Source organism: Sceloporus occidentalis, unplaced genomic scaffold, assembly GCF_023333645.1.
Source record: "Sceloporus occidentalis isolate IW3139 unplaced genomic scaffold, rSceOcc1.0.p SCAF_174, whole genome shotgun sequence".
Taxonomy (NCBI): domain Eukaryota; kingdom Metazoa; phylum Chordata; class Lepidosauria; order Squamata; family Phrynosomatidae; genus Sceloporus; species Sceloporus occidentalis.
The window spans coordinates 268,725-409,332 of record NW_028317154.1 but is presented as its reverse complement, the minus strand read 5'-3'; the positions used below and the strand labels follow the sequence as shown (position 1 = coordinate 409,332).

At 43.4% G+C, this 140,608-nt stretch overlaps 1 protein-coding gene and 48 non-coding genes across 49 annotated transcripts; 38 read left to right on the top strand and 11 right to left on the bottom strand.

Moving 5' to 3' along the window:
• Positions 1 to 4,355: 4,355 nt before the first annotated feature.
• TRNAM-CAU (transfer RNA methionine (anticodon CAU)) lies at positions 4,356 to 4,428 on the bottom strand. The gene has a single exon. It is a non-coding gene; the product is annotated as a tRNA-Met (tRNA).
• A 4,485-nt stretch (positions 4,429 to 8,913) lies between these two features.
• On the bottom strand, positions 8,914 to 8,986 carry TRNAV-CAC (transfer RNA valine (anticodon CAC)). The gene has a single exon. It is a non-coding gene; the product is annotated as a tRNA-Val (tRNA).
• A 738-nt stretch (positions 8,987 to 9,724) lies between these two features.
• TRNAV-CAC (transfer RNA valine (anticodon CAC)) lies at positions 9,725 to 9,797 on the bottom strand. The gene has a single exon. It is a non-coding gene; the product is annotated as a tRNA-Val (tRNA).
• Positions 9,798 to 11,035: 1,238 nt separating this feature from the next.
• TRNAK-CUU (transfer RNA lysine (anticodon CUU)) lies at positions 11,036 to 11,108 on the bottom strand. The gene has a single exon. It is a non-coding gene; the product is annotated as a tRNA-Lys (tRNA).
• Positions 11,109 to 14,491: 3,383 nt separating this feature from the next.
• TRNAK-CUU (transfer RNA lysine (anticodon CUU)) lies at positions 14,492 to 14,564 on the bottom strand. Its single transcript has one exon. It is a non-coding gene; the product is annotated as a tRNA-Lys (tRNA).
• A 7,737-nt stretch (positions 14,565 to 22,301) lies between these two features.
• Positions 22,302 to 22,374, top strand: TRNAR-ACG (transfer RNA arginine (anticodon ACG)). Its single transcript has one exon. It is a non-coding gene; the product is annotated as a tRNA-Arg (tRNA).
• Positions 22,375 to 22,382: 8 nt separating this feature from the next.
• Positions 22,383 to 22,454, top strand: TRNAH-GUG (transfer RNA histidin (anticodon GUG)). Its single transcript has one exon. It is a non-coding gene; the product is annotated as a tRNA-His (tRNA).
• An 11,681-nt stretch (positions 22,455 to 34,135) lies between these two features.
• On the top strand, positions 34,136 to 34,207 carry TRNAH-GUG (transfer RNA histidin (anticodon GUG)). The gene has a single exon. It is a non-coding gene; the product is annotated as a tRNA-His (tRNA).
• Positions 34,208 to 43,305: 9,098 nt separating this feature from the next.
• Positions 43,306 to 43,378, bottom strand: TRNAV-CAC (transfer RNA valine (anticodon CAC)). Its single transcript has one exon. It is a non-coding gene; the product is annotated as a tRNA-Val (tRNA).
• An 855-nt stretch (positions 43,379 to 44,233) lies between these two features.
• Positions 44,234 to 44,307, top strand: TRNAN-GUU (transfer RNA asparagine (anticodon GUU)). The gene has a single exon. It is a non-coding gene; the product is annotated as a tRNA-Asn (tRNA).
• Positions 44,308 to 44,411: 104 nt separating this feature from the next.
• On the bottom strand, positions 44,412 to 44,484 carry TRNAK-CUU (transfer RNA lysine (anticodon CUU)). Its single transcript has one exon. It is a non-coding gene; the product is annotated as a tRNA-Lys (tRNA).
• Positions 44,485 to 44,795: 311 nt separating this feature from the next.
• Positions 44,796 to 44,868, bottom strand: TRNAK-UUU (transfer RNA lysine (anticodon UUU)). Its single transcript has one exon. It is a non-coding gene; the product is annotated as a tRNA-Lys (tRNA).
• Positions 44,869 to 49,452: 4,584 nt separating this feature from the next.
• On the top strand, positions 49,453 to 49,526 carry TRNAN-GUU (transfer RNA asparagine (anticodon GUU)). The gene has a single exon. It is a non-coding gene; the product is annotated as a tRNA-Asn (tRNA).
• Positions 49,527 to 49,937: 411 nt separating this feature from the next.
• On the bottom strand, positions 49,938 to 50,009 carry TRNAE-CUC (transfer RNA glutamic acid (anticodon CUC)). The gene has a single exon. It is a non-coding gene; the product is annotated as a tRNA-Glu (tRNA).
• A 14,371-nt stretch (positions 50,010 to 64,380) lies between these two features.
• On the bottom strand, positions 64,381 to 70,028 carry LOC149279082 (F-box/LRR-repeat protein 12-like). Its single transcript, XM_089501429.1, has 3 exons — positions 69,928 to 70,028; positions 68,802 to 68,874; positions 64,381 to 65,187 (listed from the first exon to the last, which is right to left on the bottom strand). Exons 1-3 carry the CDS (start codon positions 70,002 to 70,004, stop codon positions 64,381 to 64,383), a joined length of 957 nt encoding a protein of 318 aa, XP_089357555.1. The 5' UTR covers positions 70,005 to 70,028.
• A 529-nt stretch (positions 70,029 to 70,557) lies between these two features.
• Positions 70,558 to 70,630, top strand: TRNAV-AAC (transfer RNA valine (anticodon AAC)). Its single transcript has one exon. It is a non-coding gene; the product is annotated as a tRNA-Val (tRNA).
• Positions 70,631 to 70,768: 138 nt separating this feature from the next.
• Positions 70,769 to 70,861, bottom strand: TRNAI-UAU (transfer RNA isoleucine (anticodon UAU)). The gene is given in 2 exon segments: positions 70,769 to 70,804; positions 70,824 to 70,861. It is a non-coding gene; the product is annotated as a tRNA-Ile (tRNA).
• A 3,001-nt stretch (positions 70,862 to 73,862) lies between these two features.
• TRNAR-ACG (transfer RNA arginine (anticodon ACG)) lies at positions 73,863 to 73,935 on the top strand. Its single transcript has one exon. It is a non-coding gene; the product is annotated as a tRNA-Arg (tRNA).
• Positions 73,936 to 74,485: 550 nt separating this feature from the next.
• TRNAR-ACG (transfer RNA arginine (anticodon ACG)) lies at positions 74,486 to 74,558 on the top strand. Its single transcript has one exon. It is a non-coding gene; the product is annotated as a tRNA-Arg (tRNA).
• Positions 74,559 to 76,997: 2,439 nt separating this feature from the next.
• TRNAR-ACG (transfer RNA arginine (anticodon ACG)) lies at positions 76,998 to 77,070 on the top strand. Its single transcript has one exon. It is a non-coding gene; the product is annotated as a tRNA-Arg (tRNA).
• A 550-nt stretch (positions 77,071 to 77,620) lies between these two features.
• Positions 77,621 to 77,693, top strand: TRNAR-ACG (transfer RNA arginine (anticodon ACG)). The gene has a single exon. It is a non-coding gene; the product is annotated as a tRNA-Arg (tRNA).
• A 1,842-nt stretch (positions 77,694 to 79,535) lies between these two features.
• TRNAC-ACA (transfer RNA cysteine (anticodon ACA)) lies at positions 79,536 to 79,608 on the top strand. The gene has a single exon. It is a non-coding gene; the product is annotated as a tRNA-Cys (tRNA).
• Positions 79,609 to 80,771: 1,163 nt separating this feature from the next.
• On the top strand, positions 80,772 to 80,844 carry TRNAH-AUG (transfer RNA histidin (anticodon AUG)). The gene has a single exon. It is a non-coding gene; the product is annotated as a tRNA-His (tRNA).
• An 8-nt stretch (positions 80,845 to 80,852) lies between these two features.
• Positions 80,853 to 80,924, top strand: TRNAH-GUG (transfer RNA histidin (anticodon GUG)). Its single transcript has one exon. It is a non-coding gene; the product is annotated as a tRNA-His (tRNA).
• A 470-nt stretch (positions 80,925 to 81,394) lies between these two features.
• Positions 81,395 to 81,467, top strand: TRNAR-ACG (transfer RNA arginine (anticodon ACG)). Its single transcript has one exon. It is a non-coding gene; the product is annotated as a tRNA-Arg (tRNA).
• A 550-nt stretch (positions 81,468 to 82,017) lies between these two features.
• TRNAH-AUG (transfer RNA histidin (anticodon AUG)) lies at positions 82,018 to 82,090 on the top strand. Its single transcript has one exon. It is a non-coding gene; the product is annotated as a tRNA-His (tRNA).
• Positions 82,091 to 82,098: 8 nt separating this feature from the next.
• Positions 82,099 to 82,170, top strand: TRNAH-GUG (transfer RNA histidin (anticodon GUG)). Its single transcript has one exon. It is a non-coding gene; the product is annotated as a tRNA-His (tRNA).
• Positions 82,171 to 82,645: 475 nt separating this feature from the next.
• On the top strand, positions 82,646 to 82,718 carry TRNAR-ACG (transfer RNA arginine (anticodon ACG)). The gene has a single exon. It is a non-coding gene; the product is annotated as a tRNA-Arg (tRNA).
• A 551-nt stretch (positions 82,719 to 83,269) lies between these two features.
• Positions 83,270 to 83,342, top strand: TRNAR-ACG (transfer RNA arginine (anticodon ACG)). The gene has a single exon. It is a non-coding gene; the product is annotated as a tRNA-Arg (tRNA).
• An 8-nt stretch (positions 83,343 to 83,350) lies between these two features.
• TRNAH-GUG (transfer RNA histidin (anticodon GUG)) lies at positions 83,351 to 83,422 on the top strand. Its single transcript has one exon. It is a non-coding gene; the product is annotated as a tRNA-His (tRNA).
• A 1,137-nt stretch (positions 83,423 to 84,559) lies between these two features.
• On the top strand, positions 84,560 to 84,632 carry TRNAH-AUG (transfer RNA histidin (anticodon AUG)). The gene has a single exon. It is a non-coding gene; the product is annotated as a tRNA-His (tRNA).
• A 630-nt stretch (positions 84,633 to 85,262) lies between these two features.
• On the top strand, positions 85,263 to 85,334 carry TRNAH-GUG (transfer RNA histidin (anticodon GUG)). Its single transcript has one exon. It is a non-coding gene; the product is annotated as a tRNA-His (tRNA).
• Positions 85,335 to 85,804: 470 nt separating this feature from the next.
• On the top strand, positions 85,805 to 85,877 carry TRNAH-AUG (transfer RNA histidin (anticodon AUG)). Its single transcript has one exon. It is a non-coding gene; the product is annotated as a tRNA-His (tRNA).
• Positions 85,878 to 88,211: 2,334 nt separating this feature from the next.
• Positions 88,212 to 88,284, top strand: TRNAR-ACG (transfer RNA arginine (anticodon ACG)). Its single transcript has one exon. It is a non-coding gene; the product is annotated as a tRNA-Arg (tRNA).
• Positions 88,285 to 97,061: 8,777 nt separating this feature from the next.
• TRNAR-ACG (transfer RNA arginine (anticodon ACG)) lies at positions 97,062 to 97,134 on the top strand. The gene has a single exon. It is a non-coding gene; the product is annotated as a tRNA-Arg (tRNA).
• A 631-nt stretch (positions 97,135 to 97,765) lies between these two features.
• On the top strand, positions 97,766 to 97,837 carry TRNAH-GUG (transfer RNA histidin (anticodon GUG)). Its single transcript has one exon. It is a non-coding gene; the product is annotated as a tRNA-His (tRNA).
• A 551-nt stretch (positions 97,838 to 98,388) lies between these two features.
• On the top strand, positions 98,389 to 98,460 carry TRNAH-GUG (transfer RNA histidin (anticodon GUG)). The gene has a single exon. It is a non-coding gene; the product is annotated as a tRNA-His (tRNA).
• Positions 98,461 to 99,553: 1,093 nt separating this feature from the next.
• On the top strand, positions 99,554 to 99,626 carry TRNAR-ACG (transfer RNA arginine (anticodon ACG)). Its single transcript has one exon. It is a non-coding gene; the product is annotated as a tRNA-Arg (tRNA).
• A 550-nt stretch (positions 99,627 to 100,176) lies between these two features.
• On the top strand, positions 100,177 to 100,249 carry TRNAH-AUG (transfer RNA histidin (anticodon AUG)). Its single transcript has one exon. It is a non-coding gene; the product is annotated as a tRNA-His (tRNA).
• A 1,133-nt stretch (positions 100,250 to 101,382) lies between these two features.
• Positions 101,383 to 101,455, top strand: TRNAR-ACG (transfer RNA arginine (anticodon ACG)). Its single transcript has one exon. It is a non-coding gene; the product is annotated as a tRNA-Arg (tRNA).
• Positions 101,456 to 101,995: 540 nt separating this feature from the next.
• TRNAH-AUG (transfer RNA histidin (anticodon AUG)) lies at positions 101,996 to 102,068 on the top strand. Its single transcript has one exon. It is a non-coding gene; the product is annotated as a tRNA-His (tRNA).
• An 8-nt stretch (positions 102,069 to 102,076) lies between these two features.
• Positions 102,077 to 102,148, top strand: TRNAH-GUG (transfer RNA histidin (anticodon GUG)). The gene has a single exon. It is a non-coding gene; the product is annotated as a tRNA-His (tRNA).
• Positions 102,149 to 103,211: 1,063 nt separating this feature from the next.
• On the top strand, positions 103,212 to 103,284 carry TRNAR-ACG (transfer RNA arginine (anticodon ACG)). Its single transcript has one exon. It is a non-coding gene; the product is annotated as a tRNA-Arg (tRNA).
• A 550-nt stretch (positions 103,285 to 103,834) lies between these two features.
• Positions 103,835 to 103,907, top strand: TRNAH-AUG (transfer RNA histidin (anticodon AUG)). Its single transcript has one exon. It is a non-coding gene; the product is annotated as a tRNA-His (tRNA).
• Positions 103,908 to 104,517: 610 nt separating this feature from the next.
• TRNAH-GUG (transfer RNA histidin (anticodon GUG)) lies at positions 104,518 to 104,589 on the top strand. Its single transcript has one exon. It is a non-coding gene; the product is annotated as a tRNA-His (tRNA).
• A 9,914-nt stretch (positions 104,590 to 114,503) lies between these two features.
• On the top strand, positions 114,504 to 114,576 carry TRNAH-AUG (transfer RNA histidin (anticodon AUG)). Its single transcript has one exon. It is a non-coding gene; the product is annotated as a tRNA-His (tRNA).
• Positions 114,577 to 114,584: 8 nt separating this feature from the next.
• On the top strand, positions 114,585 to 114,656 carry TRNAH-GUG (transfer RNA histidin (anticodon GUG)). The gene has a single exon. It is a non-coding gene; the product is annotated as a tRNA-His (tRNA).
• A 520-nt stretch (positions 114,657 to 115,176) lies between these two features.
• On the top strand, positions 115,177 to 115,248 carry TRNAH-GUG (transfer RNA histidin (anticodon GUG)). Its single transcript has one exon. It is a non-coding gene; the product is annotated as a tRNA-His (tRNA).
• A 1,677-nt stretch (positions 115,249 to 116,925) lies between these two features.
• On the top strand, positions 116,926 to 116,998 carry TRNAR-ACG (transfer RNA arginine (anticodon ACG)). Its single transcript has one exon. It is a non-coding gene; the product is annotated as a tRNA-Arg (tRNA).
• The last annotated feature ends 23,610 nt before the right edge of the window (positions 116,999 to 140,608 follow it).

Sequence of the window (140,608 nt, the reverse complement as noted above, 5' to 3'; positions counted from 1 at the left end):
CTTAAGTGCAGCTTACACCGCTTTCTCTCCCCTCACTTTTGTTTCCAGTGGGTCCAGTGGGCCGCTCATACTGTCTGGTGAGCTGCCACGCTGCTACTGCAGGGACAGGTGGGAGCACTGGGTATCTCCAGAGACTTGAGACCGAGTATACTTCACCCTCAGTGTTCCTATTCAGGGCTGATCCCAAGAGTTCAACCCCCTTAGCAACCCTAGCAACAACCCTTCTGCCAGCCCTAAAACTGATTGTCACAGCCCCTGATAAAGAAAATTGTACCAAACAAAAAAACTACCAATCTATGGCATTGAAAAAGTTACACACATTGTTGGTATTGGCTCCCTATTTTTGGTAAGCACTTGGAATGTTTGGAAATGTGTATCACAGTGTTCTATAGGACTCAAAATCATAATATTTTGTATAAAAAGCAAAAAAAATTTTTTAGAAAGTGGGTATAATAAATGCATTATTCTTGCCTTAGTTACATAATACCTACAAGTGGATAGGATGAAATATGTCAATGTAGAGTATTCAATAAAACATTGCAGGTGTCAATTTAGGCTTTCTTGTATGGGGATCCCACTGTTGTCCCTCAAAGGCTCAGACACCAATGAGTCCCATTCATTGAGTTGTCAATTGCCTCTGAGTAACGCTTGCGGGTTAAGTCCCATTGAACTCCTTGGTGAATTCACTGAGGACTTCACCATCACCATTTAGCCTCTACTAAACTCGGAAGTGAGTGAATTCCTCACTATAACTCCTCCCACATCGCCATATAGTCTCGTTATGGCACAGTCAGCTGGATCCTCTGTGATCCTGAGAATCTTACCTTTCTTACTAGTTCTATGCTACAAAAACCATTTAAAAGGGTGATGGGGTAACATACAAATTAATGAAAGCTGAGTAAAAAGAATCCATTATACTAAATGAACACAAATATTGCAGTACCAATGACACAGCAAAGAGACAAGGTCAAAATGTGGGTGGCAAGTCCTTTTCTATCGACTCACAATGATATCAATTACTTTGGACCAAACGCATAAGAGGAACAGACTGTAATATAATAACCATCTGTAATATAATACCCAGGAGCTACTATAGTTTATTTTAGGGGCACGTATATCAAGGGAGTATGAACATAAGTCTAAGCTTTAACCGTGCCTCATTACAGGATTTCTAATTTAATTGTAAGTAATCACAACTAACGTAGAAGATATATATACACATTCAACGTTTTTGTATTAAAAAAAAATCTAATGATGCAACATGATTAAACATTTTTGTAGACTTAAATAGGTATATCCCATCCTCTTAGATCATCAGGAACCCTAAGATACTGCGAAAGTTGCATATACAGTAAGAGTACCTATCTCATCACCACATGCATTCTATATTCCTGATTAATTTAATGTAGACAGACATATAAGAGGTAAAATTACCCGCAAACAGCATGTCACGATTGGCTCTTTCGTTACATATGCTGCAGTCGTTGTCCATGTTATATGCTGAAATGCTTACTCGTTATGTGTATAGCGTTGATATTCCTTTTAGCTGAAGTTGAAAGGAAATGCAAGAGATAAAAAAAAAAGGTTCGCTTGTGATATGCCATTGTTTTCACACAGATCTGTCACTTTTGCCAAATATTATATTTTCAAGTTAAGTTCCCAATTAATAATTTTTAGGGATTAAAAAGATATATATATATATATATATATATATATATACACTGTGTCTCATATATATATATATATATATATATATATATTTATATGTGAAACACAGTTTATGCACAAATCATGAGACCATCCATCTTAATTTTACTTTTATGAGATTAGAATTGGTTGCGAGAACCAGCATTCCAAATAGCAGTGTAGGAGTAGGTAAGTACTCATGTGAACAGAGAAATCAATTGCAAAGTTACTATTTGTAATGTGATTTATGGTACCAAGCTCCATGTCATCTTCTTGGGTAGTTATTTGGTTTAATGTATTTTCAAGTCCCCTATTCAATTTGTCTGTGTCCACCTATAATTTAATTTATTGTTAAGCTAGTTTATATAAGCTTAATTTGTCGCTTATTCACAAAGTTAGGTAATTGATCACTTTATAATCAGTACAAACCAATAGGGAGGAGGAAAGAGAGAAAAATAGTTTTCCCCCTTTCAAAAAATGACAAAAACATTAAGGGAAAAAAATGAAATCACTGGCAAAAAAAATGGTGCCAGTGAGTAGTGGGGTGAAAGCATGACATCACTGGCATAAAAAATGTGTGAGAGATCCCCAAAGACTTCTCAAGCCATACTGCACTGGGAACAGTTAAAAAAATCTTTTTTTAAAATATATATAAATAAATGAAATGAAAAAAAAACCCCTTACCACTTCCGCTATAAGTAAAAATAAATAAATTATATTATAACATTATATGTATTTATATAGCGCCAGCAGATTCCATAGTGCTGTTACAATCAGAAATATCAATTAAACTCACACAAAGTGGTACAAAGGGAGAAGAGGGCCCTGCTCTTGTGAGCTGTCAGGCCCCATCCGGGCAGAGGATCTGCATGTCTTTAGTTTCCCTGTCCTCTTACAGTTTCCCTAGTCCTTGCTATAGTTTTCCCTTTGCAGTAATCCATTCCTGGATTTCCCTATGCTCTGTCCTGTACCTCTGATTCCTTTATTCCAGTCTTGCTCTTTGTGTTAGCTCTGTTTCCTTTATAATGTGTGCCCCACCCGTGTGCTCTGTTTGCCCCAGTCTGCAGTCTAAAGGTATGTCCTTGGTTTTGTGTTTAGATTCAATGTTTGGTTTCAGCTTATTAGTGATTCAGTAAGCAGGGTTTAGCGTTAGGACTCACCGTAAATTGGAGTACTTTGGTGTAGTGGTGGGCTAAGCATGCTATGGCCATATGATGTGATGGAATCTCCAATTGTTATCACATAGTCCTAGGCTAGTTCCTGTATTCAAGTTTGCCTGTCTCTTATGTACCTTTGCCCTCCTTTCCCTGAATCATCTGAGGATTTCGGTTCCTCTCTCCTCTCCCCATGTCCTGGTTAAGATGTCCTATCCTTGCTTAAAGGAGAAGCGTTCGAGGATTCTGGCTCCTCACTACATCCCCTGTGTTCCTTGCCTTGTTCCCTGTCCTTTGTTGTGCCCTGTATCGTGTATGTCTTGTCTGGTTATGTTTCTTGCTCTGTCCCCCTGTCCCTTGCTCCTTGCTCTGTCCCCCTTGCTTACTACGTTTCTGTTTCTCCTGTACTCTGCTTAGCTTCCCTACTCCCAGCCTGCAGCATCCTGCACATGATTCTAGTGCTATGTATCATGCCTGCTCCAGGGTGCCTGCAGGATATCACTTTGTTTTGGTAAACATCGGCTGCTATGGCAGGGCGCTGATATGTGGCTGCACAACCCTGGGTGCTCGGCGCCTTGGAAGGCACGGTCGCCCTGCATCAGGCCCTGACCACTCCGCTACTGCGCAATAACCCCTGAACGCCATCTTTGGGCGCACTGGGTCATGGTAGCCGTCTGACCACGGACCTGGGACCTTACATGAGCTTACACTCTAGTCGGCGGTTGAGATGGAAGTGAAGCAGTAGGAGAGGACTGCTTGGATGGGGATGAGTTGATTGTTCAGATGACGTGATTAGGATGATGGTTATTGATTGGGGGAGATGGTGTTGCAGTTTCCCTCCAGTGTAACTTATCTGAGTAAAGCCTTAACAATTGCAATTAAGCTAGACAAGAGGTCACCAAAGTTAACCCTTTGAAATCAACAAGGTATGGATACAGGCAAGACAGACATACCAAGGGGTTACGGCAGGAGATGATAGGTTCATGGGTTGGTCGGATACAATATGTGATAATACCTGTAGGAGAAAAGGATATGGTGGACATTAATGATGGTGAGTAGTTGGGTGAAAGCATGAAGACCAATGTCTGGATAGTCCAGTGTAACTCTTATCTGTGCACTTATAAAGAGTGCACTTGGGATGAGGTCACTGCAGCCACATATCCAAGCAAGACAAGATTATTTAAAAAAAATCAATAACCCCCTAAACCCCTTAAATCATCATGTAGCCCACTGGTACATAAAAAATATGTATGTGCCGTATGACTGTAATAATATGTTGCAAAACATAAATTGGTCATTGTTCAGCTGTTGAATTTACAGTATAGAAAAAAGTTTAAGTAAGATTGTAAAATGTGATTTTTTTTTTTCTATTTTAGTAGAAAATCCTAATTCCAAGATTTTGTGGTAGGTCCTTTGTAAGTAGTCACACACAATAAAAACTACATTCTCACTGTAAAAGCATATGCGTAATTTTACAAAATACTAATGCTTCTATATGAAAATCTAAAACTTACATGCCCTGTGTGAGGATCGAACTCACGACCTTCAGATTATGAGACTGACGCGCTACCTACTGCGCTAACAAGGCAATTGCTTTAACTGGTTTCAATAAACTCTCCTGTAACTGATACCCCACGCCAATGGTACCCATTCATAGTTTCATATATGCTTTAGAATCTGATGGAAGAGGGCAGTAGGGAAGATGCAAGAGCAGGACATTTAGGTTAACTCATTGCATGTTTGCTACCACAAACTCTCATATTGTCATAAAGTTTTCAGTTGCTATATTATTGGGTCATAGAAAAAAGCCTGTCCCCTATAGTAACATAGTAACATAGTTCATAAGGTTGAAAAAAGACCAAAGTCCATCAAGTTCAACCTATATACATATTGTGTCCCTACTGTGTTGATCCAGAGGAAGGCAAAAAACCCTTATGAAGCAGATGCCAATTGCCCCATACCAGGGGGAAAATTCCTTCCCGACTCCAAATATGGCAATCAGAATAAATCCCTGGATCAACGTTCTGTCCCTATTAATCTAATATCCATAACTTGTAATATTATTGCTTTCAAGAAACACGTCCAGGCTCCTTTTGAACTCTTTTATTGAGTTTACCATCACCACTTCCTCTGGCAGAGAGTTCCATAATCTCACCGCTCTTACTGTAAAGAACCCCCGTCTGTGCTGGTGTAGAAACCTTCTTTCCTCCAGCCGTAGAGGATGTCCCCTTGTTATAGATACAGTCCTGGGTATAAATAGGTCCTGGGAGTGATCTCTGTACTGTCCCCTTATATATTTATACATAGTTATTAAGTCCCCCCTAAGCCGTCTTTTTTCCAAACTAAATAACCCCAATTCTGATAATCTTTCTGGGTACTGTAGTCCTCCCATTCCCCTTATTACTCTGGTTGCCCGTCTTTGAACCCTCTCCAGCTCCACTATATCTTTCTTGTACACTGGTGTCCAGTACTGTACACAGTATTCCATGTGTGGTCTGACTAGTGACTTGTACAGGGGTAGAATTATTTCCTTGTCGTGGGCATCTATGCCCCTTTTGATGCACCCCATGATTTTATTTGCCTTAGCAGCAGCTGCCTGACACTGGTCGCTACAGGTAAATTTACTGTTAACTAAAACTCCTAAGTCCTTTTCCATGTCAGTCGTCCCCAGTGTTTTCCCATTTAATACATATTCCCAGCCTGGATTTTTCTTCCCCATGTGCATAACCTTACATTTATCTGTGTTGAACCTCATCTGCCACATCCCAGCCCAAGCCTCCAACCTATGCAGATCCATTTGTAATTGTGCGCTGTCCTCTATTGTGTTAACCACGTTACAGAGCTTAGTATCGTCTGCAAAGATTGATACTTTACTATGCAATCCCTCTACAAGGTCATTAATAAATATATTAAAAAGAATAGGACCCAAAACTGACCCCTGTGGTACCCCACTAGCAACAGTCACCCACTCAGAGTATGTACCATTAATAACCACCCTCTGTTTCCTATCACTGAGCCAGTTACTTACCCACATACACACATTCTCCCCCAGCCCAAGCATTCTCATTTTATGTACGAGCCTTTTATGTGGCACCGTATCAAATGCTTTGGAAAAATCAAGATATACGACATCCAGCGATTCACCCCGATCCAGTCTTGAGCTCACCTCCTCATAAAAGCTGATCAGGTTAGTTTGACAGGACCGATCCCTTGTAAACCCATGCTGATATGGAGTCATACACTTATTTTCATTGAGATACTCCAAAATAGCATCTCTTAGGAAACCCTCAAACAGTTTACACACAGCAGAAGTTAAACTAACAGGCCTATAATTCCCCGGGTCACTTTTTGTCCCCTTTTTGAATATTGGCACAACATTTGCTATGCGCCAGTCCTGGGGAACAGACCCTGTCACTATAGAGTCCTTGAATATTAGAAATAGGGGTCTGTCTATTACATTACTTAACTCCCTTAGAACGCGGGGGTGAATGCCATCTGGACCTGGTGATTTGTCTATTTTGATTTTTTTTAGGCGGCACTGCACTTCTTCCTGCATTAGACAGGCGACATGTACTGGGGCATTTATCTCATCCTGCTGTATATTACCTGGCATTTCATTTTCCTCTGTGAATACAGCAGAGAAGAATATATTTAATAGATTAGCTTTTTCCTGATCCCCGTCTATAACTTCTCCCTCATTACTTTTTAAGGGGCCATCGCTTTCATTGTTAACCTTTTTACTATTTATATAGTTAAAGAACATTTTGGGGTTTGTTTTACTCTCTTTGGCAATGAGTCTTTCTGTCTCCAATTTTGCTGCTTTTATCTGATTTTTACATATTTTATTTTTTTCCCGATAGCTTTTTAGTGCTTCCTCACTGCCTTCCTGTTTTAGTAGCTTAAATGCCTTTTTTTTGCCATTTATTGCCCCCTTTACATTTTTATTTATCCACATTGGTTTTCTCTTGTTCCTGAATCTTTTATTCCCATACGGTATGTACCTTTCACAGTGAGAATTTAAGATATTCTTAAAAATCTCCCATTGAGCGTCTGTACTCTTGTTTTTGAGGACATTTTCCCAATTTACAGTGTTAAGGGCTTCTCTTAGTTGATCAAACTTTGCCCTCCTAAAGTGCATAGTTCTTGTGGCTCCTCTAAGAGTTCCCTTATTGAAGGACAAGTTATAATGCATCATATTGTGATCACTATTTCCTAGATGTCCCCTGACCTGCACATTAGTTACTCTGTCAGGTCTGTTGGTTAATATTAAGTCCAGTAGGGCGCCCCCTCTGGTCGGGTCCTGTACCGTTTGGGACAGATAATTATCCTTACTTATAGTCAGAAACCGGTTTCCTTTATGAGATTCACAGGTCTCGGTTTCCCAGTTTATGTCGGGATAGTTAAAGTCCCCCATAATAACCACCTCATTGTGATTAGCTGCCTTGTTTATTTGCTTTAATAATTGATCTTCTGCTGCCTCCATTATATTTGGTGGCTTATAGCAAACCCCGATCAGTATTTTATTATTTTTCTTTCCATATATTTCTACTCATAATGACTCCACATTATCATTTCCCTCACATATATTCTCCCGCAGTGTGGCCTTTAGGCTGGACTTTACATAAAGGCAAACTCCTCCCCCTTTTCGTTTTTTTCCGATCCTTCCTGAATAGACTATACCCCTGTATGTTAACCGCCCAGTCATAGCTATCATCCAACCATGTCTCTGTTATACCCACTATGTCATAATTTTCTTCAGACATTATTAACTCCAGTTCGTCAGTTTTATTGGTCAGACTTCTGGCATTAGTAAGCATACAATTTAGAGGTGTATGGTTTTTTTCCCTATGAAGCCTATCCCTATTAACTATTCTAACCCCTCCCTCTGCTCCACCCCCAGGTACATTTATAAGCCCCAGCTCTCTATCTACACTATCTTCCCCTTCTATATTGTAGTTTCCCTCCCCCCCTTTCCCTAGTTTAAACACTCCTCCACCCTTCTGACCATCTTCTCCCCAAGCACAGCTATCTACCCTTTGATGGCCTACCCCTGACACTTTATCAGATAATCTCAGATGCTAAACTTTGCATGGTAAATATGATGAACCTGGCCTTCAGAATACGGTTGCTTACATTGCATAACCATATGGAGTCACATGACCTGTAAATGGTGCCATATTGGAAGCACTCATTTTGCTTTTCCCAGAAATCTGTTAACAAGCCACTTTACTCTGCAACTGATAAATGCTATTCAATAAAACTGCTGCATCCGCACAGCATTGGCTCCTCTTAGTCTGTGCTGGAGGAAGTGGAATTTGCTGATGACTTTTCCTTTTTCCATGTTTGTCTTCTTAAAATGTTTTTGACATGAATAAATGTTTGGGAATGTGTACGTTACAAGTCTGGGTTGCAATTGTGTGAGAAAAAAAAATCGACAATTTGTAAATGTTTACTGCATAATATTAAACATTCATAGATATATACGGATGAATGCTTCTGTCTATGGTACATCTTTGATTCCTACATACATAATAACCATTTCTAAATGAGCTGACCATCTGACTCTTGAAATAGTAACCCTTAAATAGCCCACTGCTGAAAGCTGCTTAGAGTAGAGTATTTAGCCCTGTACATAGTCCTTCCAGGCTATGCTGAAGAATAAGAAGCCTAAAATCTTCCACATACCACACTGGTGAACCCTCCATTCTAACACTTCCTACTAAGCCGCGGGAGAATGGTTTCGTTTTTGTGGAACAGCAGGTATTAAGGAGAGAGACAGATTTATTTATTTATGTAGGAATACATTGAGATTTCTGTTTTCATATGGTGAGATATAAGAGATTAGATATAGGAGGGTTTAGAGTTTACTTTAGTCCAAGTCATGCCAGACTGCAGCTGCAAAATCACATTTTCAGCTCCTTAGGGAATAGAAATGCCTGTTTTGTGCTGGACTCGTGTCTTTGTCAATGGTTGAACGGCAAAGCATAGTTATGAAGTAAATCCCAATGTGTTAAGAAGGAGATCCTGTTCTAATACACAGAGTTTAATAAATAAATACATTTAAAAAAAGAAGTGTTTCTGCCCGGTTTCGAACCGGGGACCTGTCGCGTGTGAGGCGAACGTGATAACCACTACACTACAGAAACTTGCTTAATGGTTATGTCCTTTCCATTTATACATACATACATACAGGTGTACAGAGCGTTCCAACAGCCTTTCCAGTATTTTTGTTTGTAAACCATCACATTTATTACTGTCTGGCAAAATATTTCGGAACAAGATCTGCTTTGAATGCACCTGTCTCTAATATAAGCACCGTCATTTCAGTTCCATGCTTGCTGGTTCACAATACAATCGGCTGTTATTCTTATTATTACCACACGATGTCGCTGTGTGACAATGTCTCGTGTGCACTTTATTTAATAACGGAAAAGACTACATTAAATACAGTACAGACGTGTTAGTGAACAACATATTTACAAATTTAAATTGGATGTACAAGGTAAACATTAATTATAAATAAAAAATTAAAAGATAGCAGAGGATGGTTTCGATCCATCGACCTCTGGGTTATGGGCCCAGCACGCTTCCGCTGCGCCACTCTGCTGTATGCTAGCTGTCGCTGGTATTCTCAATACAATACATACAGAGGTGTTTCTTGTGTGTCAATTTCATTATAGCAAATACTAGACAGTAAAACTAGTGTTTTGTGAGAGATTGCTCTTTATCTTGATACACTGCGTGCTAACCAGCATACAAGCAATTTCATGTCTAGGTTTAGGCCTAATTTAGATTTTTTAAATTAAAACAAGGATGTTTTTTAAAGCTCGGATATGAAAAAATGACTTATCGAAAAAAAAAAAAAATTAGTAATCTAAATAAAATGTTTCTGCCCGGTCTCGAACCGGGGACCTTTCGCGTGTGAGGCGAACGTGATAACCACTACACTACAGAAACTCACTGTATTGCTCTCTCTGAGGAATGCCTCTCAGTGTGTAGTTTGGGGAAAAGGTGATTATTGTTTACCTTATTTGCATGTGCCTACCCAGAATCCCTTGTGGTTGTGGCAGAACCATGAGATTTCTGAGGAAAAACAAGCCTTCTGGCTTGTCTGGTGTTTGTAGATGAATGTTTAATAATGTTTCTACTACCCCCTTAATTGTAAGTGGAAGGGTTTTCCATCACCTTTACCCACCATAACGTTTGTAATCGTTTGGACAAGTGCAGTGTATTTCTTAAGCTTGTCATTATTACATAAATACCTAAATTGAAAAAAGGATAATAGGAAATGAAAACCGAATAATAAAAGATATTGAGGTTTTCTTAAGAGCTTCTTACTTTTTCTTGGAGGGCGTAGGTTTTCTTAAAAGATAGAGCCTTCAGACTGTTTTACTAAACTAATGTTCTTGTACAGCGGTAAAAACAGACCGAGTAGGGTCCTTGAGGTGACGTTTATATTATATATACCGTATTTGCCTGAATATAGGCCGCGCTTTTCCCCCGCTTTAAGTCTTAAAATCAGGGGTGTGGCCTATATTCGGGGTCTAGCACAAGAATGCGCAATTCGTATCACCCGACACCCGGGACATGCAGTTCCGGACGCCGGACAGACAGCAGGGTTAGGATACAGATCCCCCGCAACACTGCAGGGGACCTGCATCCTATTCTCCAAGACGCTGAGACAGCACGATGCGCTTTAAAAATCTGCACGATGCGCTTTAAAAATCTTCTTTGCCGGCACTTCCCACGGCGGAAGTGCCGGCACCAGAAGTTGTCTACGCGTATTGCGTAGATGTGCCCTGCCGGCCCCGCAAGACACCCGGGAGTCTGCTTTGGTAAGTCGGGGGGTGGGCACATCTTAGGGGCAGAGTGGCAGCATATCTCGGGGGGGCAGAGTGGCAGCATGTCTCGGGGGGGGGCAAAGTGGCAGCATATCTCGGGGGAGGGCAGAATGGCAGCATATCTGGGGGGGGCAGAGTGGCAGCATATATATTCTATGGTTTTTTTACTAAGTAATTTTTTTCTTTAGAAATAATCAAGCCAATACGGTATATATGTTGGAAAGTACAGCATGTGAGGTTCCAGTAATGAGCAAATACACATTATAAATGCTTATATAAATATTTCTAGATATTTCGTATTTGAAAATGAAGGAAAACCATGAGGTGAAATAAAAAGTAACTCACAAAACAAACCGCCCAACGTGGGGCTCGAACCCACGACCCTGAGATTAAGAGTCTCATGCTCTACCGACTGAGCTAGCCGGGCTACCTGCATATGCACTTGTCCTAGGTAATGACAGTTCTTATGCAGGTCACTCAATTTTGCCTGAATTGGCTAAAGGAACCAGAATTACATTTAGTTAGGGGCACTTAGGGAAACAGGGACAAAAGTGGTTCTTCCTTAGAGAGAGTTAAGGAGAGGTATTGCTCTCCCCTTGTGCCTGTGGTCTCTCAATGGTTGAGAAAGCAGAGCACTGGGAACGTCATATCATAGAACTCCACTCAATGATGCGGAGTTAACTAAAGTGTGAGAAGAATGCTGTAAGTTGCAGTACAGCTCGAGAAGAATATGCTCATACTCTTGCTTAGTTATTTGTTATATGGGACAAAAAGACACTGTGGAGAACAGATTCTATAAAGGATCGATGTAATTGAAGGTTAATCAGACTTACTGTAAATCCATCACCTGTTCTTATTCAGGGGTTATTACAGCCAGTTAGATTAGCTTAAAGAGATATAGTAGCAGCAGCCATCAAATTGTAGCCAGTTCCTCTCACAGGATGACTCCACGAGAAGATGGTCAGTATGGTCAGTATGGGCGTCATCCAAATTTTGAATATTAATTTAGGAAAAAAAGAAAAAGCCTGAATATAACCTGCCCCCAGTTATGCACATATGCCCCCCAGATATGCCTTATACCCCCTTATATGCCGCTCTGCCCCCAAGAAATGTCTTATACCCCCCTATATGCCACTTTACCGTCAGATATGACTTATACCCCCTATATGCCACTCTGCCTCCCAGATATGCCTCTCGACCCCCTATATGCCACACTGCCTCCCTGATATTCCTTTTAACCCCCTATATGCCACTCTGCCTCCCTGATACTCCTTTTAACCCCCATATGCCACTCTGCCTCCCTGATATTCCCTTTAACCCCCTATATGCCACTCTCCCTCCCTGATATTCCTTTTAACCCGTTATATGCCACTCTGCCTCCCTGATATTTATTTTAACCCCTATATGCCACTCTGCCTCCCTGATATTGCTTTTAACCGCCTATATGCCACTCTGCCTCCCTGATATTCCTTGTATCCTCTATATGCCACTCTGCCTCCCTGATATTCTTTTTAACCCTCTATATGCCACTCTGCCTCCCTGATATTCCTTGTAACCCCCCATTTGCCACTCTGCCTCCCTGCTATTCATTGCAACCCCCTATATGCCACTCTGCCTCCAGAAAGCCCTTATACCCCCCATTCACTCTTACCCTCCCCCGACTTGCCAGTGCTTCCCTAGACTTCTCCCCGTTCTTCAGACTGTGCTTCAGTGGTGGCAGCCGGTGAAGGTCTGCAAGATGTGCGCAGACAACCTCCTCTGCTAAAGACAAAATTAAACATAGTATTACAATAATATACAAATCCAATAACATATATTATATGTGTGTATATGTATACCGTATTTGCCCGAATATAGGCCGCACTTTTTCCCACTACTTTAAGTCTTTATATTCGGCCTATATTCGGGGTTTAGCACAGGAATGCGTAATTCGTATCGCCCGACGCCCGGGACATGTAGTTCCGGGCGCCGGGCAGGCAGCAGGGTTAGGATACAGATCCCCGCAGCACTGCAGGGGACCTGCATCCTACTATCCGATACGCTCAGTATTGCGTAGATGTCCCCCGCAGCATATCTCGGGGGGGGGGACAGAGTGGCATCATATCTGAATTGAGGCAATGAGGAATCGAGGGCCCAACCGAAATATCCAATAGACTTCCCTTTGATTGAGACGGGTAATAATACAACCCCCATGTGGGGAGCCAAAAACTTTTTCAATCTATATCCTTGACTCTACAGCCCCTAGCTCTGAACCTGCTTTTAAGTTCAGTGGCCCAGGGCCGGACTGGCCCACCGGGATGCCGGGCGGCCGGCAGACCAACATTCAAAGAACTTCGTCCCACGTCAGCACTTCGTCCCACATAGGGTTAAAGGAAAGCAGACCCATATTCAAGGCAGGGGGGATTGCCTTGGGACACCATTAAAAATTAAATAATACAAGGGGTTGTGACATCACAAAATCAGTACTGGGGGGCAATACACAAGGATGTGGGGGAATAAATGCACAAAGGGGGCAATACACAAGGTTGTGTTGTGGGGGGAAGACAGTAATCAATACTAAACGGGGACCTGTCTGGGGCATCAATACACAAGGGGACAAATACTACAATAGGGGGAGTTAATGACAAAGCAGTGTAGAAAATATTTTTTTTATGCTTCAGTGTGGCAGAGCCTGTCCTGGTGTGTGTGTTTTGGTGTTGGTGTGGTAGAGCCTGTCCTGGTGGGTGTGTGTTTGGATGTGTCTGTTTGGCAGAGCCTGTCCTGGTGGGTGTGTATTTGGATGTGTTGGTGTGGCAGAGCCTGTCCTGGTGGGTGTGTGTTTGGATGTGTCGGTGTGGCAGAGCCTGTCCTGGTGGGTGTGTGTTTGGATGTGTCGGTGTGGCAGAGCTTGTTCTGGTGTGTGTTTGGGTGTGTTGGTATGGTAGAGCCTGTCCTGGTGTGTGTGTGTGTTTGGGTGTGTCTGTGCGGTAGAGCCTGTCCTGGTGTGTGTGTTTTGGTGTCGGTGTGGCAGAGCCTTTCCTGGTGTGTATTTGGGTGTCTGTGTGGTAAAGGCCGTCCTGGTGTGTCCTGGTGTCGGTGTGGCAAAGGCTGTCCTGGTGTGTGTTTCTGGGTGTCGGTGTGTGCACTGTACTTACTGTAGTAATAAATTGATTTATTTAATGTTTACTTATCCAGAGATAAAACGCCCTCCTGAATTTGTGGTCACTTCAGAGGACAAAACTTTCTAGGCCCAGAAATCAGTGTGTAAGGAAAAGGTATTGTGTTATTTACTCTTATTTCAATCTGCATATTTTATCACAAAGGATTAATTGCAGAAACCTGAATGGTGGTTGGGATCTTCAGAGTGAAACCCAATTTAGTTGTAAGACCTGATTTCATTATTCCTGTTGGTTTCACAGTCTTTCCACCTTAAGAGAGGGCCTTTTACATAAACATACTGGCAGACCACTTTGCACCATGAATTGTGTGCATTTTTAAAAAAATAATAATCTTTCTAGAAAGAGATGATGGGCAGAAGATGTGTAAAAAATGGAGAGGTTTTGTGTTCGATAGGCTGAACCTTCAGACTAATTTACTAAACTCACTAATGTTCTTGTACAGCAGCAAAAACAGACAGATGGGTGTTGGAGGTGATTTTTATGATATTATAGATATGGTGGAAGGCGCAGCATGTGAGGTTTCAGGGCTAAAATTACTTGCACATGATTAGCGCTTACTCAAATATTGTTAAAATGTTTATTTCTAGATATTTCATATTCGAAAATGAGGGGAAACCATGAGATAAAATGAAGTGTAACTCACAAAACAGTCCGCCCAACGTGGGGCTCGAACCCACAACCCTGAGATTAAGAGTCTCATGCTCTACCGACTGAGCTAGCCGGGCTGTATGTTGCCACTTTTGACCTAGACAATACCAGTTCTTGTACAGGTAACCCAGGGGCATATTAACTTCATGGGCAATCAGGCCCCCTGGTGTCCAGCTGGTAAATAGATACTCTTCAGGAAATGCTTATGTAGAAAATGTAAAAAGGAGCATACGAGAAAAATCAGTTACCGGTATTTAGTGTTGACACATTCTAGCATTATGTACAATGCAATTATGCAAAACCTAAACAAGTAAACACAAAGGGGTATGTGTATACCACTGATTTAGTGACAATAAAATGAAAAGAAACAATAAATAACCATGCACTTTGTGTGGTGGCTAATCCACGTGTGTAAATGAATAATAAAAAATACACAAAACAAATCTTTGAAGTGCTGGAAGAAACGCAAATGGATCCAAATATATATATATATATATATATATATATATATATATATATATATCTATAACTAGAACATAAACGCTATATAGTCTAGTAAGTACATAAATGTGGAGGATATAAATACAAAGACAGCCCCTTACAGGATATAGGGCATAGAATAGCCCTTTAAGAAGGATCTGTGTTCTTCTTGGATATAGACTCCATCAAGAGTGTACTTAGAAGACAGAAGCCGGAAAGCAAGTAGAAAAATATTTATTCGATAATAAGTAAAGTTTTTTTATCTTACATTGGAGATTCCATGTTATTTTTTTCAATGCGATTGTATAACTAATTCATATAGCAGCATCCCGCTAAATGCAGATATCAGTCCCCAGTGGCTCCGGTACTTTCTCCTTCTCACACCGATGCTGTGTCTTACGACGTCAGCACGTACCATGCAGACGTGGTTCCAGGGCCGGCCCAAGACAAAATGTCGCCTGGGGCTAAGTTTAAAATGCCGCCCCCCATTATCTACCCTTCCTCTCCCTCCCTCCCTTCCTATTATCTAACTTACCTTTCAGCAGTCCTGGGGCGAGTCTCCCTGCTCAGTCTCGGTGCCAGCTTGCAATGCTGATCGCCAAAAATGACATCATCTAACAGAGCTCAGCATTACAAGCTGGCACTGAGACTAAGCTAGAGGGCTCGCAGAGGAAAGAGAGAGAGGGGCGCCGAGCAGGTACTGACAACTTGGTAAGTGAAAACCACTTGGTGCCCCTCTCTCTCTCTTCCGCTTTAAAAAAAAAAAAAAAGAAAAGGGCTTCAAAAGTGTCGCCTGGAGCAGTTGCCCCACTCAGCTCCATTGTTGGGCTGGCCCTGCGTATCAGGTAGGTTGCATCTTCTACTGCAGGTCTGTTCTTTAAAAAGTCCTCCTTGGAGTGATGTAGTGCTGTTTCCAATTAGCATATGATGAGCTAAAGCGAAAGTCCCTCTCTTTAACTTGTTGTTCTCAGCTCATGTAAAAAGATAAATAGGTAAAACGAATATCCATATTAAGAATTTGATATGTATATCATATCCAGAAATGTGTGGATATAAAAATGCTGACATATGTTTATAAATACAGAAATAAATTTAGAAAAGGAAATATTAAAAATATAATGTGCAAGGGAGGGTCTTTATAGTTTAAAGACTTAACACCACAAAAAAACAGCAAAGAACAATATCTGGAAGTTAAAAAATTATGTTGTTCAAAATCATTGTTTAAACCATCAGGCAGAAGAGTTTTTAAATTAAAAATCCACTTCATCTCCAAGTGTCCTAGTTTTTTCATAAAATCTTCACCTCTTCAGGAGTGTTCTGCCAAATCTATCCCTGTAAATTCCAATATTTGGGGGTTGTTTTTGTGGTCTTTGGAAAAATGAAATGATACTGTGTGTTTATCATAACCCTTCTTTATGTTTCTAAGTTGATGTCAACAGTTATATTTTTTTCAGATAGCTGCCACCACAGTCCATGGCTCACAAATATACCCAAGAGCCAATTTATTAGGATCAGAAGAAACTGTTCAGACCTAAAAGAATGGTAGGGTGGGGGTACAGTGGCATATCTGGGGGGGCAGAGTAGAATATCAGGGGGGCAGAGTGGCATATCGGGCAGTATAAGTGCCACTACTGTGGCTGGTCCATCCCTACCAATGGTACTTCTACCTATTGTGTAATACCCCTTAAATCCCTGTAGATTGTAAACTCGTTTGAGCAGGGCCCTCCTCACCTGTTGTCTCTGTAAGTTAAATTGTTATGTTACATGCTACTTGTTATGTCCTGTCTACCCATTGTACAGCGCTATGGAATTAGATGGCGCTATATAAAACAATAAATAATAATGCATATTTGTGGGGTGAAAGGCTTATATGGGGAGCAGAGTGGCATATCTGGGTGGCATAGTGGCATATCTATAAGTAAGGTGCATTATGAATTAAGGGGGCCCTTAAAATGGCTATTGGTTTTTCAAGTTTTTGTTCGTATATAGCATGCTGCATAATAGATGTTACAATACATGTATTCCTGTTCATTAGATAAAATACTGTTTTACTATTCCACTAATGTGTATATGCCTTTTAAACATATTTTTTTCTTTTAAATGACACCAAAACTAGTGCGGCCTATAATCGGGCCAATACGGTACATATATTTCTACCCGGTATGAATATTCCATTTGAACCCCTCATCTCCTGCTGTTACCCCTGTTTCCACCCGGTATGTCTTTATCCTGAATATCTCCATACCCTGCTGCTCTCAAAGGGTTAAATTTGGTGCCCTCTGGTCTAGCTTAATTGCATTTGTTAGCCAAGGTGTGAAACATCTGCCACCTGTATGCAATCACCTTATCTGACCACTTGTCAGGCAGCCCTATAAATACCTAGGCCTCACTTGGAAACAAGCTTGCTTGGAAATGTAGCTGTGGCTTCTTCTCAAGTGGCCTCATCATAAATGGATAGTTAAGAGTTACACTGGAGGGAAACTACAAACCAAGTACCACTGCAGAAAGCAGGATTGCCCCGCGCCGCACCCCTCCTGTGGAATTCCCTTTCCCGTTCCGTGCAGACTTTCTGCCTCGTACGGAACTTTTAAATCCTCTCTGAAAACCCACCTGTTCAGGGAAGCGGACAACATTCCTTCCCATTACTCCCAACCATCATAATCAAACCATCTGAACAATCAGCAGCTTCAACACATCGTCGGAACCAGATCAACTCATCCCCATCCAAGTAGTCCTCTCCTATTGTCTCACTTCCCCCTCCGACTAGATGGTAAGCTCGCGCGAGCAGGGCCCTCCTGTCCTTTGCACCAGTTTGTTATTGTATGTGTTTATTATGTGAAATTGTTCTACTGACTAACAGCGCTGCTGAATCTGTCGGCGCTTTATAAATAAATGTAATGTTATATACATTGATTCACATAAACACACCTTCACATACATATAAAATACATTTATATTATATACATACTGATTCACATGTACACATCATCACATACATGAAATATATTTTATATATATACTGTATTTGCTCGAATACAAGACAAAGTTTTTTTCAGACCAAATGCTCTGAAAAATACCCCTTGTCTTATATTCAAGGTTGTCTTGTAATCCGACCTCAAATAGAGGTCTGACTATAAGACTATGACCCCCCCCACAACGCTGCAGGGGACCTGGATCCTGCTCTCTGGCAGCTGGCGAACGTCTGCACGATGCATGCAGACAACCTTCACTGCTGCCCAGCACTTTTGCCTGGACTTCTGGGATGGAGCACCGGCTTGACATAATCTTGCGGTGCTCAGGCATAGAAGCCCCAGGGTGAAAGTGCCAGGTAGCAGCAGAGCTTGTCTATGCGCATTGCGCAGACATTCACACAGATTGAGGCTGCCCAAGCCCAACACTCTACCACTACTGCTCGCATTTCTTTGACCATCCTTACTCTGCGGGAACCTGTTATGTTTACATTTTTTTTAATATTGCGGAAATTCAGTCCTGCTCCATGGAGCTGAATGTGCCCATCATCTGTCAGTGTCTGTCTTCCTAGGTCCAGTGCTATACTACTAATGCTGCTGCATTTCTTTGACCATCCTTACTCTGATGGAACCTGTTTTGTGTACATTTCTATAATATTGGGGAAATTCAGACCTGCTTCATAGAGCTGAATGTGCCTATCATCTGCCAGGGTCTGCCTGCCCAGGCCAAGTGCCAGATTACTGCTGCTGTACGGCTTCCACCGTCCTAACTGTTTTTTAAACATTTTTTTAAAGTTTTTTGAAAAGGTGAGTCCAGAAGGTGTAATGGACCTCCCCCTGTGGGAACCCCCCCCCCGAATATTGTGTCAAACCAAGAAAGCCCCCCCAAATTGCATCCAAAATGAACAGCCGGTAAAAGAAATTTGTTGCCCGAAAAACAAACGCGGCAAAAGCAAAATGAAGATTTCCTCCGAAGCGATTTTGCTCACCGTGAGCAAATCTATTTGGTAGTAGGCATGATAATCCACTATTAATAGATTTATTTGATAGTATTGTATTTATAATTACAAATAGATCTTAGACTTCTAAAATTTAACATCTTTGTATTTGGTAAGCATCGTTGCCAATATTAGAAAACATAAGGTGTTCTGAAAGTAAAAATAGTTTAGTGACAGCCTAGTTCTATCAAACACATTTCTCATCTGCAGTTTATTCATGAAACCAATCACTTATATACTTATAATAACGTAGGAATTGATACACCTCAAAATATTGCAACCTTTAGACATATATTTGTTTTCGATGATGACTTTTAGTAAATGTGAGATGTATAAAATGAGCTGGTTGATGGTAAACCAAATTATCAGCCACGTTTCTTTTCACAAATTGCGTAACAATTGTCAGTACAGTGCGAGTCATTCCACTCTCCATTTCTCCATAAATGAGCACAGTCTTCGTTCAATTTATAATCATTTGGTTGCCCTTTCATCCAGAACCTACAAAACAAATCAATAAGCTGCTAAATGTGGAGTTAATATAAAAGTTGATTGAGCCTCAAGTTGAACAATATATATGTATATTAACAGAGTGATATTAAGATTGAGTAGCGACCTGAATGAGGTCACGCATTAGGTCCTAGACATGAGTTAATAATCTGAGATGACTTTTAGGAAATGGTATCGTAATCTGGTGGAACTTCATGTACTGGTTTGTGACCAGTCATCTGGTACACCGGGCAAATGCCTGGTGAGCTGCTGCCCTAGAGTTATTTACACTCTCTGGATCTGCTATTCTATTCTAGTTAGTCAATCTATTGACCAAATTGCAATGAACGGGATTACTACTCTAACTGGTATGTATTTCAGTAGAAATCTACATAAAAAGTATTGGTAAAAATCTTAGCTAAAATGTCATGGTCTTAAAACAACAGAGCAAGCTAGGGTACACTGGAGAGACTCTACACAGAAACAAATAGCATTGGAGAGGGGCTAAGAAACTGTGCCCTCAACCATTTTACGATACAGCCAGATTTACTGAATGTTTCTAGCAGGGATTATAATCTATAACGGATAGTGCTATGGAGAGTAGACTTGAGAACATGTACCAAAACAATTCAGACACATTTTTTCATTTATTTTTGGTCTATTTGTTGAACACCAAATTAAGTCTCCTCCCTTTCATTCAGACCAAATTCAGAGTGCTTTTTTTAATTCAGAAACAACATTTGTTGTGACTCACCCTTACTCACTCTCTATAGTTGTGTTACATTATTATATTATATTATATTATGCCGTAAACAACTATTAGCAATGAAACAGAGTTACAGAAATATGATTAATTACTTGTATGACTTTTCATAGTCTGTTCCATCCACCCATGTCCACTTGCCTTCATCATCCATGTCATGCAGCCCAATCCAAAAACGTTGGTCTTTGCCATGTGTATTTATCATCAGGAAATGCTTATATAGAAAATGTAACAAAAGAGCATACCAGAGAAATCAGTTATGATTTAGGTATTTACTGTTGACACATCCTACCTTTATGTACAATGCAATTATGCAAAACCTGAACAAGTAAACACAAAGGGGTATGAGCACACTTGATCCACACAATTTTGCCTTTACATCACATAGACGAATTTCTATTTAGTTTTAAATAGAAACTGTGATAACACAGCAGATAGGTTCTTCTGAGCCAGGGCCGGCCTTAGGGGTGTGCGACCTGTGCGACCGCACCGGGCGCCATGGTTGCAGGGGCGCCTGACCGGGACTTAGATTAAAGCATCGTTTTTTTTTTTTGTGTTTTTTTTTTAAACTTTATTTAACATCATTCATGTTAAATAAAGTTTAAAAAAACGATGCTTAAATCTATGTCCCGGTCAGGGGCGCCGAGCGGTTGCTCGTGAAGTTCTCGGCAACCGCTCGGCGCCCCTTACTCTCCGTGACTCCGTCGCTGTGCCGGCATCTCATGTTGAGCGCCGAACTATTCCGGCTCTCAACATGAAATGCCGCACCGCAGCAGAGCGAGAAGACGGATGCCTCCCGCTCTCACCGCAGGACTCCGGCAACAAGGTAAGTGGGGGGGGTGTAGTTTGAAGGGGCAGAGGGGGGGGTGTACTTTGAAGAGGCAGAGGGGGGGGTGTAGTTTGAAGGGGCAGAGGGGGGGTGTAGTTTGAAGGGGCAGAGGGGGGGTGTAGTTTGAAGGGACAGAGGGAGGGGGTGTAGTTTGAAGGGGCAGAGGGAGGGGGGTGTAGTTTGAAGGGACAGGGGGGGTGTAGTTTGAATGGGCAGGGGGGGTAGTTTGAATGGGTAGTTTGAGGGGCGGTAGTTTGAATGGGCATGGGGGGGTAGTTTGAAGGGGCAGAGAGGGCGGGTAGTTTGAAGGGGCAGAGAGGGGGGGTAGTGAGGGGGGGCGCCAGAGGAGTAGTCCGCACAGGGCGCCACAACGCCTAAGGCCGGCTCTGTTCTGAGCTACTAGTCTTCAGTAATATACCGGCTAAGATGCACTATTGTGAGTGGTCTTCTCTAGTGAAATAATTCTCGTTACTCACAAAGTTTAAAGAATAGTTGGGATTGAATAGATTAGTACTATAGGCTATGGCCAGATTTGGATTCAAAAGTGCCCTGGGAAATTCCATCAACAACCTAATGCTGTTTTTTTAAATATGAAGAAACATGTTTGTCCTGCTCTAACTTCGTGCTTGTGGTCTCTGAATGGTTGAGAAAGCAGAGCACTGGGAATGTCATATAATAGAACTCCACTCAACAATGCAGAGGTTACTAGTGTGAGAAGAATGCTATGAGTTTCAGTATGGCTCTAGGAGATCATAATCATACCCTTGCTTAGTGTCAGAGTTATTTGTTATATGGGGCAAAAAGACACTGCATTGATGTAAGTGACAGTTAACCAGACTTGAATCTATCACCTGTTCCTCTTCACTGGTTATTACAACCAGATCACTTCCCTTTATTTTGCACACAGATCTTGCGTTCATCCAAGTAGATTTTCTTAAATGGATATAGTAACAGCTGCCATCAAATTGTATCCAGTTCTTCTCACAGGATGCCACTACAAAAAGGTGGGCAGCGTGAGCATCAACACAAAATAAGCAGTTTTAAAAAGGTTTAAATTGTTTAAAGGGAAAATGAGTGTCCCACCGATAATTCATGGATATTACAATACTTTGTAAGTACTTTTACATGCATTATTTTACCTAAAAGAAGCAGTTTTGTTTTAATATTAGGATACCCCATCCTGCCCATCACGTCTCTCTTTCTAGAAAAGATGACGCCTCACTCTTTTATGCCTTCAGAAAGCGACCTCAATCTTCTCACTAAAGCAGAAGTTATCCAATAATTCATATGGGCCAGTGGCGCAATGGATAACGCGTCTGACTACGGATCAGAAGATTGTAGGTTCGACTCCTACCTGGCTTGTGTTGCATGCCGTGATCGTATAGTGGTTAGTACTCTGCGTTGTGGCCGCAGCAACCCCGGTTCAAATCCGGGTCACGGCAGGTTTTTTGTTGTTGTTTTTTTTAAACATGCATGCGCCAAATGGGTATCCTAATATAAAAACAAGACTCTTAAAGTCTGAGTATTTAATGCAAGAACAAAACAGGCAGACTGAACAACAGCTGAATGGTTCTTATCTGCTGTTAGATTCCATGTTTCTAGGTGCAATGTACAGTGTGTGTGCATAAAGCCCATAGGTACAATGCACACTTACACTCACATACAAAGACATTTAAGAAAAAGAAAAAGAAGAAAAATAATATATATATACATATTGTTTGTGCTATACATATGTTAGCAACATTTGTGTTTTAAAGGAGAGGTAACACTAATTATATTATGTAGCATTTTTCATTTAAAAAGAGCCAATCAGTGTCAGGAAAGCATTTTCGTAAAATTTTTTTCCTTAGACGTCTTTTGTGTAGGCCAGCGTGTGTGCATAATGGCAAGCAGAAACTGTCCCTTGTCAAATGCACTTCTTGCAGGGCAATGAACCTTCCATACATTTGACCTCTTTCCCAGGAAAGGGGGGGAGAGGGTTCTGAGTAATCCTTCCACGCATTTGCAATAGAGAAAATTGTTAATTCAAAAGAGACACTCCGATGTATTAAAATGCGTATTATAGCTGGAGTGTCCTTTGTGCTTTAAAGATTAGTGTATAGTATTCACACAGCATTCCATAAACTATAGTGCCTTCAATATCTTACTTGCAGAAGTCTGTTCCAATGTGTTACATTTTGATGTAAGATCTGAGACTGTAAAAGAAAATATTAGTACATTTTGTTACCTAATAAGTAAAATGCAACTGAGCCAATTTTTTGCCCCCCCCCCATGAACAAAACACTTAAATAGTATCTGGTGTTATAGATCTATAATAACATGATAATGCCTCCTTTTTTTAAAGCCCTGACATCTTGGCAACATTTCCCATCACAGACATCTTAACCTATTATGCACTGACAAGCTTAGGGCAAACACACGGAGAAAGGAACACAAAGATCACCCCTGTCTGTTTGAGGCAATAACAGAGATAAGTGGGGTGGCCTGTTGTATAAATGTGGTTTCCTGCTACACTCTTACTAGTGATGTATTCTGGGCTAGGCCTGTAGGATGCCAGCCCTTTTGCGGGAAAATGGGGGACAGGTAACTTTTCAATAGGCCAGCTACAAGGAAGATCCCTGATCTTCTCAACCAGTCCATATCCATAATACCCACTGCCTGCAAAAGCAGAACAGTGTGGCAGTGACCCAGGACAGCAGGACAGTGCCAGAAAATTGTGACTGTTAGGAGATATGCAATAGTGTTTAGATGTTAGTGTTTATCCAGCAAAAGTCTTGGCTTCTAATATGGCCATTTCATAAACTAGAGTCGGCAAAAATTTTATTTTCCAATGGTGCTTCATTAGAATAAATATCATTACAGCTTACCCGGTCTCTCATTTGAATATGTTGCCTGTGGAAGAACAATACTAAATATAAACCTCATTACAATCTCCTGTCACTCTTTATTATTTAAAAAAAACTGACTTACTATTTTTCTTTAAGGCACTGATTTCAGCCTGGATATTTGTATTCACCTTAGGCCCACCAGTTGACGCTGTCAAATCAAGAAGATAGACTGTTTTGAAAATGCCTTGATATTGGCATTATGTCTTAACCTGTTTTTTCTCGGAGAAAGCAAAATTGTGTAACAATTTGTTTTAAAATAATAAACTATTTAAGGCAGTTATAACATTTCTTGATGAGTGTTCCTCAGATTTTGGTCTATGACTGTTATGGCTTCCATGACCTTTTAAAGTGGCCACCAGAATCTATTTTTAAATTTTATTATGATTGTGATCTCTAGGATTACACCTTTTTGTACTCTATTATTCTGCACAATATTCCTGGTGTTGCCAAGTAACACTGGAACACTCTGTTGCTGTGGTCTTTAAACACATATGATGCTATCATATAAGCTTAAGACCTCTACCAGCTCAGTGACCTATGCATTCAAGTTCCTTGTGATGTATGGCCGACCTCCTTTTTATCCATACATCCACAAACATTTAAAAAAATATGGCAAAACTTATTTGATCATATGTTGCTGTGGTCTTTAAACACATATGATGCTATCCTAGAAGCTTAGGACCAGAGGCGTATCTAGGGTATGGTACCTATGGCTCCTGCCATAGGCGCCATTTGAAGGGGGCGCCAGTGAACGGCTTTCAAACGCTGTCTTTTTTTTTTTTTGATTGGGAGAAGAGAGAGGGGGGCCTAGCTGTTAGGGAACCAGACGGACACAAAACATAAAATGCAATCACCTTTATTGTAATGACAATAGTGAACAAAGCCAAATCGTGATCCAAAAGCATATACCAAAAGACAAGCCGGGGTCAGGAACCAAGACGGGTACTCAGACAAGCCGGGGTCAGGAATACAGAGCTCAGCGAAGTCAGGAACAAGCCAGGAATCAGGAGCCGGGAGGGACGTCAGAGAAAGCCAGGTCATACACAGGAATTCAGGAACACAGCGATAGCACTTGCAGCCAGAAACAACACAAGGGCAAGGAGGAAGTGAAGTTTAGCTGCTTAAATAGCCAAAAGGGGCTGGCTGTGGGCTGGAAAATGGGCTGAGTCACAGGAGTGACAGGAGTGTAGCCATGGCAACCCAGCCAGGCTGTATAGCCTCCAGCAATGCAGCAGAAAAGCAGCTAGACCATAACACTAGCAACCACTCGGCGCCCCTCATTCTCCTCCACGAGGCCTCTACCTCCGTCCCGGTGCCGGCGCCGGCATTTTATGCTGAGCGCCCAGTGGTGGAACTACCGGGGTCGCAGGGGTCGCGACTGCGACCGGGCCCTGGAGTTCTGCCAGTCAGGGGGGCCCAAGGGGTGCCGAGCAGTTGCTGAAAATGACCGCTCGGCAACTCTTGGGCCCCCCTGACTGACAGAAATCCAGGACTCCTCTGCTCCCCGCCGCTGCTGCTTCCGCTGCTGCCACCGCCGCCTGCCTCAGCGCTGCCCAGAATGCAGTGTTGGGAGCGTGAGGCGTTTGTCTTGGGTGCCAGTGCTTCACGCTGAGCGCCGGCATATGACGTCATATGCCGGCGCTCAGCAGTGAAGCGCCGGCACCCGAGACAAACGCCTCACGCTCCGAACACAGGAGTTGACGGTAAGTGACCTACAAAGGGGGGTAGGGAGGGAGTGGGTAGATTGTGAGAAGGGGGGGTAGGAAGTGAGAAGGGGGGGTAGGGAGGGAGAGGGTAGATCGTGAGAAGGGGGGTAGGGAGTTAGAGGGTATATCGTGAGAAGGGGGGTAGGGAGGGAGAGGGTAGATCATAAGAAGGGGGGTAGGGAGGGAGAGGGTAGATCGTGAGAAGGGGGGTAGGGAGGGAGAGGGTATATCGTGAGAAGGGGGGTAGGGAGGGAGAGGGTAGATCGTGAGAACGGGGTTTGGGAGGGAGAGGGGAGATTGTGAGAAGGGAGGTAGGGAGGGAGAGGGGAGATCATGAGAAGGGGTGGTAGGGAGGGAGAGGGGAGATAGTGATAAAGGGATAGATGGGTTGGGGGTGTGGGGGGCCCTTAACAGATTCTCGCACCGGGGCCCTGAGGTTTCTAGTTACGCCCCTGTGAGCGCCGTAATATGATGTCATATTTTGGCGCTCAGCAGGGAAGCAGCGGGCACCAGCGAGCGGCTTTTAAACGCTGGTTTATTTTTTTATGCGGAGGAGAGAGAGGGGCGCCTAGCAACCGCTCGGCGCCCCTCGTTCTCCCCCGCATAAAAAAAAAAGACAGCGTTTAAAAGCAGCTCGCTGGTGCCCGCTGCTTCACTGCTGAGCGACGAAATACGACGCCATATTACGGCGCTCAGCAGTGAAGCAGCGGGCAGTGCAGGAAGACAGAAGCCTCCTGCTCCCGTCGCTGGACCTCAAGGTGAGAGAACTACAAAGGGGGAGAGGGGTTAGACAGTGATAAGGGAGGGAGAGGGGTTAGACAGTGATAAGGGAGGGAGAGGGGTTAGACAGTGATAAGGGAATGAGAGGGGGTAGATATAACTAAAGAGTGTGAATTAATGTGTGGATGCATTGACTGAATGAGGGAGAGCATGAGTTAATGTGTGGATGAATTGTCTGAATGAGGGAGAGCATGAGTTAATGTGTGGATGAATTGTCTGAATGAGGGAGAGCATGAGTTAATTTGTGGATGAGTTGTCTGAATTAAAGTGTGAATTAGTGAGTGACTGTAAAAGTGTTTGTGTATCATAGATGTATAGTTGTGGAAGGGCAAAGATGGCACTAGCAGGAGGTTTGAGCCTTGGGGACCAAGATGGCACAGGCAGGGTGTATATGGCACAAAGATGGCACAGGCTGGACTGTTTGGGGACAAAGTTGACTTGTGCTGGGCTATTTGGGGACAAAGATTGCAAATCTTATGTGTGTTATCTGGGGTGCTGGTCAGGTTCTATGTGGGTAGTGTGGATGCCAGGGCTGACTTTGGGATGTGCAACCTGTGATCTATGCCTGTAATTTAGGGGGTTTTAAATATACCTTTAATGCCGTGTTTTTATGCGAATTCCAATTGATCTTTACCTGCAAAGCTGGGTTTTTGTGTTATTCTGTAGATCCATATCTGAAATGCTATGTTTCCATACATTATTTATGTGTACCTGCAAATACAGGGTTAATATGTCTTATTCAGTTGATTTATACCTGCAATGCTGTTTCCATGTATTTATTTGATCTATACCTGCGATGCTACGTTTCATATATTATTATTGTATACCTGCAAATACAGGATTTGTATGTCTGATTCTGTTTATTTGATATATACCTTCAGTGCTGAGATCACAAGTGAATTTCAATTGATCTGGGTTTGTGTGTTGATCTATACCTGCTATCGGCAGCAGGGACTAATATTTATATATATATGGGCAGCAGGGGCTAGTAAATGGGTTTTAGATATTTGGACAGGGGCGCAATTTCAGTACTTGCCATAGGCGCTATTTTCAGTAGATACGCCTCTGCTTAGGACCCCTACCAGCTCAGTGACCTATGCATTCAAGTTCCTTGTGATGTATGGCCGACCTCCTTTTTATCCATACATCCACAAACATTTTTTTAAAAGATGGCAAAACTTATTTGATCATATGGGGTCAAAGAAGCTTCCCTCATGAATATATTTTTAGGTTTTAAAACACGTTATAACAAAAGAACAAAACATGTTTAATTACTTACACTTAGCTAGAACAATTATGAAAAGAGCCAGGATCAATATGTATGAAAGAGCCATTAGTCCATATGTGAGAAACATGGATTTTTTCTGTAATAATTCCATCCTCTGTCTGCAATAACAAGATAAAAGGATGTGGCAAAACAATAAGTATTTTAAAATCACAACCTAAATGTACAATTCCTTCACATTATGTCTCATTATCTTGGTTTCAAGTTAATTGATATTATACACTGCAAACTAAATTACCGTATGTAGATTCATATGAAATTACTATGGGGTAGAAAGGATATCCTACTGTACTTATCATATACCCTTAATATATACCCATATACTTAGTTGCTAACAGCAGTGGAAGAACACAATATTAGTCCATTACCTGGTAATGTTATGCTAGTCTCAAAACTCTTGTGCCTAAAGCTGCTGTCTGGGTCCATTGTCCATGCAGAAGTGCTTATACTTCTAATTTTTTGTCTAATTTTGCTGACTTAAAAAATCTGTGGAATTGGAGAGGATGTGACCACGATAAAAACATTGTTTGTTTCACTTCTCTTATGACATTTTGTATTTCATCTAATAACGTATCCAAGTCACTTTGTTGGACATCATGCTATAGTGACTCACCTTCTGTTGTCCATAAAGCCATACCTGGGAACTCAGGGTTCTGGCTTCAATTTCAGGATGAAGGGGCTGATTCTCAGGGTCAATGTGAAAATTACTCCTTATTCTACACTGATGTGATCATGTTGAAGATTCCCAATTGGTGCTTTTGCTACCTGTATGATGTGGTTGACATACCTGCATGACTGTAGGTGATTCAATTATGTAAATATTTCATAATGACAAGTCAAGATTTCGACGAGTATCAGTATTAGAAGCATTTGGTCAACCACTACATAGAATTCTTATGACGGACTATTAAAGGGTTATAAGATATAAGATCTCCTAATCCTCCAAATATGCAGTTGTGGCCAAAAGTTTTGAGAATGACACAAATATTAATTTTCATAAAGTCTGCTGCCTTAGTTTAGACGATGGACATTTGCATATACTCCAGAATGTTATGAAGAGTGATCAGATGAATTGTAATCAATTGCAAAGTCCCTCTTTGCCATGAAAATGAACTTAATCCCCCCAAAAAACATTTCCACTACATTTCAGCCCTGCCCCCAAAGGACCAGCTGACATCATGTCAGTGATTCTCTCATTAACACAGGTGAGAGTATTGACTTGGACAAGGCTGGAGATCACTCTGTTGTGCTGACCGAGTTAGAATAACAGACTGGAAGCTTTAAAAGGAGGGTGGTACTTGAAATTATCATTCTTCCTCTGTGAACTATGGTTACCATCATTACTTGTGTCTGGGCTTGTACAAGAAAAAAGTGACAAGGGTACCAGTGAAAACAATATGGTGAATTATTATATGAACGTGACTTTCAGTGAATAATCCTCTACCAACAAAATATAAAGAAAAAACAACAATACCCCTATTTCACAGCTGCTACCCTAGAACCGCATTCTCCAGATGTGGAAGTGTCTTACAAAAAGGGCTTACAGGCAAGGACCATGTATCGGATCATCAAGAACTTCAAGGAGAGAGGTTCAATTGTTGTGACGAATGCGTCAGGAACCCAAGAAAGTCCAGCAAGCGCCAGCTTAGCTGTGGGGTTGGGGCCACCAGTGCAGAGCTTGCTCAGGAATGGGAGCAGGCAGGTGTGAGTGCATCTGCACGCACAGTGAGGCAAAGCCTTTTGGAGGATGGCCAGGTGTCAAGAAGGGCAGCAAAGAGGCCACTTCTCTCCAGGAAAAACATCAGGGACAGACGGATATTCTGCAAAAGGTACAGGGATTGAACTGCTGAGGACTGGGGTAAAGTCATTTTCTCTGATGAATCCCCTTTCCGATTGTTTGAGGCATCTGGAAAAAAGCTTATAGGGAGAAGACAAGGTGAGCGCTACCATTAGTCCTGTGTGGAGGGAAACTACAAACCAAGTACCACTGCAGAAAGCAGGATTGCCCCGCGCCGCACCCCTCCTGTGGAATTCCCTTCCCCGTTCCATGCAGACTTTCTGCCTTGTACGCAACTTTCAAATCCTCTCTGAAAACCCACCTGTTCATGGAAGCGGACAACATTCCTTCCCATTACTCCCAACCATCATAATCAAACCATCTGAACAATCAGCAGCTTCAACACATCATCGGAACCAGATCAACTCATCCAAGTAGTCCTCTCCTATTGTCTCACTTCCCCCTCCGACTAGATGATAAGCTCACGCGAGCAGGGCCCTCCTGTCCTTTGCACCAGTTTGTTATTGTATGTGTTTTTGTATGTGAAATTGTTCTACTGACTAACAGCGCTGCTGAATCTGTCGGCGCTTTATAAAAATTTTTTATGTTATATACATTGATTCACATAAACACACCTTCACATACATATAAAATACATTTATATTATATACATACTGATTCACATGTACACATCATCACATACATAAAATATATTTTATATATATACTGTATTTGCTCGAATATAAGACAAAGTTTTTTTCAGACCAAATGCTCTGAAAAATACCCCTTGTCTTATATTCAAGGTTGTCTTGTAATCCGACCTCAAATAGAGGTCTGACTATAAGACTAAGCTACAGATCCCCCCCACAACGCTGCAGGGGACCTGGATCCTGCTCTCTGGCAGCTGGCGAACGTCTGCACGATGCACGCAGACAACCTTCACTGCTGCCCAGCACTTTTGCCTGCCTGCGAAAACTCCCATTGCGGGACTGTCCCGGGCAATCTAGGACATGTGGTCATCCTAATTTCCCAGTGTCTGTCTGCCCAAACCCAACACTCTACCACTACTGCTGCACTTCTTTGACCATCCTTACTCTGTTATGTTTACATTTTTTTTAATATTGCAGAAATTCAGTCCTGCTCCATGGAGCTGAATGTGCCCATCATCTGTCAGTGTTTGTCTTCCTAGGTCCAGTGCTATACTACTAATGCTGCTGCATTTCTTTGACCGTCCTTACTCTGATGGAACCTGTTTTGTTTACATTTCTATAATATTGGGGAAATTCAGACCTGCTTCATAGAGCTGAATGTGCCCATCATCTGCCAGGGTCTGCCTGCCCAGGCCAAGTGCCATATTACTGCTGCTGTACGGCTTCCACCGTCCTAACGCTTCTTTTTAAAAAAAAAATAATTTAGTTTTATAATAAAAGGTGGTAATGGACCTCCCCCTGTGGGACCCCCCCCCGAATATTGTGTCAAACCAAGAAAGCCCCCCAAATTGCATCTGAAATGAACAGCTGGTAAAAGAAATTTGTTGCCGGAAAAACAAATGCGGCAAAAGCAAAATGAAGATTTCATCCGAAGCGATTTTGCTCACCAATGCGCAAATCTATTTGGCAGTAGGCATGATAATCCACTATTAATAGATTTATTTGATAGTATTGTATGTACAATTACAAATAGATCTTAAACTTCTAAAATTGAACATTTTTGTATTTGGTAAGCATCATTGCCGATATTAGAAGACATAAGGTGTTCTGAAACTAAAAATAGTTTAGTGACAGCCTAGTTCTATCAAACACATTTCTCATCTGCAATTTATTCATGAAACCAATCACTTATATACTTATAATAACATAGGAATTGATACACCTCAAAATATTGCAACCTTTAGACATATATTTGTTTTCGATAATGACTTTTGATGTTTAAAATGAGCTGGTTGATGGTAAACCAAATTATCAGCCAAGTTTCTTTTCACAAATTGCATAACAATCGTTATAGGTACAGTGCACATCATTCCACTCTCCACTTCTCCATAAATGAGCACAGTCTTCGTTCGAATCATAATCATTTGGTTCCCCTTTCTTCCAGAACCTACAAAACAAATCAATAAGCTGCTAAATGTGGAGTTAATCTAAAAGTTGATTGAGCCTCAAGTTGAACAATATATATGTATATTAACAGAGTGATACTAAGATTGAGTAGCGGCCTGAATGAGGTCACGCATTAGGTCCTAGACATGAGTTAATAATCTGAGGTGACCCAAAACATAATAAAAAGACTCGAGATAGATTAAATTGAACAAACAATTCCACTTCACTTTTAGGAAATGGTATCGTAATCTGGTGGAACTTCATGTACTGGTTTGTGACCAGTCATCTGGTACACCGGGCAAATGCCTGGTGAGCTGCTGCCCTAGAGTGATTCATACTCTCTGGGTCTGCTATTCTATTCTAGTTAGTCAATCTATTGACCAAATTGCAATGAACGGGATTACTAATCTAACTGGTATGTATTTCAGTAGAAATCTACATAACAAGTCTTGGTAAAAATCTTAGCTAAAATGTCATGGTCTTAAAACAACAGAGCAAGCTAGGGTACACTGGAGAGACTCTACACAGAAACAAATAGCATTGGAGAGGGGCTAAGAAACTGTGCCCTCAACCATTTTACAATACAGCCAGATTTACTGAATGTTTCTAGCGGGGATTATACTCTATAACGGATAGTGCTATGGAGAGTAGACTTGAGAACATTTCAGACACATTTTTTCATTTATTTTTGGTCCATTTGTTGAACAACAAATTAAGTTTCCTCCCTTTCATTCAGACCAAATTCAGAGTGCTTTTCTTTAATTCAGAAACAACATTTGTTGTGACTCACCCTTACTCACTCTCTATAGTTGTGTTACATTTAGATATTATATTATATTATATTATGCCGTAAACAACTATTAGCAATGAAACAGAGTTACAGAAATATGATTAATTACTTGTATGACTTTTCATAGTCTGTTCCATCCACCCATGTCCACTTGCCTTCATCATCCATGTCATGCAGCCCAATCCAAAAACGTTGGTCTTTGCCATGTGTATTTATCATCAGGAAATGCTTATATAGAAAATGTAACAAAAGAGCATACCAGAGAAATCAGTTATGATTTAGGTATTTACTGTTGTCACATCCTACCTTTATGTACAATGCAATTATGCAAAATCTGAACAAGTAAACACAAAGGGGTATGAGCACACTTGATCCACACAGTTGTTTACAATTTTGCCTTTACATCACATAGATGAATGTCTATTTAGTTATAAATAGAAACCGTGATAACACAGCAGATAGGTTGTCCTGAGCTACTAGTCTTCAGTAATATACTGGCTAAGATGCACTATTGTGAGTGGTCTTCTCTAGTGAAATAATTCTCATTACTCTCAAAGTTTAAAGAATAGTTGGGATTGAATAGATTAGTACTATAGGCTATGGCCAGATTTGGATTCAAAAGTGCCCTGGGAAATTCCATCAACAGCCTAATGCTGTTTTTTAAATATAAAGAAACATGATTGTCCTGCTCTCCCTTCGTGCTTGTGGTCTCTGAATGGTCGAGAAAGCAGAGCACTGGGAATGTCATATAATAGAACTCCACTCAACAATGCAGAGGTTACTAGTGTGAGAAGAATGCTATGAGTTTCAGTATGGCTCTAGGAGATCATAGTCATACCCTTGCTTAGTGTCAGAGTTATTTGTTATATGGGGCAAAAAGACACTGCATTGATGTAAGTGACAGTCAGGGCCGGCCCGACAATGGAGCCGAGTGGGGCAACCGCTTCAGGTGGCACTTTTGAAGGGGCGGCACTTCGCCGCCCCTAGCCCTTTTTTTTTTTTTTTTTTTTTAAAGCGAAAGAGAGAGGAAGGGGTGCCGAGTGGTCAGTACCCGCTCGGCGCCCCTCTCTCTCTCCTCTGCGGCGAAGATTTCCGGCGCTCAGCATTAGAAGCCGGCACCGAGACCGAACAGGGAGACTCGCCGCAGGACTGCTGAAAGGTAAGTACAAGGGGGGGGGGGCGGGACGGAGGGAGAGGAAAGGTAGATAAGGGGGGGGGCGGCATTTTAAAATTCGCCCCAGGCGGCATTTTGCCTTGGGCCGGCCCTGGTGACAGTTAACCAGACTTGAATCTATCACCTGTTCCTCTTCACTGGTTATTACAACCAGATCACTTCCCTTTATTTTGCACACAGATCTTGCGTTCATCCAGTTAGATTTTCTTAAATGGATATAGTAACAGCTGCCTTCAAATTGTATCCAGTTCTTCTCACAGGATGCCACTACAAAAAGGTGGGCAGTGTGAGCATAAACACAAAATAAGTAGTTTTAAAAAGGTTTAAATTGTTTAAAGGGAAAATGAGTGTCCCACCGATAATTAATGGATATTACAATACTTTGTAAGTACTTTTACATGCATTATTTTACCTAAAAGAAGCACTTTTGTTTTAATATTAGGATACCCCATCCTGCCCATCACGTCTCTCTTTCTAGAAAAGATGACGCCTCACTCTTTTATGCCTTCAGAAAGCGACCTCAAAGCAGAAGTTATCCACAAAGAGGTTGTGTGGGCCAGTGGCGCAATGGATAACGCGTCTGACTACGGATCAGAAGATTGTAGGTTCGACTGGCTCGTGTCGCATGCCGTGATCGTATAGTGGTTAGTACTCTGCGTTGTGGCCGCAGCAACCCCGGTTCGAATCCGGGTCACGGCAGGTTTTTTTTTTTTTTAAACATGCATGAGCCAAATGGGTATCCTAATAAAAAAACAAGACTCTTAAAGTCTGAGTATTTAATGCAAGAACAAAACAGGCAGACTGAACAACAGCTGAATGTTTCTTATCTGCTGTTAGATTCATTTGTTTCTAGGTGCAATGTGTGTGCATAAAGCCCATAGGTACAATGCACACTTACTCACATACAAAGACATTTAAGAAAGAAAAAAAATATATACATATTGTTTGGGCTATACATATGTTAGCAACATTTGTGTTTTAAAGGAGAGGTAACACTAATTATATTATGTAGCATTTTTCATTTAAAAAGAGCCAAGCAGGAACTGTCCCTTGTCAAATGCACTTCTTGCAGGGCAATGAACCTTCCATATATTTGACCTCTTTCCCATGGAAAGGGGGGGAAAGGGGTTCTGAGTAATCCTTCCACGCATTTGCAATAGAGAAAATTGTTAATTTAAAAGAGACACTCCGATGTATTAAAATGCGTATTATAGCTGGAGTGTGCTTTAAAGATTAGTGTATAGTATTCACACAGCATTCCATAAACTATAGTGCCTTCAAAATCTTACTTGCGGACATTTGTTCCAATGTGTTACATTTTGATGTAAGATCTGAGACTGTAAAAGAAAATATTAGTACATTTAGTTACCTAATAAGTAAAATGCAACTGAGCCAATTTTTAGCCCCCCCCCATGAACAAAACACTTAAATAGTATGTGGTGTTATAGATCTATAATAACATGATAATGCCTCCTTTTTTTAAAGCCCTGACATCTTGGCAACATTTCCCATCACAGACATCTTAACTTATTATGCACTGACAAGCTTAGGGCAAACACACGGAGAAAGGAACACAAAGATCACCCCTGTCTGTTTGAGGCAATAACAGAGATAAGTGGGGTGGGCTGTTGTATAAATGTGGTTTCCTGCTACACTCTTACTAGTGATGTTGTCACGTCTGCAGTACAGCAGAGGATCCTCGCTGCAGAAATTGGGAAGGCGCCTCCTGGCGGAGGTGGAGAGCCCAGCAACGGAACACCGAAGTGTATAGCGGACACATGAGCGTAGCGAAGTACAAAATAATCAGGAACAAAAATAATAAATAAAATAATAAATTCAGGGGTCAGGCAGAAGAGTAGTCGGGGTCACAAGCAGAGGTCAGGGCAGGCAGCAAACAACAAAGGTCAAAAACTAGCCGGAGTCAGAACCAATAAATATCAAACAAATCAAGGAACGCTAGTGAAGGCTATAAGGCACTATCACAGGCAAAGGTGAAGTGCATACTAAGGGTTTAAATATCCCTCTCAATAACAGGATCCTCCTACCCACCTAATTAGGGGGAGGAGGAAAAAAGATAAATGTCGCTTAAAGAAGCGACATGAATATTTATGAGTTAGCCGTTCGCGCATGATCTCTGCGGGGATGCGCGTCTATCCGTAGAACAGACCTGGCGGCGGTTCCCGCCGACGGAACGAGCAGGGGGCTGGGCGCGCGGGCTGCGTCTCAGCTCCCCTACCCGCGGGACGACGGAGGAGGTAACAGATGTATTTTGGGCTAGGCCTGTAGGACGCCAACCCTTTTGCTGAAAAACGGGGGACAGGTAACTTTTCAATAGGCCAGCTACAAGGAAGATCCCTGATCTTCTCAACCAGTCCATATCCATAATAACCACTGCCTGCAAAAGCAGAACAGTGTGGCAGTGACCAAGGACAGCAGGACAGTGCCAAAAAAAATTGTGACTGTTATCACACTGATATGCAATAGTGTTTAGATGTTAGTGTTTATCCAGCAAAAGTCTTGGCTTCTAATATGGCCATTTCATAAACTAGAGTCGGCAAAGATGTTATTTTCCAATGGTGCTTCATTAGAATAAATATCATTACAGCTTACCCGGTCTCTCATTTGAATATGTTGCCTGTGGAAGAACAATACTAAATATAAACCTCATCACAATCTCCTGTCACTCTTTATTATTTCAAAAAAAAATTACTTACTATTTTTCTTTAAGGCACTGATTTCAGCCTGGAGATTTGCATTCACCTTAGGCCCACCACTTGACGCTGTCAAATCAAGAAGATAGACTGTTTTGAAAATGCCTTAATATTGGCATTATGTTTTAACCTGTTTTTTTCTCAGAGAAAGCAAAATAGTCAACTGCATAACAATTTGTTTTAAAATAATTAACTATTTAAGGCAAATTTTGGTCTATGACTGTTATGGCTTCCATGGCCTTTTAAAGTGGCCACCAGAATCTATTTTTACATTTTATTATGGATAAATGTATAATCTTTAGGATTATACAATTTTTGTATTATTCTGCACAATATTCCTGGTGTTGCCAAGTAACACTGGAATACTCTGTTGCTGTGGTCTTTATACACATATGATGCGATGCTGCTTTTTCACCTAACTCTATTTAGCTATCCTAGAAGCTCAGGACACCTACCAGCTCAGTCACAAGTTCCTTGTGATGTATGGCCGACCTCCTTTTTATCCATACATCCACAAACATTTTTAAAAATATGGCAAAACTTATTTGATCATATGGGGTCAAAGAAGCTTCCCTCATGAATATATTTTTAGGTTTTAAAACATGTTATAACAAAAGTACAAAACATGTTTAATTACTTACACTTGGATAGAACAATTATGAAAAGAGCCAGGATCAATATGTATGAAAGAGCCATTAGTCCATATGTGAGAAACATGGGTTTTTTTCTGTAATAATTCCATCCTCTGTCTGCAATAACAAGATAAAAGGATGTGACAAAACAATAAGTATTTTAAAATCACAACCTAAATGTACAATTCCTTCACATTATGTCTCATTATCTTGGTTTCAAGTTAATTGATATTATACACTGCAAACTAAATTACCGTATGTAGATTCATATGAAATTACTATGGGGTAGAAAGGAGATCCTACTGAGATAACTTTGTGAGTTCTTGTACTTATCATATACCCTTAGCATATACCCATATACTTAGTTGCTAACAGCAGTGGAAGAACACAATATTAGACCATTACCTGGTAATGTTATGCTAGTCTCAAACCTCTTGTGCCTAAAGCTGCTGTCTGGGTCCATTGTCCATGCAGAAGTGCTTATACTTCTAATTTGTTGTCTAATTTTGCTGACTTTAAAAATCTGTGGAATTGGAGAGGATGTGACCACGATAAAAAACATTGTTTGTTTCACTTCTCTTATGACATTTTGTATTTCATCTAATAACGTATCCAAGTCACTTTGTTGGACATCATGCTATAGTGACTCACCTTCTGTTGTCCATAAAGCCATACCTGGGAACTCAGGGTTCTGGCTTCAATTTCAGGATAAAAGGGCTGATTCTCAGGGTCAACGTGAAAATTACTCCTTATTCTACACTGATGTGATCATGTTGAAGATTCCCAGTTGGTGCTTTTGCTACCTGTATGATGTGGTTGACATACCTGCATGACTGTAGGTGATTCAATTATGTATCAGTATTAGAACAATTTGGTCAACCACTACATAGAATTCTTATGACGGACTATTAAAGGTTTATAAGATATAAGATCTCCTAATCTTCCAAATATGCAGTTGTGGCCAAAAGTTTTGAGAATGACACAAATATTAATTTTCATAAAGTCTGCTGCCTTAGTTTAGACGATGGACATTTGCATATACTCCAGAATGTTATGAGGAGTGATCAGATGAATTGTAACCAATTGCAAAGTCCCTCTTTGCCATGAAAATTAACTTAATCCCCCCCCAAAAAACATTTCCACTGCATTTCAGCCCTGCCCCCAAAGGACCAGCTGACATCATGTCAGTGATTCTCTCGTTAACACAGGTGAGAGTGTTGACTTGGACAAGGCTGGAGATCACTCTGTTGTGCTGACTGAGTTAGAATAACAGATTGGAAGCTTTAAAAGGAGGGTGGTACTTGAAATTATCATTCTTCCTCTGTTAACTATGGTTACCATCATTGCTTTGTACAAAAAGGGCTTGTACAAGAAAAAAGTGACAAGGGTACCAGTGAAAACAATATGGTGAATTATTATATGAACGTGACTTTCAGTGAATAATCCTCTACTAACAAAATATAAAGAAAAAACAACAATACCCCTATTTCACAGCTGCTACCCTAGAACAGCATTCTCCAGATGTGGAAGTGTCTTACAAAAAGGGCTTACAGGCAAGGACCATGTATCGGATCATCAAGAACTTCAAGGAGAAAGGTTCAATTGTTGTGAAAAATGCGTCAGGGACCCAAGAAAGTCCAGCAAGCGCCAGGGGTTGGGGCCACCAGTGCAGAGCTTGCTCAGGAATGGGAGCAGGCAGGTGTGAGTGCATCTGCACGCACAGTGAGGCAAAGCCTTTTGGAGGATGGCCTGGTGTCAAGAAGGGCAGCAAAGAAGCCACTTCTCTCCAGGAAAAACATCAGGGACAGACGGATATTCTGCAAAAGGTACAGGGATTGGACTGCTGAGGACTGGGGTAAAGTCATTTTCTCTGATGAATCCCCTTTCCGATTGTTTGAGGCATCCGGAAAAAAGCTTATACGGAGAAGACAAGGTGAGCGCTACCATTAGTCCTGTGTCATGCCAACAGTAAAGCATCCTGAGACTATTCATGTGTGGGGTTGCTTCTCAGGCAAGGGAGTGAGCTCACTCACAATTTTGCCTATGAACACAGCCATGAATAAATAATAGTACTAACATCCTTCAAATGCAACTTCTCCCAACCATCCAAGAACAGTTTGGTGACGAACAATCCCTTTTCCAGCATGATGGAGCACCGTGCCATAAGGAAAAAGTGATAACTAATTGGCTTGGGAAACAAAACATTGAAAATTTGGGTCCATGGGCCAGGAACTCATCAGACCTTAATCCCATTGAGAATTTGTGGTCAATTCTCAAGAGGTGGGTAGACAAACAACACAATCAACATACCCCATCTATTTAATCTATTTGGTTCAAAGTGTTTTGAAAAAACATGCATGTACTGCACATTCCGGGTAATGGCTCCTTTTAGTCTGCTCTGGAGGAAATAGAATAGCTGACTTAGAAGTTCTCTCTTGTTTTGTTTTTATTTTGTTTATTTGCTTTGTTCACAAAAGAAGAAATAATCTTTTAATATTCTCTTATGAGATTTTGTACCATGCTACTTACACACACGCGTTACCACATTTGTTACCATATTTGCTTGAATATAAGACAAGGTTTTTTTTCCAGAGCAAATCATCTACAAAATACCAGTCGTCTTATATTCAAATAGAGGTCTGACTACAAGACTAAGATCCAGCTCCCCAGCAGTGCTGCAGGGGTCCTGGATCCTCCTCTCCGACAGCAGGTGAATGTCTACACAATGCACGCAGACAACCCCCGCTGCTACTCATAATTTCCGCTGGGGCTACTACGATGGAGCATAGAAGCCAGGGGCGTACCTAGAGTATTTGGCACCTGGGGCGGATCCTGTATGTGGCACCCCCCACACACAAACACTTTAAAACTGCATAGCTTCTATTTTTATATACTGGCGCAGACATTGAAGTTGGTACAGCATTACTGTTATCATAATATACTGAGGCAAACATTGACGGTGGTACAGCATTACACCTATCACTATATACTGAGGCAGACATTGATGGGGGTACAGCATAACACCTATCACTATATACTGAGGCCGACATTGACGGGGGTACAGCATAACACCTAACACTATATACTGAGGCAGACATTGATGGTGGTACAGCGTAATCCCTATCACTATACATTGAGCCAGACAATGATAATAGTGCAGCATAACTCCTATCACTGTATACTAACCCAAACATTGATGTGGTGTAGGCCTACCACTTCATTCTCTGGCTTAGGGATACACCGAAACGAAAATTCTGGACTGAAACCGAAAATCCAGCATTTACCTGTCCGAAACCAAATATGACCCCCCACCATAAAAAAAATCTCACACTTTTATTTAAAGTAAGTAACACAGCAAAATAGGACAAAAAAATTCAATAACAATATTAATATATATGATTGTTAACAGCAATCACACTATCATGCTCATATCCCAGGCAAACCCAGATTCCAGCATGTACAAGCTGACTTGGCATGATAGGAGTGTGATTGCTGTTAGCAATCATATATATATATATATATATATATATATATTGTTATTATTATTATTCACATGTGAACTCAGCACTAGAGGCATAGAATCAGACATAAAAATCCCGTATTTGCAGTTATACAATAATAATGTATGGAAACATAGCAAGAGATAAAACTACAGGCATAGATGATAGGTTGCACAACCCAAAGCCAGCTCTCGCGTCCACACTGCCCATATGGAACCTGACCAGCACCCAGATTACACACATAGGATTTACCATCTTTGTCCCCAAACAGCCCAGCACGAGTCAACTTTGTCCCCAAACAGCCCGGCCTGTGCCATCTTTGTCCCAGCCTTAGTCCCCAAGGCTCAAACATCCTGCTCTACATCAATTATACATCTATCATACACACAAACACTTTAACAGTCACTCACTAATTCACACTTTCATTCACAAAATTCTCACAATCATTTATCCTGTCTCTCATTCGCACAAATTTACACATTCATTAATGCATTCTCACAAACTCATTAATTATCTCCCTTATTCAGACAATTCATCCACACATTCATTCATTCTCTCACTCATTCTCACTATCTACCTTTCCCCCTTTTCTACCCCTTCTCATTATCTACCCCCCTCTCCCTCCCTTCTCATTATCTACCTCCCTCCTCACTATCTACCCCCTCCCTCCCTCCCCACTATCTACCCCCTCCCTCCCTCCCCACTATCTACCCCCTCCCTCCCTCCCCACTATCTACCCCCTCCCCACTATCTACCCCCTCCCCACTATCTGCCCCCTCCCTCCCCACTATCTACCCCCTCCCTCCCCACTATCTACCCCCTCCCTCCCCACTATCTACCCCCCTCTCCCCCTCCCTCCCCACTATCTACCTCCCTCCCCACTCTCTACCCCCCTCTCCCCACTATCTACCCCCCTCTCCCCCCCTCCCTCCCCACTATCTACCCCCTCCCCCCCTCCCCACTATCTACCCCCCTCCCCAATATCTACCCCCCTCTCCCCCTTTGTAGTTAAAGGTTTTGGACTTACCATTCAGAAGTCCTGCGGTGGGAGCACAACGCCTCCGTCTTCCTGCTCTGCTGCTGCTTCCTGCTCTGCCGCTGCTTCACTGCTGAGCACCGAAATATGACGTCATATTTCGGCGCTCAGCATGACATTCCGGCACCGAGACGGAGTTAGCGGGGGGGGGGCGTTGCCACGGGCTAGGGTGACCACATGTCCCGGATCCCCAGAGCAGCATCGTCATTTTTTTTTTACACGGAGGAGAGAGAGGGACGCCTAGCAACCGCTCGGCGCCCCTCTCTCTCCTCCTTGTAAAAAAAAAAAAAGTGACGATGCTGCCGGGGATCCGGGACATGTGGTCACCCTAGCCCGTGGCACCCCCCTGAAGAGCGGCACCCGGGGCGGACCGCCCCCCGCTAGGTACGCTACTGATAGAAGCCCCAGTGGAAGTTACAGGTAGCGGAGGTTGTCTACGTACATCGCGCAGACATTCACCAGCTGCCCCCAGTAGACACCAGGGAATCTGGAGCATAGGGGACAAGTCTGGGGATGCATTGGTAAGTCGGGGGTCAGAGTGGCATAGAGCGTATAAGGCATATCTGGGGGGCAGAGTGGAAAAATAGGGGGGTATAAGGCATATCTGAGGGTCAGAGTGGCATATAGGGGGTATACGGCATATCTGGGGGGCAGAGTGAATATTAGACTACAAGAAAGTAGTCTAATATTCAGGCTTTTACTTTTTTCCTAAATTAATCTTCAAATTTTCGGGGGGGTCGTCTTATAATCGAGCAAATACTGTATTACCTTCAGATTGCTGGTTAACTATGACAATCCTCCTTTTGGTTACATTGCTTTTACAATGGTTCTTGCTTTTGGGCAAAATGTACATTTCTGTCAATTTCTCTTTTTCTGTTTTGCCCCATCTTTATCTTAATCAAGCCTTGAAGACAAACATAGTCCTAATTTTAGACCGATACACTTCCTTAATGTGAATGTCAAATTCTTGCAGTAACATTGAATGAGATACTCCCAACAGTTTTATACTGTATAAAGGTCACTTTGGTTTTATCCAGAGGCACCAGTCATCTGTAGAAACCAGATGTTTTTTATTTGACTTCCAAGAACCATTTTTACTAACAATTTACTAGACAATAGAAACACTGATGTATTTAAGCCTGTGCTAACTTGGTGGCACTATGTACAGAGAACTAAACTCCTCCAGCAACCATCTATGTAAGCTCCCCTGCACATATGATGCTATACGTATCTTCACAAACCTGCTATTCTTCCTGATTTGGAACAGTCATGATTTTAGAGCACTGTTCTGCTAGTTGCTTTCCTGTCCAACATTTTGCTTACCATATGGCATTCAAAACATTTACATAAAAAAGCTGTATGTGCAGCAGATGATGTTACCCAAGAATGCCTTCACAAAACATCACAGAGCTAAATAGCTGATGAAACCACATTAGACATTTTACCAATATTTAATATATTTGATTAACATTAAGGGGGTAATTTAAAACAAGAAATCATTTGAATTTCTACAAAGTATTTAGACAATTTAACTGAATGTGCAAAGTAAATATAAATCTTAGAGAAAAAAGAAATTAGCAGAGGATGGTTTCGATCCATCGACCTCTGGGTTATGGGCCCAGCACGCTTCCGCTGCGCCACTCTGCTCCTTATCAGTTTTGCAGGCATTCTATACCTAAGCCATAAAGAGGTGGCTGACGCACCATTTCTTTGAAGAATTTCACTGTAACAACCGCTTGTCAGGAATTGGTCAGCTTCTACCGCGCTGTGTAGCAAAATAAACGACTGACTGCACATCTAAAAAGCTTTCAGGACCATTTAAACAGACTTTAGGTGAGGACGTGTGATCTTGGAACTAATGAAAGAAATCGGCTTTCAAAAATTATTTGAAGTTGCTAAAAGGCTTTAGAAAGAAAAGTGTTTCTGCCCGGTTTCGAACCGGGGACCTTTCGCGTGTGAGGCGAACGTGATAACCACTACACTACAGAAACCAGATCCGAAGATACTTGTTGTATTCGATCCCATATCTTAGTGTGTAATTTGGTTTATAGCTTTGTTGATCTAGCAATATAAATATACTGTTAGATATATATATATATATATATATATATATTTACATCCAAAATAAAATAATATATATATATATATATATATTGGTGAGAAAAAAGAATATACTAATAAACTAGTAAGTGAGAATACATTTAGTTTCTCATTTTCATCTGACCCCTCCATTTATTGTAGAAGGCATAATTTGTGGCTAAAACGTTCAATTCATTTTGGTTTAGCTAACAATTTAGAGATGCTTGGAGAAACTTGCTACACTTTCAAAGTTCTGCCAGTTTTTTGTGCTCTGGATTCATTTTTCTGTTCTTGATTCGAGTTGCCTTTGGTTTAAAATGATGGGAAGGTATAGGGATATGTGACATGAAGAGGTACATAAATGTTGCTGTTAAATAAAATAGCATTGTAAGCAGGACTGGCTCAGCAGTTCACGTTGCCCCCTTCTTAGTCTTACTTTTGCCTAGATTTTGGAGAGTTGTCTTATAATCGATCAAATATGGTATTACGTTACAAAAAGGGTAGTGGATGCATGGAATAGCCTTCCAGCAGAAGTGGTAGATGTTAAAACAGTGAAGACATTTAAGTAAGCATTGGATAGGCATAAGGCTAAGCTAGGTATAGAATAAGGGCCGAATATTGAGGAAAGTATTCAGAAGTCGGGCAAAGAGGATGGGCCGAATGGTTCATATCTGCCGTCACTTTGTATGTTTCTATTTGACAGTATCTGAAATCTGAATAAAAGCTCCTATTACTACTCTGCCTGAACGCAGCTGGCAAGCACTTCGGTCTCTGTGGCGCAATCGGTTAGCGCGTTCGGCTGTTAACCGAAAGGTTGGTGGTTCAAGCCCACCCAGGGACGTGATGATTGTTTTAGTTTTTTAATTAATGTCACTCATTCCCACTCATGAGCACACACTTCCAAAATTTTGGTAAACTTGCAAACACTGACGAATAAAAATTGAACGCCCAACGTGGGGCTCGAACCCACGACCCTGAGATTAAGAGTCTCATGCTCTACCGACTGAGCTAGCCGGGCGCCTTGGGGGCGTGTTCATAATGTAATGTGTTTGATATTCATTTACACAGTTAATGCATTGGTAAAAACATCTGTTTTCAATGAATTGCCCTCTTTGGATATTCACTAAAGGACTGTTAAAGGAGTAAAACAGACAACTTTGGGTAGTATGATAGTTGAAGTATTTTTAGCCTTGGAAATTTAGCCTATCTGAGTCAAAACGTTCATATTATGATATTTTTTTTTACAAATTGTAATTTATGTATTCAAAGTCTTTTTAAAAATGAAATCACAATCCATGTCAACTGTGGTAGAAAAAAAAGAAAATGAAGCGCCCGAACAGGGACTTGAACCCTGGACCCTCAGATTAAAAGTCTGATGCTCTACCGACTGAGCTATCCGGGCTCACGAACGCAGCTCGGCTCATAATCGGGAAAGTGTCATATCCAGGAAAGTGTCACAAATGTAGGTAGTAGTCAAAGGTTCAAGTGTACAAACCGATTAGTCAAATACAACCCAGACAGCGAGACATTCCTTACTGGAAAGATGTAAAGCATTAGGGTTTTTATATAACCATTATTTAATATAATATAATAATAGCAATACATGACTTGCAGACATACAGGAATATAAAACAGCCTTATATTCCCCCCATGCTTGCTATCTCTTGCAGCCTTTCATGTTTGATATTGACCTCCAAGTCTGCCATCCTTTTTTCCCAGTTATGTATTTCCCTCTCTGTCTGTTTCTGCTATATTATATATTCCATTTACTTTCTTTTTTTTTAATAATCCTTTTTATAAACTTAAATTACATGCACAAGACGTATAACATAAAAAATATGTTGAAACAGAGATATGTCATTAAATGCAAACAAGTCTGTATCATACAAAACGACAAAAATATCTCAATCCATTTTAAAGACATATCACATAAATACATTACAAACACAAATACCAAAACAAATTGGTAATTGGTATAGACATAAATTTGTATAGACATAGACCCATCAGGACAGATAAGGGACCCCCCAAAAAGAAGAAAAAACAGATCACTTCAGCTTTGGCAAGGGTTAGTCATTATTACATCACAGAAGTTAGAATTTCCAGACCTTTAGATTATTTCAATATGTCAGAAGTAGTTGATGACTCAATCTCTTCTGGGGAACAATAATAAAATGTAGAAGCACAAAAAAAAAAAATTAGCAGAGGATGGTTTCGATCCATCGACCTCTGGGTTATGGGCCCAGCACGCTTCCGCTGCGCCACTCTGCTGTTATAGCAACATTCCTTATTTAGTTTGCTAAAGTGCACTAAAGACTGAGCCGTCAATATGAAGTCTGAGGTTCGTAACTTTAGTAATTGAACAGTATCAGCAGAATGGTGAGAAGAAGAGCATGAACCTAATTTTTTATTGAAAAGAGAGAATCGGTTTAATGTAGAAGAGGAATAAAAGTTCAGTGTATGGGAGGGTTCAGGGTCAGAGGGAGGGGAAGGGCAGAAAGGTGACTTTGCAGATATTTCACATCTGATAATTTCAATTTTATGGCTGAATATGGTCACACATACCTCCCAACATTTGAAAATGTGAAAGAGGGACACTGTTTTTTTAAATCTCGCAGAACTCACCAATACAAGCAATCGCACTTTAAAATGTCGTGCTTGCATTGCCACTTAGAACACGCTTAATTTTTGTCAGCGCAGTCATGATGTCATATTCCAGCGCTCAGCATGAAACGCGAGACAGAGATAGATGCCTCACATTGGAGAGTGAGGGGCAGCGAGCGGTTGCTGAAAACTTCATGTGTCTCCTCTGCGTTTAAAAAACAAAAAACAATGTTTCAATTTAACCCCTTGATGACAATTGCCGGTCCGGGCACGTCACGGAAATTCATGTCGATAACGACAAATGACGTGCCAGGACCGGCACATCATTAAACGGGTGCAGAAAGCGATCTATTTTCGCTTTCTGCACCGAAACGGCGTTGCTGTAATGCCTCGACCTCGAGGCATTCAGCAACGCCATTATCGGCACAAAGGGGCCATCTCTGGCCCCTCCCCGGGGCGTCAACATCCGCCATACTTTGTATGGCGGCGGACGCCCGTTTTAAAAGCGTTTAGGAGGCGATCAACGATCGCCTCCTAAACTTAAATGGTGTCGCTGGAATGCCTCGATCAGGAGGCATCCAGCGACACCAAACACTCACCTTTGGATGGGCTGTGACCGCTCCGGAGAGCGGTCACAGCCGCAGCTGCCGGTGATCTTCGCCATCTGCAACATGGCGGCGGTCCGGGAAAATTCAATAAAGAAACAATAAAGTCTAAAAAGTTCGCTAGACGGTCTCCAGACCCTCTAGAGAACTCTGGCTCCACTTGCAGGTTGAATATAGGTACTGCATTCAACCATGCAAGTCAATGGAGCTCAGCTTTCTAATCACAGTGTGATTAGAAAAAATAAATTAAAAATAAAATAAAATTAATAATAATTAGAAAAAAAATAGTAAAAAAACAGTAAAATGTAAAAATAATTTCCCACTGATGTCACTATCAGGGGAACCTTCAAGTTGAAAAAAAATGTTAAAAAAATAAAAAAAAAAGGCAAAAAAAAATATATATATATAAAAAATATATTTTTGTGAGCAAGTCCTAAAATTAGCATATTAGCTTAAAACAATTCTCGCATGGAAAGAGTTAAAATACTGGCATATTAAATGCCCATGGGGTGTCTACTTTTAAAAAATGTATGATTTGATGGGGTAAATTGAATTGGCCGGGTTCAACAAGGTCCCAATTAACACGGGGGGAAGGATGGCCACACATCTAATTTCCAATTAGAAAAATGCACACGTACCAAATGTGGCCTTTTAGTTCCCCCCAAAAATGACAAACCCATGCATGTGGGGTATCACTGTACTCAGGAGATGTTGCTGAACACATATTGGGGTGTCGTGTGACAGCGGCATATACCAGGAGCTGTAAATTCATACATAAAGTAGGTGTGTGTGGGAAAAATACACACACAAAAATACTACTGCAAACGTTAAAAAAATGCTGGTGGTAAAATGTGTGCATGCAAAGAGTTAAAATACCAGCATTTAAAATACCCTGGGGTGTCTAGTTTTCAAAAATATATGGTTTTGTTGGGCATACTGAAATGGCCCGGCTCAAAGATGTACCAAATAGGGCACGGGCAGTGGATCCCCAAATGCCAAAGTTCAACATTGAAAAATGTGCATGCCCCAAATGTGGCTCTTTTGCCCCCGAACAGCCAGGCAAAATCATTCATGTGGGGTATCACTGCGCTCAGGAGATGTTGCTGAACACATATTGGGGTGTTTTGTGATAGTGACATATACGAGAACTTTTTAATTCATACCTGAAGTAAAATGTGTGTGACAAAACAAATGGAAAAAAATGACTATCACAAAGTTTGACAAAGACTGGTGGTAGATATGGTGCATGGAAAGAGTTAAAATACTAGCATTTGAAATACCCTGGGGTGTCTAGTTTTCAAAAATATATAGCTTTATTGGGCACACTGAAATGGCCCGGCTCAAAGATGTACCAAATAGGGCATGGGCAGTGGATCCCCAAATGCCAAAGTGCAACATTGAAAAATGTGCATGCCCCAAATGTGGCCCTTTTGCCCCCAAACAGCCAGGCAAAATCATTCATGTGAGGTATCGCTGTACTCAGGAGATGTTGCTAAACACATATTGGGGTGTTTTTTGATAGTGACATATACCAGAACCTGTTTATTTATACCTAAAGTAAAATGTGTGTGAAAAAACAAATGCAAAAAAATTACTACCATAAAGTTTGACAAAGGCTGATGGTAGAATAAGTGCTTGGAAAGGGTTAAAATACCAGCATTTGGAATACCCTGGGCTGTCTAGTTTTCAAAAATATATGACTTGATGGGGTAAATTGCATTGGCCGGCTTCAAAGATACCCGAAATGGCACATGGGGGGAAGAATTACCAGATTTGGAAAAAATGGCTTTGAAATAGCAAAACGGTACCTGTACTTATTGCTCCATAACGTGCAGAAAAAAGCAAAAAAACATAAAAACATTGGGTATTTCTAAACTCAGGACAAATAGTAGAATCTATTTAGCAGGTTTTTTTATTACCTTTTATAGATGAGTAAAAGATTTTTCAACTAAAAGTTAGAAACAGTCATTTTTTTCTAAATTTTTCACCATATTTTATACTTTTTTTAATAGTAAATAATACGATACAATCAAAACAATGTCATCTAAAGAAAGCCCTTCTTGTCCTGAAAAAAACAATATCTAATGTGTGTGGGTTCAGTAATTGGGAAAGAAGAAAATTACAGCTAAACACGAGCAGCGCAGAAATGTTAAAACGGCCATTGTCACGAAGGGTACAAAAAGTAAAATCAGCCTTTGTCACGAAGGGGTTAAGTCCCGGGGAGCTGCCCCTGCTGCCATGGCGCCCTGTGCGGCCGCACAGGTCGCACACCCCGTTAGCTGTGTTCCAGGACCTGAATTAAGTGTCAATAGGGCTACACACAGACCAGTTGAGTGCCAGATATGGGAGGAATTTGCCTAATCCTACTCAGCTAGCTGCAATAATATAATAATAATAATAAAAAAAACTTAGCAGAGGATGGTTTCGATTCATCGACCTCTGGGTTATGGGCCCAGCACGCTTCCGCTGCGCCACTCTGCTGTTATAGCACGCACACTGTGTGAGTGCAGGAAGTGTTGCAGTTTAATTTATTTCCTTACATACTACGATTTAACAAATGGAAAAATATGCTAGGCAGAAATGGTTTCGATCCAAACGCTGGAGTATAACATATAAAATTACTATTCTCTATGGTCTTCATATAAATGAACAGCTCTGCAATCCACTGATACGGGGGAGGCGGGAACCAGTCACGGGGAGGCGGAGCTAGTAATTTTCTACTCGAAATTGATGAGAAGTTATAGATATTCTGTGAATGCCGTATGGTTAACAAGAACGTCTCTGTGGCGCAATCGGTTAGCGCGTTCGGCTGTTAACCGAAAGGTTGGTGGTTCAAGCCCACCCAGGGACGGACATTTTTTGTTTATTGGTTGTCGTAATGATTCCCTAAACGGTAAAAACTGAGTTTATGCTTCGAGAATTATCAAGGAAATAATTTAGGCTTTATATTAAATGAATAAATATTTTATAATATAAATGTAAATAAATATAAAGCCTAAATTATTTCCTTGATAATTCTTGAAGTATAAACTTAGTTTTTATATGTGTATATATATATATTTAGAAAATACATCGCACTGTTTTGGCACTACTGACTAGGACATACTGTAAATTACTTTCCCATTATATATGTTGTTTTAAATGTAACACAGTCTTTGAGAGATAGAGTCTACTAGGTACTGTTGTGGGTTGTCAAAGCATCGTTTGCTATTTGACGTTTTCAATAGCATGTATTTTTTGATCATAGAAATGAAAAAAGAAATTCCCTGACCGGGAATCGAACCCGGGCCGCGGCGGTGAGAGCGCCGAATCCTAACCACTAGACCACCAGGGAAAGTTGTTACTGCCTCCACTGATTCGGTTTTTCATACATACATATACATTACTTAACCCCTTCGCAACGGAATAAATGCCAGATATGTCATCAGAAAATGCCACTCGAGGACCAATGACATACCTGGTACTTCTTTGCATTGAGGGGGCAAAGGGGCAATTGATGCATCACTCCCTGGGATAGACAGAGGCATGCTACAGGAGTTGAGTTAAGGAGTTAAGACCCTGTGGGGATTTGGCAGCTCGCAGGGGCAGGCTGTGTCAAGTAATTAGCTGCATGTATGTTAGGGTCTGTCTGGGTATGTATGTGTGTGGTTGTTTTAGCTCGAATATCTGGGGATGTTTATGTGGGTGTCTAAATGTGTAAATTCATCTGTATGCATTTGTGTTAGTGTTGAGTGTGTGTGTTAGTGCTGAGTGTGTGTGTTAGTGCTGAGTGTCTGGGTGGGGGTTGGTGGGACTGCCCCTCCTGAGGTCCACCCTTGCTTCTCTGCTACAAAAAGAGATACGGGAATACCAATAGCTACAAGAAAGCCTCCCAGGTCGCTGATCACTCATACGGAGCGATCATTGTGACTTCAAGGACAAATCACCTGGTTTCTTCCCCTCCCCTTTTGCCAATTGCTCCATGAGAGCATTCATGTTGCGTTAACCCAGCGTTAACCCCTTTAATGGATAGGATAAATCTGATCATTAGGACTTCATGCCCCAATCCCATAAGTGACAGCTAAGAGAGGGGTTGTAACGGGAAGCTGGGTGACCGCTCTAAGCACACAGCAGAGTACACCAGAAGCAGGTTACACGCACAAAGGGCTTTTTTCACAGCAGACAAAGGTGCTAAAAGTACGTTAACATAGATCAACATTCTAATTGGCTTCCTAAACAGGGATTAATGAGAAGGGGAAAAACACCCAATCAAAAACTGGGGAACCTATTACAAGGATTTAACAGGATTTACACAAAAACGAACCAATGGTGTTAATGGATATGCTAGTAAAGTAACCAGGGGGATTATGCAGAGTGACCACTGGCCCTTTAACCTGTAATAAGACACACTCCAGGAATGTACACAGGTAGGTTGATAAACCCTAAAGGGCATCTGGCCATCTAATGCTTTGTTACATCGGTCATTCAAGGGGGAAAAAAAACACACACACATACACACACATTATGGAAGAAAACACAAGAATTTTATTTTTAAATACATAATTATTACAACAAGATCACTTATTGATGACAGTTAAGGTAAATGATTTTGGTTCAGCCTCACAGATTAATGTCAGAGGCTTAAACTTGTCACAAGTGATTACAATCTTGAGACTCTAGTAACTATTGTCCTCTATTTATTTGTTATGAACAGGTCCTATGCTACTCAGCTATCAGACATGTCTCTAAAGACTGATAGGAATGTGGTCCTTGCACAAGCAGATGGCTTAAAAGACAAAGTAAAATAAATGACATTTCCTAGATTTGAAACTGATGGGCATATGTACTTTATTACTATATGACAGGCTGCTACTTTCAGGCAGTGTAGTACTGGTAATGCCAAAATGGAAAGAAAATAACAGTAGGTAATAACTTAATGATATTGAGAAAAAAAAACATACAATACATTACATATATACATTAAGAGACAATCCCAAATGTATTGTTTATATTTCTCATTTCAGATATATTGTGAATATTAGTGTCTGGATGAAGTCACTTCATTTTTTCATTTCACAAACAGCATAGCATTGGTTGTAGCTGCATTGCACATCATTCCACTCTCCATAGATCGATAGCTGGGCACATTCTTCTTTTTTACCAAGATCATTTGGTTTACTTGTGTTCCAGAACCTGCAGATAGCAGAACAAAAATGGAAATGGGAATCTATACTTGTTTTCATTGTTCTCGTAAATAAACTGGTATTATTCAAAACAAGGTAAGAATTTAGTGCATACCCAGTGAGTACTATTCAAAATTCACCCAAGTGTAAATATTGGTAAATTCTGTCACACCATAAGACCTTAATTACTTAGCCCGCCACTACTTCAAAGTACCCCAAGCAGTGGGACTCAAGGAACAATATATGGGGGGGGGGGCTTAAGATACCACAGTCAAATACCTTTTATATTGGATTAACATAATACTTAAATAAAAGACAAGCTTTCAAAAGTTTTCCTCTGTTCCTCAGATACTGCTTCAGACCTGAGAAAGAGGAAAACGATCAAAAGGTTTTCTTTATAGTTTACAAATAAGTACGGAGACAGGCCCTCACACTGCTTGGTTGTGAACAGAACTGTAGCTGGCCTTTTGCCCACGAGGCAAGATTGGAATATTGTGCCCCCTCAACTTTTTTTTTTACAAAGGTTATTTTATTGACACTGCCCTTACACATTCCTGCCCATAAAAGAGGGGCACTGTATATAATTAGTAAGCGGGTCATTGGAATAGATGAAGCCTACCACATCAGGATTAAGGTTTGACAGGGTCCTGCTTGGTGTGATCATGGTTAGTTGGTGTGTTATAAAGGAACTAGCATATGAGACCATCATCAAAATGTCTTGTCTTTTCTTTCTCTATTTCCAACCCCTCCCCCTCTCCACCTTGAGTCTCCTTTTAGACCGCAATGTAAGCAATCCACTAATCAACCGAGATAGAGCAACGGCAGAGTAGAGTTCCAACTAGTGAATTAGTTGACTGAAACTGAAAGGATACTGTAAGATGATCAAGTATACATGGCTCTCACATACATTCAGTGTGCAGTAACAGGATCACAAAATATGTAATGAAACAGACCTGAAGGGATCTCATTGTGTTTTTTAGTTTAAAAAATAAGAAAAAAAACCTACTTATATGATGTATTATAGTCTGTTCCGTCTACCCAAGACCATACACCTTCATCTTCTTTGTAACTCAGACCGATCCAATAACATTGGCCTTGGGTTTTTGACGAGATAAATTTCTGGAGATAGAAAGAGAATGAGAGACGTATATAGCTGCATATATTCAATATATACTTAGCTCCACCAGTTCCCAAGTACAACATACTCTCCAAACAAACACTCAGCAATTCAGATGAAGGTGAAAAAGGAGGTGTTTATTGCAAAACAGGTGGCAACGCATCACGGCATGACAAGGACTCCTGGTGAGTTGAAATGCTAACTCCACTGCAATAAACACCTCCTGCACCATGCGGAGTGCTGGGCTTTTGTTTGGCGACTATATACCTGCATAATTTACATAAAGATTGCTATAAGAGGTACTTGTCATGAAAACAAAACATTCTCATTGCATTTCAATATACAATGCCTTGCAAAAGTATTCTATTCACCCCTTTTTTTCTATTTTGTTGCATAATAACCTGGAATTATCATTTGATTTACACAACACACCTACCACTTTGGAAATGCAAAATATTTATTATTGTGAAGCAAACAAGAAATCACAAAAAAAAATAAAAAAATAGAATGCATAACTATTCACCTTCACAAAGTCAATACTTTGTAAAGCCACCTTTTGCAGTAATTACAGCTACAAGTCCCTTGGGTTATGTCTCTATAAACTTGTCACATCTAGCCACTGGGGTTTTTTACCCATTCTTCAAGGCAAAGCTACTCCAGCTCCAAGTTAGATGGGTTCCACTGGTGTACAGCAATCTTTAAGTCATACCACAGATTCTCTTGACATTTGACTAGGCCATTCCAAGACATTTAAATGTTTCCCCTTAAACCACTCGAGTGTTGCTTTAGCAGTATGCTTACGGTCATTGTCCTGCTGGAAGGTGAACCTTTGTCCCAGTCTCAAATCTCTGAAAGACTTAATCAGGTTTCCCTCAAGTTTCCTGAAAGACTTCCCATCCATGATTCCTTCAATCCTGACCAGTTTCCCAGTCCCCGCAGATGAAAAACATCCCCATAGCATGATGCTGCCACCACCATGCCTCACTGTGGGGATGTGTTCTCAGGTGTTGGGTTCGCACCAGACATAGCGTTCCTTGATGGCCCAAAAGTCTAGTTTTAGTCTGATCTGGCTAAAGTACCTTCTTCCATATGTTTGGGCAATCTCCCACATGCTCTTTGGCAAACAGCAAACATGATTTTGGTTTTATTTTCTTTAAGCAATGGCTTTTTTTCTGGACAGATACTCCAGTCTCTGTTGTGGAGCTTTGCAGCTGCTTCAGTTATCTTTGGTCTTTTTGTTGCCTCTCTGATTTATGTCCTCCTTGCCTGGTCCATGAGTTTTGGTGGGCAGCTCTTTCTTGGCAGGTTTGTTGTTCTGCCGTATTCTTTCCGTTTCTTAATAATGGATTTAATGGTGCTCCATAGGATGTTTAAAGTTTCAGATATTTATTTTATAACCCAAGTACTAATCTGTACTTCTCCACAACTTTGTCCCTGACATGTTTGAAGATCTCCTTGGACTTCATGGTGCCGCTTGCTGACTGTGTGGCCATTCAGAACAGGTGTATATATACTGAAATCATGTGACAGATCATTTGACACTTAGATTGCACACAGGTGGACTTCTTTTAACCAAGTTGCACCAGAATTTATATAGGGGCTTCATAGCAAAGGGGGCAAATACATACACGCATGCAGCGCTTTTCTGTTTTTTTTTTTTATAGGAAAAAGTTATTTCCTTCATTTCACCAATTTGGATTATTTTGTGTATACCCATTGAAATCCAAATAAAAATCTATTTAATTCCAGATTGTAAAGCAACAAAAAAAGGAAAAATGCCAATGGGGGGGGGGGGGTACTTTTGCAAGGCACTGTAGCTTAACGTTCATGCAAAAATCATAATAGTATATTTTCATCTAACCATTGGGCATACAAATGTTGTGGGTGAAAACATAAACAAGGGCGATTACTCAACTGTGTAAACATATTTGCTACAAAATGTTGGGAGAGGAGGTCATAGTCTAGATTACACAGCCAGAAGCTTAGATACAATGTAGAGAATATTTAGTTCAAAAAAAGGACAGTACATAAGTGGAACAGCCTTCCAGCAGAAGTGGTAGATGTTATAAGAACTTAAGAATGCATGGCAAGCAAAAGGTTATCTTAAATAAAAGACTAGACTAAGGACCAAAGTTTGAGGTATTAACAGCGGTTAAAAATGAGTGTGACTTTAATTACAAATAGTACACAATAAAGACACACAGTCATGTATAATTATTTCTTGGGTTTTCATGGCACAAATGACATCAAATACACATAGAGGCTGATAATATCATGAAGCTGTAAGAGCCACATGCTTGCGGTTCTTTTATAGATCATCCTGTTGTATTAGCAGTGTGTCCATTTTTCCTTTTCCATGTCCAGCACGTCAGAAGTCAGAAACCCCCTTATACTTAATCTTTTCCCTTCTAGACACACGTCCCTGGCCCCACTTGGCCTTAGCATCAAAATTAATATATTTTTTTTAAGATGAGATTTAGTGCTTCGTTGTGTAGTGAAAAAAGTGATAATCCGGTGTCAGGCGTTCCACAATGGTAAGCGATCTCCCACTATTTATTTTCTGGGGCTATATTCCCTGCCCTCCTTAGCCAAAAGGCCTGCAGAAGGACCAGATCTTCTTCGTCCTTCGCCACTGGAAAGACACCTGACCTCAAAGAGCTACCACTCCCCCACCCCGAATCTTATATTATATATATATATATATATATATATATATATATATATATATATATATATATATATATATATATATATATACCGTATATACACGGTATTACTTGCTTAGTTAATATTATTTCTTATAGTTATTAAATAAATATTTTGTAATGTAACAATATATTGTGAACTAAGTATTATTTATTATTCAAACTAAATGAGGCTTCTTGCTAACACATACTATGCACATATACTTTTGCACCAAACTAGCTGGGAGAGACACAATTGCCTATGATTAAGAGCCGTTTGGAATGAAATTCGTAAGGCGTATTCTTTTGTTTTCCTTTATCTCACCCTTGGCGTTATGATATGATTTGTTTGTAAGAATACAGGTTACATCCACTCCAACTATCCAGACTTTGCTGCTTTATTGTTGGATCTCCCTCGGGAACCCTATAATTTACTCATAAACTAACATTAAGAGAGCAGATTTATCAGATTAGAAGAACCCCGTGGTATGCACATGTGGACGGGAGGCGATAACACTAAGGAAAGGGAGTGGTGATATCAACATAGTCAAAGCGTGAACGAGCCCTTTGTTCTTTTTTCGTTAAATACGCCTCAGATGCAGACCATGTTAAATCCAACTCATGGCAACGGCCGCATGGGAGTGACTGATAACTGGGTTGTGCTAAAGATAATATAGTATATTCCAAAGTCTGCTCCTTCACAGAAACATAAGAAGTTGAGTATACGAACCAATCGGGCCATCTAGTGTGCCCATTTTTCTTGATGTAGAGATACAAACTGGTCCTCTGTCTTATTTTAGATTCCGGATAGTTTAATGCCTATGCCATGCATATCTAAAATTTCTTGCTTTATGGGCCTTTGCTGCTTCTAATAGGAACCTTTAGACCCTGACTGTCTACTTTTAGATTATGGTCTCTTGCTCTAACATTTCTCCTCTTTTGAAATAAACTCCCCTTCCCGTACTTTGTCAAATCCCTTTCATCGAGATTTCCGGCGCTCAGCATTACAAGCCGGCACCGAGACTGAACAGGAAGATTCGCCGCAGGACTGCTGAAAGGTAAGTACAAGGGGGGGAGGAAGGGTAGATAATATGGGGGGGGGGGTAGATAATGGGGGGGGGCGGCAGGGACGGAGGGAGAGGAAGGGTAAAAAAGGGGGGGGGGGCGGCATTTTAAAATTTGCCCAGGCGGCATTTTGCCTTGGGCCGGCCCTGCTCCACACAGAAGAGCGTCACGAAGTGAAACGTACTGGAACCCGTGGAAAACTGACTCCAATGAGTACCTTATGTGATTTTGGGCCACAATTAAGGATTTTTAATACCAAACTACATGAAATAACGCACCTGCTCCATCTCATCGTTAATCACAGCTAGATCACTTCCCTTGGTGACACACAGAAACCTGGACTTCCTCCAGTTCCGTTTAGTAACGCTGAAGTAATAGCAGTTGCCATCAAGTTGTAACCATTCACTGTCACAGGATGGACCTAAGAAAAGATAGATTAAAGAGCAAAAAAACTTCCGTTAAATTAAGGCAAGGATAGTCAAATGATCTGATTTCTACCACCAAAATGGTATCATTATTTATTGATAAAGAGTCCCCATAATCTGCCATGCTTCTGAATTTAATGGGTTTATGTTGCTAATATGACGCATCAAACCTGGTAGAATATTTGTCAGAGGAAGGGCTTAGGTGACCCTGGAAAATGAGATGGTTTAAATATTTATCAATATAAGAAGCATGGTCCAGTTTACCTTATTTTAGGTGAAATTTATGCATATTTCAGTTGATATTTAATCTAGATTGTAAATTTGCGAGCAAGGCCCTCTTTACCTAATCTATTAGTTTGCCTTAGTCTGTAAATTCTAGTTTTGTCAGTGTGGTGTTTGGGCAGGAGTCCTGATGAAAGTCAAATAAATATATATATATATATATATATATATATATATATATATATATATCATAGCTTATTGCTAAAACAATTTATTAAAACCACCTATAGCTTGTTTTTGTCATTTGTTTTGTGTAATTGTTTTGGAGGTTTGTCTAAAAGTGGCTGAACAAGCATTTTCATTCGTTAAAGTTAGTTCCCTTTTCCCATTATAAAAGCTCCCTGAACTAATCATCAATTTAACAATGGGGGAGGAATAATCCTCATATCCCAAGATCAGGAAGTTAAAATGTCTGTTCTCTTGGCATATGTGCAGCAGGGATCATACATTTCCTGAAATTCCATCTGCATTTACACCGGTTTATTTAGTGTCTACTATTGTAAAATCTAAAACTTTAGAAAAATGACAGAGTAGCAGTAAAAGAAGTGTTGGCTACGATACTGGAGAAGACTCTATGAAGGAATCTTACCCAGCTTTTTCTCTCCTGGTCTGCTGGACTGAAGAGGTATGAATCTGGGCAAACATGACATCTGGATTGTCCAACTTGGAAGGACCTACAGTATGTACCAGTGACCACTCCTATTGTGTCCTTATCCTCTTACTTGTGGGTCTTTTTAGGTTGGATCAGCTCCATGGTAAGCAATACCGCCAAGTTAGGATTACATAAAGCTTGCCAAAGTTGGGCTAAAGTCATGTGTGGCCATATTGGGTGACAGGATAACTAAAATGTATTATGTAGATACGTTTAAATTGTATTAGGAGGTTGTGGACCGATTCCATGCCAGGTAGAAAAAGTGACGCTAAATACTTTTCGTGCTATAACTCAGCCTGGTTTTGCTTTTACGTGGATCAATGAGCGGAGCCCAAGATGGAGTTGGTCATGGCTCAGTTCATACCAAGAAACCATCTGGTCATCTCTATCAACCTGACTGCTTAATGTACTATTATTTTGTTTCATTTTTCATTTTACTGTACGCTTTGTTGTATTGTTTTGTCAAATGATACTTTATATTACAATACCATACCAGATTTTTTTAAGGCTGTTTCAAAGTTGCTCATTTTTTCAGTAAGATCAGTCACTGCAAGAGAACACATTGAAAATGACATGGTGGTTAATTGTCTGTTTTATATAAAGATGTCACATGTATTTGATGGAAAACCATTCTTTCTATGCAAACCATGCAGTAAGGTATGAGATACTGGCTTGCCTGCTGGGGTACATGGCCAACCACATATGCAGTGGAACTCTTGAGGTCCCCCAGCTATGATAACTACAAGTATAAAGACCTACAACCAGAAGGATGTTAAGGGTAATGAGCTATGATAGCCTGTGATATATTGCATGGCTTGCTTTAAACTAGGCATCTATGAATAGCTTAACCTGTCCAGAAAAATACATAGGTTTCCTAGGTAAAGTGTAAGCTGTTTGAAAGAGTTGTCATTTAAATCTGTAGAAAAAAATTCTAAAACAAATTGTCCCAGCCTTGGGGTCCACCGACTTAAAAAGGTGGACCTCTCAATAGGTTAAATATCTTGTCCTCCCAGACAAGGTCCCGAAAAAAAGTTTAGGCATTAGTAAAGGAATGTGGTCCTTTTGTTTTTCTGGAATTCATGCAAAGTGGTCTTCACAAACATGGGGAATAGAGAGTCCCTGTATGATAGCTGGTCTAATTTAATACATATAAAATGGATTTTAATCTTCACACAAATATAGGGCTTTGGGAAATGTGGCAGATCTGCTTTAAGAGGATATTACTAGCAAAATAAGCCCTGATTTAATTTAGGGTAGGTCTTCTTCTGGTGTAGGATTTTTATTATGCGGTACTAATCTTGCCTTTATTAACGAGGGGCATGTCCTGTGGAGCATTTCTTCTTCCATCTGCAAGATGGAATGGGGGTAATTTAATACATAAAGGTGCTATGGGTGTCAAGTACAAGTAAGAGTTTTCGGATTCTCATTCTAAATACTATGGACCCCTAAAGCTATAAATGGATGGGGAATGATCTCTTTCCTCTGGCACCCACTTAAATTCAAACGGTCCTGGGTCACCCTCCTATTTCAGTACGTAATCTCACCATTATTCTTCATGTTGTTCAGCTCATTCATGCTGGCTATTTCAGAAGCTCCCGATCTGGATGCTTAATAGGGAAAAACAGAAAGTCGACAATATCAGGGCACAGTATATCAGTAACTTCAGTGGACTTAATTATCAATACATGCTACTATAAAGTACTATGTATTCACTGCGGCCACATATTTACTCTCCCATGTTCACCGTGTGAAGATTTTCACAGAATAAAAATAGTTTTACCTTATATATAAATATTACAGGGTTGTGTATTGTTCAGATCCCTCTTGTTATCAAAGGATTCTATGACTTGGACACTAGAAGGCCAGCAGCCAGAAAATGACGTATGCGTAGACCCCCCTTGTAGATACGTGGCCGCACACAACAAGCCACACAAACAGAATTGAATTTATACCGAAGGTGCCATTCGACAATGGCCCCACTGGGCTCTTGCCAAATTTGCCCTACGGGGTCACTATTGTTGTTGCAATCTATACTATTATTTGGCATCTCTCCTTTTGTGTTTTATGTGAGCGCCCCCTAGTGGAAACAGTTTTTGACAGATTTGCCCAGTGGCCAGCTCGGGACTGGTTTCCGCTCTTACATTCTTTGGAGTCTATTCACTAAAGGCATTACAGATCCACCATAATCCGAAAAAATGTTAAAAATACTAACACCTGGTTAAGACTTTTATGAAGAGAGCCAGTATCAGTACATAGGACAGTCCCAGGAGACCATACATAAGAATCACACGCTTTTGTCTGAAATAGGACAACCCTTCACCTGCAGATACATGATTACGGGAAAACAAGTTAGATTACACATTCTTGCAATGAGAATGAGAAGAATCACATTGTAAAAAAACAAAACAGTTTTAGTTGACAATTCAGTGCATTGAAAATTTTAAATTAGGGTTAAATTCAGAAAAGTGTGATGCTTGTAATATTCACTATTAATTATGGAGGCGTAACTCCCAAGTGTCTCAGTTTAAGTGCCATGGGCTGGGCTATAGTTACATTAATACTATACACAGCTTACACCTTAACTAGGGAAATCTATAGTGTTTTTTTAGATTAAAATATTTCCAGATACCTAGTTTAAGCTAAACCGTGTATCTTATTCCATGATATATCAGTAAAAGCACAAAAAAAAGTTAGTAATTCAAACTGAAATATAATTTTGAAAGCCTCCACCGCAGCCCAGAAAGGTCACAGAACACAATCTAGTGCAGGGTAGGCACATGTAGGGAGCGGGTTAATCTTGCTAAAGAAAATACATTTGCTAGCAAGCATGTCAACCCTTTTCCCCCTGCTTTTGAAGACTACAAATCCCAACACTCATCAGTACACGGGCTGAGAATGGCAGGAGCGAGAGTCAGCAAAAGCTCATCAACTTAGTTTTTTGTTTAAAAATTTGTGCATATATATATATATTTTTTTTTACATTTTTAATTGAGGGGAACTGGTGAAAGGGGGCTTGTGACATCACAGCCATGATCTCACAATAAATCAGCTGGCAGCATACTGGCACTTTCATCCTTACCCCACAGCATCTGTTACAATAGTAGCAACTCGCAAACATATTAGGCTGTCTAGTCCATGGACCAATCGTTGCCTAAAGGCAGTGATCAGACTTTCATCTAATACTTTTCTATTGTTTGAGAAGGGTATCTAGCCTTGCCCGCTCTCTGTTGGTCCTACTCACTGCCTGCCCATTTAGCCCTACCTCCTCTGTGCCACCCGTCTTAACTTCAAGAAATGAATAGCGTATTGTCATCCCTTGTTTGTTGAAGACTAGTTATAGTAGAAACATTGCCACTTAACCACTTGAACTCTAAGATTTAACAATTATAATCCAAAAATTGTACAATGTATTTGGTATATTTCATTCTCATCTTTATGACTGAAGCACATCTGGCCACCTAAGTCCGTCTTTGTCAAGCACGGTGTTCAATATAAATCTATCTGAACTTGTTCTTGAGTAAACTGGTACGATTAATTAGTACGTATAAAGATGTGGTTGTATCATATCAACCAATGGAAAGGTTCGATCAGCAGTATCCTTCCATTGGCTGCTATGGCAATAAGACAACCTTTCAAACTTTGCTCCAGAACCATTTTTTTTTTAGACATCTCTATTGTATCTGATCTGCCAAGAAATGGCCCCCTAACTCAGAAAATAGATTGCTGCTGATGTTTAAGATTGCATTGATGTAAGAGATCATAAAGAAGACCAGTACCTGAGTACGTCCCCTCTTTGTCAATTCTCTCATGGCTATGGCTGCCGTCTGTGTCCATAGTTCTGGAAAAGTGCTTGCTTCTTTAATTTCCTGATTTTATAATCATATGTGAAAAAAATGAAAAGGAAAGAGATTACAAAAAAAAACATGTGTATGCATTTTTATTATGTTAACACTTAAGTGTTTTCCACACTCTTTCCTGTATTATGCAATCAAAGTTACTCAGAAATAACCGTTGCTTAAAATAAAACTCCTTTGAAAACCCCAATAGTTCTAATATCTATGCAAGAACCATAGTTTGCCCGACCTCTGAATACTTTCATTAGTCCCTGGCCTTATTTTATATCTAGCTTAGCCTTATGCTTATCGCATGCTTGCTTAAACACCCTCACTGTATTCATCTCTGCCACTTCTGCTGGAAGGCTATTCCGTGCATCCACTACCCTTTCAGTAAAGTTATGTTAGTTTTAAACCTTTGCTCCTCAAAGCTTAAGACTATGTCCTCTTGTTGTGATAGCATTTCATATTTTAAATAAACTCTCTTCCTTTATCACGTTGATTTAAGCGTTTCTATCGTATCCCCCCCGTCACGTCTTTCTTCCAGGCTATATAGGTTAAGATCCTTTAACCTGTCCTGGTAAGGTTTATCCTGTAATCCATGAACCATTTTAGTAGCCCTTCTCTGAACTTTCTAAAACATATCTATATCCTTCACAAGTGAGGTCTCACCAGTGATCTGTATAACGTCATGAGCTCTTCCCTCTTCCTACCGCTAATACCTCTCGCTATACAACCAAGCATTCTGCTCGCATTTAAATAATTGCCCATAAACCCCTTTCCTCAGATGTCAATATTAGGACTGTAACACATATTCTATACTCTGCCCCTGCGTTTTTATGCCCCGTGTGCGTTATTTTGCACTTATCCACATGAAACTTTAAGTGCCACAGCTCAGACATTTTTTCTAATTTACCAAAAATCATTTGCCATTTGGCTTCTCCCTCCAGGAACATCAACCCTGTTGCAAATCTTTGCGTCATCTGAAAAAAGACATACCTTACCATCAAGACCTTCTGCTATATCACTTATATTAAATATATTAAAGAGAATGGGTCCAAGCACAGATCCCCGAAATAACAAGACCTCGCTCCAAATATACGCCATTAACTACAACCCTCTCTTGTCTGTCACTCAGCCGCTGCTTAATCATTCGACATTGGGATCTAAACTCAGAGATTGCGGTTTATTATGTAGGATAATAATGATCAATTATTTTAGTCACCCAATCAAAAATAAAATCAATAAGATTAGTTTGGCATGATCTTCCTGAAGTAAACCAATTTTGTTTTTGAACTTTAAACCCTTGTGACTTTAGATGTTCCAACAATCCTATCCTTTAAAGTAATTTCCATTCATTTCTCCACTACTGATGTAAGACTCACAGGGCCGTAGTCGCCCGACTCCACCCTACCTGCCTTTCTTGTGAACGGGCCCAGCACTCGCAAAGTTCCAATCTTCTGGGACTATTCCCGTTAATGGATTAATTTAACCGGTCATCGTTAACGGTTTTGCTAGTACTACAGGTTTTCATACTGTGCATGGGTATCCTCTACCCTGTTGTTCAAGTGCTTCTGAAGGAACTGGTCAGTGGTGTGTTGAGTGTTTGCTATGTGTTTTAAATTTTGATTTTGCAATTTTTCTACCTTTCATAAAAGCCAGTGTACACAATTAAAATTAATCGGCCTATAAATACTTTCTATTACCTGAGATAGAATGCATCCAAAGATTTACTGCAGTGAAAATAGAGAAATTGGAATTCAATAACCTAAGAAAACCGTCACCTCTGGTAAATGAATCCAGCACCCGCTGGGTGTCAGGAGTTTTGCCAATACATTCTCAATGTGAAAATATATCTGGTAAGAAAAACATTTAGAACCATTAATAAGAGATAATCTGGGGGGAAAAAAACTGCTCGTAGGAGAACCTTACTGGAAAAACCTAGAATGCTGAGCATTAGTCCTGGCAGGTCAGCAATTCATTCAATGACCATCTCAATTTTGAAGGAAGAACGAGCAATGTGAGTGATTATTAGACTCACCACAGACTCACCATTGGTTTTATGCATAAATACTAAACCTTGTTCTTCTTGCAAATTGTGTTTTCATTGTATTTTGTAGACATTTTTGCTACAAGGTGAGTTTAATCCACATGGGACCAACAAGGAACTCTCTCTGTTGTTGAATTCCAACTCTCATAAGGCTGTAAATATTGGGATCTGTAATTCCACAACCAAAAAGAAAAATGTTGGCTGTCCCTACAAAAAATGTACACTTCAGACTTTTTGCAGAGGTAAGCATAGGCACCATGTGCCTCTGAGTATCAATAATATCATAGTAAGAAAGAGATAAGATATATATATATATATATACTTTTTTTTATTAAATAGTCTTTTACATAACAGATACTTTTATTCCTCTTATAGGTTTCCTATAAGAACAATGGCATTTTACACAATGTAAGAAGCCGCCAGTCTACTTTTTAATTATAATTTGAGCGTTGAATCCATGCCTGGGATTGAGTTTGTAATTCTACAGTTTGGTAGACTCTTCCGTATATCATCTATACCACGCCCCTCAAAGATGATCCCATTTAGATTGAGATATTTTAGGACTGGCAAAGTGACACACACAGCTATTATACAGTTTGAGGACAGACCGTTGCAGTGTTCGAGCCATAACGTCTCCAGAGTCTTAACACCAGAAATACAAGAGAGACCAGAGTCTGTCAAGGAGCGAAAGTTTGTAAGAGCCAAAATCCGAAGATGCTTCATGTGACATCCAATTAAGTGCAGGGTGATATCTGTAATGCTGCAACCATGAAGCTTTAAATGCTCCAGGCTTTTCAAGTAAGGTACAGCTTTCTGAATACCAATGTCGTTTACTCTGTAAGTGCCGGTGAGTGATAACGTTTTTAACGACGATTGACTGCATACAGTCTCCAAGTGGTGATTGGAGAACGAAGATACATTTCTAAGAACGAGAGTCTGCAAATTTGAGAGATTTTTGTTCTTGGTGGGCGATGCTTTCAACCAGTCCATTGGGATCTCGCATTGGTGTAACGCCAACGTTTTCAAAGTTGATGGAAAACATTTATAGTTCAAGGAGCGGAGGCTAGTCTCTTCCAGGTGGAGGTTTTCAAGGTTGGGATATCGTTTCTCCATCTCCTGAAGCACTGCAGATGTTAGGAATTCTTGCTTCTTCGCCGAATTCAAGAGACCTTTTACCTTTAGGGTTTGCAGGCTGGTTCCAATCCTGTGTCTCACGAGGTGCCAGAATATTTTTGAATTTAGCTGTTATAACAAAAAAAAAAAAAAAAACTATCATACCAATATAATATATGTATTAATACAAGTACAATAATCTGTTTAAAATAGCTTAATAGTGTCTGGCTCTATTTAGACAACGTTAAACACTTTCTTTTCCTATGTTATTTTTGAGGGTATCGCTAAAGCAGCTTTGTCCCCTTACTTCATAAATAAAATAAACATTTGTCAACCCATCACGTGAGCACCGATGGTCTGTGAAAATAGCTATACGCCAAATACACACAGCTTTCTGGTGGAATATTTATACAGACACAGAGCACTATATAGCAATGTAAGGTCCAACTTACTAGTAAATCAGAGATATTTTTAACAGACCTGAACAGTTATACAAGACTGTGAAAAAGTATTTTCCCACTTCCTTCTTTGTTTGCTAATTTTAGTTTGCTTTAAAAAGTGGTCAATCTTCACAGGAGTGGCCGGCCTACCAAAATTCCCCCAAGAGCGCATTGACGACACATCCAGGAGGTCACAACAGAAGCCAAACTAACATGTAAAGAACCGCAGGCCTCACTTGCCTCAGTTAAGGTCAATGTTCATGATTTCACAATAAGAAAGACTGCTGACGGAAAAAATAAAGAACACAGCATTCCACATAACAGTCAAACCTGGTGGTGTTAGTGTGATTGTCTGGGGATGCTATGGTGCTCCAGGACCTGGGCGCAAATCCTGAAGGAGAATGTCTGGCCACCAAGCACAGAAGAGAGTCTCTCTCTGAATGGCTCAAAAGACACAAAATAAAGGTTTTGGAGTAGTCTAGTCATAGGTCTGACTTGAATTTGATTGAGATGCTTTGGCCTGACATTAAAAATTCTGTTCATGCCTAAAAACTCCCCAAGTGGCCAAAATTCCTACACAGCGATGCAAAAGACTGTCAGTTAGTGCAAATGTTTGAAGACAGTTGTTGTGTCGACACTGGTGGCACAACCAGTGAATAGCTTAGAGGGGCAATTACTTTTTCACATGAGTAAAAGGTTTTGATTACCTTCAATAAATAAAATAATCATTTAAAATCTGCATTGTGTTCATTTTTATATTAGACAAGGTAAGTTATTTAGATGATCGAAAACATTTAAATGTGACAAATACGCAAAAAAGAAGAAAAATACCTTTTCACAACACTGTATGTAGTACAATGCACAGGCATATTAAAAAAATGCTCAGCACATTATTCAACACTGTCCTACACTCAGCATAACCTCAGATATTACACCTCATACATTTGCCCACCCCAGATGCTCTGTCACATTATGTAGCACCGCTCAGCACCATCACATTGGCTATACTCACCTTACACCTGCATTCTACATTTACCTGCTGCAGAAACATTTCCTTGGGTACACCCCTACCTATTCTATAGAAGAAAAAAGCCAGACACGTATTTCGACCCAAATACTACTGCATCACCCCAAAACCTCTCTTTCTCGTACCAGTAGCAGATCACACAGAAAACTGCTGGTCACACTAAGTTTACATTGCCTATAAACAAGATTTTTTTTTACAAACCAAACAAAAAAAAAAATGTAAAAAAGTTTTTTATTGTAACTCTAGCATAAAAAAAACAAACTGGTGGGTGTTCCCCTTTATCGTAGAAAGGTTTAAGCTCCGTATTGGAACAGAATGTACAAACTGCTTAATCTTGCTCTGCTAGTGTGACTGTGTTGGAAACCACTGAATTAACGTACAATACCAGAAATCAAAATCAGTTAAATGTATATATCACAAACAACAACATCTATTTTCCATGACATCAAAAATATTTAAACTATTCTAAAACTAAACACATTTTTCTTCCTGGAAGGCCGGCACAATTCATGTATTTTTTATTTAATATAGATGCCTAGTTGTGCATCGTGTGATATAATTTTATAAATACAACATAAAATTAAAAAAAAATTGTATTTCAACTTATTCTCCTATACATGCCAAGTTAAATATTTAACAGAAACATAAGTACTAAACTGTTCTATGCAGATCACCAAGCTTACTACATAATAGAAAAGCTTTTGGCGAGATTGTGGATTGGGGACCATGGAGTACCTTTTTGTACAGGATATGTGGTTGGCTCCTAACCTCTACTTTGACAATTATTTATTTAAAATCAGGGGCAGATCGGGTTGCCCAGGTTGGTGGTCCTAAATGAAACGGTTACAGGCAAGTTCTCTGATCTCCCCAAAAGGCCCATAGACACTACAAAGAGTGCTTAGGTGGCACAGGCACATTAGCATGGTATACTTAGTAGCTGAGGTCCTTAAGAGGTAGAGCGCCAGGATACAATGTACCGGCACTCAACAGGCTGTCCAAGGGGCTGCTGCTGGGAGTCAAGCCTAGGGCAGTGCCCTCCATAAATACATTGCTGGTCTTTAGTGGATTTGGATCTCTCCAGCTGGCTAGAACACATCTACTCACTGATTTTATATATACACCGTATATATTATACACACATAAATATATGGTATCAATCATTAACACCTTCCGCACTTAACAAGCAAGACTTTCTCCTGGTGGGGGAAATATGGCTGCCGGTTGCTTACAGGAACTGTCCTTTAATTTTGCCTTTAATATACCGTATTTGCTTGGTCGTCTTCTAATCAGACCTCAAACAGAGGTCTGAATACAAGGCTAAGATCCAGATTCCCCCCGCAGCGCTGCAGGGGAACTGGATCCTCCTCTCTGGCAGCTGGAGGAGGTCTGTGTGATTCACACAGACAACCTCTGCTGCTGCTGGCACCTCTGCCAGGGCTTCTCTATGACGGAGTGCCGGCATCACATGACCTTCCGGTGCTCATTCATAGAATCCCCGGCTGAAGTCCCAGCAGCAGCAGAGGTTGTCTGCACGCACCACACAGTCCTCCACCGCCTCTCTCACTAGACACCTAGCAATCTGAAGCACGGGGAGAAGTCTAGGGATGTACTGGTAAGTCGGGGGAGAGTAAGAGTGGCATGGGGGGGTATAGGGCTTTCTGAAGGCAGAGTGGCATATAGGGGGTAAAAATGAATATCAAGGAGCCAGAGTGGCATATAGGGGGTAAAAAGGAATATCAGGGAGGCAGAATGGCATATAGGGGGGCAGAGTGGCATATAGGGGTATATATCCAGGTTCTCTTTTTTTCCTAAATTAATATTCAAATTTTGTGGGGGTCACCTTATAATCGAGCATTAATCATTACATACTCTGCAGAGTGTTTCTGTTAGAGACACTCTTCAAAACTGCTTAGCTTCCCCCATTCCAATTAGATGGGAACATAGACTATAGCACATTATATTCAATTCACGTGTATGTTTTTTTTTCCCCCATAAAAAGTTGATAAATTGATTCCATTCACGCTGCTCAATGCTGCTTCTGCCCCTAGATCTTTTTGAAACCCGCTACTGCCCCTGCACAGAAACATGTACCCTTTGCGTTGAGATTACAGAAAAATACAACCGATCAAACAGCCCCCACCTACTTCTACCCAACGAGCCAGTCTCAGATCTAAAAAGATGAACAGGAATAAAAAGGTTTTAACCTAAAAACAAATATATATATATAAAAATTATCAATGTAAATCGGTCAAGAACCAGAATTAAAGCAAGCGTACCTTGTATGGCGTCAGATCAACATTTTTCCACAGCGATTTGTCCATTATTAGCCTTTTCCAACGTTTGCAAACTCTGTATATACAAAATTTAAAAGAAACAATTACTGGATGCGCGGCTGCCAGAAAGCATGGTGTGCGGGGAGAGGTGGAGCGGCTGCCAGAAAGCGCGGTGCGCGGGGAGAGCTTGGGCGGCTGCCAGAAAGCGCGGTGCGCGGGGAGCTTGGGCGGCTGCCAGAAAGCGCGGTGCGCGGGGAGAGCTTGGGCGGCTGCCAGAAAGCGCGGTGCGCGGGGAGAGCTTGGGCGGCTGCCAGAAAGCGCGGTGCGCGGGGAGAGCTTGGGCGGCTGCCAGAAAGCGCGGTGCGCGGGGAGAGGTGGAGCGGCTGCCAGAAAGCGCGGCGAGAGGTGGAGCGGCTGCCGGAAAGCGCGGCGCGCGGGGAGAGGTGGAGCGGCTGCCGGAAAGCGCGGGGAGAGGTGAGAGGTGGAGCGGCTGCCGGAAAGCACGGCGCGCGGGGAGAGGAGGGGGGGCTGCCGGAAAGCGCGGCGCGCGGGGAGAGGTGGAGCGGCTGCCGGAAAGCGAGGTGTGCGGGGAGAGGTGGAGCGGCTGCCAGAAAGCATCGTGTGCAGGGAGGGAAGCTCCTGACAGGTGGGTAGTTAGGGGGAAGGGCCGGACTGAGTATAACAAGGCAGCCCTGGCACTTTAAGGCCGGATGACCAGTACGGGCCTGTCAAGGTACTGGAAGGGAAGAGGAAATAGCCAGAGATGACGCTACCTCCAACTATACATCGCTGTTGTACTCTACCCATAATAGGTGAATGCCTGGGTAATTTACAGTCCGTCAAGAAACTGCCAGTTCACCCTGTTTCGTTGACCAACGTTTGCCCTAAAGATCCTAATTTAATCACACAGATTTTACATGGACATCAATGTCGGGCATTCACGCTCCTTACTTCATGGCACGTCCTTTTACCGACATTTAAATTCATTTGTATCATACTCTTTTGGCTGTCAGGAGAGCGACTGCGAGCTTTAAACCCACCGGCGCTTGAAGAGTTAACATGGGATTGTGACTATCACCTGTCGTGACACAATAGCCCCCATTTGCCGCCATATTATAAGGCCCTTTACCTGCCGCTCCGGATCAAATCCCGTACTGACAAGAAACCCAGCACCTCAAGCAGTACATTATCCGGGAGCCACGACATGGTCGGTGAAACGGTAATACCGTAACTCTCGCCACAACTCGCACCAACCGACATCTTTGTAGCCGTCACAGAGTTCTAAGCACTAGAGGTGGCGAGCACGATTTAACAACACTGTCTCCAGAGGAGTGTATACAATTGTATTGTGGAAGACATATTTGTGAAGACCATGGTCGATATTAATTAGGCCACTGGCATAGCTAAAATGGCTTCTAATACGTCGGAGCTATTCGCTTAAGAGGGATATACACATGTTTGGTGTCGAAAGAACTATATGCGTCCGTGTCACGGACAAAGCCAGTCTGAATTCCATGTCCGCGCCTCGGAACTAAATTTCACTAATGTTTACCAGGGAATCTTAATTGTTTAGAACTCGGAGACTGCACTCAGGATACTGAAACTTTAAAACGAATTGCTCCCAGAGCAATATTTGTATTTCCTTTTCTCAAATGAAAGAATTTCCCTTTCCTCAAAAGTTTTTTTTGTATAGCCTGATGATGCGCTTCGGTGCTTTTTTGTGTTGTTGTTGTAGTATTACAGGGAGTCGTTGTAGCGGGTTTCTGTAGTGTAGCGGTTATCACGTTCGCCTAACACGCGAAAAGTCCCCGGCTCGAAACCGGGCAGAAACATCCTCTCCTCCCCCCCCTCCCGTTTACTCACTCATTTTTTTAGTTTTAAAAATGCAAAATATGTTCTGTTAAACATCCTTAATAATATATAACTCTGAAAAGGTTTGAAACGAATTAATTTTAATTGAAATAAAAGATTGCTCCAGGTGAGGCTCGAACTCACAACCTCGGCATTGCTCATCAGTTACTGTCATATAAGTACCGCGCGCTAACCGATTGCGCCACTGGAGCCGTTGAGTAGATGCTCGTGCTTTCCATGTATCGTTGTTATATCCATGCTGTACATCCTTCCATGGCGTTAATACACAAACTGGTATGATTTCACATATAAACTCAACAAATTGTCAAATACTCGGATTGAGACACCATTTCAGACATAGGGGTTGTTGAATACATATTGCCTCTGCAGAATGGTCAAAGCTAAACTCTCAGTATTAGAGCTTGTCATGATTAACTCATATAACGTAGTGGATGCATGGAAGGGTAACCCAGCAGAGGTGGTTAGCTTCTTTGTTTAAGCATTCAATGAGTTAATCTGAGGTTGATCTAAATGTGTTTCTTTGTGCATGCCCTCTGTATCTGTTCTGGCTAGAGGTGTCATCTTCCCAAAGGACCCCTGTAGTGATTCATGGCCTCACAGATAAGGACCCTGAGTTATAGGAATTCCATTCCTATCTTAAGTGGAGGGGTTTCCATCACCTTTACCCCACCATAACTTATTGGCACATCAAAGATGGGAACCAATTCTTGGAAAAGGTGTCATATAATTGGACATGTGGTCAGAGGGGTGTTTTCTTGAAACAGAGTCTGATTTAGGGACAATGCAGCGACCTCAGAGCAGAACTCCATGATATACTCTGATCAGAACAACATCGTAAGAAACCATCTGGACTTAAGGAGTTCCCACAGGCCTGCTTATTGGAGAAACTCGTGAGTGAGGGTCCTGTGTTTAAGTCCCTTTGTTTTTAAGAACTGTTTGCTGTTTTATTTTTCTTTTGTATGTCTTGTTTTTGTAATTCTGGCACTGTGTAATCTTTGTCTTTTTGTTATTAAAATATTCATAATCTAAGTCTGTCTTTGGGCTCTAGTATCGATATCCACGAACCCTAAGAGAGGATAACACGTTCCCATATTGTTATTAAGTTTTACAGGATATATATATATATATATATGTTAGTTGCCCGGGGTGGGTTGATATATATATAGAGATAAAGGTTCTAATTCGGATTTCTCACGAATCCGGTATCAAAATCGTGAGTGGTGGCAGACTACCTGGGGGGATACAGGCAGGATTTGGGGGTTAATTTGGTGTAAGTTATGCCTTGTTAAGGGGTGAAGTTAGTAAATCCAGAGGCCTGGTGCTATTAACCCCTTCATGCCCACGCACTCCACACAGTCACGGCTTGGCAAGTAGTCCTGACCGTGACAGCGCTAACTAGCAGGAATATCTTCACTGTGCTTTCAAGCAAGCATTTCTACCTTTCCTTTTGCTTGTGGGAACAAGCCAACTACTTCTCCACCTTTTTTCATGATCACGAAGCTCCTTTTTTCTTTCTCCTTTTTTTCTTCTTCTTTGGGGTATATTTTAGCACCCTATCGCTACATTGTTTAGTCATTTCCTACCAAAGAATTTGCCGGCCATAGCTCAATTTCTAGAAAACATGGTCTCACTCTTTTATGCGCTCAAGAAGCTACCTCAATCTTCTTGCTAAAGCAACAGGTATCCAACTCTTAACATGCGTGGGTCGGTGGCGCGATGGATAACGCGTCTGACTACGGATCAGAAGATTGTACGTTTGGCTCCTACCTGCCTGCCGTGATCGTATAGTGGTTAGTACTCTGCGTTGTGGCTGCAGCAACTCCAGCTCACAGCACTCTTACTCTTTTATGCTCTCAAGAAACTGCCTCAATCTTCTCGCTAAAGCAACGGGTATCCAACTTCTAATGTGTGTGGGCCAGTAGTGCTAAAGCAACGGGTATCCAACTTCTAATGTGTGTGGGCCAGTGGCGCAATGGATAACACATCTGACTACGGATCAGAAGATTGTAGGATCAACTCCTACCTGGCTCATCTCGTTTGCCGTGATCGTTTACCCTGATCGTATAGTGGTTAGTACTCTGTCTTGTGGCCGCAGCAACCCCGGTTCCAATCCGTGTCATGGCACTCTACTTTTTCTAAATTGCTACAGTCCTTTCAAGCTCCTGTCCAGAATTCCTTGTTACGGATATGTTCTCGCAACACCTGTTCATTAGAGGCTGCGTGTGCTTAAGTGCACATTCACTTGGGAAGAAAGAGTCTGACACAGATGGAAAACAATGAGAGGTAACTAGCAGAAATATCTTCACTGTGCTTTCAAGCAAGCATTTCTACCTTTCCTTTTGCTTGTGGGAACAAGCCAACTACTTGGCCACCTTTTTTCATGATCACGAAGCTCCTTTTTCTTCTTTTTTTGGCGTATTTTAGCATTCTATCTCTACATTGTTTAGTCATTTCCTACCAAATAATTTGCCTCCCATAGCTCCCTTTCTAGCAAACATGAAGTCTCACACTTTTATGCTCTCAAGAAGCTACCTCAATCTTCTCGCTAAAGCAACGGGTAACCAACTTTTCACACGTGTGGGCCAGTGGCGCAATGGATAATGCGTCTGACTACGGATCACAAGATTGTAGGTTCGACTCCTACCTGGCTTGTCTTGCCTGCCGACATTGTATAGTGGTTAGTACTTTGCGCTGTGGCCTCAGCAACTCCAGCTCACGGCACTCTAATTTTTCTAAATTGCTACAGTCCTTTCAAGCTCCTGTCCAGAATTCCTTGTTACGGATATGTTCTCGCAACACCTGTTCATTAGAGGCTGCGCGTGCTTAAATGCACATTCACTTGGGAAGAAAGAGTCTGACACAGATGGAAAACAATGAGAGGTAACTAGCAGAAATATCTTCACTGTGCTTTCAAGCAAGCATTTCTACCTTTCTTTTTGCTTGTGGGAAGAAGCCAACTACTTGGCCACCTTTTTTCATGATCACGAAGCTCCTTTTTTCTTTCTCCTGTTTTCTGCTTTTTTTTGGCGTATTTTAGCATTCTATCTCTACATTGTTTAGTCATTTCCTACCAAATAATTTGCCTGCCATAGCTCCCTTTCTAGCAAACATGAAGTCTCACTCTTTTATGCTCTCAAGAACCTACCTCAATCTTCTCACTAAAGCAACGGGTATCCAACTTTTAACATGTGTGGGCCAGTGGCGCAATGGATAACGCGTCTGACTACGGATCAGAAGATTGTAGGTTTGACTCCTACCTGGCTCATCTCGTCTGCCGTGATCGTATAGTGGTTAGTACTCTGCGTTGTGGCCGCAGCAACCCCGGTTCAAATCCGGCTCACGGCACTCTAATTTTTCTAAATTGCTACAGTGCTTTCAAGCTCCAGTCCAGAATTCCTTGTTACGTATTTGTTCTCGCAACACCTGTTCATTAGAGGCTGCGTGTGCTTAAATGCACATTCACTTGGGAAGAAAGAGTCTGACACAGATGGAAAACAATGAGAGGTAACTAGCAGAAATATCTTCACTGTGCTTTCAAGCAAGCATTTCTACCTTTCCATTTGCTTGTGGGAACAAGCCAACTACTTGGCCACCTTTTTTCATGATCACGAAGCTCCTTTTTTCTTTCTCCTTTTTTCTTCTTTTTTTGGCGTATTTTAGCATTCTATCTCTACATTGTTTAGTCATTTCCTACCAAATAATTTGCCTGCCATAGCTCCCTTTCTAGAAAACATGAAGTCTCACTCTTTTATGCTCTCAAGAACCTACCTCAATCTTCTCACTAAAGCAACGGGTATCCAAATTTTAACATGTGTGGGCCAGTGGCGCAATGGATAACGCGTCTGACTACGGATCAGAAGATTGTAGGTTCGACTCCTACCTGGCTCGTCTTGCTTGTCGTGATCGTATAGTGGTTAGTATTCTGCGTTGTGGCCGCAGCAACTCCGGGTCACGGCACTCTATTTTTTCTAAATTGCTACAGTCCTTTCAAGCTCCTGTCCAGAATTCCTTGTTACGCATATGTTCTCGCAACACCTGTTCATTACAGGCTGCACGTGCTTAAATGCACATTCACTTGGGAAGAAAGAGTCTGACACAGATGGAAAACAATGAGAGGTAACTAGCAGAAATATCTTCACTGTGCTTTCAAGCAAGCATTTCTACCTTTCCTTTTGCTTCGTTCATGATCACGAAGCTCCTTTTTTCTTTCTCCTTTTTTCTTCTTTTTTTGGCGTATTTTAGCATTCTATCTCTACATTGTTTAGTCATTTCCTACCAAATAATTTGCCTGCCATAGCTCCCTTTCTAGCAAACATGAAGTCTCACTCTTTTATGCTCTCAAGAACCTACCTCAATCTTCTCACTAAAGCAACGGGTATCCAACTTTTAACATGTGTGGGCCTGTGGCGCAATGGATAACGTGTCTGCCTACGGATCAGAAGATTGTAGGTTCGACTCCTACCTGGCTCGTCTTGCTTGTCGTGATCGTATAGTGGTTAGTACTCTGCGTTGTGACCGTGACAGAGCTAACTAGCAGGAATATCTTCACTGTGCTTTCAAGCAAGCATTTCTACCTTTCCTTTTGCTTGTGGGAACAAGCCAACTACTTCTCCACCTTTTTTCATGATCACGAAGCTCCTTTTTTCTTTCTCCTTTTTTTCTTCTTCTTTGGGGTATATTTTAGCACCCTATCGCTACATTGTTTAGTCATTTCCTACCAAAGAATTTGCCGGCCATAGCTCAATTTCTAGAAAACATGGTCTCACTCTTTTATGCGCTCAAGAAGCTACCTCAATCTTCTTGCTAAAGCAACAGGTATCCAACTCTTAACATGCGTGGGTCGGTGGCGCGATGGATAACGCGTCTGACTACGGATCAGAAGATTGTACGTTTGGCTCCTACCTGCCTGCCGTGATCGTATAGTGGTTAGTACTCTGCGTTGTGGCTGCAGCAACTCCAGCTCACAGCACTCTTACTCTTTTATGCTCTCAAGAAACTGCCTCAATCTTCTCGCTAAAGCAACGGGTATCCAACTTCTAATGTGTGTGGGCCAGTAGTGCTAAAGCAACGGGTATCCAACTTCTAATGTGTGTGGGCCAGTGGCGAAATGGATAACACATCTGACTACGGATCAGAAGATTGTAGGATCAACTCCTATCTGGCTCATCTCGTTTGCCGTGATCGTTTGCCCTGATCGTATAGTGGTTAGTACTCTGTCTTGTGGCCGCAGCAACCCCGGTTCCAATCCGTGTCATGGCACTCTACTTTTTCTAAATTGCTACAGTCCTTTCAAGCTCCTGTCCAGAATTCCTTGTTACGGATATGTTCTCGCAACACCTGTTCATTAGAGGCTGCGTGTGCTTAAGTGCACATTCACTTGGGAAGAAAGAGTCTGACACAGATGGAAAACAATGAGAGGTAACTAGCAGAAATATCTTCACTGTGCTTTCAAGCAAGCATTTCTACCTTTCCTTTTGCTTGTGGGAACAAGCCAACTACTTGGCCACCTTTTTTCATGATCACGAAGCTCCTTTTTCTTCTTTTTTTGGCGTATTTTAGCATTCTATCTCTACATTGTTTAGTCATTTCCTACCAAATAATTTGCCTCCCATAGCTCCCTTTCTAGCAAACATGAAGTCTCACACTTTTATGCTCTCAAGAAGCTACCTCAATCTTCTCGCTAAAGCAACGGGTAACCAACTTTTAACACGTGTGGGCCAGTGGCGCAATGGATAATGCGTCTGACTACGGATCACAAGATTGTAGGTTCGACTCCTACCTGGCTTGTCTTGCCTGCCGACATTGTATAGTGGTTAGTACTTTGCGCTGTGGCCGCAGCAACTCCGGCTCACGGCACTCTAATTTTTCTAAATTGCTACAGTCCTTTCAAGCTCCTGTCCAGAATTCCTTGTTACGGATATGTTCTCGCAACACCTGTTCATTAGAGGCTGCGCGTGCTTAAATGCACATTCACTTGGGAAGAAAGAGTCTGACACAGATGGAAAACAATGAGAGGTAACTAGCAGAAATATCTTCACTGTGCTTTCAAGCAAGCATTTCTACCTTTCTTTTTGCTTGTGGGAAGAAGCCAACTACTTGGCCACCTTTTTTCATGATCACGAAGCTCCTTTTTTCTTTCTCCTGTTTTCTGCTTTTTTTTGGCGTATTTTAGCATTCTATCTCTACATTGTTTAGTCATTTCCTACCAAATAATTTGCCTGCCATAGCTCCCTTTCTAGCAAACATGAAGTCTCACTCTTTTATGCTCTCAAGAACCTACCTCAATCTTCTCACTACAGCAACGGGTATCCAAATTTTAACATGTGTGGGCCAGTGGCGCAATGGATAACGCGTCTGACTACGGATCAGAAGATTGTAGGTTCGACTCCTACCTGGCTCATCTCGTCTGCCGTGATCGTATAGTGGTTAGTACTCTGCGTTGTGGCCGCAGCAACCCCGGTTCGAATCCGGCTCACGGCACTCTAATTTTTCTAAATTGCTACAGTGCTTTCAAGCTCCAGTCCAGAATTCCTTGTTACGTATTTGTTCTCGCAACACCTGTTCATTAGAGGCTGCGCGTGCTTAAGTGCACATTCACTTGGGAAGAAAGAGTCTGACACAGATGGAAAACAATGAGAGGTAACTAGCAGAAATATCTTCACTGTGCTTTCAAGCAAGCATTTCTACCTTTCCATTTGCTTGTGGGAACAAGCCAACTACTTGGCCACCTTTTTTCATGATCACGAAGCTCCTTTTTTCTTTCTCCTTTTTTCTTCTTTTTTTGGCGTATTTTAGCATTCTATCTCTACATTGTTTAGTCATTTCCTACCAAATAATTTGCCTGCCATAGCTCCCTTTCTAGAAAACATGAAGTCTCACTCTTTTATGCTCTCAAGAACCTACCTCAATCTTCTCACTAAAGCAACGGGTATCCAAATTTTAACATGTGTGGGCCAGTGGCGCAATGGATAACGCGTCTGACTACGGATCAGAAGATTGTAGGTTTGACTCCTACCTGGCTCGTCTTGCTTGTCGTGATCGTATAGTGGTTAGTACTCTGCGTTGTGGCCGCAGCAAATCCGGGTCACGGCACTCTATTTTTTCTAAATTGCTACAGTCCTTTCAAGCTCCTGTCCAGAATTCCTTGTTACGCATATGTTCTCGCAACACCTGTTCATTACAGGCTGCACGTGCTTAAATGCACATTCACTTGGGAAGAAAGAGTCTGACACAGATGGAAAACAATGAGAGGTAACTAGCAGAAATATCTTTTTTTTTTTTTTTTTAAATTCACCGTTTATTGAGCAGTGTAAAATACAGAGACCATAAACAATATGCAGGTATAAAAGTAGATGGTAGCAGGCAGCATACCAAACACAGATCCAAATGAGGGTAAACAAACCATCACATAGCATAGATGTCACAGACGATACTATTACATAAAGTCTCCTGAGTGTAAAAAGAACAATGGATGCCACCAGGTCGATCCAGCCCGGCCACAAGAGGCAGAGAATCGTGGAAAAATCAGCAGAGGCAAGGTGACAACACATTCTGCATACATCAAATAAACGGAGCCGAAAAAGGAAAATAAACATATATAACAGAACTAGAAAACAGCTCCACAAGCAGTTGCTCCGGATAAACATAGATACATAAAAGAGGTGACGGTAAAAATAAAAAATGCATAAGGAGGACACATACAACAGAGTAAGGACCTGCTTCGACCATCCCTACCCGTCATCCGAAGAGCGTAGTGAGTCGTCGCGACTGAGCATAGCTAGTGAGGGGAGCGCGGGGGAGGAGTAGCCGTGAGGTACTGACCCAAAACGTCCCTAAAATCCGCTGAGGCAACAAATTCATGCCACCAGAACCAGCGCCTGGTATGCTGGTAACCCTTTCCCCTGGACGTCCAGACTAACTCCTCCATTTGTTCAATAAGAGTTACCTTCTGAAGCCACACAGAGATTGGCGGGGGAGCGGGTGTACGCCAAAACTTGGGTATCACGGCCTTGGCCGCATTGAGGAGGTGTATGGTAAGTGTGCGCTTGTAAGCTTGAGGTGCAAGGGAGGTAAGGTGTAACAAAACTGCTTCTGGTTTATCCCAGAGATCCATGCCACCTACACGCTCCACCACCCGCAAAACCACTCGCCAGAAGGACTGAACCACCGAACATTGCCACCATATGTGGTACAAAGTTCCCCTGTCGGACCCGCACCTCCAACAAGTATCAGAGACCGAGGGAAAGAACCTATGGAGGTCCACGGGCGTCCTGTACCATCTCGTCAAAAGCTTGTACGAGCACTCCTGAATCCTGCTGGAGATGGAGCCCCGATGAATAGCAAACAAAACCTTATCCCAGTCCTGAAGGGATGGTGAGACGGAGAGATCTCCCTCCCACATGCTCATAAAATAGGGTTTCGACCTGGATGCGGAATCCAACAGCAGGGCATAGAGCACCGACAACAGATGCGGGGTCTCTGAGGTAGAAGAACATAGCAACTCAAAGGGGGACAACGGGCGGGACAGGAGGGGGCCCCTGGGAATAGACAGTACAAAATGCCGAGTCTGAATGTAAAACAGAAGTTCACTAGCAGAAATATCTTCACTGTGCTTTCAAGCAAGCATTTCTACCTTTCCTTTTGCTTCGTTCATGATCACGAAGCTCCTTTTTTCTTTCTCCTTTTTTCTTCTTTTTTTGGCGTATTTTAGCATTCTATCTCTACATTGTTTAGTCATTTTCTACCAAATAATTTGCCTGCCATAGCTCCCTTTCTAGCAAACATGAAGTCTCACTCTTTTATGCTCTCAAGAACCTACCTCAATCTTCTCACTAAAGCAACGGGTATCCAACTTTTAACATGTGTGGGCCAGTGGCGCAATGGATAACGCGTCTGACTACAGATCAGAAGATTGTAGGTTCAACTCCTACCTGGCTCGTCTTGCCTGCTGTGATCGTATAGTGGTTAGCACTCTGCGTTGTGGCCGCAGCAACCCCAGTTTGAATCCGGGTCACGGCACTCCAGTCTTTCTAAATTGCTACAGTCCTTTCAAGCTCCTGTCCAGAATTCCTTGTTACATATTTGTTCTCACAACACCTGTTCATTAGAGGCTGCGCGTGCTTAAGTGCACATTCACTTGGGAAGAAAGAGTCTGACACAGATGGAAAACAATGAGAGGTAACTAGCAGAAATATCTTCACTGTGCTTTCAAGCAAGCATTTCTACCTTTCCATTTGCTTGTGGGAACAAGCCAACTACTTGGCCACCTTTTTTCATGATCACGAAGCTCCTTTTTTCTTTCTTCTTTTTTTGGCGTATTTTAACATTCTATCTCTACATTGTTTAGTCATTTCCTACCAAATAATTTGCCTGCCATAGCTCCCTCTCTAGCAAACATGAAGTCTCACTCTTTTATGCTCTCAAGAACCTACCTCAATCTTCTCACTAAAGCAACGGGTATCCAACTTTTAACATGTGTGGGCCTGTGGCGCAATGGATAACGCGTCTGTCTACGGGTCAGAAGATTGTAGGTGCGACTCCTACCTGGCTCGTCTTGCCTGCCGTGATCGTATAGTGGTTAGTATTCTGCGTTGTGGCCGCAGCAACCCCGGTTCGAACCCGGGTCGCGGCACTCTAATTTTTCTAAATTGCTACAGTGCTTTCAAGCTCCTGTCCAGAATTCCTTGTTACGGATATGTTCTCGCAACACCTGTTCATTAGAGGCTGCGCGTTCTTAAATGCACATTCACTTGGGAAGAAAGAGTCTGACACAGATGGAAAACAATGAGAGGTAACTAGCGGAAATATCTTCACTGTGTTTTCAAGCAAGCATTTCTACCTTTCCTTTTGCTTGTGGGAACAAGCGAACTACTTGGCCACCTTTTTTCATGATCACGAAGCTCCTTTTTTCTTTCTCCTTTTTTCTTCTTTTTTTGGCGTATTTTAGCATTTTATCTCTACATTGTTTAGTCATTTCCTACCAAATAATTTGCCTGCCATAGCTCCCTTTCTAGCAAACATGAAGTCTCACTCTTTTATGCTCTCAAGAAGCTACCTCAGTCTTCTCACTAAAGCAACGGATATCCAACTTTTCACACGTGTGGGCCAGTGGTGCAATGGATAACACGTCTGACTATGGATCAGAAGATTGTAGGTTCGACTCCTACCTGGCGCATCTTGTCTGCCGTGATCGTATAGTGGTTAGTACTCTGCGTTGTGGCCGCAGCAACCCCGGTTCGAATCCGGGTCACGGCACTCTAATTTTTCTAAATTGCTACAGTGCTTTCAAGCTCCTGTCCAGAATTCCTTGTTACATATTTGTTCTCGCAACACCTGTTCATTAGAGGCTGCGCGTGCTTAAGTGCACATTCACTTGGGAAGAAAGAGTCTGACACAGATGGAAAACAATGAGAGGTAACTAGCAGAAATATCTTCACTGTGCTTTCAAGCAAGCATTTCTACCTTTCCATTTGCTTGTGGGAACAAGCCAACTACTTGGCCACCTTTTTTCATGATCACGAAGCTCCTTTTTTCTTTCTCCTTTTTTCTTCTTTTTTTGGCATATTTTAGCATTCTATCTCTACATTGTTTAGTCATTTCCTACCAAATAATTTGCCTGCCATAGCTCCCTTTCTAGCAAACATGAAGTCTCACTCTTTTATGCTCTCAAGAACCTACCTCAATCTTCTCACTAAAGCAACGGGTATCCAGTTTTTAACATGTGTGGGCCAGTGGCGCAATGGATAACGCGTCTGACTACGGATCAGAAGATTGTAGGTGCGACTCCTACCTGGCTCGTCTTGCTTGCCGTGATCGTGTAGTGGGTAGTACTCTGCGTTGTGGCCGTATCAACCCTGGTTCGAATCCGGGTCATGGCACTCTATTTTTTCTAAATTGCTACAGTCCTTTCAAGCTCCTGTCCAGAATTCCTTGTTACGCATATGTTCTCGCAACACCTGTTCATTACAGGCTGCACGTGCTTAAATGCACATTCACTTGGGAAGAAAGAGTCTGACACAGATGGAAAACAATGAGAGGTAACTAGCAGAAATATCTTCACTGTGCTTTCAAGCAAGCATTTCTACCTTTCCATTTGCTTGTGGGAACAAGCCAACTACTTGGCCACCTTTTTTCATGATCACGAAGCTCCTTTTTTCTTTCTCCTTTTTTCTTCTTTTTTTGGCATATTTTAGCATTTTATCTCTACATTGTTTAGTCATTTCCTACCAAATAATTTGCCTGCCATAGCTCCCTTTCTAGAAAACATGAAGTCTCACTCTTTTATGCTCTCAAGAAGCTACCTCAGTCTTCTCACTAAAGCAACGGATATCCAACTTTTCACATGTGTGGGCCAGTGGTGCAATGGATAACACGTCTGACTATGGATCAGAAGATTGTAGGTTCGACTCCTACCTGGCTCATCTCGTCTGCCGTGATCGTATAGTGGTTAGTACTCTGCGCTGTGGCCGCAGCAACCCTGGTTCGAATCCGGGTCACGGCACTCTAAATTGCTACAGTGCTTTCAAGCTCCTGTCCAGAATTCCTTGTTATGTATTTGTTCTCGCAACACCTGTTCATCAGAGGCTGCGTGTGCTTAAGTGCACATTCACTTGGGAAGAAAGAGTCTGACACAGATGGAAAACAATGAGAGGTAACTAGCAGAAATATCATCACTGTGCTTTCAAGCAACCATTTCTACCTTTCCATTTGCTTGTGGGAACAAGCCAACTACTTGGCCACCTTTTTTCATGATCACGAAGCTCCTTTTTTCTTTCTCCTTTTTTCTTTCTCCTTTTTTCTTCTATTTTTGGCATATTTTAGCATTCTATCTCTACATTGTTTAGTCATTTCCTACCAAATAATTTGCCTGCCATAGCTCCCTTTCTAGCAAACATGAAGTCTCACTCTTTTATGCTCTCAAGAACCTACCTCAATCTTCTCACTAAAGCAACGGGTATCCAACTTTTAACATGTGTGGGCCCGTGGCGCAATGGATAACGCGTCTGTCTACGGATCAGAAGATTGTAGGTTCGACTCCTACCTGGCTCGTCTTGCCTGGTGTGATCGTATAGTGGTTAGTACTCTGCGTTGTGGCCGCAGCAACCCTGGTTCGAATCCGGGTCGCGGCACTCTACTTTTTTTAAATTGCTACAGTCCTTTCAAGCTCCTGTCCAGAATTCCTTGTTACGGATATGTTCTCGCAACACCTGTTCATTAGAGGCTGCGCGTTCTTAAATGCACATTCACTTGGGAAGAAAGAGTTTGACACAGATGGAAAACAATGAGAGGTAACTAGCAGAAATATCTTCACTGTGCTTTCAAGCAAGCATTTCTACCTTTCCATTTGCTTGTGGGAACAAGCCAACTACTTGGCCACCTTTTTTCATGATCACGAAGCTCCTTTTTTTCTTTCTCCTTTTTTCTTCTTTTTTTGGCGTATTTTAGCATTCTATCTCTACATTGTTTAGTCATTTCCTACCAAATAATTTGCCTGCCATAGCTCCCTTTCTAGCAAACATGAAGTCTCACTCTTTTATGCTCTCAAGAACCTACCTCAATCTTCTCACTAAAGCAACGGGTATCCAGTTTTTAACATGTGTGGGCCAGTGGCGCAATGGATAACGCGTCTGACTACGGATCAGAAGATTGTAGGTTCGACTCCTACCTGGCTCGTCTTGCTTGCCGTGATCGTATAGTGGTTAGTACTCTGCGTTGTGGCCGCAGCAACCCCGGTTCGAGTCCGGGTCACGGCACTCTAATTTTTCTAAATTGCTACAGTGCTTTCAAGCTCCTGTCCAGAATTCCTTGTTACGTATTTGTTCTCGCAACACCTGTTCATTAGAGGCTGCGCGTGCTTAAGTGCACATTCACTAGTCTGACACAGATGGAAAACAATGAGAGGTAACTAGCAGAAATATCTTCACTGTGCTTTCAAGCAAGCATTTCTACCTTTCCATTTGCTTGTGGGAACAAGCCAACTACTTGGCCACCTTTTTTCATGATCACGAAGCTCCTTTTTTCTTTCTCCTTTTTTCTTCTTTTTTTGGCGTATTTTAGCATTCTATCTCTACATTGTTTAGTCATTTCCTACCAAATAATTTGCCTGCCATAGCTCCCTTTCTAGCAAACATGAAGTCTCACTCTTTTATGCTCTCAAGAACCTACCTCAATCTTCTCACTAAAGCAACGTGTATCCAACTTTTAACATGTGTGGGCCCGTGGCGCAATGGATAACGCGTCTGTCTACGGATTAGAAGATTGTAGGTTCGACTCCTACCTGGCTCGTCTTGCCTACCTGGCTTGTCTTGCCTACCTGGCTCGTCTTGCCTACCTTTCTCGTCTTGCCTGCCGTGATCATATAGTGGTTAGTACTCTGCATTGTGGCCGCAACAACCCCGGTTCGAATCCGGGTCGCGGCACTCTACTTTTTTTAAATTGCTACAGTCCTTTCAAGCTCCTGTCCAGAATTCCTTGTTACGGATATGTTCTCGCAACACCTGTTCATTAGAGGCTGCGCGTTCTTAAATGCACATTCACTTGGGAAGAAAGAGTCTGACACAGATGGAAAACAATGAGAGGTAACTAGCAGAAATATCTTCACTGTGCTTTCAAGCAAGCATTTCTACCTTTCCTTTTGCTTGTGGGAACAAGCGAACTACTTGGCCACCTTTTTTCATGATCACGAAGCTCCTTTTTTCTTTCTCCTTTTTTCTTCTTTTTTTTGGCGTATTTTAGCATTTTATCTCTACATTGTTTACTCATTTCCTACCAAATAATTTGCCTGCCATAGCTCCCTTTCTAGAAAACATGAAGTCTCACTCTTTTATGCTCTCAAGAAGCTACCTCAGTCTTCTCACTAAAGCAACGGATATCCAACTTTTCACACGTGTGGGCCAGTGGTGCAATGGATAACACGTCTGACTATGGATCAGAAGATTGTAGGTTCGACTCCTACCTGGCTCATCTCGTCTGCCGTGTTCGTATAGTGATTAGTTCTCTGCACTGTGGCCGCAGCAACCCCGGTTCGAAGCCGGGTCGCGGCACTCTAATTTTTCTAAATTGCTACAGTGCTTTCAAGCTCCTGTCCAGAATTCCTTGTTACGTATTTGTTCTCGCAACACCTGTTCATTAGAGGCTGCGCGTGCTTAAGTGCACATTCACTTGGAAAGAAAGAGTCTGACACAGATGGAAAACAATGAGAGGTAACTAGCAGAAATATCTTCACTGTGCTTTCAAGCAAGCATTTCTACCTTTCCATTTGCTTGTGGGAACAAGCCAACTACTTGGCCACCTTTTTTCATGATCACGAAGCTCCTTTTTTCTTTCTCCTTTTTTCTTCTTTTTTTGGCGTATTTTAGCATTCTATCTCTACATTGTTTAGTCATTTCCTACCAAATAATTTGCCTGCCATAGCTCCCTTTCTAGCAAACATGAAGTCTCACTCTTTTATGCTCTCAAGAACCTACCTCAATCTTCTCACTAAAGCAACGGGTATCCAACTTTTAAATGTGTGGGCCCGTGGCGCAATGGATAACGCGTCTGTCTACGGATTAGAAGATTGTAGGTTTGACTCCTACCTGGCTCGTCTTGCCTGCCGTGATCGTATAGTGGTTAGTACTCTGCGTTGTGGCCGCAGCAACCCCGGTTCGAATCCGGGTCGCGGCACTCTACTTTTTTTAAATTGCTACAGTCCTTTCAAGCTCCTGTCCAGAATTCCTTGTTACGGATATGTTCTCGCAACACCTGTTCATTAGAGGCTGCGCGTTCTTAAATGCACATTCACTTGGGAAGAAAGAGTTTGACACAGATGGAAAACAATGAGAGGTAACTAGCAGAAATATCTTCACTGTGCTTTCAAGCAAGCATTTCTACCTTTCCTTTTGCTTGTGGGAACAAGCCAACTACTTGGCCACCTTTTTTCATGATCACGAAGCTCCTTTTTTCTTTCTCCTTTTTTCTTCTTTTTTTGGCGTATTTTAGCATTTTATCTCTACATTGTTTAGTCATTTCCTACCAAATAATTTGCCTGCCATAGCTCCCTTTCTAGAAAACATGAAGTCTCACTCTTTTATGCTCTCAAGAAGCTACCTCAGTCTTCTCACTAAAGCAACGGATATCCAACTTTTCACATGTGTGGGCCAGTGGTGCAATGGATAACACGTCTGACTATGGATCAGAAGATTGTAGGTTCGACTCCTACCTGGCTCATCTTGTCTGCCGTGATCGTATAGTGGTTAGTACTCTGCGCTGTGGCCGCAGCAATCCGGGTCACGGCACTCTAATTTTTCTAAATTGCTACAGTGCTTTCAAGCTCCTGTCCAGAATTCCTTGTTACGTATTTGTTCTCGCAACACCTGTTCATTAGAGGCTGCGCGTGCTTAAATGCACATTCACTTGGGAAGAAAGAGTCTGACACAGATGGAAAACAATGAGAGGTAACTAGCAGAAATATCTTCACTGTGCTTTCAAGCAAGCATTTCTACCTTTCCATTTGCTTGTGGGAACAAGCCAACTACTTGGCCACCTTTTTTCATGATCACGAAGCTCATTTTTTCTTTCTCCTTTTTTCTTCTTTTTTTGGCATATTTTAGCATTCTATCTCTTCATTGTTTAGTCATTTCCTACCAAATAATTTGCCTGCCATAGCTCCCTTTCTAGCAAACATGAAGTCTCACTCTTTTATGCTCTCAAGAACCTACCTCAATCTTCTCACTAAAGCAACGGGTATCCAACTTCTAACTTGTGTGGGCCCGTGGCGCAATGGATAACGCGTCTGTCGACAGATCAGAAGATTGTAGGTTCGACTCCTACCTGGCTCGTCTTGCCTGCCGTGATCGTATAGTGGTTAGTACTCTGCGTTGTGGCCGCAGCAACCCCGGTTCGAATCCGGGTCGCGCCACTCTGCTTTTTTTAAATTGCTACAGTCCTTTCAAGCTCCTGTCCAGAACAGGACACCTGTTCATTAGAGGCTGCGCGTTCTTAAATGCACATTCACTTGGGAAGAAAGAGTTTGACACAGATGGAAAACAATGAGAGGTAACTAGCAGAAATATCTTCACTGTGCTTTCAAGCAAGCATTTCTACCTTTCCATTTGCTTGTGGGAACAAGCCAACTACTTGGCCACCTTTTTTCATGATCACGAAGCTCCTTTTTTCTTTCTCCTTTTTTCATCTTTTTTTGGCGTATTGTAGCATTCTATCTCTACATTGTTTAGTCATTTCCTACCAAATAATTTGCCTGCCATAGCTCCCTTTCTAGCAAACATGAAGTCTCACTCTTTTATGCTCTCAAGAACCTACCTCAATCTTCTCACTAAAGCAACGGGTATCCAGTTTTTAACATGTGTGGGCCAGTGGCGCAATGGATAACGCGTCTGACTACGAATCAGAAGATTGTAGGCTTGACTCCTACCTGGCTCGTCTTGCTTGCCGTGATCGTATAGTGGTTAGTACTCTGCGTTGTGGCTGCAGCAACCCCGGTTCAAATCCGGGTTGCGGCACTCTACTTTTTTTAAATTGCTACAGTCCTTTCAAGCTCCTGTCCAGAATTCCTTGTTACGGATATGTTCTCGCAACACCTGTTCATTAGAGGCTGCGCGTTCTTAAATGCACATTCACTTGGGAAGAAAGAGTCTGACACAGATGGAAAACAATGAGAGGTAACTAGCAGAAATATCTTCACTGTGCTTTCAAGCAAGCATTTCTACCTTTCCTTTTGCTTCGTTCATGATCACGAAGCTCCTTTTTTCTTTCTCCTTTTTTCTTCTTTTTTTGGCGTATTTTAGCATTCTATCTCTACATTGTTTAGTCATTTCCTACCAAATAATTTGCCTGCCATAGCTCCCTTTCTAGCAAACATGAAGCCTCACTCTTTTATGCTCTCAAGAACCTACCTCAATCTTCTCACTAAAGCAACGGGTATGCAACTGTTAACATGTGTGGGCCTGTGGCGCAATGGATAACTCGTCTGACTACGGTTCAGAAGATTGTAGGTTCAACTCCTACCTGACTCGTTTTGCCTGCCGTGATCGTAGAGTGGTTAGTACTCTGCATTGTGGCCGCAGCATCCCTGGTTCCAATCCGGGTCACGGCACTCTAGCTTTTCTAACTCCTGTCCAGAATTCCTTGTTACGGATATGTTCTCGCAACACCTGTTCATTAGAGGCTGCGCGTGCTTAAGTGCACATTCACTTGGGAAGAAAGAGTCTGACACAGATGGAAAACAATGAGAGGTAACTAGCAGAAATATCTTCACTGTGCTTTCAAGCAAGCATTTCTACCTTTCCTTTTGCTTGTGGGAACAAGCCAACTACTTGGCCACCTTTTTTCATGATCACGAAGCTCCTTTTTTCTTTCTCCTTTATTCTTCTTTTTTGGCGTATTTTAGCATTCTATCTCTACATTGTTTAGTCATTTCCTACCAAATAATTTGCCTGCCATAGCTCCCTTTCTAGCAAACATGAAGTCTCACTCTTTTATGCTCTCAAGAACCTACCTCAATCTTCTCACTAAAGCAACGGGTATCCAACTTTTAACACGTGTGGGCCAGTGGCGCAATGGATAACGCGTCTGACTACGGATCAGAAGATTGTAGGTTCGACTCCTACCTGGCTCGTCTCGTCTGCCGTGATCGTATAGTGGTTAGTACTCTGCGTTGTGGCCGCAGCAACCCAGGTTCGAATCCGGATCACGGCACTTCGGTTTTTCTAAATGGCAACAGTCCTTTCAAGCTCCTGTCCAGAATTCATTGTTACGGATATGTTCTCGCAACACCTGTTCATTAGAGGCTGCGCGTTCTTAAATGCACATTCACTTGGGAAGAAAGAGTCTGACACAGATGGAAAACAATGAGAGGTAACTAGCAGAAATATCTTCACTGTGCTTTCAAGCAAGCATTTCTACCTTTCCTTTTGCTTGTGGGAACAAGCGAACTACTTGGCCACCTTTTTTCATGATCACGAAGCTCCTTTTTTCTTCTTTTTTTGGCGTATTTTAGCATTTTATCTCTACATTGTTTAGTCATTTCCTACCAAATAATTTGCCTGCCATAGCTCCCTTTCTAGAAAACATGAAGTCTCACTCTTTTATGCTCTCAAGAAGCTACCTCAGTCTTCTCACTAAAGCAACGGATATCCAACTTTTCACACGTGTGGGCTAATGGTGCAATGGATGACACGTCTTACTATGGATCAGTAGATTGTTGGTTCGACTCCTACCTGGCTCATCTCGTCTGAGGTAACTAGCAGAAATATCTTCACTGTGCTTTCAAGCAAGCATTTCTACCTTTCCATTTGCTTGTGGGAACAAGCCAACTACTTGGCCACCTTTTTTCATGATCACGAAGCTCCTTTTTTCTTTCTCCTTTTTTCTTCTTTTTTTGGCGTATTTTAGCATTTTATCTCTACATTGTTTAGTCATTTCCTACCAAATAATTTGCCTGCCATAGCTCCCTTTCTAGCAAACATGAAGTCTCACTCTTTTATGCTCTCAAGAAGCTACCTCAGTCTTCTCACTAAAGCAACGGATATCCAACTTTTCACACGTGTGGGTCTGTGGTGCAATGGATGACACGTCTGCCTATGGATCAGAAGATTGTAGGTTCGACTCCTACCTGGCTCATCTCGTTTGCCTTGATCGTATAGTGGTTAGTACTCTGCGTTGTGGCCGCAGCAACCCCGGTTCGAATCCGGGTCACGGCACTCTAATTTTTCTAAATTGCTACAGTGCTTTCAAGCTCCTGTCCAGAATTCCTTGTTACGTATTTGTTCTCGCAACACCTATTCATTAGAGGCTGCGCGTGCTTAAGTGCACATTCACTTGGGAAGAAAGAGTCTGACACAGATGGAAAACAATGAGAGGTAACTAGCAGAAATATCTTCACTGTGCTTTCAAGCAAGCATTTCTACCTTTCCATTTGCTTGGCCACCTTTTTTCTTTTTTTTTTTTTTGTAAATATATGTTTATTGTTTTATCAGAACAACAGAACAGGAGATGAGTGGGAAGGGAAGACAAAAGAAAAAAGGGAGGGGGAGAGGGGTCCACAAGTCCACAGAGCAGTGGGCCAGCATCGCCGAACACAGGGCACTCACAGCGGCAGAAATAATGCAGGAAATATAACACATTGCATACCACATTGACATACCAAAAGTAAGGCAATATACGTGTACATGGGCAACAGAAATCGTGGCAGCATACATCCGCCCAATAGGCCGAATAGAGGGCCTCAGGGGCCAATCAAAATAGGACAATATGTAGGAAAGCGAGGGGGCGCAGAGATATAACATCCCTGACAAAACAAGGGAAGGACACGGGGAAGGATGGCACACAAAAGGGAGACGAGAAGGTAGACATGAAGGAGAGAGAGAAGAGAGAAAAAGAGAAAAAGAAGAAGCAAAAAAAAAAAAGGGGTTAGGGGGGGAGGGGGTGCTCCCAGAAACCAGCACAACGCCCCACCCCGGAAACGACCCCTCACTCCTGCAACAGGGCTCGAACGTCGGAGCTCCCAACATATGCCAGCCAATAATACCACGTCTTCCGATACCTCTCACTTTGATCATCAGAGGACATGGCCAACTCCTCCAGAGACCTAATATGTTCCACCTTCAGGACCCACTCCCGAAACGAAGGTGGCAGAGGATCCTTCCAGTGAAGCGGGATTAAGGCTTTCGCTGCGTTTAGAAGGTGAGGCACTATCGACTTCCTATAGCTAGAGACCGATTGGTCAGTATGATGCAAAAGGAAAAAGGCTGGCGAAAACGGTACCTGACGGTCCGTGAACCGGGGCAAAAGCGAATGGATCTGACGCCAAAATGGAACAATCCTCGGGCACTCCCACCATAAATGAAAAATTGTCCCCACCGCGGAGCCACACCTCCAACACGTGTCAGGCACATCCGGGAAGGCAGCATGGAGAACATCAGGGGACCTATACCAACGGGTCAGGAGCTTATACGAGGTTTCTTGCAACTTAGTACTACGTGAGCTCTTATGGGTAAGGAGAAAAATCTTGTCCCAGTCATTCGGGCTTAGAGAGACTTGCAGTAGCTGCTCCCAGAAGCCTTGAAAGCGTAGCGGGACAGTGAGTTGCGTCCGTAAAAGAAGTTGATATAACAACGAAACACCATGCGGAGGGAGGGAGGAGCCAGTGCATAGGAGCTCGAAATTAGTAAAAGCACGCGTCATGGTATGTTTGCGAGCCGATTTAGTGAAGAAACTCAGCAATTGACAGTAGTGAAATTTATCGAGAGTGGAGGGCAACCTGCCCGGTATAATCGTATCCAATGTCCTCAACCTGCCATCAAGTAAGAAGTCGGAAATAGGAGCCCTATCCGTCAACGTGGTAGACAAAAAAGGGCCAGCAGCCTGTCCCTGCGGGAAGTCAGGATTATTTCTAATGGGCGTCAGGGGTGAGGGATACGTCGTCAGAGAGTGTGATAAATGCAGCGAGTGCAGCGTGAGAAGCGTAGCCTTCACAAATGGGTGGGCGCGGGCAAAAGCTCGGGAATGATGGCGCGGCAACCACAGGAGATGATGCAGGGGCACAGAAATTGCCTGGGCCTCAATGTCAACCCACAACTTGTGTGCAGGACGGTGGGACCACTCCAGGGCCCGCAAGAGGTGGCAAGCCTGAAAGTACAGGCTGGGGTCCGGCAGACCCGCGCCTCCACCCAACTTAGGCCTGCACAAGGTCGCAAACTGGATTCGAGGGCGCCCGCGAGACCATATGAAACGCAAAAACATGGAACGTACCGAAGCGAAAAAGGCCCGGGGGATCTCTATCGGGAGAGACTGGAACAAAAACAAAAGCTTAGGCAGGATAGTCATTTTGAGCGTGTTAATCCTCCCAAACCATGAAATATGTTGAGGGGACCATGCGTCGAGGTCCTTCTGAATAGTAGACAACAAGGGAGGGAAATTATGGCGATAAAGCTCCGACAGGTCTCGCGTAAGCCAGACCCCCAAATACCTCAGCTTCTCCCCACACCATTTGAAGGGGAAGCTCGAACGCAAATGCAGAGCGTCATGCGTAGCCACATTAAGATTCAGGATCTCAGATTTCGAAGTATTAATTTTGAGATTAGCCAAGTCCCCGTAGTCCCTGAACTCACGGAGGATAACCGGGAGCGTGAGCCGCGGCTGCGTGATAACAAATAGTAAGTCATCGGCGTAACCCAGGACCTTGTGCATGACGTTACCAACTAATAGGCCCCGAATATCCCCGTTCTGCCGGACGGACTCCATGAAAGGTTCCAAAGAAAGAATAAACAGTAAGGGGGAGAGCGGACAGCCCTGCCTGGTCCCATTCGTGATAGAGAAGGAGTCAGTTAACACTCCATTAACGCGCACCCGGGCCGAGGGACGGGAATAAAGGGAGGAGACCCAGCGCTGCATATTCGGACCAAAACCCATATAATCCAAGACCGCAAACATAAAGGACCAATCCAACCTGTCAAAGGCTTTTTCTGCATCTGTTGACAGGAGGATGGTTTCAGTCCTGGAGGAGAGCGCGTAATGCATTAAATTCACCGCCCTAAGCGTACTATCTTGGGATTCGCGTCCCGGCGTGAAACCCGTCTGATCAGGATGGACCAGGCACGGGATAAACCGTTGCATACGCGTGGCCAAAATTTTGGAAAACAATTTGAGGTCTGCGTTAAGCAGGGAAATGGGGCGGAAACTACTGCATTGTTCCAAATCCTTGCCCTCTTTGGGGATCAGGGAGATGTTAGCCATCAAGGTGTGCGGATGAATATCCCTCCCCTCCAAGATAGAATTAAAGGAGCACACCATCTGTGGCCCCAGGACATCTAACAGCTTCCGGTAATAAAGCAAAGGGAGCCCGTCTGGGCCAGGACACTTCCCAAGCTTGGACGCCTTAACCGCCACCCCCAGTTCAGCTATAGTGATAGGGGCTTCTATACTATCCGCCTGTTCCGCCGACAACTTCCTCCTCAGCGTTCTAGAAAGATAAGCACGTATCGTATCAGACCGGGCAGCCTGATCAGCAGACGAACGGGAACCAGACAGATTGTAGAGATTAGAATAATAGTCCTTAAAGGCGGACATAATCTCATTGGGAAGCCTGCGGTGGGAACCGTCTGCCGAACGTATCTTAGGGACATAACATGGCCGGCAGCGAGCTTTCAGGGCTCTAGCCAAATATCTACCCGGTTTATCCCCGTGTTCATAATAAAGGGCCCTCAGCTTCAGAAAAGAGCGGCGTGCTTTAGAGACCAACAACGAAGAGAGGTCCCTTCGCAAAAGAACCAATTGCTGGAAGGCCTCATCAGTAAGAGAATCTTTATGGGCCTGTTCCAAAGTCGCAATGTCGCGGTAGAGCCTCCCCAGGGCCGACTCAGCAGCTTTCTTGCGCTCAGATCCGACCTTTATTAAATGACCGCGCACCACGCATTTATGAGCCTCCCACACAGTAAGAGGGGATATGTCCGGGGTAGCGTTTTCCGCGAAATAGTCAGTCAGGAGGGAACGCGTGTCAGTCTGTACTGTCGGGTCCGTAAAAAGTGATTCGTTAAGGCGCCACGTCGTCGCCGCAGGTCGGGTCAGCGCTGAGGACAGAGACAAGATCAACGGAGCATGATCCGACCAGGTAATCAGACCATAACGGGCAGACAGCAATTTGGGGAGATGGTAGTACGGCAGAAAGAGATAGTCAAGTCTAGTATAAAGTCTCCTGGCCGTGGAAAAAAAACTGTAGTCCCTATCGCATGGGTGAAGCGCTCTCCAACAATCTACAAGCTGAAGATCATGAAGCAGAGCCTTCGTTTTGTGGGAGACATGCGGGGGAGTGCAGGAGTGCCCTTCGGAAGTATCCAATCTGGGTTCAAGAGCCACATTGAAATCGCCGCCCAGGATCAAGAGACCCTCTTGGAAGGAGCGTAATAGACGCAGAATCTTGGAAAGGCAACGGTGTTGCTGCCTATTAGGGAGATACACATTAGCAAAAGTATAAACAGAATCCGCGATAGTGCCCTTGACAAAAAGAAACCGACCATTAGGGTCAGATATATGAGCCTTCTCGAGAAATGGCGTGTGTTTATCAAAAAGAACCGCGACGCCTCTAGATTTAGACCCCTCGTAATTACTGAAAAACCCCATCGGATAATGGGCATTAAGTAAGGTAGGTGCATTGGGCGACCGAAAGTGAGCCTCCTGAAGATAGACAACAGAAGCCCTATGGTATTTCAGATCCCGCAACAAATGCGAGCGTTTTTCTGGAACGTTAAGGCCCTTCACGTTATAGGAGACGACAGTAAGGGCACGACGTACACAAGGGGGGCGCTGCGCCTGCACAGGAGCCATGGAGGAGGGCAGTATAAAATAGAGAGAGAATAACGGGAAGAAGAGAGAGAGAAAGGGAAAAGAGAGAAAAGGAAAAAGGAAAAAAAAAAGAAAAAAAAAAAAAAAAAAAAGGGGGGGGGGACGACGAAGGTTACAAGGAGAGGGGAAGGGGAGAAACGGGGGAAAAGAACAGACAACACTCGGAGTGAGTACCGGGCAGGAAACGGGCCACCCCACGGAATGTAGGATAGCGACCGCGACCACCCCAATAGTATGGGACACTCCCGATGCAGGGGGGAAGTACCAACCGTCCAAGAGAGGACCGAAGGAGTCAAAAGAACAATGAGCAGGGGGATCCCGCCGCCACCCATAACCTGCCGAGCGAGAATTAGATCCCGCATAGGGAGATGAAGAAACAAAAACAAAATAACACAACGTGAACAGCACATGACACAGTAGTATTTACTGGCAAGAGATAGGACACAACCCAGGTAACAAGGTAAATGAACATAGAACAGGAGGCGAGGCCTCATGGCGAATCACCTAACCGACCAAACGGATGACCAGAGAATTGCTTCACAGGAGCAGAGAGAGAGGGAGGAGAGGCAGGAAAAGGGGGGACAAAAAACAAACAAACAAAAAAAAACAAACAAAAAAAACAAAACAAAAAAACAAACAAACAAACAAAACAAACAAAAAAAAAAACAAAAAACAAACAAACAAACAAACAAAAAAAAATAAAAATAAAATAAAGGGGGAGGGGGGTGTGGGGGACAATAATCACTGAATGCACTCTCCACCGTCCCTCTCTCCCCAGGAGGAAAGAGGCAACCACACATGTGGTGTAGAAAACGGGAGCAAAGGCGACCAAAGGTCCCATGAACGTGAAAAAAGAAAAGAAACCCCCCCCCAAAACAACCCCCTCCCAACCCCCCAATAAAATGTGTAAATGTAAGTGCGTAAACGTAGGGCCAGCAAGGCAGAACAGGCCAGCGTGGGGCAAAAGAAAATAATAAAAATGTGTGTAGACATGTGACAAAACGTAAGTATGCCGGCAGGGAAGTAAGGCAGTAAGCAAATTATCAGTAAGACGAAAAGCAGCCGTACAACAAGCCGGCCCCACAACCAGCAGAAAATGTATAGCGTAACAGTGGTACCCCGGCCAGAGGGGGATGCGAGAGCAAATGAGGAAGACAAATGTAGTGTTAATAAAAAAAAAAACAAACAAAAAAAAAAACCCAACCCCCCAAAACAACCCCCCCACCCCAAAACCACCCGCAACCCCCCCCCGGACTGCCCATAACCCATGTGTACAAGAGTGTAAAGTGCAAAAAGCCCGAAGGCGGGCCAAGACAACGAACCAAAACGGCAAGAGCCGTGGCATACGTAAGGCGACCACAGCAAGGAAACGGCGCGAAATGCAGCACCACCACGAGGCCCACAGCGGGTCCCAGCGTGGGGAGACCCAGGAATGCAGAAAAACACGTGTACAGAAAAATAAAAAAAAGGGCAAACATTGTCCCGAAATGTCAATCCGTAGGGCCAAAAAAAAAAAAAAAAAAGGGGAAAAAACCAAGAAACGGGGCCAAAGTCACTGTCACAAGGGTGCACTCACGGCGCCGGTCACCCGTTACTCCTCGCGCACGAAGGCCCCCGAGGTGGTTCCAGGGCCCGGAGGGGCAGAAGACAGATCTCGTTGTCCCGGAGGGCCTCGGAGTCTGGAAAGCTCGCGGCGACGGCGACGAGGCAAACGCTCCGAGGGACGGCCAGGTAAGTGCAGGTCCGGCAGCCCCCAATCGTCGACATGGAGATCCTCCAGGCCAAGCTCCTCCAAGAACTCGGGAAGCTCATGGTGGTAACGCAGCGTCACAACTCCATTGTTGGTCCGGACATTCAGGCTGAAAGGATAGCCCCAGCTGTAACGGTACCCGCGTCGTTGGAGCTCGCTCGTAAGCGGGCGAAGTATACGCCGAGTGCGCAAGGTAAGGTCGGAGAGGTCATGATAAAAGGATACGTTATGGCCGTCGAACTGCCAGGTGCCCACCTCCCGCGCCTTCCGCATGATGGCCTCCTTCAGCCTATAGTCCACCACGTGGCAAATAACATCCCGCGGCGGGGCCGATGCCGGGCCACGAGGGCGCAAAGCCCTGTGAGCCCTATCCATAGGGATCGCGGTGTCGTGGGGCCGATCGAGCAGTGAATTGAAGAGGGTAGTGAGCACATGAAACACATCTTCCTCCATCTGGGGGCCTACCTCAGGGAGGCCGCGAACCCTGATGTTATGTCGCCGACCTCTGTTATCCAAGTCCTCCAGGCGCCTCCGATAATCCGCCAGATAGACGGTGTGTTGCGTCGCTATCCTCGCCACCTGGGAAATGTTGGTAGATAAGCGGGAGGTCTCACGTTCCTGGGAGTCGATCCGCTTCTCCAGGCCAAGTAAGTCGGCCTTGAGCGATGCCACCTCCTCCTTCACTGTAAGCTTCAGCTCCGCAATGAGAGTGGCAAAATCAGCCTTCCAGGGGGCCGAGGAAAATAAACGGAGAATCGTCTCCTGACCCGTAGGGTCCACTGGAGTGTCAGCACCACCGCTCAGCCTGCTGTCCTCATTGCCCGCCGTGCTTTCAGGCGACGGTGCGTCAAGGCCTTCAGAGGGCCGCGTGGCGAGGTCGCGCGGCGTCTGGAAATATTCCCGTAGCGAGGCAGAGGTCGACTTGGTTTTACCCCGTGGGGTCTCTGCGTCTTCCGGCATCTTTTTATTGCGTCCCATGGCGCGGGATGGCTATAGATTGCTAGGGCAAGTCAAGGCCGCGGCGGAGCTCTCCACTTAAGCGGCCATCATCTCCGACGGTCGGCCACGCCCCCTCTGGCCACCTTTTTTCATGATCACGAAGCTCCTTTTTTCTTTCTCCTTTTTTCTTCTTTTTTTGGCGTATTTTAGCATTCTATCTCTACATTGTTTAGTCATTTCCTACCAAATAATTTGCCTGCCATAGCTCCCTTTCTAGCAAACATGAAGTCTCACTCTTTTATGCTCTCAAGAACCTACCTCAATCTTCTCACTAAAGCAACGGGTATCCAACTTTTAACATGAGTGGGCCTGTGGCGCAATGGATAACGCGTCTGTCTACGGATCAGAAGATTGTAGGTTCGACTCCTACCTGGCTCATCTCGTCTGCCGTGATCGTATAGTGGTTAGTACTCTGCATTGTGGCCGCAGCAACCCCGGTTCAAATCCGGGTCACGGCACTCTAATTTTTCTAAATTGCTACAGTGCTTTCAAGCTCCTGTCCAGAATTCCTTGTTACGTATTTGTTCTCGCAACACCTGTTCATTAGAGGCTGCGCGTGCTTAAGTGCACATTCACTTGGGAAGAAAGAGTCTGACACAGATGGAAAACAATGAGAGGTAACTAGCAGAAATATCTTCACTGTGCTTTCAAGCAAGCATTTCTACCTTTCCATTTGCTTGTGGGAACAAGCCAACTACTTGGCCACCTTTTTTCATGATCACGAAGCTCCTTTTTTCTTTCTCTTTTTTTCTTCTTTTTTTGGCGTATTTTAGCATTCTATCTCTACATTGTTTAGTCATTTCCTACCAAATAATTTGCCTGCCATAGCTCCCTCTCTAGCAAACATGAAGTCTCACTCTTTTATGCTCTCAAGAACCTACCTCAATCTTCTCACTAAAGCAACGGGTATCCAACTTTTAACATGTGTGGGCCTGTGGCGCAATGGATAACGCGTCTGTCTACGGATCAGAAGATTGTGGGTTCGACTCCTACGTGGCTCGTCTTGCCTGCCGTGATCGTATAGTGGTTAGTACTCTGCGTTGTGGCCGCAGCAACCCCGGTTCGAATCCGGGTCGCGGCACTCCACTTTTTTTAAATTGCTACAGTCCTTTCAAGCTCCTGTCCAGAATTCCTTGTTTCGGATATGTTCTCGCAACACCTGTTCATTAGAGGCTGCGCGTTCTTAAATGCACATTCACTTGGGAAGAAAGAGTCTGACACAGATGGAAAACAATGAGAGGTAACTAGCAGAAATATCTTCACTGTGCTTTCAAGCAAGCATTTCTACCTTTCCTTTTGCTTGTGGGAACAAGCGAACTACTTGGCCACCTTTTTTCATGATCACGAAGCTCCTTTTTTCTTTCTCCTTTTTTCTTCTTTTTTTGGCGTATTTTAGCATTCTATCTCTACATTGTTTAGTCATTTCCTACCAAATAATTTGCCTGCCATAGCTCCCTTTCTAGCAAACATGAAGTCTCACTCTTTTATGCTCTCAAGAACCTACCTCAATCTTCTCACTAAAGCAACGGGTATCCAACTTTTAACATGAGTGGGCCTGTGGCGCAATGGATAACATGTCTGTCTACGGATCAGAAGATTGTAGGTTCCACTCCTACCTGGCTCATCTCGTCTGCCGTGATCGTATAGTGGTTAGTACTCTGCGTTGTGGCCGCAGCAACCCCGGTTCGAATCCGGGTCACGGCACTCTAATTTTTCTAAATTGCTACAGTGCTTTCAAGCTCCTGTCCAGAATTCCTTGTTACGTATTTGTTCTCGCAACACCTGTTCATTAGAGGCTGCGCGTGCTTAAGTGCACATTCACTTGGGAAGAAAGAGTCTGACACAGATGGAAAACAATGAGAGGTAACTAGCAGAAATATCTTCACTGTGCTTTCAAGCAAGCATTTCTACCTTTCCATTTGCTTGTGGGAACAAGCCAACTACTTGGCCACCTTTTTTCATGATCACGAAGCTCCTTTTTTCTTTCTCCTTTTTTCTTCTTTTTTTGGCGTATTTTAGCATTCTATCTCTACATTGTTTAGTCATTTCCTACCAAATAATTTGCCTGCCATAGCTCCCTTTCTAGCAAACATGAAGTCTCACTCTTTTATGCTCTCAAGAACCTACCTCAATCTTCTCACTAAAGCAACGGGTATCCAACTTTTAACATGAGTGGGCCTGTGGCGCAATGGATAACATGTCTGTCTACGGATCAGAAGATTGTAGGTTCGACTCCTACCTGGCTCATCTCGTCTGCCGTGATCGTATAGTGGTTAGTACTCTGCGTTGTGGCCGCAGCAACCCCGGTTCGAATCCGGGTCACAGCACTCTAATTTTTCTAAATTGCTACAGTGCTTTCAAGCTCCTGTCCAGAATTCCTTGTTACGTATTTGTTCTCGCAACACCTGTTCATTAGAGGCTGCGCGTGCTTAAGTGCACATTCACTTGGGAAGAAAGAGTCTGACACAGATGGAAAACAATGAGAGGTAACTAGCAGAAATATCTTCACTGTGCTTTCAAGCAAGCATTTCTACCTTTCCATTTGCTTGTGGGAACAAGCCAACTACTTGGCCACCTTTTTTCATGATCACGAAGCTCCTTTTTTCTTTCTCCTTTTTTCTTCTTTTTTTGGCGTATTTTAGCATTCTATCTCTACATTGTTTAGTCATTTCCTACCAAATAATTTGCCTGCCATAGCTCCCTCTCTAGCAAACATGAAGTCTCACTCTTTTATGCTCTCAAGAACCTACCTCAATCTTCTCACTAAAGCAACGGGTATCCAACTTTTAACATATGTGGGCCTGTGGCGCAATGGATAACGCGTCTGTCTACGGATCAGAAGATTGTGGGTTCGACTCCTACCTGGCTCGTCTTGCCTGCCGTGATCGTATAGTGGTTAGTACTCTGCGTTGTGGCCGCAGCAACCCCGGTTCCAATCCGTGTCGCGGCACTCTACTTTTTTTAAATTGCTACAGTCCTTTCAAGCTCCTGTCCAGAATTCCTTGTTTCGGATATGTTCTCGCAACACCTGTTCATTAGAGGCTGCGCGTTCTTAAATGCACATTCACTTGGGAAGAAAGAGTCTGACACAGATGGAAAACAATGAGAGGTAACTAGCAGAAATATCTTCACTGTGCTTTCAAGCAAGCATTTCTACCTTTCCTTTTGCTTGTGGGAACAAGCGAACTACTTGGCCACCTTTTTTCATGATCACGAAGCTCCTTTTTTCTTTCTCCTTTTTTCTTCTTTTTTTGGCGTATTTTAGCATTTTATCTCTACATTGTTTGGTCATTTCCTACCAAATAATTTGCCTGCCATAGCTCCCTTTCTAGAAAACATGAAGTCTCACTCTTTTATGCTCTCAAGAAGCTACCTCAGTCTTCTCACTAAAGCAACGGATATCCAGCTTTTCACACGTGTGGGCCAGTGGTGCAATGGATAACACGTCTGACTATGGATCAGAAGATTGTAGGTTTGACTCCTACCTGGCTCATCTCGTCTGCTGTGATCGTATAGTGGTTAGTACTCTGCGTTGTGGCCGCAGCAACCCCGGTTAGAATCCAGGTCACGGCACTCTAATTTTTCTAAATTGCTACAGTTCTTTCAAGCTCCTGTCCAGAATTCCTTGTTACGCATATGTTCTCGCAACACCTGTTCATTACAGGCTGCGCGTGCTTAAATGCACATTCACTTGGGAAGAAAGAGTCTGACACAGATGGAAAACAATGAGAGGTAACTAGCAGAAATATCTTCACTGTGCTTTCAAGCAAGCATTTCTACCTTTCCTTTTGCTTCGTTCATGATCACGAAGCTCCTTTTTTCTTTCTCCTTTTTTCTTCTTTTTTTGGCCTATTTTAGCATTCTATCTCTACATTGTTTAGTCATTTCCTACCAAATAATTTGCCTGCCATAGCTCCCTTTCTAGCAAACATGAAGTCTCACTCTTTTATGCTCTCAAGAACCTACCTCAATCTTCTCACTAAAGCAACGGGTATCCAACATTTAACATGTGTGGGCCAGTGGCGCAATGGATAACGCATTTGACTATGGGTCAGAAGATTGTAGGTTCGACTCCTACATGGCTCGCCTTGCCTGCCGTGATCGTATAGCGGTTAGTACTCTGCGTTGTGGCCGCAGCAACCCCGGTTTGAATCCGGGTCACGGCACTCCAGTTTCTCTAAATTGCTACACTCCTTTCAAGCTCCTGTCCAGAATTCCTTTTTACGGATATGTTCTCGCAACACCTGTTCATTAGAGGCTGCGCGTGCTTAAGTGCACATTCACTTGGGAAGAAAGAGTCTGACACAGATGGAAAACAATGAGATGTAACTAGCAGAAATATCTTCACTGTGTTTTCAAGCAAGCATTTCTACCTTTCCTTTTGCTTGTGGGAACAAGCCAACTACTTGGCCACCTTTTTTCATGATCACGAAGCTCCTTTTTTCTTTCTCCTTTTTTTGGCGTATTTTAGCATTCTATCTCTACATTGTTTAGTCATTTCCTACCAAATAATTTGCCTGCCATAGCTCCCTTTCTAGAAAACATGAAGTCTCACTCTTTTATGCTCTCAAGAAGCTACCTCAGTCTTCTCACTAAAGCAACGGATATCCAAATTTTAACATGTGTGGGCCAGTGGCGCAATGGATGACGCGTCTGACTACGGATCAGAAGATTGTAGGTTCAACTCCTATCTGGCTCGTCTTGCCTGCCGTGATCGTATAGTGGATAGTACTCTGCGTTGTGGCTACAGCAGCCCTGGTTTAAATCTGGGTCACGGTACTCTAATTTTTCTAAATTGCTACAGTACTTTCAAGCTCCTGTCCAGAATTCCTTGTTACAGATATGTTCTCACAATACCTGTTCATTAGAGGCTGCGCGTGCTTAAGTGCACATTCACTTGGGAAGAAAGAGTCTGACACAAATGGAAAACAATGAGAGGTAACTAGCAGAAATATCTTCACTGTGCTTTCAAGCAAGCATTTCTACCTTTCCATTTGCTTGTGGGAACAAGCCAACTACTTGGCCACCTTTTTTCATGATCACGAAGCTCCTTTTTTCTTTCTTCTTTTTTTGGCGTATTTTAGCATTCTATCTCTACATTGTTTAGTCATTTCCTACCAAATAATTTGCCTGCCATAGCTCCCTTTCTAGCAAACATGAAGTCTCACTCTTTTATGCTCTCAAGAACCTACCTCAATCTTCTCACTAAAGCAACGGGTATCCAACTTTTAACTTGTGTGGGCCAGTGGCGCAATGGCTAACGCGTCTGACTATGGATCAGAAGATTATAGGTTTGACTCCTACCTGGCTCATCTCGTATGCTGTGATCGTATAGTGGTTAGTACTCTGCGTTGTGGCCGCAGCAACCCCGGTTCGAATCCGGGTCACGGCACTCTAATTTTTCTAAATTGCTACAGTGCTTTCAAGCTCCTGTCCAGAATTCCTTGTTACGTATTTGTTCTCGCAACACCTGTTCATTAGAGGCTGCGCGTGCTTAAGTGCACATTCACTTGGGAAGAAAGAGTTTGACACAGATGGAAAACAATGAGATGTAACTAGCAGAAATATCTTCACTGTGTTTTCAAGCAAGCATTTCTACCTTTCCTTTTGCTTGTGGGAACAAGCCAACTACTTGGCCACCTTTTTTCATGATCACGAAGCTCCTTTTTTCTTTCTCCTTTTTTCTTCTTTTTTTGGCGTATTTTAGCATTCTATCTCTACATTGTTTAGTCATTTCCTACCAAATAATTTGCCTGCCATAGCTCCCTTTCTAGCAAACATGAAGTCTCACTATTTTATGCTCTCTAGAACCTACCTCAATCTTCTCACTAAAGCAACGGGTATCCAACTTTTAACATGTGTGGGCCAGTGGCGCAATGGATAACGCGTCTGACTACGGGTCAGAAGATTGTGGGTTTGACTCCTACTTGGCTAGTCTTGCCTTCCGTGATCGTATAGTGGTTGGTACTCTGCGTTGTGGCCGCAGCAACCCCAGTTCGAATCCAGGTCACGGCACTCTATTTTTTCTAAATTGCTACAGTCCTTTCAAGCTCCTGTCCAGAATTCCTTGTTTCGGATATGTTCTCGCAACACCTGTTCATTAGAGGCTGCGCGTTCTTAAATGCACATTCACTTGGGAAGAAAGAGTCTGACACAGATGGAAAACAATGAGAGGTAACTAGCAGAAATATCTTCACTGTGCTTTCAAGCAAGCATTTCTACCTTTCCTTTTGCTTCGTTCATGATCACGAAGCTCCTTTTTTCTTTCTCCTTTTTTCTTCTTTTTTTGGCGTATTTTAGCATTCTATCTCTACATTGTTTAGTCATTTCCTACCAAATAATTTGCCTGCCATAGCTCCCTTTCTAGCAAACATGAAGTCTCACTCTTTTATGCTCTCAAGAACCTACCTCAATCTTCTCACTAAAGCAACGGGTATCCAACTTTTAACATGTGTGGGCCTGTGGCGCAATGGATAACGCGTCTGTCTACGGATCAGAAGATTGTAGGTTCGACTCCTACCTGGCTCGTCTTGCTTGCCGTGATCGTATAGTGGTTAGTACTCTGCGTTGTGGCTGCAGCAAACCCGGTTCGAATCCGGGTCGCGGCACTCTACTTTTTTTAAATTGCTACAGTCCTTTCAAGCTCCTGTCCAGAATTCCTTGTTTCGGATATGTTCTCGCAACACCTGTTCATTAGAGGCTGCGCGTTCTTAAATGCACATTCACTTGGGAAGAAAGAGTCTGACACAGATGGAAAACAATGAGAGGTAACTAGCAGAAATATCTTCACTGTGCTTTCAAGCAAGCATTTCTACCTTTCCTTTTGCTTGTGGGAACAAGCGAACTACTTGGCCACCTTTTTTCATGATCACGAAGCTCCTTTTTTCTTTCTCCTTTTTTCTTCTTTTTTTGGCGTATTTTAGCATTTTATCTCTACATTGTTTGGTCATTTCCTACCAAATAATTTGCCTGCCATAGCTCCCTTTCTAGAAAACATGAAGTCTCACTCTTTTATGCTCTCAAGAAGCTACCTCAGTCTTCTCACTAAAGCAACGGATATCCAGCTTTTCACACGTGTGGGCCAGTGGTGCAATGGATAACACGTCTGACTATGGATCAGAAGATTGTAGGTTTGACTCCTACCTGGCTCATCTCGTCTGCTGTGATTGTACAGTGGTTAGTACTCTGCGTTGTGGCCGCAGCAACCCCGGTTCGAATCCAGGTCACGGCACTCTAATTTTTCTAAATTGCTACAGTGCTTTCAAGCTCCTGTCCAGAATTCCTTGTTACGTATTTGTTCTCGCAACACCTGTTCATTAGAGGCTGCGCGTGCTTAAATGCACATTCACTTGGGAAGAAAGAGTCTGACACAGATGGAAAACAATGAGATGTAACTAGCAGAAATATCTTCACTGTGTTTTCAAGCAAACATTTCTACCTTTCCTTTTGCTTGTGGGAACAAGCCAACTACTTGGCCACCTTTTTTCATGATCACGAAGCTCCTTTTTTCTTTCTCCTTTTTTTGGCGTATTTTAGCATTCTATCTCTACATTGTTTAGTCATTTCCTACCAAATAATTTGCCTGCCATAGCTCCCTTTCTAGCAAACATGAAGTCTCACTCTTTTATGCTCTCAAGAACCTACCTCAATCTTCTCACTAAAGCAACGGGTATCCAACTTTTAACATGTGTGGGCCAGTGGCGCAATGGATAACGCGTTTGACTACGGGTCAGAAGATTGTAGGTTCGGCTCGTCTTGCTTGCCGTGATCGTATAGTGGTTAGTACTCTGCGTTGTGGCCGCAGCAACCCTGGTTCGAATCCGGGTCACGGCACTCTAGTTTTTCTAAATTGCTACACTCCTTTCAAGCTCCTGTCCAGAATTCCTTGTTACGGATATGTTCTCTCAACACCTGTTCATTAGAGGCTGCGTGTGCTAAAGTGCACATTCACTTGGGAAGAAAGAGTCTGACACAGATGGAAAACAATGAGAGGTGACTAGCAGAAATATCTTCACTGTGCTTTCAAGCAAGCATTTCTACCTTTCCATTTGCTTGTGGGAACAAGCCAACTACTTGGCCACCTTTTTTCATGATCACGAAGCTCCTTTTTTCTTCTTTTTTTGGCGTATTTTAGCATTCTATCTCTACATTGTTTAGTCATTTCCTACCAAATAATTTGCCTGCCATAGCTCCCTTTCTAGCAAACATGAAGTCTCACTCTTTTATGCTCTCAAGAACCTACCTCAATCTTCTCACTAAAGCAACGGGTATCCAACTTCTAACATGTGTGGGCCTGTGGCGCAATGGATAACGTGTCTGTTTACGGATCAGAACATTGTAGGTTTGACTCCTTCCTGGCTCGTCTTGCCTGCCGTGAGCGTATAGTGGTTAGTACTCTGCGTTGTGGCCTCAGCAACCCCGTTTCGAATCCGGGTCGCGGCACTCTACTTTTTTTAAATTGCTACAGTCCTTTCAAGCTCCTGTCCAGAATTCCTTGTTACGGATATGTTCTCGCAACACCTGTTCATTAGAGGCTGCGCGTTCTTAAATGCACATTCACTTGGGAAGAAAGAGTCTGACACAGATGGAAAACAATGAGAGGTAACTAGTAGACTTGCGCATTCGTCTTCGGGCGAACATGAAAACGAGCACGAAGAGGCCGTTTTTTTGTTCGTTCCGAATACACGCCGAAGAGAATACAGTGCCGGCAAAACGTAGGAGAAGACGAAGACTCCCAACCACGAAGAATCGAAGATTTTTCGTGATCGTCTTCGTTTTTGCAGCGCAGCCGCCAAAATTTCAAACAGGAGTGAGCTGATCTCGTCTGTCCAATCAGCTCACTCTTGTGACGTCACGCTAAGGGTCTCGTCCAATGCCTGTGCTGCTGTTTTTTGAATTCTGAAGGCGCCTTTATAAGACCAGAGCTTGCCTGAGAGATCCATTCATTTTTCGCTGTGACTGCTTTGGCAACACTCCTGTGCTGCATCCGAGCGTTACAGAGAGATTGTTCTGTTCTGTGTGAGACTGGTAAGCCTTAGACTGCCATTTCTCACAGTGTACTTCATACTCACTTCAGTGCTACTTAATATAATTAATAATAATAATTTGATTAATTTATTTTTTTTGTATTTAATTTGTCATCAACTGTAGTGTAAGTGCTGTTGAGTTGACAGTGCACCCAGTGTCTCAGTGGCACTGGGGTGCCCTTGCCCTGGGCTGGCACTAGTGCCTACTGCCTGTCCTGCTTAAATAAATTAAATAGAATTTATAAATAATAATTTAATAGAGTCTATAATTTAATAGTTCATTATAATATTATATATATATATTTGTCAGTCATATATATATATATATACTATAGTATACTAGTGTAGAGTGTACTGTAGACATTCATCTACTAGTGTCTAATTTAAAATCAGTAATATTAATTAATATAATTAATAATTGAATTAATTATAAAATTATATATATATTTGTCAGTTATAGTTAGTAATAGTATACTAGTGTAGAGTGTACTGTAGACATTCAAGACTTCTACTAGTGTCTAATCTAAAATCAGTAATATCAATAATTCTATAATTCTTTCTTATCTTAATAGTTAATTAAATTAGCTATAAATAAAAGTAATAATATTAATTAATTACTACTAGTGTATAGTTCAGCTAATCTTATTAGTACTGGTGCTGCAGCTCTATAGTTTGTGCTTTGTTTTAGCAACAGCAAGAGACCAAGTCAATTTTTCTTAATTAATAATCTTTCATTTTATTTCATTTGTTTTGCTCACCTCAGTCCATCAGTGAAGTGAACTTGTTGGGCTAGTGAGTGCAGCCGCATAAGTGCTGTGTTTTTTTTTTGATCAGCAAGCAGTGACGTTAACTGTTTTGCAAAGATTTTCTCATTTATTTTACATTTTATTTCAATTTTATTAAAAGTACCCTTAGTGTTTTGCTCACCTCAGTCCATCAGTGAAGTGAACTTGTTGGGCTAGTGAGTGCAGCCGCATAAGTGCTGTGTGTTTTTGTTCAGCAAGCAGTGAAGCTAACTGTTTTGCTGTGACATTTTATTTTATTTCTAATTCTTTTCAAGAAAAATTGACTGTGACGAGCTGTACTAAGCAAAGCTTCAAGCTACTAGCTGTAGTACTAAAATAATTCTAATCTTCTTTAATCTTAATCTATAATATATTATAAATAATATATAACAATATAAATTCTAATTCATAATCTATAATATAAGTAATTCTAATTCTAAATTCTAATTCATAATCTATATTCTTCTATCTATAATACATAATATATAAGTAAATTATTTCTAATCTATTAATATTATATAACTTAATATTAATTAATAAATCATACCGAATCTGATTTAACCTCACTTTAGCTTAGTGGGTTTGAGAGCGTCTGCCTAGAGGTAGACTTATAGTAAGGAAATATAGCTTTAGGCTAGCATAGTAGTAGGCTAAGCTCTTAGGCCCGTGTAAATTCAAATTAAAAATAAAATACTGCTAGTTATTAAATAGTTAATAATTTAAATAACTTTAGCACTTTGCCAGATTGCACACAACAGCACAGTGCAGTAGTGCATAGTTTTACTTTTTAAGCAGTAGCACTGAAGAGAACTTCCTCTAATTTTTTTGTCTTTAATTCATTTTTCCTTTTTTTTTTATTTTTTATTTTTTTATAGTTTTTTAAACACTACACTACACTACACACACAACACAAAATTTGAAATGGATCCTCCTTTTGGGACTAAGGAGGGACAAGCTCCATCTACCACCACCACCACCACCACCACCAGCACCACCACCACCAGTTCTAAGATGCAGCCTTTGCGTCAGTCTAGTCGGCCAAGTAGGCCAAGCTCTCGCTTATCATTTGGGGAAGCATTGCTTGAAGGATCATCAAGTAAAGGAAAGGCACCAAAAGCAGGCAGTAGTAGTGCGGCTAGGCCCACAAGCTCTATGGTTTTTTACGGAAAGCCTAAAGCACCAGAAGCACGATCAAAGTTAAAGGGTAGCACAAGTAGTACCAGCCCAGTGACTAAAAAGAAGTGCCTTTTGCCCCAAGCAGCATCTTCCCCATCCACAAGCAGCATGCAAGGTACCAAGCAGAGCCAAATTAGCAGCAAGACTCAGAGGGGTCCCAAACAAAAGCGATCTCATTCCTTTGTAGGGAAAACCACCACCACCACCCCCACCGCCTCTACCACCACTAGTGCTACACCTACTGTTCCCACTGGTACCGCCACGCCATGTCCTCCTAGTACCTCTAGCAAGCCACCAAGTCCTTACAACATTTTTGTAAAGACAGTTAGAGAGAGGGCTACACATAGTGGGACTCCACCTAGCGAGGTAGCAGAGGAGCCTGAGACTGAGAGGCCAAGTGCAGAGTCTATTCTTCCTGCTCGCACTACTACTAGTCACGAGTCTCACGACGATATCAGTCTTAGCTCCAGCCTAGCAGGAATTCCATTCGATCTGGCTAATGAAGAGCTAGACTATGAGCCAGAGGAAGTAGAGGAGATGAGTGGTCAGGAATCAGATTCCTCAGGGAGCAGTGTCCAAATGACTAGTGCACAATTTTCCCCTGAGCCTCCACCTTCTCCGCTACGATCATCACCATCACCACCACCACCAGCAGCAGCAGCAGCAGCAAAACCTAGCAAATCTAAAGCATTTAGCAGTCCCACTATGGCCAGTACTGTTACCACCAGTCCCACCACCACTAGTTCTGCCTCTGTTCATCCACCCCGAGCAGTAGGAGCAGCACCCAAGGCACACTCCAAGGCTATGCGCGCCCCAATTTGGGAGCACTTTGAAAATGTTGAAGAAGGGCGCTATGGAAAGTGCAAACATTGTGGGAAGCTAATAAGCAGAGGGAAAGTGTCTGGCCATTTTACCAGTGCTAGCATGAAGCATCACCTCAGCACTCAACACAACGCTGTGCTATTGGGGAAAGATGCAGAAGTAAAACGTAGTGCAGGCAGCATAGCTGGTGGCCGTGGAAAAACCCCAACAGCTTCTTCTTCTGAGCCAATAGAAGCAGCAGCAGCAGCAGCAGCAGCAGCAGCAGCTAGTGCTGGCAGCCAGAGACCAAGGCAGGTTGGAGCACTGCATGTCCAGCCCACCCTGGAACAATTTGTGGCATTCCAATCCAAAAGGTCAATGCCCAAACAGCAGGCCAATAAAGTAACGCGACTGATTGGTCAGTTCATTGCTGTTGGAGGGGCATCCTTCTCTATGATCGAAGGGGAGCCTTTCAAACAATTGATGGCGGCTGTGGCTCCACAATATACAGTTCCGTCACGTTCCACTTTCAGCAGGAACATTGTCCCCTCATTGTATCGGTCCTGTGTTGCAGCAGTGAAAGAGGAGCTTTCCAAGGCTGCTGGTCAGTCTGTTCATTTCACTACAGATTTGTGGAGTGCACCTAGCGGCCAGCATGCCTTTCTTTCTTTGACAGCACACTGGTGGCAGCCCGGTGTGTCTAAGGAAGCTGCTGCAGCAGGCTACCGATCTTTCCTTCTCCATGCAGAAGTGATGGATGAAAAGCACACTTCCCAAAATATTCTGCATGCAATGAGGAAAATGTTTAGCCTTTGGGTGGGAGCAGAGGCGGGCACCAATGTTGAAGTTGGTTTTGTGGTAACTGACGGAGGTGCCAATATGGTGAAAGCGCTGCGAGATGGTCATATTGTTGGTGTGCGCTGTGCAGCCCACATCATCCATCTTGTAGTGAAGGCAGCAATGTCAGAAGGAACTAATGTGGCAGCAGTAGTTCTGTCCCGCTGCAGAAAGATCGCTGGGCACTTTCACCATAGTGTTAAGGCTAGCCAACTTTTGAGGGAAGAGCAAGAGAGGTCAGGTCTTCCCATACACTGCCTACGCCAGGATGTCAGTACACGGTGGAACTCCACGTTAGACATGCTGGAGAGGATTTTGGAGCAGCAGAGGGCAATCCATAATCTTGCCTCAGAGCACAATATTGGGATTACCTCTCCATTGAATAGGGAGGATTGGACAGTGATCGCCCAGCTAGTGGCAATCCTTAAACCATTCAGGGATGCCACAGAAAATTTAAGCTCAAACACTGCCAGTCTGGCCCAGGTAATCCCAGTGTTCTCCCATCTAGGCAGCAAGATGGATGTGTTCCTTGGAAACCGTGAGGCTGTTCAAGGTGGCACTCTACATCCTGACGTAGCAGCCATAGCCAGGAAGCTGAAGGATCTGCTAAAAGTACACCTTCGCAAACGAATGGAAGAGAGTCCCGAAATGATGCTAGCGTGCCTTTGCGATCCAAGAATTAAGGGAAAGCTAGCTTTGAAATTTAATGTTCTCAGTAGCTACCGGGAGCAATTGGTCAACAAGGTGCGTGACTGGCAGCGTAAAATGGGAATGCTGTCCGAGGAGGGAGAGGTGCAGGAGGAGGAAGAGATGATGTGGTCTGCTACTCCTAGCAGCAGCATCAGCAGCAGTGCCACAAGCAGCACAACACAGCTGAGTGGAGCAGCTGCGTTTTGGGAAGAGGCACTTGGGAGTATAGTTGGACCATCTGACAGAGCTAGCAGCAGAAAGGAGAGTAGTGCTGCTGAAATGGTCAAACTTTACCTCTGTGAAGTTCCTTCTGCGCCTAATGTTGATCCTCTTAGCTACTGGGATGAAAAGAAGAGTGTGTGGCCTGCACTCTCATGGGTTGCGCAGCAGCTACTATCATGTCCGCCAACCACTGTTCAAAGTGAGCGCGTGTTTTCTATGACTGGAAACATACTGAGTCCACAGCGCTCACGCATGGCACCTCATCTGATGGAGCAGATTGCCTTTCTTAAATTCAATCTGCCCAAGTTGGGTTACCCAGCTCTTAGGTTGGAAAGTTAATTTTTTTTCTCTGTAATGTTTAAGGTAGTTTCTCCCCCTGGTTGCACGTTTGTGGTGTGGCAACGTCTGCTACCTCCGCCGGTGTAGCCAATTTACGCTAGGGCCTAGTGTCTGAGTTCTGGAAGTCCGCTCCCAAACGCCAAGGACTGACAGTCTTCGGATGCTTTGCCCTGGGGTGAAACAGGTGAGCGGGTCGTCAATTGCCCACTCATTCACCTTTTTCCGTTTCCAACGCTGCTGCTGGTGGTGGTGCCAGTATCTTTTGCCAGTTCGCTTCCTGGCTGAAATCATGCCTCAAATGTCCCTAATGGAGAGGGTAGTTTCTCCCCCTGGTTGCACTTGCTGCGGTGTGGCAATGCCTGCTACCTCCGCCGGTGTAGCCAATTTACGCTAGGGCCTAGTGTCTGAGTTCTGGAAGTCCGCTCCCAAACGCCAAGGACTGACAGTCTTTGGATGCTTTGCCCTGGGGTGAAACAGGTGAGCGGGTCGTCAATTGCCCACTCATTCACCTTTTCCAATGCTGCTGCTGCTGCTGGTGGTGGTGGTGCCAGCGTCCCTTCTCTGCCAGTTCGCTTCCTGGCTAGTGTCATGCCTTAAATGTCCCTAATGGAGAGGGTAGTTTCTCCCCCCTGGCTGCGTCTGTTTGCGGTGTGGCAACGCCTGCTACCTCCACCGGTGTAGCCAGCTTACGCTAGGGCCTTGTGTCTGAGTTCTGGAAGTCCGCTCCCAAATGCCAAGGACTGACAGTGTTTGGATGCTTTGCCCTGGGGTTAAACAGGTGAGTGGGTCGCCAATTGCCCACTCATTCGCCTTTCCCAATTCTGCTGCTGCTGCTGGTGGTGCCAGCGTCTCTTCAATGCCAGTTCGCTTCCTGGCTAGTGTCATGCCTCAAATGTCCCTAATGGTAAGGGCAGTTTCTCCCCCCTGGTTGCACTTGCTGCGGAGTGGCAACGCCTGCTACCTCCGCCAGTGTAGCCAGCTTACGCTAGGGCCTTGTGTCTGAGTTCTGGAAGTCCGCTCCCAAACGCCAAGGACTGACAGTGTTTGGATGCTTTGCCCTGGGGTGAAACAGGTGAGTGGGTTGCCAATTGCCCACTCATTCGCCTTTCCCAATTCTGCTGCTGCTGGTGGTGCCAGCGTCTCTTCAATGCCAGTTCGCTTCCTGGCTGGTGTCATGCCCAAAATGTCCCTAATGGTGAGGGCAGTTTCTCCCCCCTGGCTGCGTCTGTTTGCGGTGTGGCAACGCCTGCTACCTCCGCCGGAGTGGCCAGCTTACGCTATGGCCTAGTGTCTGAGCTCTGGAAGTCTGCTGCCAAACGTCTAAGACTGACAGTGTTTGGGTGCTTTGCCCTGGGGTGAAACAGGTGAGTGGGTCGCCAATTGCCCACTCATTCGCCTTTCCCATTTTTCACTGCTGCTGCTGGTGGTGGTGGTGCCAGCATCTCTTCCGTGCCAGTTTGCTTCCTGGCTAGAGTCATGCCCAAAATGTCCCTAATGGTAAGGGCAGTTTCTCCCCCCTGGCTGCCTCTGTCTGCGGTGTGGCAACGCCTGCTACCTCCGCCGGAGTGGCCAGCTTACGCTAGGGCCTAGTGTCTGAGCTCTGGAAGTCTGCTGCCAAACGTCTAAGACTGACAGTGTTTGGATGCTTTGCCCTGGGGTGAAACAGGTGAGTGGGTCGCCAATTGCCCACTCATTCGCCTTTCACATTTTTCACTGCTGCTGCTGGTGGTGGTGGTGCCAGCATCTATTCCGTGCCAGTTTGCTTCCTGGCTAGAGTCATGCCCAAAATGTCCCTAATGGTAAGGGCAGTTTCTCCCCCCTGGCTGCGTCTGTTTGCGGTGTGGCAACGCCTGCTACCTCCGCCGGAGTGGCCAGCTTACGCTAGGGCCTAGTGTCTGAGCTCTGGAAGTCTGCTGCCAAACGTCTAAGACTGACAGTGTTTGGGTGCTTTGCCCTGGGGTGAAACAGGTGAGTGGGTCGCCAATTGCCCACTCATTCGCCTTTCCCATTTTTCAATGCTGCTGCTGGTGGTGGTGGTTGTGGTGGTGCCAGCATCTCTTCTGTGCCAGTTCGCTTCCTGGCTAGAGTCATGCCCAAAATGTCCCTAATGGTAAGGGCAGTTTCTCCCCCCTGGCTGCGTCTGTTTGCGGTGTGGCAACGCCTGCTACCTCCGCCGGAGTGGCCAGCTTACGCTAGGGCCTTGTGTCTGAGCTCTGGAAGTCCGCTGCCAAACGTCTAGGACTGACAGTGTTTGGATGCTTTGCTCTGGGGTGAAACAGGTGAGTGGGTCGCCAATTGCCCACTCATTCGCCTTTTCCATTTCCTTTTCCATTTCCATTTCATTATTTTCCTTCTGATACACAACCAACCAACCAAACATAACACACACAATAACACAAATAACACAGTGACATAATACATAACACATATAACACACAGTGACAACACACATAACACATACACGTACAATGCACAAATCACAAGGACCTTTCCTCTTGTTATTTGTCCTGGCCTTCACTTCTACACTCACTAGCATTAACGCTATAACTCACACTTCATACTATTACATTTTTCCATCCACATACCTGCCAACAGACCCAACTTTTTCAGGGACAGTCCTGCTTTTTTCCAGTCCTGTCCCATCTAATTTAGCTATCTAGGTATGCAAATACACGTTGGTAGTTATAGCTCGGTAGGTAGCACTAGTATAAACATTAAATAAATATAATAAAGTACTAAATAATAAATCTAACTTTAAAATACATTTAAATAAACCCCTTAATTTTTTAAAACCCATTAAAATTAAAATTAAATTATTATTTAGACATAATACATCTTTAACCAAACCAGTGCACTGCTACTAATCTTAAACATAACCGTACATTAACCCTAAGCTATTTTTTAGTTCTTGTCCAACATTTTTCCATCCGCATACCTGCCAACACACCTAAGATTTTGGTAGACAGTCCTGCTTTTTTCCAGTCCTGTCCAGTAAAAGTTGGGTTGTTGCAAAGTATGCCATTGTGAATAGGTAGCAAATGTTAGGCATGTATTACAAGTGGTCCAAAATCAATTTAAAAATGTAAAATAATCCCTATTCTTTTATTAAACATCTATGGATGTGTGACTGTGTATGATAAACGGAGGCCAAGTTCCTTGGAGCATTTGTCTCTAGGTCATTTTGTGTACAGTACACCTCAGTACGTGTGTGCAACTCTATTGGTCGTTTCGGCAGGGGGCTGGCCTGCCATCAACGAATGAAGTGCGTTCTGCAATTCACTTGTTGATGCCAGACCAGCCCCCTGCCGAAACGACCAATAGAGTTGCACACACGTTGCTTCACGGCAGCTGCTGCTGCTCCGATGTGTTGTTAACCCCGTATTAACCCCTGCTAGGCAACCGGGAAGGAAACGAAGATTAAACGAGCACGAAGAATGTCCGCGAATATTCGCCCGAAGAGAAGACAGGAACGGGCGAATATTCGCGGAATACGAAGGTTTTTTCCCCCCCGAAGACGAGCACGAAGACGAACACGAAGAGCCCCCTGGTGCCCAAGTCTAGTAACTAGCAGATATATCTTCACTGTGCTTTCAAGCAAGCATTTCTACCTTTCCTTTTGCTTGTGGGAACAAGCGAACTACTTGGCCACCTTTTTTCATGATCACGAAGCTCCTTTTTTCTTTCTCCTTTTTTCTTCTTTTTTTGGCGTATTTTAGCATTTTATCTCTACATTGTTTAGTCATTTCCTACCAAATAATTTGCCTGCCATAGCTCCCTTTCTAGAAAACATGAAGTCTCACTCTTTTATGCTCTCAAGAAGCTACCTCAGTCTTCTCACTAAAGCAACGGATATCCAACTTTTCACACGTGTGAGCCAGTGGTGCAATGGATAACACGTCTGACTATGGATCAGAAGATTGTAGGTTCGACTCCTACTTGGCTCATCTCGTCTGCCGTGATCGTATAGTGGTTAGTACTCTGCGTTGTGGCCGCAGCAACCCCGGTTCAAATCCGGGTCACGGCACTCTAATTTTTCTAAATTGCTACAGTGCTTTCAAGCTCCTGTCCAGAATTCCTTGTTACGTATTTGTTCTCGCAACACCTGTTCATTAGAGGCTGCGCGTGCTTAAGTGCACATTCACTTGGGAAGAAAGAGTCTGACACAGATGGAAAACAATGAGAGGTAACTAGCAGAAATATCTTCACTGTGCTTTCAAGCAAGCATTTCTACCTTTCCATTTGCTTCGTTCATGATCACGAAGCTCCTTTTTTCTTTCTCCTTTTTTCTTCTTTTTTTGGCGTATTTTAGCATTCTATCTCTACATTGTTTAGTCATTTCCTACCAAATAATTTGCCTGCCATAGCTCCCTTTTCTAGCAAACATGGTCTCACTCTTTTATGCTCTCAAGAACCTACCTCAATCTTCTCACTAAAGCACAGGGTATCCACCTTTTAACATGTGTGGGCCAGTGGCGCAATGGATAACGCGTCTAACTACAGATCAGAAGATTGTAGGTTCGGCTCCTGCCTGGCTTGTCTTGCCTGTCGTGATCGTATAGTGGTTAGTACTCTGCGTTGTGGCCGCAGCAACCCCGGTTCGAATCCGGGTCACGGCACTCTAGTTTTTCTAAATTGCTACAGTCCTTTCAAGCTCCTGTCTAGAATTCCTTGTTACGGATATGTTCTCGCAACACCTGTTCTTAGAGGCTGCACGTGCTTAAGTGCACATTCACTTGGGAAGAAAGAGTCTGACACAGATGGAAAACAATGAGGTAACTAGCAGAAATATCTTCACTGTGCTTTCAAGCAAGCATTTCTACCTTTCCTTTTGCTTGTGGGAACAAGCCAACTACTTGGCCACCTTTTTTCATGATCACGAAGCTCCTTTTTTCTTTCTCCTTTTTTCTTCTTTTTTTGGTGTATTTTAGGATTTTATCTCTACATTGTTTAGTCATTTCCTACCAAATAATTTGCCTGCCATAGCTCCCTTTCTAGAAAACATGAAGTCTCAATCTTTTATGCTCTCAAGAAGCTACCTCAGTCTTCTCACTAAAGCAACGGATATCCAACTTTTCACATGTGTGGGCCAGTGGTGCGATGGATAACGCATCTGACTATGGATCGGATGATTGTAGGTTCGACTCCTACCTGGCTCATCTCGTCTGCCGTGATCGTATAGTGGTTAGTACTCTGCGTTGTGGCCGCAGCAACCCAGGTTCGAATCCGGGTCACGGCACTCTAATTTTTCTAAATTGCTACAGTCCTTTCAAGCTCCTGTCCAGAATTCCTTGTAACGCATATGTTCTCACAACACCTGTTCATTACAGGCTGCGCGTGCTTAAATGCACATTCACTTGGGAAGAAAGAGTCTGACACAGATGGAAAACAATGAGAGGTAACTAGCAGAAATATCTTCACTGTGCTTTCAAGCAAGCATTCCTACGTTTCCTTTTGCTTGTGGGAACAAGCCAACTACTTGGCCACCTTTTTTCATGATCACGAAGCTCCTTTTTTCTTTCTCCTTTTTTCTTCTTTTTTTGGCGTATTTTAGCATTCTATCTCTACATTGTTTAGTCATTTCCTACCAAATAATTTGCCTGCCATAGCTCCCTTTCTAGCAAACATGAAGTCTCACTCTTTTATGCTCTCAAGAACCTACCTCAATCTTCTCACTAAAGCAACGGGTATCCAACTTTTAAGATGTGTGGGCCAGTGGCGCCAGGTTCGACTCCTACCTGGATCGTCTTGCCTGCCGTGATCGTATAGTGGTTAGTACTCTGTGTTGTGGTCTCAGCAACCCTGGTTCGAATCCAGGTCACGGCACTCCAGTTTCTCTAAATTGCAACAGTCCTTTCAAGCTCCTGTCCAGAATTCCTTGTTACGGATATGTTCTCGCAACACCTGTTCATTAGAGGCTGCGCGTTCTTAAATGCACATTCACTTGGGAAGAAAGAGTTTGACACAGATGGAAAACAATGAGAGGTAACTAGCAGAAATATCTTCACTGTGCTTTCAAGCAAGCATTTCTACCTTTACTTTTGCTTGTGGGAACAAGCCAACTACTTGGCCACCTTTTTTCATGATCACGAAGCTCCTTTTTTCTTTCTCCTTTTTTCTTCTTTTTTTGGCGTATTTTAGCATTCTATCTCTTCATTGTTTAGTCATTTCTTACCAAATAATTTGCCTGCCATAGCTCCCTTTCTAGCAAACATGAAGTCTCACTCTTTTATGCTCTCAATAACCTACCTCAATCTTCTCGCTAAAGCAACGGGTATTCATCTTTTAATATGTTTGGGCCTGTGGCGCAATGGATAACGCGTCTGACTACGAATCAGAAGATTGTAGGTTCGACTCCTACCTGGCTCGTCTTGCCTGCCGTGATCGTATAGTGGTTAGTGCTCTGCGTTGTGGCCACAGCAACCCCGGTTCAAATTCGGGTCGCGGCACTCTACTTTTTTTAAATTGCTACAGTCCTTTCAAGCTCCTGTCCAGAATTCCTTGTTACGGATATGTTCTCGCAACACCTATTCATTAGAGGCTGCGCGTTCTTAAATGCACATTCACTTGGGAAGAAAGAGTCTGACACAGATGGAAAACAATGAGAGGTAACTAGCAGAAATATCTTCACTGTGCTTTCAAGCAAGCATTTCTACCTTTCCTTTTGCTTGTGGGAACAAGCGAACTACTTGGCCACCTTTTTTCATGATCACGAAGCCCCTTTTTTCTTCTTTTTTTGGCGTATTTTAGCATTTTATCTCTACATTGTTTAGTAATTTCCTACCAAATAATTTGCCTGCCATAGCTCCCTTTCTAGAAAACATGAAGTCTCACTCTTTTATGCTCTCAAGAAGCTACCTCAGTCTTCTCACTAAAGCAACGGATATCCGACTTTTCACACGTGTGGGCCAGTGGTACAATGGATAACACGTCTGACTATGGATAAGAAGATTGTGCGTTTGACTCCTACCTGGCTCATCTCATTTGCCGCGATCGTATAGTGGTTAGTACTCTGCATTGTGGCCGCAGCAACCCAGGTTCAAATCCGGGTCACGGCGCTCTAATTTTTCTGAATTGCTACAGTCCTTTCAAGCTCCTGTCCAGAATTCCTTGTTACGGATATGTTCTCACAACACCTGTTCATTAGAGGCTGCGCGTGCTTAAATGCACATTCACTTGGGAAGAAAGAGTCTGACACAAATGGAAAACAATGAGAGGTAACTAGCAGAAATATCTTCACTGTGCTTTCAAGCAAGCATTCCTACATTTCCTTTTGCTTGTGGGAACAAGCCAACTACTTGGCCACCTTTTTTCATGATCACGAAGCTCCTTTTTTCTTTCTCCTTTTTTCTTCTTTTTTTGGCGTATTTTAGCATTCTATCTCTACATTGTTTAGTCATTTCTTACCAAATAATTTGCCTGCCATAGCTCCTTTTCTAGAAAACATGAAGTCTCACTCTTTTTTGCTCTCAAGAAGCTACCTCAGTCTTCTCACTAAAGTAACAGATATCCAAAATTTCACATGTGTGGGTCAGTGGTGCAATGGATAACGCGTCTGGCTATGGATGAGAAGATGGTAGGTTCAACTCCTACCTAGCTTGTCTTGTCTGACGTGATTGTATAGTGTTTATTAGACTTGGGCACTCGGGGGCTCTTTGTTCTTGTCATCGGGGGGAAAGAAATCTTTGTATTTCGCAAATATTCGCCCGTTCCTGGCTTCTCTTTGGGCGAATATTCGTGGACATTCTTCGTGCTCGTTTCATCTTCATTTTCCTCCCGGTTGCCTAGCAGGTGTTAATACGGGGTTAAGAACACATCGGAGCAGCAACAGCTGCCGTGAAGGTACGTGTGTGCAACTCTATTGGTCGTTTCGGCAGGGGGCTGGTCTGGCATCAACAAATGAATTGCAGAACTGCAGAATGCACTTCATTCGTTGACGGCAGGTGAGCCCCCTGCCGAAACGACCAATAGAGTTGCACACACGTACCGAGATGTACTGTACACAATACACATTGCCCGAAACTGAGGGCCACGTTCCTCCGAGCAGTTGTCTTGTCTGAGACCTAGACAAATGCTCCAAGGAACGTGGCCTCCTTTTTATCATACACAGTCACACATCCATAGATGTTTAATAAAAGAATAGGGATTATTTTACATTTTTAAATCGATTTTGGACCACTTTTAATACATGCCTTACATTTGCTACCTATTTATAATGGCATACTTTGCAACAACCCAACTTTTACTGGACAGGACTGGAAAAAAGCAGGACTGTCAGCGAAATTTTTGGGTGTGTTGGCAGGTATGCGAATGGAAAAATGTTGGACAAGAACTAAAAAATAGCTTAGGGTTAATGTACGGTTATGTTTAAGATTATTAGCAGTGCACTGTTTTGGTTAAAGATGTATTATGTCTAAATAATAATTAAATTTATTTTTATTAAATTTAAATTTGTATTTAATTTTATTTTAAAGTTATATTTATTATTTACTTTATTATATTTATTTAATGTTGTAGTGCTACCCTACCCAGCTATACCTATGTGCACTAGCATACCTAGTTTAGCTAAATTTGATGGGACAGGAAAAAGGCAGGACTGTCCCTGAAAAAGTTGGGTCTGTTGGCAGGTATGTGGATGGAAAAATGTTATAGGGTGAAGTGTGAGTTATAGCGTTAATGCTAGTGAGTGTAGAAGTGAAGGCCAGGGCAAATAACAGGAGGAAAGGTCCTTGTGATTTGTGCATTGTACGTGTGTGTGTTATGTGTGTTATGTCACTGTGTTATTGTGTTATGTGTTGTGTGTGTTCTGTGTTATGTCACTGTGTTATTTGTGTTATTGTGTGTGTTATGTTTGGTTGGTTGTGTATCAGACGGAAAAAAATGAAATGGAGATGGAAAAGGAAATGGAAAAGGTGAATGAGTGGGCAATTGGCGACCCGCTCACCTGTATTACCCCAGAGCAAAGCACCCAAACACTGTCAGTCTTAGACGTTTGGCAGCGGACTTCCAGCGCTCAGACACAAGGCCCTAGCGTAAGCTGGCCACTCCGGCGGAGGTAGCAGGCATTGCCACACCGCAAACAGACGCAGCCAGGGGGGAGAAACTGCCCTTACCATTAGGGACATTTTGGGCATGACTGTAGCCAGGAAGCGAACTGGCAGAGAAGAGATGCTGGCACCACCACCAGCATTGAAAAATGGGAAAGGCGAATGAGTGGGCAATTGGCGACCCACTCACCTGTTTCACCCCAGGGCAAAGCACCCAAACACTGTCAGTCTTAGATGTTTGGCAGCAGACTTCCAGAGCTCAGACACTAGGCCCTAGCGTAAGCTGGCCACTCCGGCGGAGGTAGCAGGCGTTGCCACACCGCAAACAGAGGCAGCCAGGGGGGAGAAACTACCCTTACCATTAGGGACATTTGGGCATGACTCTAGCCAGGAAGCGAACTGGCAGAGAAGAGATGCTGGCACCACCACCAGCAGCAGCATTGGGAAAGGCGAATGAGTGGGCAATTGGCGACCCGCTCACCTGTTTCACCCCCGAGCAAAGCATCCAAACACTGTCAGTCCTTGGCGTTTGGCAGCGGACTTACAGAACTCAGACACAAGGCCCTAGCGTAAATTAGCTACACCGGCGGAGGTAGCAGGCGTTGCCACACCGCAAACAAGTGCAACCAGGGGGAGAAACTACCTTGAACATTTTGGACATTTGAGGCATGACACCAGCCAGGAAGCGAACTGGCAAAAGATGCTGGCACCACCACCAGCAGCAGCAGCATTGGGAAAGGCGAATGAGTGGGCAATTGGCAACCCACTCACCAGTTTCACCCCAGGGCAAAGCATCCAAAGACTGTCAGTCCATGACGTTTGGGAGCGGACTTCCAGAGCTCAGACACAATGCCCTAGTGTAAACTGGCCACTCCGGCGGAGGTAGCAGGCGTTGCCAAACCGCAGCAAGTGCAACCAGGGGGAGAAACTACTCTTACCATTAGGGACATTTGAGGCATGATTTCAGACAGGAAGCGAAGTGGCAAAAGATGCTGGCACCACCACCAGCAACAGCGTTGGAAACGGAAAAAGGTGAATGAGTGGGCAATTGATGACCCGCTAACCTGTTTCACCCCAGGGCAAAGCATCCAAACACTGTCAGTCCTAGGCGTTTGGGAGCGGACTTCCAGAGCTCAGACGCTAGTCCCTAGCGTAAATTGGCTACACCAGCGGAGGTAGCAGGCGTTGTCACACCGCAGCATGTGCAACCAGGGGGAGAAACTACCCTTACCATTAGGTACATTTGAGGCATGATTTCAGCCAGGAAGCGAACTGGCAAAAGATGCTGGCCCCACCACCAGCAGCAGCGTTGGAAACGGAAAAAGGTGAATGAGTGGGCAATTGACGACCCGCTCACCTGTTTCACCCCAGGGCAAAGCATCCAAAGACTGTCAGTCCTAGACGTTTGGGAGCGGACTTCCAGAGCTCAGACACAAGGCCCTAGCGTAAATTGGCTACACCGGCGGAGGTAGCAGGCATTGCCACACAGCAGCAAGTGCAACCAGGGGGGAGAAACTACCCTTTCCATTAGGGAAAATTAACTTTCCAAGCTAAGAGCTGGGTAACCCAACTTGGGCAGATTGAATTTAAGAAAGGCAATCTGCTCCATCAGATGAGGTGCCATGCGTGAGCTCCAGTCATAGAAAACACGCGCTCACTTTGGACAGTGGTTGGCGGACATGATAGTAGCTGCTGTGCAACCCATGAGAGTGCAGGCCACACACTCTTCTTTTCATCCCAGTAGCTAAGAGGATCAACATTAGGCACAGAAGGAACTTCACAGAGGTAAAGTTTGACCATTTCAGCAGCACTACTCTGCTTTTTGCTGCTAGCTCTGTCAGATGGTCCAACTATACTACCAAGTGCCTCTTCCCAAAACGCAGCTGCTCCACTCAGCTGTATTGTGCTGCTTGTGGCACTGCTGCTGATGCTGCTGCTAGGACTAGCAGACCACATCATCTCTTCCTCCTCCTGCACCTCTCCCTCCTCGGACAGCATTCCCATTATACGCTGCCAGTCACGCACCTTGTTAACCAATTGCTCCCGGTAGCTACTGAGAACATTGAATTTCATTGCTAGCTTTCCCTTAATCCTTGGATCGCAAAGGCACGCTAGCATCATTTCGGGACTTTCTTCCATATGTTTGCGAAGGCGTACTTTTAGCAGATCCTTCAGCTTCCTGACTATGGCTGCTACGTCAGGATGTAGAGTTCCACCTTGAACAGCCTCACGGTTTTCAAGGAACACATCCATCTTGCTACCTAGATGGGAGAACACTGGGATTACCTGGGCCAGACTGGCAGTGTTTGAGCTTAAATTTTCAGTGGCATCCCTGAATGGTTTAAAGACTGCCACTAGCTGGGTGATGACTGTCCAATCCTCCCTATTCAATGGAGATGTAATCCCAATATTATGCTCTGAGGCAAGATTATGGATTGCCCTCTGCTGCTCTAAAATCCTCTCCAGCATCTCTAAAGTGGAGTTCCACCGTGTACTGACATCCTGACGTAGGCAGTGTATGGGAAGACCTGCCCTCTCTTGCTCTTCCCTCAAAAGTTGGCTAGCCTTAACAGTATGGTGAAAGTGCCCAGCGATCTTTCTGCAGCGGGACAGAACTACTGCTGCTACATTAGTTCCTTCTGACATTGCTGTCTTCACCACAAGATGGATGATGTGGGCTGCACAGCGCACACCAACAATATGACCATCTCGCAGCGCTTTCACCATATTGGCACCTCCGTCAGTTACCACAAAACCAACTTCAACATTGGTGCCCGCCTCTGCTCCCGCCCAAAGGCTAAACATTTTCCTCATTGCATGCAGAATATTTTCGGAAGTGTGCTTTTCATCCATCACTTCTACATGGAGAAGGAATGATCTGTAGCCTGCTGCAGCAGCTTCCTTAGACACACCGGGCTGCCACCAGTGTGCTGTCAAAGAAAGAAAGGCATGCTGGCCGCTAGGTGCACTCCACAAATCTGTTGTGAAATGAACACACTGACCAGCAGCCTTGGAAAGCTCCGCTTTCACTGCTGAAACACAGGACCGATACAATGAGGGGACAATGTTCCTACTGAAAGTGGAACGTGACGGAACTGTGTATTGTGGAGCCACAGCCGCCATCAATTGTTTGAAAGGCTCCCCTTCGATCATAGAGAAGGATGCAACAGCAATGAACTGACCAAAAGGTCGCGTTACTTTATTGGCCTGCTGTTTGGGCATTGTTCTCTTGGAGTGGAATGCCCCAAATTCTTCCAGGGTGGGCTGGGCATGCAGTGCTCCAACCTGCCTTGGTCTCTGGCTGCCAGCACTAGCTGCTGCTATTGGCTCAGAAGCAGCTGTTGGGGTTTTACCACTGTCTCTGGAGATGGTACTAGTTGTTGTTGTAGTACCACGGCCACCAGCTATGCTGCCTGCACTACGTTTTACCTCTGCATCTTTCCCCAATAGCACAGCTGTTATGCGGGACCTAGGACAACACGGATTATGCACCCACAATGCAGAGACGGTAGCGTAGCACAGCACAACGGGTCTAGGAAGTTCCACGGTCAAGGCAGGCAGCACAGGAGCAAGGTCAGTATACAAGCCAAAAGTCGGGGCAGGCAGCACAGGATCACGAGATGAGGAACAAGCCAAGGTCGGGGCAGGCGGCACAGAATCGAAGTCAGAAAACAAAGCCAAGGTCAGGTACACGTAGATCAATCAGAATAACTCACGAACCCAGAGATACACAACAGCGACTCTTTGAACGGGCAATGCACTAATGGGACAGGAGGTTTAAATAGGAAGAAGGGCGGGAAACACCATAGCAACCAAAAAGAAACAATTAGGATGACGTCATCGCGACCGGCGCACACTAATGGCGTCGGCGCGAAAAAACAATAAACAAACCGGCATCTACGTGTGCTACACCCGCGAGCGCCGCGGGTGTGCCACACCGGCAGATGCAGCCGAAGTCGAGCCCCGCGAACGAGTCGCGGCAACCCGCTCATAACCCTGCGAGAGCCGCCGACTCGTCGCGGCGGCTCGCTCATGACGACTGGTGCGTCGTGGGCGTGCCACGGCGGCTCGCATGTTATGATGCGTCCGTCGTGGATGCGCCACATCGACGCGCCCCTCCGTCTGTGCTCGTGCCGCGCGCACAGTACACCGAGAAGACGTGCGCGCGGCACGTCCTCTCAGTGTACGTGCCGCGGGCACGTCACACCGAGAGGACGGGAGTGCGTCAGCGCGCAAGCGCCGCCCACCAGCGGCAGACCGGCGAGGGACCGCGGCGGACACGGCAGGTATCACAACAGCGTTGTGTTGAGTGCTGAGGTGATGCTTCATGCTAGCACTGGTAAAATGGCCAGACACTTTCCCTCTGCTTATTAGCTTCCCACAATGTTTGCACTTTCCATAGCGCCCGTCTTCAACATTTTCAAAGTGCTCCCAAATTGGGGCGCGCATAGCCTTGGGGTGTGCCTTGGGTGCTGCTTCTACTGCTCGGGGTGGATGAACAGCGGCAGAACTAGTGGTGGTGGCACTGGTGGTACTACCAGTACTGGCCATAGTGGGACTGCTAATTGCTTTAAGTCTAGCAGATTTGGTAGGTTTTGCTGCTGCTGGTGGTGGTGATGATCGCAGCGGAGAAGGTGGAGGCTCAGGGGAAAATTGTGCACTAGTCATTTTGACACTGCTCCCTGAGGAATCTGATTCCTGACCACTCATCTCCTCTACTTCCTCTGGCTCATAGTCTAGTTCTTCATTAGCCAGATCAAATGGAATTCCTGCTAGGCTGGAGCTAAGACTGATATCGTGACTAGTAGTAGCGTGAGCAGGAAGAACAGACTCTGCACTTGGCCTCTCAGTCCCAGGCTCCTCTGCTACCTCGCTAGCTGGAGTTCCACTATGTGTAGCCATCTCTCTAACTGTCTTTACAAAAATATTGTAAGGACTTGGTGGCTTGCTAGAGGTGCTAGGAGGACATGGCGTGGCAGTACTGGGGAGAACAGTAGGCGCAGCACTAGTGGTGGTAGAGGTGGTGGTGGTTTTCCCTACAAAGGAATGAGATCGCTTTGGTTTGGGAAAACCCCTCTGAGTCTTGCTGCTAATTTGGCTCTGCTTGGTACCTTGCATGCTGCTTGTGGATGGGGAAGATGCTGCTTGGGGCAAAAGGCACTTCTTTTTAGTCACTGGGCTAGTAGGAGTACTAGTTGTGCTACCCTTTAACTTTGATCGTGCTTCTGGTGCTTTAGGCCGACTAGACTGACGCAAAGGCTGCATCTTAGAACTGCTGGTGGTGGTGGTGGTGGTAGATGGAGCTTGTCCCTCCTTAGTCCCAAAAGGAGGATCAATTTCAAATTTTGTGTTGTGTGTGTAGTGTAGTGTTTACAAAACTATAAAAATAAATAAATAAATAAAAATAAAAAAAAAGGAAAAACAAATTAAAGACAAAAAAATTAGAGGAAGTTCTCTTCAGTGCTACTGCTTAAAAAGTAAAACTATGCACAACTGCACTGTGCTGTTGTGTGCAATCTGCCAAAGTGCTAAAGTTATTTAAATTATTAACTCAAGATTAACTATTTATATAACTAGCAGTATTTTATTTTTAATTTGAATTTACACGAGCCTAAGAGTTTAGCCTACTACTATGCTAAAGCTATATTTCCTCACTATAAGTCTACCTCTAGGCAGACGCTCTCAAGCCCACTAAGCTAAAGTGAGGTTAAATCAGATTCAGTATATGATTTATTAATTAATATTAAGTTATATAATATTAATAGATTAGAAATAATTACTTATATATTATGTATTATAGATAGAAGAATATAGAATTACTAATATTATAGATTATGAATTACAATTTATACTATATTATATATTTATAATATATTATAGATTAAGATTAAAGAATTTTAGAATTATTTTAGTACTACAGCTAGTACCTTGAAGCTTTGCTTAGTACAGTCAATCTTTCTTGAAAAGAAATTAGAATAGAAAATAAAATGTAAGAGAAAAACAGTTAGCTTCACTGCTTGCTGAACAAAAACACACAGCACTTATGCGGCTGCACTCACTAGCCCAACAAGTTCACTTCACTGATGGACTGAGGTGAGCAAAACAAATGAAATAAAATGAAATATTATTAAATAAGAAAATGCTGTTGCTAAAACAAATCACAAACTAAAGAGCTGCAGCACCAGTACTAATAAGATTAGCTGAACTATACGCTAGTAGTAATTAATTATTAATTTTATTCATAGCTAATTAACTATTAAACTAGCTAAAATGAATTATATAATATTATTAATACAATGATTTTAGATTAGACATTAGTAGATGTCTTGAATGTCTACAGTACACTCTACGCTAGTATACTATAGTATATAATATATATATGACTGACAAATATATATAATATTATAAATTAATGTACTATTAAATTATTATATATTCTATTAAATTATTATTTATAAATTCTATTATTTAATTTATCTAACTGAAGACAGGACAGGCAGTAGGCACTAGTGCCAGCCCATGGCAAGGGCACCCCAGTGCCACTGAGGCACTGGGTGCACTGTCAACTCAACAGCACTACACGGTTGATGACAGAAGCACTGGAAAAAAATTAAATAAAAAAATGACTAAATTAGTAAAATTATTAATTCAGTAGAACTGAAGTGAGGAAGAGTACACTGTGAGAAATGGCAGGCTGAGGCTTACCAGTCTCACACAGAACAGAACAATCTCTCTCTGTAACGCTCAGATGCAGCACAGCAGTGTTGCCAAAGCAGTCACAGCGAAAAATGAATGGATCTCTCAGGCAAGCTCTGGTCTTATAAAGGCGCTTTCAGAATTCAAAAAACAGCAGCACAGGCATTGGACGAGACCCTTAGCGTGACGTCACAAGAGCGAGCTGATTGGACAGACGAGGATCAGCTCACTCCTGTTTGAAATTTTGGCGGCTGTGCGGCGAAAACGAAGACGATCACGAAGAATCTTCGATTCTTCGTGGTTGTGAGTCTTCGTCTTCGCCTACGTTTTGCCGGCACTGTATTCTGTTCTACATTCCTTCGGAACGAACAAAAAAACGGCCTCTTCATACTCGTTTTCATGTTCGCCCGAAGACGAATGCGCAAGTCTAGTGTTTATTACTCTGCATTGTGGCCGCAGCAACCCCGGTTCGAATCTGGCTCATGGCACTCTACTTTTTCTAAATTGCTACAGTCCTTTCAAGCTCCTGTCCAGAATTCCTTGTTATGGATATGTTCTCTCAACACCTGTTCAATAGAGGCTGTGCGTGCTTAAGTGCACATTCACTTGGGAAGAGAGAATATGACACAAATGGAAAACAATGAGAGGTAACTAGCAGAAATATCTTCACTGTGCTTTCAAGCAAGCTTGTGGGAAAAAGCCAACTACTTGGCCACCTTTTTTTATGATCACGAAGCTCCTTTTTTCTTTCTCCTTTTTTCTTCTTTTTTTGTCGTATTTTAGCATTCTATCTCTACATTGTTTAGTCATTTCCTACCAAATACCGTATTTGCTCGATTATAAGACGAGGTTTTTTTCAGAGCAAATGCTCTGAAAAATACCCCTCGTCTTCTAATCGGGGTCGTCTTCTAATCAGACCTCAAATAGAGTCTGATTAGGAGACTAAGATCCAGATCCCCCGCACCGCTGCAGGGGACCTGGATCCTCCTGTCTCACCCCCCCCCCCATCATACACACTTACCGGTGCTTCCTGCTGTATTGCCGGGGCAGCGGGTTGACGTCTACGCGATCCGCGTAGACAACGTCCGCTGCAGCCGGAAGGAGGTGTGGCTAGCAGCGGGGGTTGTCTGCGTCCGTCGCGTAGACCTTCCCCGACTGTCAGAGATCTCTGATCTCTGACAGCCGGGGAAAGTATGCGCGACGGACGCATACAAACCCCCGCTGCCAACTCCACCTCCTTCCGGCTGCAGCAGAAGGCGACGTCAACCCGCTGCCCCGGCTGGAAGCACCGGTAAGAGAGGGCTGAGAGGGGAGAGAGGGGAGAGAGGAGAGAGGAGAGGGGAGGGGAGGGGGGGGAGAGTGTGTGTGTGTGTGTTAGTTAAATGGGGGCATAGGGCATTTCTGGAGTGGCGTTAAGGGGGCATTTAATAGAGCACTCTGCCTCCTGAAATGCCTTATACCTCCCTATATGCCACTCTGCCCCATAATATGCCTTTTAACCCCCTAAATGCCAGAGTGGCATATAGGGGTATAAGGCATTTCTGGAGGCAGAGTGCTCTATACAATGCCTTTTAACTCCCTTAATGCCACTCTGCCTCCTGAAATGCCTTATACCTCCCTATATGCCACTCTGCCCCATAATATGCATTTTAACCCCCTAAATGCCAGAATGGGATATAGGGGTATAAGGCATTTCTGGAGGCAGAGTGGCATATAGGGGGTCAAAAGGCATACCATGGGGCACAGTGGCATATAGAGGGTTAAAAGGCATATCATGGGCCACAGTGCCATATTGGTGTGGCAAGCCTGGGGGCAGATGTGCGTAACTGGGGGACAGGCTGGAAAATACAAGAAATAAAAACAAAAAAAATATTTTTCTCAATCATAGCTTTTATTAAAAAAAATAGTTTACATGAATTAACATTTACTGGTAAAACTTTTTTCCTTTAGGGTCGTCTTATATTCAGGCTTTTTCTTTTTTCCTAAGTTAATATTCAGATTTTGGGGGGTCGTCTTATAATCAGGGTCGTCTTATAATCGAGCAAATACGGTAATTTGCCTGCCATAGCTCCCTTTCTAGAAAACATGAAGTCTCACTCTTTTATGCGCTCAAGAAGCTACCTCAGTCTTCTCACTAAAGCAATGGATATCCAAGCTCTCACATGTGTTGGCTGGTGGCGCAATGGGTGACGTGTCTGACTATGGATCAGAAGATTGTCATTTCGACTCCTGCCTGGCTCATTTTGCCTGCCGTGATCGTATAGTGGTTAGTACTCTTCGTTGTGGCAGCAGCAACCCCGGTTTGAATCCTGGTCACGGCATGCTACTTTTTCTAAATTTCTACAGTCCTTTCAAGCTCCTGTCCAGAATTCCTTGTTACGGATATGTTCTCTCAACACCTGTTCATTAGAGGCTGCGCGTGCGTAAGTGCACATTCACTTGGGAAGAAAGAGTCTGACACAAATCGAAAACAATGAGAGGTAACTAGCAGAAATACCTTCACTGTGCTTTCAAGCAAGCATTTCTACCTTTCCTTTTGCTTGTGGGAACAAGCCAACTACTTGGCCACCTTTTTTCATGATCACGAAGCTCCCTTTTTCTTCTTTTTTTGGAGTATTTTAGCACCCTATCTTTACATTGTTTAGTCATTTCCTACCAAATAATTTGCCTGCCATAGCTCCCTTTCTAGAAAACATGAAGTCTCACTCTTTTATGCTCTCAAGAAGCTACCTCAGTCTTCTCACTAAAGCAACGGACATCCAACTTTTCACATGTGTGGGGTGGTGGCACAATGGATAATGCGTTTGGCTATGGATAAGGAAATTGTAGGTTTGACTCCTACCTGGGTCGTCTCGCCTGCCGTGACCGTATAGCAGTTAGTACTCTGCATTGTGGCCGCAGCAACCTGGTCCGAATCCAGCTCACAGCACTCTACTTTTTCTAAATTGCTCCTGTCCAGAATTCCTTGTTACAGATATGTTCTCTCAACACCTGTTCATTAGAGGCTGCGCTTGCTCAAGTGCACATTCCATTCACTTGGGAAGAAAGAGTCTGACACAAATGGAAAACAATGAGAGGTAACTAGCAGAAATATCTTCACTGTGCTTTAAAGCAAGCATTTCTACCTTTCCTTTTGTTTGTGGGAACAAGCCAACTACATGACCACCTTTTTTCATGATCACAAAGCTCCTTTTTTCTTTCTCCTTTTTTTCTTCTTTTTTTGGCGTATCTCTACATTGTTTAGTCATTTCCTAACAAATAATTTGCCTGCCATAGCTCACTTTCTAGAAAACATGAAGTCTCACTCTTTTATGCTCTGAAGAAGCTACCTTAGTCTTCTCACTAAAGCAATGGATATCAAACTTTTCCCATGTGTGGGCCAGCAGCTCAATGGATAATGTGTCTGACAGCCGATAAAGAGATTGTAGGTTCAACTCCTACCTGGTTCATTTCACCTGCTGTGATCGTACAGTGGTTAGTAGTCTGAGTTGTGGATGCTGCAACCACAGTTCGAATCTTGGCCACTCTGCTTTTCCTGAATTGATACAGTCTTTTCAAACTCCTACCGCGGAATCGATAGGTGTACATGGCTTCCTTCGTATTAAATTCATCTTTTTGTAGGGAGTGTTTCCTAACTCTTGTTAGGGACTGTAAAGGAAACGCTCGGTGTTTGACACCATTTTAGACATAGGGGTTGTTGAATACATTTTGCCTCTGCAGAATGGTCATAGAAATCTTAGCTAAACTTTCAGTATGAGAGGTCGCCAACTGGAACATCTTCACTGTGCTTTCAAACAAGCATTTCTGCCTTTCCTTTTGCATGTGGGAATAGCATTGTTTCATCATTTCCTACCAAATATCTTGCCTGTCACAGCTCTCTTTCTAGAAAAGATGAAGTCTCCCTCTTTTATGCCTTCAAGAAGCTACCTCCGTCTTCTCACTAAAGCAAAGGATATCTGGTATTTTACATGCGTGGACCAGTGGTGCAATGGATAATGCGTCTGACTACGATTCGCGTTGCCTGGTGTGATCGTATATATGTGTTTGTACTTTGTGTTTCAGCAACTCTGGTCTCAGCAACTCTGTTTCGATTCTGGGTCATGGTACTGTGATGTTAGCCGTCTGAGACTTGTGGGCCTTCTTTGTATAATCCCTTTTATGTTTATTGATGCTGCTTCCTGTCTGCAATGCCATTATCTTGAGGTGATGGTATTGATCCTTTGTTGTGGTGTGAACTATTGTATTGTATTAATTAAATGCCTGAGTTAATTTCCCTATGTTAACTTTCCTTTTGTATACAAAGTACTTGGTTGTTTGTAGTGTTTTACCCACCCCTTGTTTTCCTATATAACCTTGTATGTCTTGCAATAAACAGAGAAGTCTTCCCCAAGAGTTTGGTGTGTGTCCATTTCATGGGAGGGTTGTGGCAGAGTCTTCGGCTCTGTCAGCATTGAGCTTAACACTTGACAGCCTCTGTAAAGGCTGTACTTGGAGGCAGAGGGATCAATACATGCCTCCCTATCCAGTGGTTAAAGGACTCGATGCCTACCCCAGCTCAGGTCAAACCTGCTACCGTCTACTGACCCTTCAGCCTCGCTCCAGAAGTTTCCCCTACTGAGACCAGCATCCTGGGGGAGATATAGTCACCGACTTGACCCCAGTCTCAGCAACGCTCCTTTCTGGACGATACATCCTGGGGGAGAGGCTGCTCCAGGTATCCGTATCGTCACATCTGGTGGCAAGCGGTGGGATGTACCTACTCTACCTTGGTCAGCACTAATACCAATGCACTATGAACTGCTGACTGTTCCCACTCTTCGTGAACTAGTGTAAGGGTCCCGGGGTTCGGCACTGTAAGGGTCCCGGGGTTCGGCACCTACCGGGACGCCCGCCCGTCCAATCCGGCAGGTCCCGCGCCGTTCGCGGCGCCTCCTCCTCGTCCATTCGCGGCACGCCAGCTACTAGACGCGCGCGTTTCACAAGCGGGCAATTCAAAAACTGAGCACTGAGACTCATTTAGTGCTCAGTTATTGTGCTGTGCAGTTCGTGTGTTTCTCGCCCTTCGTTCCTGAGTTTACCCTTTGTGTACCAGACCCGGCTTGTAGTTGATTGACCCTTTGTGCACCAGACTCGGCTTGTAGGAGATTGACCCTTTGTATACCAGACCCGGCTTTGTATGAGATTGACCCTTTGTGTACCAGACCCGGCTTGTATGAGATTGACCCTTGTGTACCAGACCCGGCTCGTTCAAGATTAACCCCTCGTATACCAGACCCGGCTCCTGTTCCTCAGCCTGCTTCCTGCTTTCCGGTCTCCACCTGTATTTGTTTTTAGGAACTCCTCTAGAGTTCCTAACATAATAACTGAGCGGCCATGGAGTCCGCAGGAGTAGCAGACGCCATTTCTGCCCTTTCTCAACAACTGGCTTCCATGAACCAGTCTCTCCAGGAGATGCATTCTGATCACAACCAGTTGCGTCAACAAGTTCACCACCTGCAGATGCAGCAGAATACTTCACCGGAACCAGCACCGGTTCCCCCGGCACCAATCCTCGAGGGAGCTACTGCTCAGGAACAACAGGTTCCCTTACCAGAGAGATTTTCAGGGGAACCGCAAGAAATATCGTACCTTCATCACCTCGTGTCAGATCCTATTCAATCTCAAGCCTCGTACCTACTCCTCTGATTATGTCAAGGTCCATACTGTCATCTCTCTTCTGTCAGATGAACCGCAGTTATGGGCTCACCATTTACTTCACAGTCAAAGCTCTCTCCTTGATTCCTGGTCATCTTTTCGTCAAGCTATGGACACTCTCTATGACGACCCGTACCGAGTTTCTTCTGCTACTGCCTCTCTACGTTCCCTCAGACAAGGGAGAAGACCCGTAGAGGATTATATTGCAGAATTCCGGCGTATAGCTCTAGAAACCTCATGGAATGAACCCGCACTTCATGATCAATTCCGCTGGGGACTTTCTGATACCATTAAAGATGAGTTTGCACGTACGTCTATTCCTCCTGTGCTTGAAGACTTCATCAAAATGGTTACACAAATTGACCGCCGTTTTAGAGAACGACGCCAAGAACGTCAAGCCGCTACTTCTTTCTGGACTCCTAGTCGTACCGTACCTGTAACCCCAACATCACTCCCACCGGAGGAACCTATGCAAATAGGCATCGCCAGAGGTCCTCTATCACCTTCAGAGAAGGAACGACGCAGAACCATGGGACTGTGTATGTATTGTGGCAGGTTAGGTCACCTGTTTAAAGACTGACGATCCCGCAACCGCTTCCCCAAGGGTAGGAACTCTGCCGGTCACCTGTACAACTGTACTGAAAAAGCTCCATGTTCTAAATCTCACTTGTCACTTTCTGTGTCTCTACAGTGGAATAAAGAATCTGTATCCCTATCAGCTATGGTGGACTCTGGGGCCAGCGGCAACTTTATTGACACAGACCTGGTCAGGAAACTCTCTTGTCCCAAGAAACATCCTCTTTCCATCCAACTGGTGGATGGAAGTCCGCTCAAGACCGGGCCCATCATCACTGAGACTATCCCGTTAAAAGTTATGATTGGAGCCAGCCAGATTGAGACTCTCCAGTTCGACATGGTTCCCTCACCAATTTCTTCCATCATCCTTGGCCTTCCCTGGCTAAGAACTCATAACCCTTCCATTAACTGGGAGACCTGCATTTTTCAATTCAAATCTCCACATTGCATACAGACCTGCTTAAAGACTGTCTCAGTATGTCTGACTCAAGATCTCACTTCACCTCAGGAACTTCCTATATCTTACCAACAGTTTCAAGATGTCTTCGAAAAGAAGAGCGCGGATAAACTACCCCCTCATCGTCCCTACGATTGTCCCATCGAACTTCTTCCTGGAGCTGCTATACCTTTCGGCAGAATTTATCCCCTATCGGAGCCCGAGCTGACTGTACTAAAAGATTATATTGATGAGAATCTTGTAAAGGGATTTATTCGACCATCTACATCCCCGGCAGGGGCAGGAATATTTTTTGTCCATAAAAAAGACGGAGGTCTTCGCCCCTGTATTGACTACCGGGAACTGAATAATATAACCGTCAAAAATCGGTACCCACTGCCGCTTATTTCAGAATTACTGGAACATGTACGGTCAGCTACGATCTTCACAAAGATAGACCTACGTGGAGCTTACAATTTGGTAAGAATAAGGAAGGGGGACGAATGGAAAACAGCGTTTAGGTGCCGTTATGGACATTTTGAATATCGAGTGATGCCTTTCGGTCTCTCTAACGCCCCCGCTACCTTCCAAGACTTCATCAATGATGTTTTTCATGACGTTTTAGACCGTTTTGTTATAGTATACCTTGACGACATATTGATATTTTCACCTTCCTTGGATACACACCGTGACCACGTGTGTCAAGTTCTCAGCCGACTTTATGCCAAACTCGAAAAATGTGTATTCGAAGTCCAAACTATCGAATTTCTGGGGTACATACTCTCTCCCAACAGTATCCAGATGGACCCCAGGAAGGTCACTTCCATACTCCATTGGCCTGCTCCCACGGACCGCAAAGGTGTACAAAGATTCGTGGGATTTGCGAACTATTATCGTAAGTTTATCCGTGACTTTTCCAAACATATACAACCTCTCACGGCCCTTACTTCAAAGAAGAGCCCATTTCTCTGGAACGAAGCGGCACAACGAGCATTTGACTTTTTAAAGAACAGATTCATCTCTGCACCTATCCTCAAGCTTCCGATTTCTCATCAACCATATACCTTGGAGGTAGATGCCTCCGACACAGCGGTTGGTGCTATCCTTTCCCAAAGGCAGGAGGTTGACGGTCAACTCCACCCAGACGCCTATTTCTCTCGGACTCTCGCCCCAGCAGAAAAGAACTATTGCATCGGGGAGCGTGAATTATTAGCAATCAAACTAGCATTAGAAGAATGGCGACATTTACTCGAAGGTGCTTTATATCCCATCGTTGTATTTACTGACCATAAAAATCTGGAGTATCTACGAACAGCTAAAAGATTACAACCTTGTCTGGCAAGATGGTCTCTGTTCTTTACACGATTCCAGTTACACATAACGTACCGTCCAGGCTCCCGCAACGTCAAAGCGGATTCCCTATCGCGTATGTATGACTTACCTTCTGATACATCTTCTAACCAGGACACGGTTCTGTCACCCAGTCATTTTTATGTCAGCTACCCATTCCTTATGGGACTCTATTCGAAGACACTCTCACCAGTCTAACCCCCCAAACATACCAGGATTACAATTTCGTCAAGGACTTTTTTACCATAAAGATCATATCTATGTGCCTCAGGAGATCCGTCTCCAAGTGTTACAGACCTTCCACGATACACCTCTAGCAGGACTTGGTGGCGTGAAACAAACCCAAGATTTAATCCAACTCTCCTTTTGGTTGCCCAAACTAAAAGAAGAAGTAAAAACATTTGTGTCTTCCTGCACCGTCTGTGCTCGTTCCAAGGACTCCCACCATAAACCCGCTGGTCTCCTCCAACCCCTTTCAACTCCATCTAGACCGTGGGCAAGCATATCCATGGACTTCGTTACCGACCTACCTCCATCTTCACACCTGACCACCTTGCTGGTGGTAGTGGATCGATTTACTAAGATGGCCCACTTTATCCCTTTCGAGCATCTTCCATCCGCGGTGGAGACAGCATGTTTGTTCATCACACACATCTTCCGTCTCCATAGCCTACCTGAAAATATCATCTCCGACCGAGGATCTCAATTCACCTCTCGCTTCTGGAGTGCTTTTTGCGACCAAATCCACGTCCACCACTCCTTATCAACAGCTTTTCACCCGCAAAGCAATGGCCAAACCGAACGAACTAATCAAACTTTGGAGCAGTATCTCGGTTGCTTTACTACATATCTTCAAGATGACTGGAGTTCCTATCTACCGTTGGCCGCAGTTGCTTATAATAACCACGTTCACCGATCCATCCGTATGTCACCTTTTTTCGCCAGTTACGGGTACAATCCATCCATGCTGCCTGGATCTCCAATTCTAAGTACAGTACCTTCGGTTTCAGAACATGTCACCAACCTTACTCATACAAATTACTACGTAATACCCTGAGTACTGCGAAACGTCATTATAAGTTCTTCGCAGACCGTCATCGACGTTCTGCGCCTTCCTATAAGATGGGCGACAAAGTATGGCTCTCTACCAAACACCTGAGGTTATCTTGTCCCTCTAGGAAGTTAGGTCCTAGGTTCATAGGTCCTTTCCCTATTACTCGTGTGGTTTCCCCATTGCCTGTAGAATTGAAATTACCCAGCACCTTAACCGTCCACCCGGTTTTTCATGTATCACTGGTGAAACCATGGAGGAACAACCCGTTCCCGGGCCGTCACCCTGTTCCTCCTCCCCCCATCATTATTAATGATAACCCCGAATTTGAAGTTGAGGATATTTTAGACTCTCGATATTATCGTAAACGATTACAATATCTCATACGGTGGAAGGGATATGACTCTGACGAAGACTCCTGGGAACCCGCTGCCAAGGTTCATGCTTCCACTTTGATTTCTGCCTTTCATTTGCACCATCCTGGTCGTCCAGGTCCTTCAAGAGTCCAGAGGCCTCCTGTTAAGGGGGGGAACTGTAAGGGTCCCGGGGTTCGGCACTGTAAGGGTCCCGGGGTTCGGCACCTACCGGGACGCCCGCCCGTCCAATCCGGCAGGTCCCGCGCCGTTCGCGGCGCCTCCTCCTCGTCCATTCGCGGCACGCCAGCTACTAGACGCGCGCGGACGGCGGGGAACGCGCCTGAGTGAAGTCACGCACGTAGGCGTGGCGTTCACGAGCGGGCAATTCAAAAACTGAGCACTGAGACTCATTCAGTGCTCAGTTATTGTGCTGTGCAGTTCGTGTGTTTCTCGCCCTTCGTTCCTGAGTTTACCCTTTGTGTACCAGACCCGGCTTGTAGTTGATTGACCCTTTGTGCACCAGACCCGGCTTTGTATGAGATTGACCCTTTGTGTACCAGACCCGGCTTGTATGAGATTGACCCTTGTGTACCAGACCCGGCTCGTTCAAGATTAACCCCTCGTATACCAGACCCGGCTCCTGTTCCTCAGCCTGCTTCCTGCTTTCCGGTCTCCACCTGTATTTGTTTTTAGGAACTCCTCTAGAGTTCCTAACAACTAGTGACTGCCCGAGGAGGTGATCCTGGCCAGCAGAGAAATGCAGTGTTAATCCAAACCCTGCACAACATGGATAGGGAACAACACAACATGGCTACCCCGCAGACAGAGTTTGATCTCCGGATGAGGGAGGTTCTTGCTCTCCTGTCACCTTGGAGGAAAAGTTGGCGCTGCGGGATAAAATTTGTTTGGAACTTCGAGAGGAACAGCAGAGCTGCAGCCAGCGTACACAAGGGGAGTCTGACTCCCATGGATTACAAATTGATTTAAGGGTGACTCGGCAAGCCTTACTACCCTTTGATGAAACTAAAGAGGACATTGACGCCTTTCTACAGGGCTTTGAAAAGCAGTGCCAGTTCTATCGGATCAGAGAGGCTGATTGGGTTCCCCTGCTGCAAGGTAACCTTACGGGTCGTGCTAGAGCTGCCTTTCTGGCTCTACAAGGTGAGGGGTCTCTCCATTATGCAACAGTAAAAAGAGCAATTTTGATATGCCTTAAATGCCAATATGTATCGATGGCAATTCTGATTCAGAAACCCATAGTGAATGGGCCAGTCGCATAAACAGGTCTTATGAGCAGTGGCTCCTAATGGCAGATATCCAGGACTTTGATAAACTAAAACAGCTGATGTTAATGGAGCAATTCTTTTGGCACTGCCACGAGGACATTCGGAACTGGGTAAGGGATAGGAAACCTCTTACCCTCAGTGATGCTGCCCGTCTGGCAGACTAGTATGTGGCAAATCGAGATATTCATATGCGGGTTCGCCATCATAATCCACTAACAGAGCCACGGACCAGACAGCCTTGGGCCAGAGCACCAGCTGGCAACACCAGACCTAAGACAGAGAACACGCCACCTTTTCCCACCCGAACCACATCCTTTACTCCTCGGCAGTCCTCCGGAAAACAATGCTACAGATGCAATGGATTTGGATAAGTCCGAGGTCTGCTGTTGTGGGATTTGTGCAAGGCGAATCATACCACAAATTTTCTCCTGTGACTAAGACAGTCTATGAGGCCTACACTACCCATCTACCTAGTAACTCAATTCTAGACAGAAATATGCAGGCTGTTACTGTGGGCGGGCGACCCTTCACAGGATTGAGAGACTCTGGGGTCACTATCACCTTGGTCCAACCTAAATGTCTACCTCCAAATAACCTGTTACCTCAGGAGGTTACTATCCGCACAGCTGGGGGTGCTTACCATACCCTCCCCACTGCCAAGATCCACCTGAATTGGGGGACAGGACAAGGGACTGTTGTAGTTGGAGTAATGGATGGATTACCTGCGGATGTATTATTGGGAAATGATCTGGGAATGTTGGTTAACCAATACTGTCCGCAGGAAGAAAAAACTGCTGTAACTCGCAGCCAGACCAGAGGGAACGGCAACCTAGCTGTATCTGAACCAGCCGGAGACCCTTCTATAGTGAGTACGCTGCCTTCTGACTTTCCTGACCTTAACTGTTCACCTTTAAAGTGGCCCCACCCTGCTGACTTTAAGACACAGGTAGCAAGGGACCCATCCTTGTCATTTCTCCGGTCCCGAGCAGATTCAGGGGGCAGGGGGGAGAGCATAATAGAGAGCCCAAACCCTGCACAACCCTGGTTATAGAAAAAACAATTAGTGGTACCTCGACCCTACCGGGAGGCACTTCTTAGAATCGCCCATGAGATTCCACTGGAAGCTCATTTGGGGGTGAAACGGTCTACTAAACGCTTGTTGAAGGCTTTTTTTTGGCCCGGTGTCACAGGAGACGTGCATAACTTTTGCAGCTCCTGTGATACCTGTCAGCGGGTTGGTAAAAGTGGAGATCATGCCTTTACATCCCTTACCCATCATTCAGGAGCCCTTCTGGCGGGTCGCTGTAGACATTATTGGTCCATTAGCCAAACCCAGCCGATCAGGGAAACGATATATTCTTACAGTGGTTGATTATGGTACCCGCTACCCTGAAGCCCTTATTGTTATTTTTACCCGTGTAGGTTTCCCAGGGGAGATCCTCTCGGACTGTGGTGCTCAGTTTGTCTCGGACCTCCTACAACAAATTTGGGAGTTGTGTGGGGTCCGAGCCATTCAGACCGCCCCCTGCCACCCCCAGACCAATGGTCTCTGCGAGCGCTTCAATGGCACATTAAAAAGCATGATTGGGGCGTTCCTGGACACTGAGCCAGACTGGGAGAGATATCTGCCGCACCTCCTCTTTGCTTATCGGGAGGTGCCGCAGGAATCAACGGGATTCTCCTCCTTTGAACTACTATATGGGCATAAAGTACGGGGACCATTAGACCTACTCTGGGAGTACTGGGAAGAAAAATCACTCTCTGAAGAAAATGCTATCCTTCCCTATGTTCTAGAACTGCAAGAAAAATTAGTGACGCTAGCCCGTTTTGCCCATGATAATTTACGAGCTGCTCAGACACGTCAGAAGGTCTGGTATGATCGCACAGCTAGATACCGTAAGTTACAAGTGGGACAGAAAGTTTTAGCTCTGGTGCCTAGCCCCCAGAACAAATTCCAAGCTAAGTGGTGTGGACTTTGGACCATCAGCGAGCGACTTAACAATACCACATATGTAGCAATGCGAGACCCCCCAGAGGGCGGCCAACGCACCTTTCACATCAATATGCTAAAGTTATATGTGGAACGTCCTGAGACAGTGACAGCCATCTGTATCGCCCCTCAGGGGGAACAAGAGAATAAGTCCCTCCCTGATCTACTTGAAGAGACTCGCAAGGCAATCTCTCTTAACCAGGTTAACCTAAATTCCCTATTAGGAGAAAAGGCCGGCAGACAGGTCCGACAGGTACTTGAGATTAGGAGCACCATGTTTACTCTCCTCCCAGGCCGCACGCACCTAGCGCAGCATGGGGTTGACACAGCAGGACATCGTCCTCTGCGTCAGCCTCCTTACAGAGTGCCCGAGGCAGTGCGACACCACTTAGAGAAAGAAATAGCGGAGATGCTTGCTCTGGGGGTCATTGAGCACTCGCCGGTAGTGTTAGTCCCTAAAAAGGATGGGACCACTCGCTTCTGTGTTGACTACCGTCGACTCAATGACATCTCTGTTACTGACGCTTACCCCATGCCCTGGGTAGACGACCTTTTAGACAAATTAGCAGGAGCCCAGTATCTGACCATCCTGGATCTCAGCCGGGGCTATTGGCAAATCCCCCTAGCAGAAGAGGACCAGAGAAAGTCGGCCTTCATCACCCCATTTGGCCTATACCAGTTTAAGGTTATGCCATTCGGGATGAAGAATGCCCCAGCCACATTTCAACGGCTTGTGGATCGCTTGCTCGATGGAGCACAGAGTTATGCCTGCGCTTACCTCGATGACATTGCCATCTATAGCCGTAACTGGGATGAACACCTACACCACCTCGGGGATGTACTAGACAGAATACAAGCTGCAGGACTCACTATACGTCCTGATAAATGTCAGATAGGGATGGCAGAAGTGAACTACCTGGGCCATAAGGAAGGAAGAGGACATCTGAGACCTGACCCCCAAAAGGTTGCCGCTATTGTAGACTGGCCCACCCCGACTACCAAAAAACAAGTCTTGGCTTTCTTAGGCACTGCTGGTTACTACTGGAAATTTGTGCCATCATACAGCAGTATTGCCAAACCCCTGACGGACCTGACTAAGAAGGCTAAGACTAAGAAAACTGACGCCTCCATGTTTGGTATTGGAGCTGTCCTCAGCCAGATCAATGAGAAGGGAGAAGAACACCCCATAGCCTTCCTTAGTAGGAAATTGCTGGATAGGGAGGTAGGGTATGCAGCCATTGAGAAGGAATGTCTGGCTTTAGTCTGGGCCCTTAAAAAGTTCCAGCCCTATCTGTATGGCAGGGAGTTTACGGTAATGACTGACCATAACCCCCTGCAATGGCTGAATCGAGTATCTGGGGACAATGGGAGGTTGTTGCGCTGGAGTCTGTCTCTCCAACCTTATAATTTTAAAGTCCAATATAGACCAGGCTGCGCTCATAGTAATGCAGATGGACTGTCCCGCCAAGAGGATGTTTAACTAAATCTCTCGTACAT

Bases quoted from the DNA above. Each gene is read 5' to 3' on its own strand.
- LOC149279082 (XM_089501429.1), bottom strand. From the start codon at position 70,004: ATGTCGTGGCTCCCGGATAATGTACTGCTTGAGGTGCTGGGTTTCTTG. The intron at 68,875-69,927 runs GTAAAGGGCCTT...TTGTATATACAG, and splicing joins GATTTGATCCGGAGCGGCAG to AGTTTGCAAACGTTGGAAAA. The intron at 65,188-68,801 runs GTACGCTTGCTT...TTGTTATAACAG, and splicing joins TTGATCTGACGCCATACAAG to CTAAATTCAAAAATATTCTG.